The sequence below is a fragment of the Zonotrichia leucophrys genome, chromosome 14 (assembly GCF_028769735.1).
Source record: "Zonotrichia leucophrys gambelii isolate GWCS_2022_RI chromosome 14, RI_Zleu_2.0, whole genome shotgun sequence".
In the NCBI taxonomy this organism is placed as follows: domain Eukaryota; kingdom Metazoa; phylum Chordata; class Aves; order Passeriformes; family Passerellidae; genus Zonotrichia; species Zonotrichia leucophrys.
Window position 1 is genome coordinate 16,068,693 of NC_088184.1, and position 141,277 is coordinate 16,209,969.

Sequence of the window (141,277 nt, forward strand, 5' to 3'; positions counted from 1 at the left end):
CATTATGAGATGATCCAGAACAGGGAGACTGGGGCAAAGGAATTAAAATGGGAGGGAGAGTTTTAATTAGAGAAAGAAGTCAGAGTCCGTAATCAGCTGGGTGAGTGACTGCCTGCTGTGGGGAATTCTCCATATGTCAAATGGCATCAATCAAAGTGCCACTTCTTATACAACAGCCTCTGTGCAGGAGGAGGGGCTGCTGGCGCTGTGCTCAGGGCACTGCTCTGCGTGGGACAGGGCATTCCCCACTGCAGCCCCCGGGTTCCCGAGCACCCCATGGCACGGGGGAGCAGGGCCAGCACCCGCCTGTGCCATGCCCCAGACTCCTGCAGGGGTATGGTGGCAGTGCCATGGGGGGCTGTCTGTGCCCTTCCCCAGGCCCACTCCAGGCAAGAGGAACAGAATGGCTTCTTGGGGGCCATAACCAGCCCGCGTGCTCTCTCCAGGCTCATCACAGGTAACAGGAGTTGCTGCAGTCCCCTGTAATGGTCAGCAGTACAACAGCAGCACGTGTCCTGAGGGCTGGGGCAGGACAGGGTGTGCAGTCAGCAGGAGGTTGCAGAGTGAGTCCCTTTGGTCCTGTGTCCACCCAGAGCCCCAGAGAGCCCTGGTGATGCCTGTCAGCAGCAGGGCCCAGCCAAGCCCAGTGTGACAGTCAGAGCCCAGGGATTCCTGACACCAGCGGGGCCCAAGGGCTGCCCTTGTCGTTATCCTTGTCCTTGTCCTTTTCCTTGGCCTTGGCCTTGGCCTTGGCCTTGGCCTTGGCCTCGTCCTTGTCCTTGTCCTTCCTGCCCCGTCCCTCCAGCCACACCTCGCACTCCGGGCAGGCTCAGTGACTCCCCATTCACGCTGGGCTGTGTCCAGGGAATGTCTGTGGGTTCCTTTAGAAACGTGCTGCACGCACCCATGGCTCAACAGGGCAGAGATGAAATGGTTCATGCTCTACATTGCTCCTGTAAGGAGGAGAGTGGCTTTCCTGGAGATGGAGCAGTGGGAGTGGGAAGAGGAGGCCTGCCGTGGTAGGACTGAGCAGGATGTGTGCAGGATGTGTGGAAGCAGGAGTGACAGGAAGCCAGGCCAGCCCCGTGGGGAAGGGTCCCCCTGTGCTTTGGCCACTGAGGTGCCACATGTCCCAGGGTGTCCCCTCCGTGCTGCCCGAGGATGGGCTCCCAACATGTCATGGGGGCTGCCCCCAGGGCACCCTGCCCTCTGCCCCTGCTCAGGGTGTCTCACTGTGCCAGCAGCTGAGCTCAACACTTTTGACTCTATTTATTACTAAAAAATTATGCAACTGGGTCGCATTCCTGCTATTTTTTATGCATGAGCCAAGCAGCAAATTCCATTATTTAAAAAAAACTGTTTTAGCTAGTGATGCACTAGACCACGCAAGTAAATGCCCAAAATAATTCCAGCTGACACCTTTATGAAGGCAGAGTGAAGTTTAAAGTCTACACAAGCCTTTCATTTGCAATTTCCCATCCCTCCTAACAAGCACCTGGGAACTGTGCTGCCATCTGGCTCATGGATCCCCTTTTCTGGCTGTGCCTGTGCCTGTGGAGGGTGCAGCCCCTGATCTCCTGCCCTGATAGGCAGGCCTTCAGCCTGGAGACTGCTGGGACAGCAAACAACATCTGCAAACATCTGCAAACAGCGTGCAGGACAAGGGAGAGAACAAGATCTTTATGGGTAAAAATCATGCAAAGAGATGGGGAGAGGCTGAGCTCCCCAGGCAGGGGGATCCCAGAGGAAGCTCCTGGGTTTTCCTGCAGCTGCCTGGGCGCCCTCTCACCCCTGCAGGGCACCCAGGGGACCATGGCACCCTCCCCAGGCAGGAGCAGCTCCCAGCGAGGACAGAGACAGGGTAGGAAGCACAGGCACTCCCTCTCCTTGCTGTACATCACCTCCTCTGCTGTTGATGGGTGGGTTTTGGAGTTCTCTCTGCCTGTGGCCAGTGCTTTGTCCCCTGAAGGGTGCCTGTGCTGGGGGCTCACTCTGAGTGGCAGTGAGGCTGGAGTTAATCACACCAACCTGATTATTTCCAGCTCAATTCCACCCTTTGGCCTGACCTTGCTACTTTAATGAACACGATGCTGAGGTTTGTCTCACCATAAAAAATTTCGGTTGACCCCAAAAGTAAAAGACGACAAACAAACTCTGATATAAATAACCTGGCCTCTGTGGAAAGCATCAAAGGTAACTCACCAATTAGCCCTTCTCTCACCAATAAATCATCGTGCTCTGGCACCTGACCCTGGCACGGCCGACATTTCTATAACCCATTTGCCACTGTTCATGTATCAAATGGCTTTCAGTCACCCTAAATTTGGAGATTCTAATCTCCTATATTAACTCAGTGGTTCTTAGTAATTCTTAGTGATTTTATTTTTATTGGCTTTGTAAATCAGAGTTATCCATGTCAGTGCCCATGGTCAGGGAGAGAAGCGTTTGTCTGTGAAATTGGGTTGACACAGCCCATTGAGTGTGATGATAAGAGGTGATTTGCAGGGCTGGCTGGACAAGCCATTTACACCCAGCAGATTATCATATCACAGTACAGAAATTTTGTTACTGGAAGAACAGTGGAAGCTGCAGCACATGCGGAGTGGGGAAGGGGCACTCCCGCTTCTCCTCACCGGTGCTGAGCCCCTGGGAGGGGACAGGATTCATCAGAGACACAGCACAGGAAAGGAGGAATAACCTCTGCCAGCAGCCTGCCAGCGCTGTGCCAATGCCCCTGGCCCGCTGCAGCTGCAGAGATGCTGCAGGACTCCACAGCTGCCACCGAAGCACATCGGCAGGTGCTTGGGAACAGCAATTCCCCGGCTGAGCTGAATAATGCCATCAGCTGTTGAACACGTGTCAGATGACCTTTCCCTGCACTCCTCATAAAATCCCATTAATCAAAAGAGCAGAGCAGAGCTAAGAACCCTTTAACAAAATTATTGTAATCTCTGGGTTTCTCATTCATCACGCAGCAGCTCGGCGGCCTCCACGGTCCCTGGAGGGGTCAGAGGATCCCCTCAGCTCTGCTGTACAACACCTTCCCCTCCTGCTCTGTCCTTCAGCAGGCTCAGGGCTCGTTTCCTACCAGGGCTTTGCAGATTCCTGCTTTGTGGGCTTGCAGGTCCACTCACACACATCTTTCTGGGCAAAGATCTTCCTTGACTGTTGGTCATCACAAACCAGGACAAAGTCAAATTCTCATGTATCTTGTGGGTGGGCAGCTGGGGAGAAAGTGAGTTCAGAGGCTGAGGAAGGAATGTTTCAGTGATAATGTGAATGTGATCTTGTCTCATAGAAAATGCTACAGGGAAGCTGTAACAAAACAGTCAGGAGAGCTGTAATGAAAGTTGGCATTTATACCTCAAATCATTGCCAGTATTTTCCACTGAGAGTTTCATCAGTGCTGACACTTTCCCTCAGAACATCTCAGCATCAGCATGGGTGGTGATGGGGCAGTGCCTCCTGCCCACTGCCACCACAGGCCCTGGCAGCTCCTGTCCCTGGTTCTGGGGATCTGAGCCCCTGAGTGGGCTCCAGGGACAGGGTTATGCTGTGTCTGCCCGGTTCTGATCATGTGTGTTGGTTATCATGGGCACTGACACCTGTGGTGGACACTGACCCCAATGTCCTCGGTGTCCCAGCACACCTGCTGCCCTCTGGAGCTCCTGTCCAGGCAGGTTCCACCCTGGAGCAGCTGCTCTGTTAGCTGTGACTGCCCGATCCCAGAGCTGCTAATTACCAGCTCCAGCCTGGCTCTGCCTTTTAATCCACACAACATCTCAAAGAATTAATTTTCAGCAGTAGAGCAGCAGTCAGAAATGTCCCCCTGGCATCTCCCTGTTCAGGAAGTCCCCACATGCAAGCTCTGTGCTTAATTAGTCGGTTAAACACTCCCCAGTCCAGCCTGGCTGTTGTAATCGAGCCTCTCGTGCTGCGGGTCCCCACGGGCACTCTAGGAAGGGGATGTGCTGTCCTTGCTGCAGATTGAGCCAAAGGCTCGGCAGCTGATGCAGAGCAGGATGCACCTCGCCCAGACCCCGCTGCAGGCTGGTCCCGACGCCAGCTCTGTGGCACAGGGAGAGCTCTCAAACACTGAATTTTGGATGCAGGAAACAGGAGCAGGGAGCAGCGTTTCTAGGGGGGATTTCTTCTCCCCTCAGAGAGCGGCAAAGATGGACTGAGAGGTCTCACTTGCCCCCTCGCACCCCTCACCTGTCCCTGGTCCCAGAGCAGGAGGAGCAGGCACCTCTGGCACTGAGTGCTTGGCGATGCCAGGGTCCTGTTGCAGTGACTGGGGCCATGCTTCAGCATCAAACCAGGTCCCTGCAAGGTGCCACCGTCCCTGTGGCAGGCTGCAGCCTGGGGCTGGCTCTGTGCCTGGGATGACTCACGCCAACCCCACTGACCTGCGCTGGCCCCCAGCAGAACTGCCTAGCCCTTGAGGGCAGCGTGAGAGCCAGGGCCCTCGGGCAGAGAGGGTGCCTGGAGGGCACAGGGGACTTTCCTGGGACACGGCTTTGCTCTAAGGGAAGGGCAATATGAAAGCAGCAGCAGCAGTGTGGCTCTGCCCGCTGGATTTGCCAAGTCAAGGGGGTGGAAAAGTGGGAAGCAAAGGACAGGTAAGCCACAGGACCCACTGGAATGAAACACTGACAACTCAAATCCGGCAATTTCAAAAGGCATCCATCATGGCAGAGCAGTCTGACCTGTGGCCCCAGCCAAGGCCACTTATTCATGAGCCATCAGCAGGTATGAGCAGAGCCCGTTAATAACGCACCCATCGATTGCTCCTGTGCTGCTCCGGCTGCGCGCGGATCGATGGTCCTGCCTGAGTACCTGCACCACAAAACTTCCAAGGAACACCTCCCTGGCCCTGCAGCACAGCACTGCGCTGTCACTCCCTCAGTTTACTAACTGACAAGGCTCCCATCACACCCACCCCCAGTCTGGCTCCAGCAGAGACCCCTGTCCCCGTGTGAGCAGGATGTGCCCCCAAGCCCCTTTGTCCTAACCCAGGGACAGGAGCCCACCAACCACTGTCACTGAGCCGGGGTGGTGGAGTGGAGCAGGACAGGGGAGCAGGACTGGGGAGCAGGACTGGGGAGCAGGACAGGGGAGCAGGACTGGGGAGCAGGACTGGGGAGCAGGGATGCATCAGTGGGTGCTGCACATGCGACACCCTCAAACATGCACGCACCCGGCTGCGGCACTGGGGTGAGGATGATGACATTAGCTCTATGGGCCACGTCGATCAGCAGTTTATTTCAGGGCTGTTAAACGCTGCTTTGCATATTTATTCAACTGAAGGCAGTTTATGCCTGTGATCACTCTGTGACAAGCAGCCCCCAGTGGCTGGAGCAGTGTCTCACTCACAGCACTGGGCTGTTACCCTGCCATGGCGCTGGGTGCCCTGCATGGCAGCAGCCGGGAGCACCCAGCCCTTCCGCGATGGCTGAAGGGGAGATTTAGGAGAAAGCCACCGCGATGCTCCCTCGCAGCCCCAGGGCTCTGCACTCCACGTACCCAACATGGCACCTCTGATGGATGAGTCCCGCACTTCACTCCAATCTGCTCGGAGTTAGGCAGTAGCAATCATTTTTTTCAAGCCTTGTCATATATAAAAGCAATTGAGTCAGCAGGCACCAGTTGTCTGGCACAAGGAGAGATTATATTTTTACAAGGTTTTGCAGAAGGTCTATAAAAGTTTGTTCTTTCTTTAAAAAATAAATACATATTTGACAACGCCTCTCTGGAAAAAAATGGAAAAAAATTAAACTTGCAAATTGAAACATTATGTCTGCAAGAGATGTGCTTAAAGACCGTCTTTATGGCTGATAGGAAATGACAAAGACTTTGTTTATAAACTGTGTTTCAGCCAATGCTTTTGGAAAACTAGGAATTTCCCTGACAGTTCTGGCCCCAGATTGTGGAAATGCTGCAGTTTCTGTGAACTTCATCCCACAGAGGAGAGCGGCCATGCCCTGCCCTATCCTGGGTGGCAGGGCTCTGTTGGGGTTACCCCCAAGCAACAGGACTACTGATGCTCACTCCAGCAGGGCTGGAGGGGCTGCAAAACCACTGCTGTCCCCTGTTCCATGTCAGTGCCAGCACTGTGGGGACGGCCAGCCACTGGCACTGGCACCACAGTGGATCCTGCAATGCCCTGGAGCCACAAGGAATCCCCGCAGCCACCCACAAAGGACAGCTGGGATTCCCACCAGGGATGGAAGAGAGAGCCAAGACAGACAGTGCTGCTGCTTGGCTTGCATGGCACCCAGCAGCACCCAGCAGCACCACACAGCAGCCTGAAGCACCCCACAGCATCCCACAGCACCCAGCAGCACCCCACAGCACCCCACAGCACCCAGCAGCACCCCACAGCATCCCACAGCACCCAGCAGCACCACACAGCACCCCACAGCACCCACAGCACCCAGCACCCACAGCACCCACAGCACCCACAGCACCCACAGCACAGCACCCACAGCATCCCACAGCATCCCACAGCACCCAGCAGCACCACACAGCACCCAGCAGCACCCCACACAGCACCCACACACGCACCCCACAGCACCCACAGCACCCACAGCACCTACACCGCAGCACCCACAGCACCCCACAGCACCCCAGCACCCCACAGCACCCCACAGCACCCCACAGCACCCAGCAGCACCCAGCAGCACCACACAGCAGCCTGAAGCACCCCACAGCATCCCACAGCACCCCACAGCATCCCACAGCACCCCATAGCACCCCATAGCACCCCACAGCAGCCCGAAGCACCCCACAGCATCCCACAGCACCCCACAGCACCCAGCAGCACCCCACAGCACCCCACAGCACCCCGCAGCACCCCACAGCACCCCACAGCACCCCACAGCACCCCACAGCATCCCACAGCACCCAGCAGCACCCCACAGCACCCCACAGCACCCAGCAGCACCCCACAGCACCCCACAGCATCCCACAGCACCCAGCAGCACCCCACAGCACCCCACAGCACCCCACAGCACCCTGCAGCACCTGACTGCTGCCCAGGGAGGCCCGGAGGGGACCCTGCCGTGCTGGGGACCCTGCCGTGCTGGTCCTGCCAGGGCCAGCAGCTGCCAGCCTTGGCTCATTCCCGCCGGTCGCTTCGCGGTTGTTGGAGCTGTAGGAAATGCTGACATGAATCTGCAGCTATGGATTTTTTCTGACAGAAGCTGAGCCCTCGGGATTGCTGCTCATTCTGTGCTTGAGAAGGAGCTACTTAGTTATAACCAATCTTTTTATAATGATTTTTCATTGTTGAGATAGAGTATTAATTATTAGAGGGTATTAAAAAAAGCATTAGCCCTCTGACCCCAGGAGATGCTCTGGGCTTGTCAAGTGTCTCCCACAGATCTATGGGGCCAGGGGCTGTTCATCAGGATGGGGGTGATGCCTTAAGGCAGCAGGGGCAGGGGCTGGGCAGTGGGAACCTCTGGCAGTAGCACTGGCACCATTTGCCTGCTGACCATCTGTGCTGAGGCCATCCCTGCTGGCAGCCCCTGCCCTCCGTGGAGAGCAGCACACCCTGCTCCTGCAGCCCCTGTCCCCAGTGGAGAGCAGCACACCCTGCTCCTGCAGCCCCTGTTCTCCTTGGAGAGCAGCACACCCTGCTCCTGCAGCCCCTGCCCTCCGTGGAGAGCAGCACACCCTGCTCCTGCAGCCCCTGTCCTCCGTGGAGAGCAGCACACCCTGCTCCTGCAGCCCCTGTCCCCCGTGGAGAGCAGCACACCCTGCTCCTGCAGCCCCTGCCCTCCATGGAGAGCAGCACACCCTGCTCCTGCAGCCCCTGCCCTCCATGGAGAGCAGCACACCCTGCTCCTGCAGCCCCTGTTCTCCTTGGAGAGCAGCACACCCTGCTCCTGCAGCCCTGTCCCCTTTGGAGAGCAGCACACCCTGCTCCTGCAGCCCCTGTCCCCTTTGGAGAGCAGCACACCCTGCTCCTGCAGCCCCTGTCCCCTTTGGAGAGCAGCACACCCTGCTCCTGCAGCCCCTGTCCTCCATGGAGAGCAGCACACCCTGCTCCTGCAGCCCCTGTCCCCTTTGGAGAGCACACACCTGCTCTGCAGCCCCTGTCCCCTTTGGAGAGCAGCACACCCGGTCCTGCAGCCCCTGCCCTCCATGGAGAGCAGCACACCCTGCTCCTGCAGCCCCTGTCCCCGTGGAGAGCAGCACACCCTGCTCCTGCAGCCCCTGTCCCCCATGGAGAGCAGCACACCCTGCTCCTGCAGCCCCTGTCCCCTTTGGAGAGCAGCACACCCTGCTCCTGCAGCCCCTGTCCCCCATGGAGAGCAGCACACCCTGCTCCTGCAGCCCCTGCCCTCCATGGAGAGCAGCACACCCTGCTCCTGCAGCCCCTGCCCTCCATGGAGAGCAGCACACCCTGCTCCTGCAGCCCCTGTCCCCCATGGAGAGCAGCACACCCTGCTCCTGCAGCCCCTGTCCCCCATGGAGAGCAGCACACCCTGCTCCTGCAGCCCTGTGCCCTCGCTCCCGCTGCCTGCAGCACACGGCTGGGTGCTGCCCAGCACTGCTGGCACCTCACTGGCAGCCCTGCACACCTCCCACCCGGACACACTCATCCTGGGCATAAAATGCATGTTAAAGATTTGTCTTCTCCTTCATTAATACCAGAATTTATTGCAGAAGAGAGGATTTCTTTATTTTACAAAACCTATAGATGGAACACAAGCAAATTGCTGGCTTTTACTAGCATATAAACTGGGAAAAACCTCTGAGATATGTCTACATTACACTAAACTGCATCCATAATTCATACCTAAAGGAGAAATTTTTAGCTCCCTCGGAGGTTTGTGAATCTATTATTGATGGGACCGTGTTGGGCAACAATAGGCTCCTCACATTCACACGCCATTTACTGGCTGAGTAAGGCTGCGGCTCCTCCACCCAGAGGCACCAGCTCTCTGTTAGATTTTTGCAAGGATTTGGAAGGGATTCAGTTAAGAAGCTGAAGTGATATAGACTGAGTGAATTGAGAGAGGGTTTCTACATAGATTCCCACTCTCGGGTTAATCAATAGATCAGGAATGTGGAAGATACTCTGAACAATCTGTTCCTGTTCAGATCTCAGAGAGCAGCATTCGCTCAGTGAAACACTGTGGATACACATCTTCTGAACTGGGAACGTTGGATCCTTTACTGGCGGTGACTGGAGCACAAGGGAGTGGGCAGAACTGCCAAGCCTTCCACTGCACATAATAACAGGAGCCTGGCAAGGGGTCACCACTGCTTCACACTGGACTCAGGCCTTTTGGTACTCTTCTTTAAAAATGTTTAGAGTTTTACTCAGCCAATCAAAGCCCCAACCCCAGCAGACACTGAGCTGAGCCCCAGTGCACGGGGCAGTGCAGGTCCCTGTGAACCATGGGATGGGGGGACAGTGCCCCATCCAGACCCACAGCCAGGGCTGAGCCGGGCTTGGGGTCACCGACATCCCTGCTCCAGTGGCCAGATGGAAGGGAATTTTGGGAGAGAGCAGCGGGAGTGACAGCAGTTCACAGCATCATCATAAATTAAGGAAACGTGCCTGGCACATGCAGGAATTTACAGAGCACGTAGAAGTTAGCTGAAATCTAAACTAAAGGCTGCTGTTAACAGAAGAATCCCATCCTTCCCAACCCATCGATACAGAGCTGAATTAGATCCAGGAACCACAATGAAAATCTCAGTGCTACAAATCTCACTGACAATATGTTTTGTTCCACAAATAGATGCAAAGCCAAGTAAAAACACACAGAGCAACCCTTATCTGACAGATTTGCCTTTGATTAGCTTTTAATTGCTCATTAAGGTTTGGGTGGTTGATGCCTTTTCTGCGTGGCAGAGGAGCAGCATCCCTGCAGGGCTGTGACGATGCTGGGCCAGAGCTCCCCTTCAGTGGATTCCACTCCTCCTGGGAGCAGCACGACTGCTGCTGGCAGTGCCTGCCCACCGAGCCTGCCTCGGGGGCTGCCCTCCCCTTTGGGTGCTGCCCTCCCCTTTGGGTGCTGCCCTCCCCTTTGGGTGCTGCTCTCTGGCTCTGCTCTCTGCTCCTCCCTCTCCCCGCTGCATTTAGTGCTGGCTGGGGACAGTCAGTGAGGACAGAAACAAATTATTGCTGTAGGAGCCGCACAACAAAACCTTTCTGGAAGAAAAAACATCAGTGATGGCTCAGAGCCAAGGTGGTTATTGCAGAATTTCCCTGGCATTACCCAGATCCAAGGGATTATGCTGTGCCTCTGTTTGCTGGCTCGGGTGGAGCAGGATGCTCAGAGCTGGGAGCTGGCACGGTTCTGGCTGCCAGGGCTGTGTGTCTGTGCTCCCACCCTGCCCTGTGCTGCGGGCACTGGCTGGGTGCAGGATGTGCCCACGGGCCATGCAGCGCCCGTGCCCTGCTCTGCCAGCAGTGCCCACTCTCGTGGCTGCACAAAGGGGCTGCTTGTTTCTCCTTGCTCCTGGAAAAAGCACCTGCACCAGCAGACACTGAGCATGTCAGGGGCCTCGTGTTTGTTTATGAGAGGTTTGTGTGAAATTTTAGGATTTACAAAGTAGTCATATCATTTAATCCTCTTTAATGAGGTTTGGGGATTTATGAGCAAGATATTTTCATTTGCAGCTCGCACAATTAACCTTGGTTAACCTATAAAGGAAACTTCCGGATAAGTTTGAGTTCTTTAGTTATTAAAGCTGGGTTTGCAGAGTGGCAGCAGGTGCAGTGCCCTGCTCGCTCTGCACAGAGGATCCAGCAGCACCCTGCACATTCAAAGCAGCCCCAGTGCATACGAGTTTGTGTACACTCCTTCTCTTACAGTTTATTTAGGGATTAAAGCTTTGCTCTCCTGCCGAGCCCCTTGCTGCTCCCCATAGGGCCCCATTCCTTGGCTCCCCAGGACCCTGCAGCTCCCTGTGCCCCCCACGCCCCTGCTGCAGCCATGGGGCTGCTGCTCCCGTTGGGGCTAAGGAGGGAGCTGGCTGGGAGTGAATCCATCTCATCTGGGAGCCCCAGCGGACAGTGCTGCTGGCTGCAAGTGCCCCGTGGAGCACTTCAGTGTGGGACGGTGGCACCGGGGATCACCCAGAGCTCTGAGTGCCCAGGAGCGCCTGTGTCCCAGCCATGGAGCACCAGCTCCTCCAGCGCCAGCCATGCCCACATGGCAGCAGTGGTTTGGGCATCACAGAGGTGTCTCGGCTGGCACACAGTGCTGTGGGAGGGCAGAGTGATGGCACAGCACGGGAGGGTGAGTCCCCAGCATAAGAAAGAACACTCATGCAGTGTCCCCAGCCAGCAGTGACATCGGGGCAGTGCTGCCAGCCTTCTAAAGTTCCCATAATTCCACAATAAATCAGTATGATAATTTCTCTCTGCAATAAAGCCCCTATTCCCGTCGTGAACTCTCATAACCGGCACCTCGATCTTTCTGTGCTCTTTGCTCTTTATTACCTTCCAATGACTTAAGCCCCTGAACTGAATAACTTCATCAAGGTGTCAACCTAAACAGATTTTTCCCTATAATGGCCCAACTCTCACAGGTTCTTAATGAAAAATATTGATTCCAAAGGATTAGTTGCAGATTTATGTGGTGGATGCTGATCCCTCTGTCACCTGATACCTTATCAGTGGATGAAAGAACTGATCCTCCCCACATGGTTTTAAAAAAGCAATCACAGACTGTGTCAAGCAGAGCTTATTCACAGAGAAATGCATATAATGCTGTGTCTGGATCAGATAGGATGCTTAACAGAGAGGTAACAGTGGGCTGTGGGGCATGGCTGGCGAGGCCAGGCCAGCCTGCAGCTCCCTGCCGGCTGTAGCTGGGCACACCTGGGCTGGTTCCTGGGGCTTGTGGCCCTCCTTGGCCACAGGGGCCAGGTCCCACCTCAGCTGCCCCTGCCAGCCTCTGCCGGGTGCACCACTGGCTCTAAAGACCACCACAAGTGTCGAGCAATGGGCTGGCAGGCTGTGTGGCACACCAGGTGCCAGTGCCAAGGTAATGGCACACCAGGTGCCAGTGCCAAGGAGGGGTCTCTGCCACAAGCCCACGCTGCTCTGTGCTGTGCTGATGCCTGGAGGGTCCTGCTGGCTCCCTCGGGCGCCCAGGAGCACCCACGGCTGGGACAGCTCCTGGAGACAGCCGGGGCTGAGGGCATGTCCCAGCCAGCAGCAGCCTGCCCTGGACCCTCCCAGCACCCGGGGGACCCACTGTGGCCACCCCAATGGCAGATGCCAGGGCAGGGACCGGCCTCTGCTTCCCCAGGGGCCACAGTCAGGTCTGCAGGGTCTGGGGGATGTACGCTGCAGGAGACACCGGCAGTCATGGCTTTTACTGGCAGCCACACATCCGATTATTCATCTTTTTCTCCCCTCCCTCCAGAAACTTGCAGCTGAAATTAATTCATAAATTACAGCCCAGAGTGAGGCATTATAAATAACAGCAGAAGGGCTTTGATTATTTACATTTTTATGGAATCTGAACTGATCAAATACACAGAAGTCACCAGGCACATGGGAGAATTATAACGTGTTCAGACATGATTTAAGGCTGTGCAGGAGGGACCTTTCCAGAAGAAGTGATCAGGCAGGGCCGGTCACTCTGCATCATCTGAGTGATGTACAGACACCAGTAAACAAACCTCAGCCCTCTGGAACTTCAGGGAGTGAAGAGAAAGCCAGGATTTGCCTATGGCATCAGCCCTACAGACACCCCTGCGTCTCCCAGTCTCCCGCTGTTTGTTGGGTGCAGTAATGAATGTTTTGGCAATAGCCTTGCTCAAAATCTAATAAAATTATTCAGGATTCTGTGAGAAGCCTTGGAAATGGAGGCTGTCCTACAGCAGCCCCGCGTGGCTCTGGCAGCAGAGCTCTGCGTTTGGGCTTGATTTAAAACCTCATTCGTTTTTCATTAGCTCAGAATTGCTGCAGACGAAGGTTCATTTTTACTACGTGCGTGGAACACGAACGAAAATCGGGATTTTGTTTCTTCCATTTACCTCGTGTATGAAGTCATCCGGTTTTAGGATGAAAGGAGTTATTTACTTCCAATTACCTAAACATGACTGAGAGCAGGAATATCCCTTCCTTGCTATCAAACGCCTTCCATATTACTCATGGCAGCAGGCTGCTCTCCCCTGCGGCAGCCGGAGCTCACCCTGCCCGCACCTGGCTCTGGGCACAGACACCCCCAGCCCCCGGCTGCCCCTGGGACCCTGTGCCACGGCTCAGCACTGCCTGGGAGAGGCAGCACTTCTACCCCAGAGGGATGTGACCCCCCTGTCCCAGAGGGATGTGACCCCCCTGCCTCAGGGGGATGCAGTCCACCTGTCCCAGAGGGGATGTGATCTGTCCCAGGGCACATGATCCGTCAGTCCTGGGGGAACGTGACCCACCCTGGTGCAGCCAGTGCCCACCCAGGGCACCCACATGGCTCAGGGGTAACGGGGCCTGCAGTGCATCGAGCCCATGGCACAGGGCCTGCAGTGAGGAATGGGTGCAGGGTCCTGCAGCCCTGCCAGCACCCCCACCCACGGGAGAGGTGCCCATGCCACCAGCCTCCAGGGACAGAGCTGCCCATGCCAAGCGGCAGAGCTGGCAGACCTCCCTGAAAAGGAGGTGGGGGCCCAATGCCCACCTGCCACCCCAACAACCGCCCTGCACCAGTGCACTGTTCCCATTGCACTCCCAGCCTTCTCCTCTCTCCTGCACCCCCTTCCCTCCCCTGAGCCCGGAGCCTCTTTGAGCTGGGCTGCTCCTCTCCCGACTTTGTAATTTACACCACGAGCAAACTCTGTTCTCATTTCCAATTACTTCACTGTTCAGGGCATAATAAACTATTCCACTGATTAAAACGGCAATAATTAAAATCGAGGCTTTGTGTTGCTTCTGCCTTTTAAACACTCTACAAACTCTCCCTAAACTCCCTATTTCAAAGCTCCCATCATGTCCTGATTTCCTGGCTAATTTGTAGAGGCACTGTGAGTGCTGGGCAGGCAGGGGCCAGCATATGCTTGGCCAGGCATTCCCACTCCTAGCCTCCTGGCAGTATATATTTATTTATTTATGTTTACGTTATCATTCTGCAAGCTCTGGGTGTTTGCCTACACGGTATGTGGGAAGGGGGGTTAAGGCCCTGCCCACCTGACTCCACCTGCTCCCAGACAGCCAAGCCTCCTGCCCTCCCTCCCCACGGCCACAGCCCTGCCTGGCCCTGCCAGGTGCCCTGCACTGCCTTCTCTTCCTCTCCTCACCCTGGCTGAGCCCACCCCTGCCTGGCAGGCGCCTGGAGCTGCTCTTAATTCCTGATCTGCTGCAAATCACTTGAGTTGTGACCACAGAAGGCTCCTTTCCAGCTACCTCCCTAAGGCTGTAATGCATCTTTACTCTCATTTCCCTTCCCAGTCTGGCATTTCTCACCTATTTCTCCCCAGAAAGAGTGGGGTGCACCCTGGGCTTGGATATGCTGTTGGCTTCTCATGGGAAGAGAGGGGTGGAAAGGCAGTATGTATATTTTGTATGCAGGAATAAATGAGAATGGATTTTAATTCCTTCTAATTGAGTCTCCAGAACTCAGACAACTTCCCAATTAACACCAATTAACATAGTATACTTGACATCCCATAACATTCCATTAAATTTCCTAAAATAAGACATGTAAAGCTTCTGTGTTCACAGAGATGATCCCATCAAATGCTGCATCTCAAAGGCATTAAATAAATCCTTGCACCAGCTGCAGTTGAAGCCCTCTGTGGGGAGATGCAGCTGCCCAGCAGCAGGTTCTGCAGGTGCCACTGGTACCGAACTGGGCTGGGGGCTCAGCACATGGCCAGGGCTGCCAGCTGACCCCAGGCACGACGTGAGCTCCCTGTGTGGGAGCCCAGGCCCACATAAACATCCCCTCCAGCTACTCATTTATTCTATGGCACGGCTTGAACGCTTTCCGTCCTCATGCCATGAGCTGATTATGCAAGACCAACAAACAAGACACAGCTTTGGAAGTAAACATCTGGTTGGGAGTCAGCTGAATAACTCCTAAAAATTGGTATTTTTCTGCTTGTTGCCATCACGGATCACAGCCCTTATAATTTGCTACCCACAGCTCTCTGCTGGATGTGCATTTCTCGTCCCTAACCTGCATCTAAGACAGAATCCAGCTGTGCAAAACCATATTTCCCTTTATTTAGTGTCATGGAAACCTTTGCCTAGACAACAGAGGCACAATGCCAGCTGGCGCAAGGAGCTCAGCCCCGGGGAGGAGTGGAGCTGAGGAGGGGGTGAGGTGACTCACTGCCCATGGCCCCCATGGCCCCAGAGCCCTGCTGGGCACCCCATGGCCCCGCTCTGCCCCGGCCACAGCTCCCTCCCACAGCCAGGGCTGGCTGAGGGCAGGCTGCCTCCAGCTGCAGGGCTGCACCCCTGGGATGTGCCCTCAAAGGCTCCCAGGCCTTCCCCCGCATCCCCTGCCTCCATCTCCCCCTGGCTCTGCCCTCCCCTCACCCCAGCCCCTGCCTGGGAGGTCTGGGGGTCCCAGCCCCTGAGCGGGGTGCCATCAGTGAGCCTGACACAGCCCAGGGTACTGGGGAGGGGAAGACAAGCCTATAAATAACAGGTGAGGGAAGGAGCCAAGAGTTCTGGGAAAGGCCTGGTGACGCATCCATAACAAATAAATCATAAAAACCTGATGAATTAATACACAGCCTCCCCCCACTGCTGACCTCCAGCTCTCAACTGCGGCAAAGTGCCAGGAGACCAAAATAGCAAAAAAACACCAATTAAATATTAAAACTCAGAAATGTAACACGGAGCAGGAGAGGGGAGGGGGCCTGTGCCAGCCCCAAAGGCCCCGTGAGATCAGGTTCCCACCTTCTGCAATAAAAAAGGACAATTTGTATTGGAGACTAGACTTTCCAAGCTCATTTCTACAGAAAGCATGGAATGCTGATGACACCGTTAGGAGTGTGATGGAAGCCCATCCACCGCTGTGACTTCTGGCACACTTATCCCCGACATTTGGCTGCTTTGCAGTTACTCCATGCCTGAATTTGCTCTTTGCTGGGCTCTGCCTGCCTGACACTGCCCTGGAGCCCTGGCAGGAGCATTACTGGGGGCTGGAGCTGTGACTGTGGCCTGTCCCCTCCTGTCCAGCCCCCACAGAGGCCAGGGATATCAGGAAGGCCAGACAGGGCAAAGAGAGGTTCTCCATGCTAAAAGGTGGGCAAGTGCAATGCAAACCACAGGCAGATCAGTTTTGCGCAGCCTTTCAAGTGGTATCACACCTCAGGAATAGGCATAAAGGTCAAAATCATTAGTGTTTGAGTTCTGAATTAAATCCCCTGCAATTAGCCCTGAGAAGCCAACTGGAGATGCTGTTGAGATAACAGAGCAGGTATCTCTGTAATTGATAATTACGAGGTGTAAAGATGTGTGCTTGCTTTGAAAAACATAATTGTTTCTCATCTGAAAAGATTACTTTATTGTAATGGTCTGCAATTATTTTTATTTTAGACAGACTGGTGCCAACATCTGTAGCCTCAAAACAGCCCATTTCACAGAAAATTGCTGCAATTTGCCAGTTTCCCCCATATAAGAGGATGTTTGTTGTTCAAAGGGACAGAATTAGGGCTGTTCTCCAAACCTCACAAGGAATTCTACGATTCTGTGAAATCACACACTTCAAGCACCTCTCGGGGCATTTTTATCTTGTTCCAGTTCTGCATAAGCTCCAAGCACGCCCAAAGTATTTGCTGCTCCTGCACTGCTGATGCCAGCGGAGAGCCAGGAGGGCAGGAGGGAGCAGGGTGGTGCCCGGGGAGGGGCAGAGGCAGCGCCAGCTCCTGCCCTGTGTGCTGGGCTCGCTCGGGAGGCAGCCCCGGCTGCCCAAAGCCACCCCGAGGGCTGCGCGACAGCCTGACCTGCCTCGAGGGGCTGAGGGGGAGAGACAAACCCTGGAGGGGAGTGTAAAGCAGACGGAGAACCCCTGGGTACGCAGAGAGAGGAAGGTGCTCAGAGAGCTAAAGGGGAGAACCCCTGGGTAACTGAAAGATGTGAAAGAAGGTGTTCAGAGGCGGAGTGAAGCAACCCTGTGTACTGCAAAAAAGGCAGAAGGTGTTGCAAAGGGTAGTGAGAACCCTTCGCAACTGTAGTACCTTATGCAAAGCAGAAGTGCGTTCCCATTTCTTCTAAGCGATCTCCCAAATGACTCCTGCTCCTCTGCACAGCCCTGGCCAGGAGGGAGCATGGCCCCACTCAGCCAGAAGCCATGGGGTGCAGCACCACATGGCAAAGCCCAAAAGGTCCCTTCATCAGGGCTGAACAGGTGGCTTCTGTTATCCCTGCTTCACGCTGCGGCTGCCAGAGACTGCGGGTCTCTGACACTGACCCTTCGCCAGCAGTGTCCTGGAATTATGGCCTTGAACAGCCAGTGCACATGCGCCAGGTCATCAGGGATCAGCCTGAGCAGGGAGCGAGCTGCACAGCCCTGCACTGCCCACAGCCCGGAGCTTCCCCCGGCCACGAGGGCAGAGCAGGGTGATGAATGCTGTCCTGCGAGCAGGAACAGAGCAGGAGCAGGCAGGGTTTGGATCAGCCTGAGGGTGGCACCAAGAGCCCTGGGGCAGGAGCTCCAGCTGGCAGCGGCGCAGGGACAGCCCCACACGGGCCCCTGGGCAGATCCCTGGAGAGCAGCTGAAATCCTGTTAAACGAGAAAATGGCAATTTGCCCAAAGTGGACACGCTTCATCAGTGCTAAGAGGAGCTGGGTACAATTTCATAACCTTTCATGCTGCCTGATGACAGCACACACATCTGTGCTCATTACTGCAGGACCCCAGGCACGCGTGCTGCCCTCAGAGTGGGGCAAAATGGGGCAAAGGGGCTTGTGGGCAGTCCCTGCTGACCCCCAGAGCACCCGTGGCTGCGGGGCTGTGCTGCCAGCTGTGGGAGGCTGGGCACAGGCTGGGGGCTGCCCCAGGGCCAGGCGGGCACAGGGACTCCCCTGCGCCCAGGTGCCACCCACACGGCTGCCCCTGACAGCAGGGCACAGGAGGGCAGCTGTGGGGGCAGGCTCACGTGCTGTGCACGCCACAGCAGCCCGTGGGGCGCCCAGAAATGCCAGTGCACAGACAGGCTTTGCCAGAGGTGCCATCGTGTGCAGAGCTGCCCTTCTGTTTGCAATGCACAGCAGTCAGGTTTGATTTAAATATTTGCTCTGCTTATGCCAAATAGTTGTTCAAAATCTTCAGGGACATTAATATTTATGCATGAGTTTTGAATAAATCTGTTATGATCAAAAGGTCTTGCATAATTGTGGCTCGTTGCTGCTGCCCAGGACCCTTCAGTGCCCACACAAAGTGGCAGGATGGAGCGGTGCCACCTCCAGCCCATGCGCTGACCTTTATGGGAGTATGTGCAGGGCTGCCCTCGTATCCTGCTGCTGTCCTGCAGTTCTCCTGTTCTCCTGCACCTTTGGAAGCTCTGTCAGTGCACCATGCTCCTGGGTTCTCCCTGCCTGTGCCCTGCACACAGCCCAGCTGGTCTGTTCCAGCCTGTCCCTGCCCTGCGGGGTGACACAGCCCCCACAGGCCGATGGGTGACACCAGGGGTGACACACCCCTCAGCAGCAGCTCTCAGACTGGCCAGGCCCAGCCTTTGGCAGTCTCTGCTCTGCACCCTTCAGAAGGGAGCCCACTGCCCATCCTTGGCTGGCAGCGTGTCCCGTGTGCCAGGCACTGCCAGAGCTGCTGCACAGCTGGCCCTGCCACCCTGTCCCACCATCCCTCCTCCGTGAGGAGCCCTGGCACCCAGGGGCTGCTCGGGGGCTGCCAAGGGACCTGGGGGGGATGCAGGGCTCCCTCCAGCTCACTGCAGCACCGGGATCACCCAGGCTCCTGGCCTGGTGCAGCCTTGGCTCTGCGCTCCTCAGCCCAGGGAGGCTGTGATTAAAGCGTGATTCATGCGCGGCACAGAGGGTCCTTGCAGCAATCCATCTCCCAGACAAGTTCCCCCGAGCAGAGGAATCAGCAGGTAAATCAGCAGCTGGCAGTGGGCCCGGCCGGACAGTGTCACCTGGGGCTGCCCTGCCGTGATGGAGGGCTGGGATTGCCATGGCAGGGGCTGCTGTGGCTGACAGGGATTCATCACCCCCGTGCTGCCAACACAAACTCAGTGTGGGCAACAGTGCCGCTGTAATTATTCCGCAAATATAATTAGGTACAAATGTAGTGAATAATACTAAAATATATTTATTTCCCACTATTCTCCCAACTCTTGGAGCCCATTAAAATGTGTTATTATGATAATTTGTCATGAAAATGACAACATTTATTAATGCATTAAACTAAATTCCTACTAAATTAGTAATTGGCTAAACAATGCCATTCAGATCACTGTGCTGGGGCCTTTAGCAGAAGAGAGAAATGCAGGAGAAAAACAACTTGTTTTTGAATTTTCACCCACTCTCCCCAGTGGCAGCTTGGGGTTAAGCCGTGGGAGAGCGTGGCCAGCGGGGCCAGGGCCATTTGGTGGCTGCAGGGAGGCAAGCCCGCTGCCAGGCACCTGCCAGGGCTCAGGGTCAGCGCCTGGGAAGGACGGGAGCCCCAGCAGCAGCTCAGGGACAGCGTGGGAGCTCTCTACAGCTCCTGGCAGGAGGCTGCAGCAACCTCTAACCGGTCAGGCTCTGCTCCCAGGGAACCGGGGCAGGATGATGGAAACGGCCTCTACCTGTGCCAGGGGAGGCTCTGACGGGACATCAGGCAGAACTTCATGGGAAGGGTGTCAGGCACTGAAGGGGCTGCCCAGGGAGGGGATGGAGTTTCCATCCCTGGAGGTGTCCAGGAAACGACTGGATGTGGAACTCAGTGCCCTGGTTTGGTGGACAAAGTGATGGTCAGCCAAGAGTTGGACTCAATAGTCTTGGAGGTCTTTTCCGAACTAAATGGTTCTGGGATTCTGGGACTTGGATCGCACTGGGGTGACTGTGTCTAAACCTCCAGGGATGTGTTTTAAGATTCCCCCTGGCTGTGTAGGAGCTCTGGGGAAGCTGAAGCCAGTCAGCTGCAGTCTGGCAGCAGCTGCCATTGCTCCTCGGGATCAGTCGCTGCTGGGGACGTGTCCGACCATCCTGCCTCTCCGTTAAACACCAGGGACAAGCCGTTGCAGCTCCCCCAAGCTCTGCTCTCAATCTTGTCAATTACACACAAACTAACAGTGATGTATGAATCAAACTGAAATTTGATGCGCCCCCAGAACCCTCCCCGCCGCCCCGCCCTGCCCCGCCCCTCAGGCGCCATTTTGTGCCGGGGAGGCGGCGCTGCCCCTCAGGCGCCTCGGGCTCCGCGGCCGGCAGCGACCCCTGGCGGGCGCGGAGCGCAGGGGCGGCGGGAGCGGGGACAGCGGAGGGGATAACGGGGACAGCGACGGGGATAGCGACAGGGACAACACTGGGGATAGCGACGGGGATAACACTGGGGATAGCGACGGGGATAACGAGGATAACAGGGGGGATAACGAAGACGACAGCGGCGATGGCCGCGGGGCGGTTGCGGTGGTCACGGTGCCGTTCCGCGGTGCCTCAGCAGAGGGCGCTCTCTGCCCGGGCTGAGCCGCTCCTGCCTCAGAGAACGGCCCTGACCCGACCTGGAAGGAATTTCCCGAAATATCCCCTCTAAACCCCATTCCGGCAAAACCTCAGGCTGCTGTTTCTGATCCTATTGCTTGTTACTTGTGATAAGAGACTGACGGCGCTGAACGTGCAAACACGTGCTGGCACCAGCTGAGGCCAGGTGTGAGCAGGTGCTGCCTCGTGCCCCCATCTCCCGCACGTGTCATGCTCATCCTGCCCGCTTCAGCGCCAGCTCTGTAAACTGTGAGCCATTCTGGGCCCACGTGGGCCTCAGAGACCCCAGAGGTGCTGCCCATTGCTGTGGCTCTGCACCCTGTGGTCCTGCGCTGGCCCCTGTGCTGTCGTGCCAAATGGCCTCTGCTGGGGGCTTGCTGGCCTGGGGGAGCCTGGTCCAGCCGCGGCACCGTCCCAGCCGCTCCCCAGCTGCCTGTCTCCGAGGAGAGTGCCATGCTGCATGGTCCCCTACGAGCAGAAACTTCCTTGGCACTCTTGCTGGGTGAGAGCTGGAGCCATTCCCTCGGCTGGCTGTGCATGATTGAGCTCGGTGCAGTCCAGCTGCCTGTCACGCTGCCTGGTCCGTGGGCACAGTGTGCTCCTGTGCAGCAAGGCTGGGGTACAGCAGCTTCTTCTTTTACCTCTTCTGCCTGAAAGAACACAAAGGCAACTCTCTGTTCTGGGCCCTTTAATTTTGTGTGGCATTTTACTGCCAAGGGAAGGTGCCAGGCTGGGTGGCAGCAGTGCCAAACAATGGGCGGGAGCTGCTGTGCAGCTGAGCCCAGCTCAGCTGGGTTTCAGTTCACACCGTGGCTGTTCTGAGCTGCAGCAGGAGCACTGCAGCTGGAGCTGCTTGCTCAGGAGGCTTTGCCTGGGCAATGCTTCTGTCCAAGGGCTCACTGCCTCCAGGGCTGACTGAACTTTCTGTCTGCGGGGGCTGTGGGAGGCTCCTGTCCTGTCTGGTGCTCAAGGGGGAGAAGCAAAGGCTGGTCCAGGGCCAGAGGCAGCTCCCCCTCTCCAGGATGCCCCTGTTGGCTGCTAGGGAGCAGCTGCCTGTGTTTAGGATCAGGCACTTGCCTGCTTGATTCCCGAGCAGCAGGCAACACTGCACCTGCTGTGAGAGTTCAAGTAAGTTGTGTTTGTTTCTGCATTTTTTCCAGCTGAGAAATTCACTCTGTGAACTTTTTATCCTGTTTTCCTGAGGCAGGAGAGGGCACTGTGGGTGAGGTGGGCGGCGGTGAGCAGCTGTGTTTGCTGCCAGCTCATGAAGAGCTTTCCCAGCTGAATTACCCTGCAAACTCCAGTGGTGTGCAGGCAGCCCACGTATCACACACAGGTCGGCAGTGCAGTGATTTTGGGCATCCACTCTGCTCTTAATGGTGCTGAAGGCTCCTCAGACTTGTATCAGACTGCGCAGTCACCCTGGGAATGGCAGTGGAGGGAACTTGGGGGCTTGGAAGAGGAGGATTTGCTGCATTCCCTGTGGGATAGGCAGGGTGCCCTTGTGTGGGCACAGACAAGGCCAGACCAGGATCAGGAGGAGGAGATGATTCCATGCAGCCCTCCCCAGAGCCTGTTTTGTTCAGGTGTCTGGAGCAGGCAGAAGGGGAGTGGGTGCCAAGGGCCCGTGGGGAGCCAGGGCTGTGCTCTGACCCGGGGGGCTGCAGCCCCCGGCGCGGCAGGGAGCAGGGCAGGGGGATCAGCGCTCGCCTGCCCCCTCGCCAGCGATGGGACTCTGAGAGCAGCGCCTGCCACTTCATTCCACCCTGTTAGGCACCTGTAACCGTGACCGACAGCATGGCCCCAGGCAGCTGCTGCTCTCTGCACCTCCCCTGCATTTTTGCTGTGCTGGCAGCTCAGAGCCAAGCAGAGGACGAGTGGCTGCGCAGAGACACTCGGGTTCCTGAGGTGATGTTGAGGAAACTGCAGCAAGCAAAACAACAGCTTTGTAGGGAAATCCGTAGGCGGGGAAAACAGCTGTGACAAAGCCATTGTGGCACAGCTTTCTGAGCACCTAATGAAAGCTGGCACTAGGCTTGGGCACCGGGCCCTGCTGATGGGCTCTTGCCCGCTTCGTGCCCCACTTGCCAAGCTGACCTTCTGGCCTGGTGCCTTCCCTACACCGGTCACCAGATGCCTCTCCGTGGGTGCACTGCTCCTCCCTGTAACAACCAGGACCATGCTGTGCCCAGGTGCGCTGTGAAGCCAGCTCCTTCTGCCACAGTGCACCCATGCTGTCCCCTGCCTGGGGAACAAGGACCTGGGAAACATTCCCATCCAGCCCCACACTGCCTGAGCAGGTCCTGGTGCCATCGGCTGGCATGGAGGGGAGCCACTGGATGGGCACTGGGACACAGCTGCACTCGTGCCTTTAAGCATGCCGGATGTGGGTAGAACTGCCACTGACACCTGATTAAATGGGGATGGATGTCTGGTGTCTTGTGGACAGTCATTAAATGGACAGACTGTAAAGGATGTACTGTCCTGATTGTCTTGGGGACTTTTCCATCTCAGTGAAGACAGACAGAGCAGCACCTGCTAACTCTTTGCATGCCAAGACTTGTGGGACAAGAGGAAACAGATGGTGCTTTGTATTCACACAAGACGAGAGCAGAGAAGTCTGTTCTGGCACTTCAAGTGTGAGCTAGGCGAAGAGCTGAATTCTCTATCTTCAGATAAAATCTTCCCCTGAATATGCTCATGTTCTGGCAAAAAACTTTAAAAAAATCAAACCTTGGCTGTCCTTCCTGCTTCACCAGCCCTTGCCCCATGGAACAGAGCTGCAACTGGGAAGAAAGAGCATTTGATGTCACGGAGTGGTGAAATGTTCTGCAGCCCCCTGCAGGCACCCCCTGGGCCTCCCCAGGGGTATCTCACCCCAGCAGAGCCCGCAGGGTAGGAGTGTGCCCAGTGCTCACTCAGGCCCTGCTTACCCCGAGCTGAGCGTGCTGGCTGCACGTCCCAAGGGGCTGTTTCCCAGCACCATGGGGAGGAGGTGAGCAGGCCAGTGCTGTGTGCCAGGGGCTGCCAGCAGGTGCCACGGCAGAAGTGGCTCCCTGGCCATGCAGGGCTCAGGGGCTTCTGCAGTGTCAAAGGGACCTTCGGGGCATGTGGCTGTTTGATTTGCTCAGGAGGAACCTGGAGCCCCAGGATGAGATCAGGAACCTGTGAGAATTTTCAAATCCTCCCTTTGCAATAAATCAACATCTCATTGCATGTGTTGCTTATCAGCTTAATGCCATCCTTATCCAAAAAGACTAATCCAATTCCTCTAGAGAGATGCGTCTGATTAGATTAATTAATCTGTTTGCACTAGAGATTTTCCTAATGCTTGAACATCCTTGGGGCAAACTCCTCTCTGAACCCTGAGTGTTCTGTCTTAGTTGGGGAAGAAAGGGGAGAAGGGCAAAGGCATTGTCGAGGTGGAAAAAGGCCCTGATGCTGTGGCTGCTCCAGTCAGATCAGAATGGGGAAGGGGCTGTGGAAAGCTGGGTGCTCCCCAGGGAGCTGTGAGCCCTGCAGCTGGGTGCCAGCTCTGTGCCCCACATTCCCAAACGCCACGGTGAGCACCAGCAGCACCAGCCTCCTTCCACTGTGGCAATCAGGCCAGGCAGCTCGGCAGGGGCTGCCCCTGGTGTTTTTCTGAGTGTCCTCACTGTTTATACATATTTTGAATAGAAAGTTTTCCATATCAAGCTAATCTAACTCTCAGCAGAGCTCTCTGTGGACAAAACCAGGATGGAATCAAAATTACGATTTTCTAATTGCCAATTGGCGTGGGCACACATATTTGTAGTCACTATCTTCTTATAGCCATTATTGTAGCTGCCAAGATAAAAGCTTTGGAAAATTAGTCAGTTTTGCTCAGGAATTTGCTTAATTGCGCCAGGAGTATTTTGTTGGTCAGAAGTGTGCAGGTGAGGAGCTGGGGGGTGGGAAGGGCAGCAGGGCCCCCTCCCAGGCAGAGCTGGCAGAGCTGGGGCTGGCAGCTGTGCCCTGGAGCCCTGCTGGGGCAGGAGGGCCAGCGCTGGGGGCACAGCGCTGAACACCGCCCCCACCACCATTCCCACTCTCTGGCAAGGTCTAAGAAATATCATTAACATTTGTATTCAGATGTGCTCTCCCTGCCCCTTCTCGCATACAGCAAAAGAGGTGATTTAAAATTTATCAGCAAGTGTCAAGATAACCTGTGCAATTCAGCATCAAAGTGTAAAGACCAGTGCGAGATGACAGCTGCAGCATCCATGGAGTCACATGTTTTATCCTAGTAAGTACATGAAAATTGCAATGTGCTTTTCTGCTATTCAGGCTGAAGGGCTCCTTTAGCACCGACCAGCTCCTGATATCAAAGTGAATGATTTCTTTCATTATTCCTGGTTATGAAGCCTATTTTCTTGTTATTTGTCATTTGTGAAGCAATTTGGTCTAAAGATGGCTCGAAGCTTTTGTATTGAGCAATCAGGAAGAAAGTAGGGAAGGAATAACTAAGGAGAAGATTGGGATTCTTCATCTCGTCCTGCATAACGAAACAGGAGCTGTCACAAGTGGAGCAAGACCCATTCCTAGCAGCTGGATTGTGTGAGCTCTGTGAGGGTCAGGTGATTTCCAGGCTGGTGGGGTGCAGGAGAGGGGGTCAGCTCAATGATTTCAGCTACACGAGAACTAACAGCTCCTCTGGGACATGCTGGGAATTTAAGTGACTTTGGAGCCAGCAACTTTCTGCAACTCACAAATTTGGGCTTAAGGGCCAATCAATTGTGCACTTGTTTTTGCACCACCAGAAATGGAGTATGGATCTGCTGGAGGAATTTTAGAGGGACTTTTTATCCTCCCGTCTGCAGCTGGGCTGCTATTCCTCATGCTGAAAAGCCAGCCATAAGAGTGTCCTGAAAACCAGCCCTGTGCTGCTGCAGGGCTTATATATCGCTCGCCGAGGAGCAATACCGTGGCAGCAGCTAGGAGGGAAACAAGGGGCAGAATCAATTCTCCAGCAAGTGTTGTTTGATTTTGTCATAAACCCCTAATATTCCATATTTAAAAATTTAGCTACTCAGCCTGGAGATGAAAAGCTGTGTCATTCAAATGCCACGGAGGGCAGCTGCAGGTGGTGAGAGGCTGCTGATTCCTGCTGCGGGAGATGGGCACGTGGCTGGCTGCTGCTGCTGGGCTGAGCCTGCCCTGCCCAGCTGTGCCCAGCTGTGCCCAGCTGTGCCCTGCCAAACCCAGCCGTGCCCAGCCCAGCCCAGTCCAGCCCAGCCGTGCCCAGCTGTGCCCAGCGCAGCGCAGCCGTGCCCAGCCGTGCCCAGCGCAGCGCAGCTGTGCCCTGCCCTGCCCAGCCCAGCCCAGCCCAGCCATGCCCAGCCGTGCCCAGCCGTGCCCAGTGCAGTGCAGACCCTGGCACCCGACCCCCAGCCTGTCCAGCACCACTCCTGTGCCAGCCTGTGCAGACTGTGTGCCCACCGGCCGGAGCGAGCCGGCCCCGTGTCCCAGAGCTGCCCCTCCTCAGGACCCTGGGCGCTGCCTGCGGGAGCGTTTCGTGCTGGAGGGGACACCCCTGCGCCCCTGCGGGCTGGCACAGTGGCTGGGCACCGTCCGCGGGGTGCCACGCGTGTCCTCAGCACCACGGGCTTGTCCCCGGCTGTGGGAGATGCTGCCTGCCGCCAAGAGCTGCTGGTGCTTTGCACTCCAGATGAGCAGCTTTGCTCCGAGTGCAGAGGTAGGAATACCAGTGCTTTCCACAGGATATTTTTACTGGCTGCTCATGGAGAAGTGGCGCTGCAAATCTAAAATAGCTAGTGATGTAAAAGCAAATATAGGGAATGTGCCTGCAGAGGCCCCTCCCGGAGGAGACAGATTCCATCTGCTCTGGTACCAAGCATATTTCAAAGGAGTTTTAGTCCGGTTTCAGGAATTTGGTTCTCTCTCTGCACTCTGTATTTTAAGACTGAAGTGAAACAGGGTGACGTGAGCCGGTTTTAGCATGCACACAGCATCTCCCCCCTCTCGGAGCCTGTCACAGGGCAGCCCAGAGCAGCCCCAGCTATGTCTGCAGTGGGTCTCTCTGGGTCGTTAGGGACCTTCTTGGGGCTTCCTGCCTTTGCGACTCTTAAGTAAGACCTATGTGTTCCTAATTCAATGAAGATTTATGTTTTTCAACAATTTAAAAAAATGAAAGTATTAATTTAAAAAAATGAAGTACTTCTTTTCACCACTGAACACCTGCCCCTGGAATGCTGTTCCCAGCCAGAACAGCTCCATGGTTTCCCTTGTGGTGGAGCCAGGCTCCTGAGACAGCCCAGGCTGTCGCCCCTTGGTGCTGTCTCTGTGCAGGAGGGGACATGGAGGAGCTGGGAGGGCCCAGAGCAGCTGGGGTAGGGGCTGGGGCCAGCACCCACCTGTCCCCTCCTACACCAAGGCACAGCTCGAGGGGTCCTTCTGCTCCCTGTCCTTTGCCTCCCCACGTTGCTCTCCCACCTCCCTGCCCTGTAACATCTCTCCTGGTCCCTACATGAAACGTCTGCTGAGAGGAACATGAATGCAATGATCCCCTTATCAAGCTTGCCTTTCTCCCAGGAAACCTGCAATTAGCTCTGTGGTGATTAGAAGACCCTGCTAATGAAGGGAGCTGATGAAGGTGGGCTGGGGCACAGCGGGTAATAGTCCTGTTGGAGCAATGAAAATTAATTGTAAAGGGAGCAAAAATGTAAAAACGTGTGGTAAGTGTAATGCATCATCAGAGCAGAGTGCTGGCTCCTGTGCTGCCCTCCAGCCTTGCTGTGCATGCCAGCCCCCTCAGGCTGTCCCCACCCACAGGGACACGCTTCTCCATCGCTGGCCACTGGATGGGGTCTCCTGCGACTGGGCAGAGCAGCCCGGTCCCAGGCCAGTGTCCCCACCCACAGGGACACGCTTCTCCATCGCTGGCCACTGGATGGGGTCTCCTCCGACTGGGCAGAGCAGCCTCTGCCACCCAGGGCCACAGCCAGCACCGTGGGGACCCCAGGAGCCTCCCCTGCCTGGGGCTGACACAGGGACACCCAGGCTCTGCAGCTTCTCCTGCAAGACACACACATGGAGTGGCTCTGTTCAAGCCTGCGTTCTTAAAATTACAACAGTCTGGAGGCAGAAAGAAAGCCTCTTCTATGACTGAAAATTAAAGATACTGTGTCCTGATCATTGTAAAATTGACTTCTAAAATAAGATACTTAATTAAATGTATCCATTCTTCTGATACTACTCAAAAGATTTAAGTCCAGAAATGATGCAGAGATACTGAGGGATAATGTATTCATGGGGATGGTTATCTGCCTCATAAAGGCATTATGAAAGTAGCAAAAGTAATTGCATTATATTTATGTCGATTCTCTTATTTAACTTGGCTGCAAATGAAGTATTCTGTATTGAACTGCAACCCATTTTAATTTACAAAACCAGCCCTGCTTTGCTCAGTAGTATTGCAACTAATGAAAAATGACTCAAAGGAGTAGATCTTTTCCATATGAATGCGCGTATAGACCTCAAGCAGGCACTCGATGGATGGAGCAGCTGCTGGGGCTGAGGGGCTGTGGGCTGGTGGGGAGAATGAGCTTTGGTTTGCTCTGAAACTTGCAGGAGTGGAGGGCTCATCTCCTGGGAGATGCAGCTGGAGGAGCTCCTCATCTCCTCTGGGCCCTTTTGGGAGCACTGCCTTCAGCCTTGTCCCTGTGCGCAGGTCCTGCTGCAGCCGTCTCTGCTCCCTTGGCTGGGATGCTCCGGAGCTGAGGTGGTGTGGGTGTGTGTGTTGGACACACTGGGGAGGAGCAGGGCTCTGTGGTGCTGCCCATCAGGTGACAGTGACACCTCGGCTGCAGCAGAGCTGCCGGAGTGGCAGGACGCGCCCTTCACCGCAGGCAGAGAGGCAGCGCTGGCAGCACCCTCCTGTCCCCATGTCACTGCTGTGCACTAATCCAGCCTGATGTTTCTGCACGCAGAGGCATTCCTGAGTGTGCTCAAACATGGTAATTTATTATTATTTATTTACAAGTGACAGAATGTCTTCTGACCTTTCTGTCCTGCTGGGCTGGCTCTGAAGCTCTGGCACTAACAGTGTCTTGTACATCTAAAGAATGCCAAAAGCGATGCTGTCCTGGCCTGAATCCTGGCAGCACGAGGCTGCTGTGGCCACGGGAGGCCGTGTTTGCTCCGGCTGAGAGGAGCAGCCAGAGGCAGCAGTGCTGGCATGGTGGGCTCAGCAGCTGGCTCTGTACCGATGGGCAGGGAGGGCTCCAGGCCAGGCACCCTCCCTGGCGGCCAGCTCCTCCTCTCTGCCATGCTCCAAAGTGCTTTATCTCCCTCTGCATCCTCCAAACCCAGCCTCAGCCACCTCCATCAGCGTGTGCCATCAATCTCCCAGCTCAACACTTTGCATAACATCTGAGGGAAAGCAGAGGCCCTGCTGCTCTGGAGCCGCTCCTGCACTCTCTGCTCCATCTCCAGCTGGCATTGCCTCAGCGCTGCGGCCATCAGCCCAGCTCTCCTCACTGGAGCCATGAGTGCAAGTCCCTGTCAGTTCTCTGCAGCCATTGTGCCCTCTCCTCCTCCTCCTGCCTCTGCTGCTCTGCAGATTCTGGACATCTTGAGCATGCACTGCCCTGCTCAGAATTTTGGCTGAGCAAAACCCTCCCTGTGTTGTGGGCAGGGCTGGGAGCCCAGCGCAGAGCTGGGGCTGGAGGACACGTGATGGGTATCGAGGCTTCTGCCCTTCCAGGTTTGTCAGAGAAGGTTGTGTTTGCATAGTGCTGTGGGAGGCATCACTGCTCATCCTGCAGGTCTGTGATATTGTGGGGTGGGCCCTGCTGGGTGAGCTCCCTGAGCCCTGTCCGCGGGCACCCTGCACAGCCCTGACCTGCTGCCCGCAGTCAGTGCTGGCACAGGCACTGTGCCCCCCTGCTCCGTGTCCCTCAGCCCCCTCCGCTGTGCATGCGGCAGCGTGGGTGCTTATGAAGCACATCTGAAGGCCACCGCTGGCGGGCAGACGTGGCAATACAGAGATTTTCATTGTCAGTGACAATATTAATGTTGCGTGATTTACAGTCTCTGGCGCGCTTGCTCTGCTGGCAGCACAGCAGCTGCTTCGGGCCCATTTGGGTGGTTTAGATCTGTCCTTGAGGGTGTAATAGAGTTATTGAGAGGGCGCAAACATTGATTGATTTGTATTGACTTGCTTGGCAGACAGCCTCGTGTGGTTGTGTGGGAGCAAAGTTCGGGACAGGGGACCATCAGATGAGGGGCAGGGACTCATTGGGTACTTACTGGGCACCCCAGAGCCAGCCCCACTGACCTGTCCTGGAAGGGCAGCTGCAATGTGCTGGGCCACACCCCTGCCACTGGCATTTGGTTCCTGGCTCTGGGCAGCAGCATTGTGGCCCTGTCCTGGTGGCACTAGCAGCCGCTCGTTGTGTGGGCCCTGCCCGGTGCCATTGGTGCTCAGGGATCCCCAGGGCAGGTGCATGTGCCTGCTGCAGCTGACCCACACCAGATGGTGGCCTGCTCTCTTCATTCCAGCCATCCAAGGCAATCGCAGAGCTGCTGCCAGTGTGTGGGCTGAAGGGGCAGTGCTGGAGGGAAAGCTGTGAACATATTTCTTGCCAGCGTGACTGATGGCAGGACTAATGCCCTGCACATCTCTGCTCCCACCACACAGCAGTGTGAGATGGATGCCGGGCTGGGATCACTGTCAGCAGGGCCAGAGGGCAGCAGCTGTGGGAGCAGCCAGCCCAGCTGCCACAGCTGCAGCCCGCGAGGGAAATGCCTCCTCAGCTGGCAGCTAGGGGCACAGGGTCCTGCTCCAGCACCCATCACCACCTCCTTCCCGAGCCAAGAGCCCGTGGGAGAGGGCGAGGGGCTGAGTGGGCTCAGGGGACCCTGCCCACCACACCTGGCTGCACAGGGCCATGCCCAGCTGCAGCTCTGCCTTGCCCTGCCCACGGCAGGAGGGACCAGCCTCATGCCAACACCCGCCAACACCCCCAGCCTGCTGGGATGGGGACAGCCCCCTGAGGGCATGGGGAGCTCCTGGGCTGGTGGGTGGGCTGCCCCTGCTCCTCTGGGGCTCCGGGCATGTGCTGGGGCAGCTCCCACTGAGAGGCACCCCAGACATAATTGAATTCACACTTGCGTTTAACTCATTATCCTGTCAAGATATTGGCATTTCAAATGATTCACACTTGCTTCAGTTATAAGAATTGGGGTGCTTAGACAATTCTAACCACCCTGGCTTCTGCCCTTCCCCTGCCTGGTGTTCCTGGCTGCCAGGTGTGTGACCCACCCCTGCTCCAGCCCCCCAGCCAGAGGAGGGTCTCCCCTGGCATTCAGCTGTCCCTCCTGCCCCCCTCACCCTGGGCATACTGTGTGTGGCCCCTCATGGGTGTGGTGCAGGGTGGCACTGGGGACCTGACTGGTGCAGGCACTCCCCTTCCATCCAGAAATGAGCAGCATTCACTACAGGCAGCATCCGTCCTGGAAGTGCCCTGCAGACTTGCTAGGAAATTAATGGCTCTGTTTCCTCCTTCTGTGGTGCAGAATTGTAATTCTTCTGGCACAGCGAGGAGCTCTGCCCAGTGGTGCAGGAGGGACGGATCGGAGCAGGCTCTGCAAAAGGACATTTAGAACTGATCTCTGGAAAACATTTATCATAGGGGACCAGCAGGAATAGTGAACAGCTCCGTGAACGTATGGGACAGGCAGGAGATGAAAGCTGTGGACAGTCCCTGCACAGTACCTGGAGGTGCTGCTGGAGCCCACGGGCAGCTCTGGATGGAGAGCAGTGTTGGAGGGAGGGAGGGAGAGCATCTCCATGCAGGAGCTCCCTCATTCTCCTTTAACCACCTCCCATCAACCTCCCAAATCCTCCCCACAGATCCCACGCCTCTGGGGCCTTCTGAGGGCACACGATCCCACTTTGGTCTGTCATTATTTTATCCAAATCACCAGGTGCATACTGGAGCAGCTTGTAAGTATACACCAGGACCAACATTGGAACGTTTAAATAAAGAAATTTAAAAAAAAAAGGCAAGTTAAGAAACAGTTACAGCATTTGCTGCTTCCTTGATGTGTTAATTAAATTCCTTGAAAAGAGCCTAAACATTTCCTGCCTGAATATCGCAGCCTGTGGCCTGGGCACTCATTGGTCCCTGCTCCACAGCCTCTCCCTTTGTGTAGGAGCCCAGCTTTGGGTCTGATCAGCCCCAAGCCAGGAATCTCCCTCCAGTCCCCCCAGATCCCTGCAGTGGGGCCCAGCCAGCCCCAGCAGCGTCCATGCCCTGGGCCAGGGCTTTGGTGAGCTGCCAACGCACACAGGGACGTGCCCCAGACAGGCAGGAACGCAGCTCTGAGGCAGTTTAATGCCCAGCTCATCCTGGGTTTCATTCCTTCTTGCCCATGTTGCCCCTCCCTTTCTGTGCTCTGAAAATATAAACCCACAACACTACACTGGGCTCTGAAAGTCATCAGTCAAAGGCGTGTAAAATATGTATTGGTAGCAGGAACACAAATTCATCATCTTTGTAACAAGTAAATACTTTCTATTTTGAGTTCCATGACAAAGTGTGCATCAAGACACATTACATAAAATGGACAAGTTAAATTCAATTGGGCCTGAGTTAACATCAGCATTAGAAACTTGACTTCTGCATTTCCAAGATTTTGAAATTTCCAGTCCATAATTTCACTGGTGAGGTCACGTTGAAGAGATGGCTGGTCTCTCTCCTCGGGCAAGTCGAGGAGCAGAGGTTTATGCAGCATGTCCTGCTTCTCTGGGAATGACAGAGACAGCTGTATGTAACCATAAAGGAACCCATTCACCTGGAGATTGTTAGCTCAGACCCCTTAGTGAAAGTGTGCTTGTTGAAATACATCTCAACTCTTGAACAGAAAAGGTAGAAATTCCTGTGCTGTTCATCTCCAATGTTTATATAACAAACTGCTGAGCTCCAAGCACTGATCTCAAACAAATACTTATTTAATACTCAAGATTTCACCATTACTTTTGAAAGCATAATTGTTATTTTCCTTGTTATAGTTTAGAGAGGCAGAGAGAGGCAGGGTGGCTTTTCTGGCCCATGGGTTGTGCTCCAGCAGGGCTCATCCCGTGCGCAGCAGGGCCAGGGCTGTGCTGACAGACCCCTGCTCAGCCCCTGTGGCCCCTGGTCCCCACCAGCACGTGGGACCACTCCTCACTGGGCAGGGCAGCCCTTGCCTGGAGCTGAGAGAGGGTCCAGATGAGTTTTGCTCCTGCTGCTGATTTTGGAGCAGAGCTGGGGATGAGGTGGAGGTTGGGACCTGCTCAGAAGTGAAAAGGCTTTGGCATGGTGGGTCTCCAACTCATGGTGGGGATTTTGGAAGCAACTTGTGACCTGCAGTTGGTCTCAGCTCTTCCAGCTGGCAGACACTGAGTGGCACCTGAGGATAGCCCCATAAATGTCTGGGCCGTCCTCTGAAGAGCTGTGATGTTCCACGGCCTCTGGAGCTCAGTGTGGAGCCCTCGCAGCCCTGAGGGGCTGGCAGTGGGGCGGTGGCTGCTCCCTGTGAGCATATTCCCCTGCACAGCCCCAGCTCCATCCCTGCTGCCACGGGCTCTGCGGGCTGCCCCTGGCACCCTCCCTCCCAGCACCCTCACACAGCGCAGGGCAGCCGAGCAGCTGGCGTTCACTGGGCCCTAAATCCTACCAGAGCGCAGACAGGAGCACAGTGTGTTTGTTTTTGAACAGAGCACATGTCACAGTAAATGCCAGCGGCCTTGGTGCTCGGAATAATAAATGTGCAAACAGCAATTAACAGTTGCGTCTTCTGTGCACATGCGAAGGACATAATTAGCCAGTTCCATCTGTTAATTATACCTGCCATGGTGCAGATATTCATATCCCAGCCAGAGCTCAGAGGAGGAAGGTGAGCTTGTGCAAGCAAAGCTCCTCTCATCCAAACGTTAAATCCTTTGAGCCTCTCTTGGGTGCTGCTCAAAGCAGGAGGGCAGCAGCTCCCATGCCCTGCTCCAGCCCCTTGCTGGGCTCTCCCCAGAAGCATTTCTCCGCTTTGTGAGGCCCCAGTAATGGCTTCTCACTGGAAGTACCTGCAGAGCCCTCTGCAAGCGTTTTCCAGAGACAGCTTTGCTCGAAGCCCTTCCCGGGTGGCTTTGAGCAGGGAGGATCCTGTACTGCAGCAGAAGGTCTGGGTCAGACCTTGGGGACTGATGAGGCTGAGCCCGGCTCAGAGCAGGAGCGTTGCACAGTGCTCTGGTGGTGCCTGGAGCTGCACTCCCCCATGGAGCTGTTGGCTCCAAGGAGGCGCAGGATGCCGTGGCCGTGCTGCCCCACAGCAGCTGTGGATGAAGGTGGAGGCAGCGCTGGGGAAGGGGCTGCAGACACTGCCAAGGAGCCAGGGGATGCTGCCTGGGGGCCGTGGGGCCAGCTCCCACCCTGCCAGCTCCACCGTTAGCAGTAACTCCACATTGCAGGGGAGAGGGCAAAGACCAAGCCCTGGCTCGCAGCCCCATTCCTGTGTGCTAATTTCAAACAGACTTGCAGGATGTGCTCCCATGGATCTAAGCAAGCAGCAGAATCTTAACTATCAGAGCTCCTTGCTGGCTGATAAAATATGGATAAAGGAGCCATCACTTCTGAGCAGCAGGAAGAAAAATAATTGCCAAGGTTGGCTCTCATTTGAATATTGTTAAAACCCTTGTAGCGTGGCGATGGCTGCTGCAGGTTCACTCTGCTTCTGGGAATAATTTTGCCAGACAAGATTTCACTCGGCACAGAGCAGTGGTAACGAGGGGTGCCTGCTAATTGCCCCAGCAGCCCCAAGAGGTCCTGCCTGTTCCTGTCAGGTCCCCCCCACCCTGGCACCAGGGAACTCGGGTGTCACAGCCCCATGCACCAGCTGGGATGCAGCCCTGGCATGGGGCAGCAGCAGGAAATCGTGTGAGCCGTGGAGGAATGAGCCACAGAGAGAGGAGACCAGTTTTGGTATGATTTGGTTTGCTTTGAACAGGCTTTTTAGGGTGGGCTTTTTGTAGCTTTTTTTCCCTGAGCTGGTGCAGAGGCTGACAAGGACGGTAAAGTGACACTGACTAATTGAATTCTGAACTAGCAGGAGCAATGCAAATATCTGACAAATTGATTTAATTGCGTTCACGTACAATAAAGCTGAGATCTAAAAGGTCAGCTAGAAAATGGAAAGGGTCCCTGGAGTACTAACAGGAGGAAGCTGACTTTAATACACATTCATCACATTTTATCATCTAATTAGTTCACACAATGCCAGACTGATAGACAGAGGCCTAAACAAAAGTATCGATTGATTATTAGCCACATATCTATCATATTGCCTGGAGCTGGCTGTCAGCGCGGGCTGGCAACTCCTGCCCAGTGTATCAGCAGAGGGGGGCATTTGATATATAGTTTTTCTATAGCAGAATTTAGACTCTGGAAAGTGTTTTACACAGACACTGAATGATAAAGATCCCTGCAAAAGCTCTCTAGCAAAACCACCATCAAAACCCAGCCAGTCTTGCCTGCATCGAGAATATTTATGAGCGTGTGGGCAGCCGGCCCTGCTCGGTGAGGAGTGTCCAGCGCCAGCCCCTGCTCTGCGGTGCTGCTGTGCTGCTCCTGCCCCCTCTGATTGCCCCCGGGGCCAGCAAACCCCCGGCACACCTGAGCTCCCTTCAGGGCTGCTCCAGAGCCAGTGCCTCACTTTGCTGGCTGGGAGCGCCCTGCGGAGCCCCGCAGGTGGGACAGAGGTCCAGGCCAGCCTGGCATCCCCAGGTGCTGCGGGGCTGAGCCCAGCTCGCCTCCGAGTGCTGCGGCAGAGCCCCCGCTCTGCTCTCAGCTCCATTCCGTGGGACTCTGCTTACTCCTGATCAGTAAATAGAGTAAAAAAATTACTAAAAACGACAAATTTGTAATTCCATCAGGAGCAGGGTGGCTCCAGGGTGGCCGGAGCCAGCCGGGCGGGAGCTCTGGCATCCCCGGCAGCCCCCGGCCCTTTAATGACCCTGGGGCTCGCACAGAGGCGAGAGGGTGACTGCCGCAGCGGCTCCTCACTCCGCACTCCATCCCCACCACAGCTGGCTCTGGAGCCACCGCAGCTGGCTCTGCCACAGCCCAGGAGCCGCTTTGGAGGCATGAGGGGACCCCTCCGGAAACATCGCGCAGGGCACAGGCAAACCCAGCCCGTGAACCCAGTCTGCAGAGTCACGCTCCGGCCCTGCCACACCTACACCTGCCTTTATCTGCAGCGTTTTTGTCAGAACATATGGGATGGGACCTCACTAAACCGGCTGGTTTTCCCTTTTCCTTTTTCTCGGGCTTTATTAATTTGTATTCAGGATTATCTAATCATTTGGGCTTTAAATATCTACAGTTAGAAAAAAGAGATTTGACTATGGCCTGATTCAGAAGAATTAGCTTCTGCAAAGATTGACATGTTCAACAGCTGCCAAAATAACATCAGACTTGCAAAGAAAATGTCTTCACTTTCTATTGTTAAAAAGTGAGTGGAGTTAATAATGGGGACGGGGGCATTGAATCTGTGCACAGATTGTGCTGGATCCAGTTGTTAATGAGGCTGAGCTCAGACCCCAGAAGCAAAGCAGTTCTCAGTGTGAATGTTCACCTGGAGTGGGGTGCAGGTCGGAGCCCCTGGGGAGGCCTGGCCAGCCCTGGCACACCTGTGGGGCAGCACAGCAGCCACACCTGGCTCCCAGGCCAGCCCTGGCACACCTGTGGGGCAGCACCTGCAGCCACACCTGGCTCCCAGGCCGGCCCTGGCACACCTGCGGGGCAGCACAGCAGCCACATCTGGCTCCCAGGCCGGCCCTGGCTCACCTGGGGGGCAGCACAGCAGCCACACCTGGCTCTCGGGCCAGCCCTGGCACACCTGGGGGGCAGCACAGCAGCCACATCTGGCTCCCAGGCCGGCCCTGGCACACCTGCGGGGCAGCACAGCAGCCACATCTGGCTCCCAGGCTGGCCCTGGCTCACCTGGGGGGCAGCACAGCAGCCACACCTGGCTCCCGGGCCAGCCCCAAGGCTGGGAAACCTTCCCTGGAGCCCCTCTCTGGGCAGGGCAGGGCTGGCCAGGAGCATCCCACAAAGGCTTTGGGATGTGCCCGCAGGCAGGAGCCCCTTCCCGGAGCCCCCAGCAGTGCTGGAGCAGCAGCACCAGCAGCCTGCACCAGCATTCCTTCATCATCCTCAGCGGCTCTAGGAAGGGAGCAGCAGGGCCTGGGCACAAGGCTGGCTCTGCAGCCTGCTGTGGCTCTGACCTGCACAATGCTCCCTCCATTCCCGTGTTTACCCTGACCCTCATTATCTCTCTGAACAGACTACCACAGCTAATTTAGTTTGAACAAAGCTAGAAATAAAAGGATAATCAGGTTATCCCAAATGACAGCTGCAACATCTGTATTTTCTGATACACTGGCACATTTGTTTTACGGAATATTGTAGTGAATCTGAAAACTTGTCAATGATATTTCTTTTGTCCCTTCCTCAAAGGAGCAATAGTTGGCTCTCCAAAAGAATATAAATTGATGCCAAATGTTGGAAACAGGGTTTTTCTGCAATATCTGTCCTTTGTTCCTGACTTTGTGCAGAAGCCCCCTCCCTGCAGCAGTGAGCACACGTGGCCCCAGCCTTTCCCTGGCTGGTGGGCAGAGTCTGGAGCTGCCTTCTGCAACCTTCACATCCCCATCGAGTTGAGTTTCCATCCAGAGCCCCTGACGGAGCTGCCCCAGGCCCAGAGCTCAGCACTCGCTGGCCCAGCCCCTCGGGGTCTCCTGCCCAGAGCCCTGGTGGGACAGTGGATGTCACAGTGCCACAGAGGGTGTCACAGTGCTGGCTCCAGCACTGGGCACACATTGTGCCACCAAGCCTGTTGGTTTAACTGCAGGAAAATGGATCGGTCTGTCAGCTGGGGTGGCAGCCACTGTGCCACCCACCGCGCTGTCCCCTGCCCAGCCCTGCCTCTGAGGGTGCATGAGGGCCTCTGGCTCTCCTGGAGGCCTCGGCAGGACCCCTCTGTGCTGTGCCCTCCTGGCCACGCGGATCATTTGTCTGCACACACAACTCCCTTGTGGCTCTCCTGAGGCCACCCAGAGCTCCTCATCCCCCAGAGCATCCCTGACAGGCACGGGCAGAGCCCCTGGCCCCTGTGCCCAGGTTCTGGGGGCAGGATCTGGCCCCCAGCCAGGGTCTCTGTGCAGGTGCTGGAACAGCTCCCGGCAAGCAAAGCTGCACAACAATTGCAGATTTTCTATTTATGCTCTTTTTTGCTTTCAGCTCTTTAGCTCTGCTTATTCTGCAGGGATTATGTGCTACTCACTGCTGGCCTATTGCTTCAGTATTTTAATTCCTTTTTTAGCTGTAAACCCATTTTCCACACTCTTTCAAGGAAAGCAGCAGCCACCACCAATTGCTGCTCCTGGACTGAGGCCAAAGGCAGGGCAGCGTCTTCCCAGCTCCAGGGCAGGAGCTGTGCAGGGCCCTGGCACCAGGAGGTGCTGGCTTTGCAGACTGTGACAGTGGAGACTCTTCCTGAAGTCCTGATTAACTTGGGGCAGCTCGTGCTACAGATTTCACTTTCCCAGGGGTGTTGCTTTTATCCCAGTCGGTGGCTGTGGCTCCCTGTGTGCCTGGCTGTGGTTGTGCCAAAGGGTGCCCTGCCAGTACAGCAGAAGGTGCTGGCTTGGGTGACAGTCCATAATTCCCCAATTTTCATTTAAATTGAGCTTTGTGCTGCCTTGATGAGGGAATGTATTAAAGCCGGGATGGCTGATGGTTTTTAAATAAATTCCAAGATGAATTCCACACATATCCTGCATTAATGTGGAAGGTGGAGATAGAGGCTGGGGTGAGCTGAAGCAGAAAGTATACTGTAAATTGAGGCTTGGCACCGAATATAAATGGCAAAGGTTGCTGCCTGCCAATAACAGTAAATCAGCCTGAGCAGCACAGCGATAAGCAGCGAGATGGATTTGCTCCTGCCCGGGCGGGCCGAGGGGCAGCCCTGGCACTGAGGGGCACTGAGGGGCACGGCGGGCACACGGGCTGTGCTGGCCTGGGGACACAGCAGTGCCACACGAGCCTCCCTGCTGCCACGGTGCCGAGTGGGGCTGCCCAGCCACAGCTCCCCTCGGGCTCAGCTGAGCTGCCTGTGAGGCAGAAACCCAGCGGGAGCACAGTGGGGCTGAGCTCAGAGCTCCTCACACAGGAATGCTGTGCCACTGGACCCTGGGCTGTCCCACCCTGTGCTGCCGTGCCCAGCTGGCACAGGCTCCCCATGCTCCAGGGGCACAGTGAGCTGCCCGGGCACAGGGAGGCTGCCCCAGGTCATGGCCTGCTCTGGGGCACCCATGCAGTTCTGGGGAAGGCCCGGATCCATGGCAGCAATGGGGGACAGCAGCTCTGGGCTGCCAGGACTGGGGATCTGCACTGGCTCCAAGTTCCTCCGGGAGCCCCAGCTGGAGCAGGGTGCTGCCAGCGATGCTGGGCTGCAGCATTTGCTTCTCAAAGGCAGAGCAGCCCCAAGGTCACACACAGAGGAATCTTCAGGAGTTAGTGCTAGCACTAATCCCAGGTCTGAGACTCAGGAACAAGTCCTGGTTTGTAAAAACATCCCCCAAATCATCCATGTCAGCACGCTGTTCCCAGGCTGGGTTTTGCCGTGACAGCAGCCTGATTCCTCTGACCTGGAGGATTATTCCAGATTTATGCTGGGATGTGAGAAAACCAAGGACTGATCAGGCCTGATGGGAGCAACAGAAGGCTGTATTTGTATTACCCAGCTGTCTTCCTCACATGTCCCTAATAATTAAAACCTTTTAACATAATAATTTTGCAAACAGATTTATCACAAATGGTCTGACAGCCAGTCTGCTCCTGGAAATCAACCCTCCCATCCCCAGCTGGGAGGAATCCACAGTACAGGGCTTTTGTGGTGGCCATCCCAGTCCCCTTGGCTCTCTCTTGGTCCTCTCCCAAGGAAGGTGAAGTCAAACAGTCTCAGACACTTCAGATCCTTGGGGCAGGAATGGCCCCAGTCCCCCCAAGGTTTGGGTGGGCAACTTTCAACCTGCAGAAGCTGTTTTCCAGGAAATGATGAGCACTCAGTGAAACTCCATGGGAGTGCCATTGCCTCAGGTCCTTGAAGATCAATTTCCACGAGGATCACTCCAGCTGTGCTCTTGGCAAGGTGATGTGATTCTCTTCTGTGTAAACAGCCATAACTTCAGAATTACCCAGGAAAGACAAGAGACCCCAAGAGATGTGTAAATGACCAACTGTCTCATTAATCAGACACAAATGCAAGCCCAGCAATGGCTCTGGTTGCTGAGCTGGAAAATGCTTAAATTTATTTATTGAGACAGCAGGAACAGTGGATCCCTGGCCAGGACTGCGAGATCCAGAGCTGGGATGCGGCCGTGCTGGCAGCTGGCTCTGCAGTGCTGCTGGCCTGGGCACCCATGTCCTGCACTGGAGTTTGTTCCTGCCTCACCCGAGCCAGTCTCAGCCCTTGCACCAGCAGCAATCAGAGCCAGGAGCGCCCTGGGAGCTGGACCCCCCATTTGCACAGGGCTGCCCTGTTTGGGACTGTGGCACCGTCTGCCTTGATCAGCAGGAGCACAGGCACAGCAGAGCCGGGATGTGCCTGCATCCCTGAGAGCTACAGCCAGGCTGTGCCATCCATCCTCCCAGGTTGCCATGCCAACCAAGAGGAGACAAGAACCGATGTAATTTGCAGAATCACCCTCTTGACACAGAATCCAAGCAGCTTGTGAGAAGTAGGGTGAAAGATGTCAAGGGATCAGGGAGAGGCTCTCAGTGCCTCTCTGCATGCAGTGCCTGGCTGTGTTCCATTTCCCAGAAAGGATTCTGACACCTCTGCTGCAGAGCTGGAAGTACAGGACCCAGACACCAGCCCATGGGAAGGTCACCTGGCAGGGGGAAGCAGCTGGGATCCATGGCAAATCCCAGCACAGTGTGCCTCAGCATCTGGTGCTGTGATGACCTGGCTGGGTCCAAGCCCAGTGCTGGGAACTGCCTCAGGAACTTCAGTCTCCTTCCCCATTGCAAGGAGAGGAGGGATAGGAATGGTGAAAATTGCAAAGCCCTTTCTGCTCCTCATCCTCTTATTGTCATGCTTGAAGGGACTATGGATGATGAAGGCTCAGCATCGTTCCTCTGACCAGCTTCTGCCTGAACTTGCAGCCCAAGGAGAGACATCCCCAGGGCTGGAAGTGACTGCCTGTGCTGAAGGTCTTGCTCAATAGCTGATCGCAGCCATGAGGGACAATCCATCATGTCCAGCCATCCCTGGAGCCCTCCAGGTTTGTCTTTCTGAGTGCACATCCTATTTGTGTCCTACGCCATGACTCTGGGAACGCTGGAGCTCCATGCTGTGCTGCCAGGAGCAGGGCCTGCCCAGTGTGGTGCCACAGGCCAAACAGCCCATGCAGTGGGGAGCAGGGCATGTCCCCACTCACAGGAACCACCTGTGCCATCTCCTTGTGCCCAGCTGCAGGTGTGCCCCAGCCAGGGAGGTCACAGAGGTAAAAAAGAAAAAAAGAATATTTCTTCAAAATTCCTGTGGTGATGCTCCCTTTTCCTCTTCAGCAGCCTCAGCTCCTCATTTCTTTGCAGCTCTGTGCAGCTGCCACCCCGTGCAGCGTGCTCCAGCCTGGGTCCCACTGGCTGCAGACACCCTGTCACTGCCCTGTGTGCCGTGTGCCTGCTGGGGCTCTGCTCCCGCCTGGGCTCCTTCCTTGCCAGTGTGACGGACGTGGAAAACGAGTCACGGGCCCTCAGTGTCCTGAACAGCTGCACAACATTTAATGCCATGTTCCTGCTTCAGCCTCTGATCTGAAATCTGAAGAAATACAGATTGCTTTTGGAAGAGGTTTTGGGGTTTTCATGGCTGTCTGGAGCATCTGGGATTACAGGATCAGGTCAGCATCTCAGCACTGGGCTGCCATCATCACCAATCAATATCCCAAATTACCTCTCCACACCAAAGGTGCTGTGCTAATTTTCATGGATCCCCTGCATTTCATGCCCTTGGTGTCCTGTCATGCACTGGTAGTTTTAGCCCACAAGCTGGAGTGCAATATGCTTATGAGTAATAGCATCTTATTGGAGTGTAAAGATGTTCCTATTTCGCTGATTTATCCTGCACTTAAACTAATTCAGAATTCACTTACTTCAGAAGTACTGGAAGCAAAATGCTCTCTGTAAATAGCCTCGCTTTTCTAAACTGATATCGCTGAATGGGAAGATGGAATAACTCGCACTATCTATTTTCCCTCAGAGGGAGCATCGCTGTATTATTTTGACTGTTTTCCATAATGAGAGCTATAGTTGATTCTTTTCTAAGAAAGGCTCATGGTCTGGGAAGGACTATTTGACCTTTACGGCAGAGTTTTCAGAAGCTCTGCTCAGGTGAAGCTGAAGTTTGTTTCAGGAGCATCAGGCATCCCCTCTGCTTCCAGCCCTGCACAGTGGGTTCTGAGTCACACAGTGCCCCACTGCAAGCCCTGAGCCCCTTCTTTGGCATCATGAGGGCTTTCAGCTTTTCCTTTCCTTGAACATCCCCAAGACTCTCTCCAGTTTATGGGCAATCACTTCTCACATCATGGAAGAAAACCCGCACCTGGCCAAGAGTGCTTGGATTGCTCAGCTGCAGCAGAAAGAGGCACAGCTGGAAAGGGGGAACCAAGGAAGGGGCAGGGGATGTTCCCAGCCCAGTGCTGGCCAGCCATGGGACAGGGACAGGGAGAGCAGGTGGGAAAGGGCCCAGTGATCCCTGCACAGGTATTTCCACCTCCATCACAGTGTCCTTTCCCTGCCCTGTCCTGAGCTCTGGGCAGACACATCTGCCTTTCCTTCTGGGTCGCTGCTCCAGTTTGGAGCCAGTCCAGGAGCTCCCCACAGTGCCTGCTGGCGATTGGAGAGGTGCTGGGAGCTGAGTGCCGCAGCCAGGACAGAGCTGGCCCGTGCTGGCCAGCCTGCCAGAGCTGCTGGAAGGGGGAGCAGAGGCTCGAGGGGTGCTGAGGGCTGGGGTGCTCTGCTCGTGGCTGCCGTGTGCCACAGCCCTGCCACAGCTGCCAGCGAGGCCGAGCCCTGCGGGGCCCAGCCCGTGGGACAGGGGAAGGTGCAGGTACAGCAGGGCAGGGGGCAAGGGCAGCCTGGCTGCGGCCCTGACAGCCCTGGGAGGAGGTGGTGTGAGGACAAGGGGCTGTTCCCTCAGATCTGTGGGCTGGAACGGCAAGGAACACCCCGGCCTGACATGCACTGACACCAGCTTGCCCAGTCAGTCCCTTGGCACACAGCAAGAGTTTTCTGCTCCCAAATGAAGCCAAATGTTTTTTACATGAGTTGGTTCTACCTGGGACTCACTCCTGCAGCTGGACTGGATCACAAACTGAATGCATTTGCTGTGTTCTCACAGCAGGGGATAAGCTCAGGTTGCAGGATTCATCAGAGAGAACTACATGTGGCAAGCACCCATTTTGTTTCCTGGTCCTTCTCATCATCCCTCAGTGTGCTGTCCTCCAGAGCAGGACTGCTCCACCTCTGGCAGCTATGGGATGGGAAATATCATCTCCAGGGAATGCTTTCAGACTCAATCCCAGGTGAAATAATTCAAAATCCTGAAAGAAAGAGTCCCTCAGGAGCCAAGAGAGCAGAGCCCTGCCAAGGAGGTGGCATGGGTGTTTCTGAAGAATAAATCTTAGTGGTAGCACACTGGGTACCTTGTTACCAGGCAGAGTGATAAATTAGGCAGCTCACGGAAGAGCTACAGAAATTATGAGGTAGGTGGAGGATCTCTCTAATAAGCAGGGATTACATTACTGAAATCAGCAGGGCTTGGCTGAATGGCAGGTGATGAGGGAGAAGGAACCATACAGGGAAGGGGAGGGATGAGAAGAGCAGATGATTTACAGGGACTCACGCTGGGCATGGCTGTTGCCAGCAAAGGGCAGCAGCGGCTCTCTTTGCTCCATGGCCCAAGAAGGGCACACGAGGGAGAAGGAAGGCAGAAGAAAAGCACCTTGGCTGGTGCTCAGGGGGAGCTGAATCCCCTTGGACACACGGCTGCAGAGACTGGACTGGCCATTCCCTCTCTGCAGGCTACGACAGGGCACGATGAGCAGCTCAGAGCAGGGCGGGAGCCAGCTGCCCGAGGTGGGCTGGGGGCTGCACACCTGCAGTGGCACCTGGGCACAGACCGTCCTCGCTGGCCCGTCAGGAAGCGCAGGAGGTGCTGTCCATCTCCTGTCCTGCAGCAGGGCATGGGCTGTGCAGCATGTGGCCCATCTCCTTGGGCAGCCAAGCTGCCCAGCCAGGGAGCTCTGCAGTGGCTCACGCAGCTGGTGAAGGGCATTTTAGAAAGCACAGAATATGTTGATGAAACATTTCTAATCCAGCCTCCTGATACTGATGTGGCAGCAGGCCATGCAGCAGATGAGCTGTGCCCAAGGCCCTCAGCTCTGCGCTGTTTGGTAGGCATGCCCCACTTCTTGCCATTTCAGGATTTCCGCCAGCGCTTTAGGGACTCTGCCAGCACGGAGTGAGCAGGGCACTGGCACTGGGAGCCACAGGGGGCAGGTGGCAGCGAGCAGGGAGGCCAGGCGGTCTCCTGGCTGTCCTGTTATATGTTTGTCCTTGCCTGACTGGCTGCATGTGTCCTGGTGGCTCAGAATGGGCTCCCTGCAGCCAACTGTGCAGTCCGTGGCAGCAGCAGGACAGGCCATGCTTGAGTCACAGCTGCCCTGGAGGCAGCCCTGGATGTGAAACTGAAGCCACGCAGCTGGGGCTGCTCTCTGTGTGATGCACCCTCTGCAGCCTCTGCCACCTCTGCCAGCCTCCATCAGCCTCTGCAGCCGCCAGCCCTGTGTGTCATGCCCTCATCAGGGCTGGGATCCGGCACTGTGACTTCTGAAACTGGGATCAAAGTCACTCTGGGACCACAGGTGGCCTCTGTCTCCCTCCCTGCCCCCGTTTCCCTCATGATACACTCAGATACTTTGCAAATCTGAGACTGCTTCTCTGTGGACGCCGTCTTCCCCTTTTCTGGGTATCACCACTGTTTAGCCCGGGATGGAGTCAGCCAACCAACACCGTGTTCAGCACAGACTTGGCATGTCATCCTGTTGTGCAATCAGCGAAGGGCTGCCCGTGCAAGCCCTGCTCCTCATTCTGTAAGAACCGAGATTAGAGTGGGAGATTATCTCCTGATCCTGAGCAGATAGAGCCACTCACCCACGGACAGACGGGGCGGGGGCTGCAGTGCCCTTCCCACGGGGCCAGTCCGTGCCCAGGGAATATCGGGGGCACCCGGGAGGGCACCGGGGCTCGCACCGAGCCTGCAGGGACAGAACAGGCTGCTCAGGTGGGACCGAGCCTGCAGGGACAGAACAGGCTGCTCAGGGGCTCGGACCGAGCCTGCGGGGAGAGAACAGGCTGCTCGGGAGGTTGGACAGAGCCTGCAGGCAGTGAGGGAAGGGCTGCTCAGGTGGGACCGAGCCTGCGGGGAGAGAACAGGCTGCTCAGGGGGACCGAGCCTGCAGAGAGTGAGGGAAGGGCTGCTCAGGTGGGACCGAGCCTGCGGGGAGAGAACAGGCTGCTCAGGGGCTCGGACCGAGCCTGCAGGGACAGAACAGGCTGCTCAGGTGGGACCGAGCCTGCAGGGACAGAACAGGCTGCTCAGGGGCTCGCACCGAGCCTGCAGGGAGAGAACAGGCTGCTCAGGTCTGACCCGAGCCTGCAGGGAGGGATGGGGCTGCTCAGGTCTGACCCGAGCCTGCAGGCAGTGAGGGAAGGGCTGCTCAGGTGGGACCGAGCTGCGGGGAGAGAACAGGCTGCTCAGGGGGGACCGAGCCTGCAGAGAGTGAGGGAAGGGCTGCTCAGGTGGGACCGAGCCTGCGGGGACAGAACAGGCTGCTCAGGGGCTCGGACCGAGCCTGCAGGGACAGAGCAGGCTGCTCAGGTGGGACCGAGCCTGCAGGGACAGAACGGGCTGCTCAGGGGCTCGGATCGAGCCTGCAGGGAGAGAACAGGCTGCTCAGGTCTGACCCGAGCCTGCAGGGAGGGATGGGGCTGCTCAGGTCTGACCCGAGCCTGCAGGGAGTGAGGGAAGGGCTGCCCGGGGGCTCGGACCGAGCCTGCAGGGAGGGATGGGGCTGCTCGGGAGGTTGGACAGAGCCTGCAGGCAGTGAGGGAAGGGCTGCCCGGGGGCTCGCACCGAGCCTGCAGGGAGGGATGGGGCTGCTCGGGAGGTTGGACAGAGCCTGCAGGCGGTGAGGGAAGGGCTGCCCGGGGGCTCGCACCGAGCCTGCAGCCCCTGGGCGGGATCCCGTCGGGCCGAGCCGTGCAGCCCCGCTGCCAGGGCCGCGTCCCGGCCGTGCTGGCTGGGCCCAGGGTGCCACGGCCTCTGGGTGCCTCCATCTGCATCCCCCAAGGAAAGACGAGGCTGGCGCTCCGCAGCACCGCAGGGATCTGGGCTGGCTGAAGGAAAAGCTGGGGGAGGAGGGGGAGCCCCAGAACTGCAAGGGGAGGTTTAGAGGGAACAGATCTGTAATTCAGTTGTGCAACAATGGACGGAAAATTTCCTGGTTTCAGTATTTTCTTGGCTTTCCTAAGGGCTTGTTTGTCCCAACAGTGACAGAAGAAACCAAGGATTCTGAAGCTCCTGCGTTCCCCGTGTTTGCCATAGCTGCTCTGATTGCTGGACAGAGGGAGCCAGGGGTGTTGAGCACCTTTGAGTGAGCAAAGGCAAACTTCAGGAGCTGGTGGGACCCGAGGGACCATCTGTGTCACCTGCGAGTGTCCCTTTGCTCACCTCTGCTAGCACACACCTCTCGGGCTGACTGGCTTTCCTCTGGCTCCACTTTCAGCACTACACCCTGGATAAACCACGTTCCACAGCATATTTGTGGTACACGCATTTTTCTAAGTCCAAGAGCTGTTCCTTTTTATAGCAACTGAGAACAGCACATCAGTGAAACAGTGGGTTTGGTGCCTGAGCAGCTTGCCCAGTGATGTCTTCTTCCACCCTTGTAATTTTAGGTCAAAGAAATGAATGCAGGTTCCCAGACTGGGCCGTTTAGATCACTGGAGCTGCTACTAACAACCATCAGAATTACCAATGACTCTAAACCTGAAGCTGTTTCTATGAATGGGAAAATGGTTTGACAGAGTGGAATGCCACTGCAAAGCATCTTGAGTGCCTTGTTTGACTGGAGTTTAAATGTCATTGCATTTTTTCTGGTTTTTTGCTATTCAGTATATATTTACAAACTTTATTCATTCCCTGAAGGATGTAGAGCACTGTGTGCATTAATCCACTTCTTTTCAAGGTGTTTCATTGCTTCCGTTGACAAGTAAATAATGAGGAGGAATTATGGGAGGTTAGTCTCTGAAGTTTCCTGAAAAATATATTCCTAGTGTTTGTAAAAGTCAGGAAATTGAGGTGATAATCTCTGGAATTTAGTCCTTAGATTCTCAGGCCAGAGACTCTCCTGCAGGGACCCATCCTGGCTCCCAGCTGGGCCCAGTTCTTCACAAAGAATTCCAGTTGCAGTGTAAAGCCTTCAAAGAGAAGTGTCCTGTGATATTCCTTCACAAATTATTACAAAAGGAAATTATTGTCCCTGTTAAAATACACCCTTTTCATTGCACTCAAATGAGTCTAATTCCAGATTCTCCTCAATGGGTCTTGTTAAGCCTTTGATAGATTAGAGAGCCCTTTCCTGTTAGAGGGCTCCTGCTCTGATCGGTGCTTGTGAATGACAACAGGAGCATGGAACTAGAAGGGACAGCTTGGGCCATCAAATCCCATTTCCCTGCAATTGCTGGCAATGATGTTATAAAGTCCATTTCAAACTCAATCTTAAAACTAATTGCATACCTTGCCCCCAACGCTCCTCTCAGGAATCTGTTCCAGAACAACATTTCTCCCACTGTTAGAAACCATCTGATTTCCAGCCAAAAGTTATTTGTGCCAACTCATACCTCTTTGGTTTCGTGCCAGTACAGACTATTATCTGAGGCCATTTTCCTCCTTTCTTGGTGCTCATCTGCCTGTGCATTTGGAGAGCAGGGACATGCTCTCCAGCTCCCTTCCCTTGGCCAAATACACCCAGGCCCCCTCAGAGGGGCTCTGCAGTCTGAGGATGCCCTCGGAGCGCTCCTCTGCCAGTTTCTGCTCCTGCAGCAAAGGTGTGAGAACACTGGAGCAGCAAATGCCGTGTCTGAGCAGTGAGCTGCCAGCACTCAGTCATCTCAGCCCTGGAGTGGAGTTCTGCTTGCCCCATCACCAGGCCACTCGGCCTTGCACAGCTGCAGCAGGGCAGCAGCGCCTCTGAAAGGCCTTCCCAGCCCCCTGAGTGTCACCCATGCTCCAGCTGCAGCCTGGTCACCAGCACGTGCAGCCAGAGCCTGGCAGCTGCTGCAGGGCAGGGCCCCCAGCTGCCGACCACGACTCACTGACATGTCCCCACAACCAAGGTCCTGGGACAAATCCCAGCACTGCTGTCCCTGTGGGGATGAGAGCACCGCAGGCATATTGCCCAGGTCACTCCAAGTGACTGAACTGAGAAAAAACTGCATGCCAGGGGTGGCTGCTCCATGGCTGCCCAGATTCCTTTCCCTTTGTCCAAACCAACTGATCTTGATCCCTGCCGAAATGTGGGGCATGAACTAGGTGAGCTACCCAGCCAACCCACCCAGGGAATTCTCAGCTGGCCCTGCTAGCTTGGCCTCTGCTGCCTGCCTGGAAGTGCTCCCGTTGCTAATTGATGTGCCTTGCAGAGGCAGGTATGCAGGGTAAATACAGAAGCCTTTAAGAGCAGAACTGTCAAATAAAGTGTTACACTCCATCAGCTCCTATTGCATCCATGGCTGAACAGCACCAGCCAGCATTGGATAACACTCAGATCTGCTCATGGATGCGTTTGACATCCACGCAGGAGAAATACACACTCTGTGATGAATCAGGAGCCGGAGCAGCAGGCATTTAAGGATGAACCATTTGTTTTAGAGGGCTTCACATTCCGGTTATAAAATTTCCTCTGGGCTGGAAGCTGGTGCCCAAGAAGAAATGGTCTCTGTGTTCTGTGTGGTTTGCTGTAAATCCTGTTGGCCTCCTGTGCAGCACGTCATGGGAGCTGGAGCCACAGGGATGTCAGGCTGGGGGGTTCTGCTAAGCACTGCAGTTTGGGTGTGTTCTCCGTGTCAGAAAGACCAAAGCACGGTGACTTCATTAAATAGAGTCTAGTTTGAGGTTTATCTTAATTTTGAAACTGAAAACTATTTGGGTTTTGGCTTGGGTTGAGTTAGGTTTTTTGATATTGGGAAACTCAGGAGCAGGCTTGTGCTGCCAGCAGCAGGCTCTCTGTGGGTTCTCCAGTGTGGAATAGACATATCTCCATGTATGAGAAGGATTCATCTCTCTCAAGGCAAATCCATGCATGCCAGAACAATTACACGAGAGGCCATGTGTGTGTGCTGAGCAGAGCAGCCAAGTGAGCCTGCACTGTCAGGGCCTCCTGGGAGCGTCCGTCTGTCCCCAGCCCTGCCGGGTGACCCACGCTGCACCCGCTGCCATTCTCGTTCAAGGTTCAGGCCTGATTTCCGAGTTCCAGCAGCCCTGCTGTGGGCTGGGGCAGTCCAGGACAGTGCCCGGGGGCTGCCCGAGGCCAGGAGCTGCTGCTGGGGCAGCCGTGCCGCTCCTGCAGCGCCGGGCAGGGACGTGAGGCTGCGCTCCTGTCAGCTCCCGTTAGTCCCCAAACGCTCACATTACTGTAATGCAGCTGGAAAGGAATCCACGAGTTACAGAAAATGATTTACGGGACACAAGACACTGCATTTCAGAGGTCTCATGTGTGCCATAAAAAATATATTATGAAGGAATTATCTCCATTGGAACTGGAGCTACACAGGGAGAACACATGTCCAGCTGAGAGCAGCATTGAGCTTTTGTTCATTATGGGAAACATTGGTGCTTTTCCTCCTTTTTATATGAGTACATTTCTCAGCTCTGGGTAGCTACCTAACATTGGCACTCACTTTTTCCAAATGTTGCTTTTGCAATGAGACCGAGCGTAGCTGGGAGCCCGAAGGTGCATTGCTCTGTGGAGCTGGCAGTCCTGAGGGATTTAGGTCAGGTGAAGAATAAAGTCAGGGCTCTGAATTTTAGGAAAGCAAACTGCCAGCTCTTCAAGGAGCTGGTCAATGAGACCCCTGGGAAACTGCCCTCAGGGACAAGGGGCAGAGCAGAGCTGGCAGGTCTTTAAGGGCACTTTCCATAGAGCGCAAGAGCTCATGATCCCCAGGCACAAGAAATTGGGCAACAAAGGCAGAAATCTGACATGGCTGTGGTGGGACCTGCTGGCCAAACTCGAGGGGAGGAAGGAAATGCACAGGCAGTAGAAACAGGAAGAGTTATCGTGGGAAAAGTACAGGGAAACTGCCCAGGTGTGTAGGGATGGAAGCAGGAAGGCCAAGGCTGGAGCTGAGCTTGGGCAGGGACATACAGAATAACAAGAAGGGCCTCTACAGATATGTCAGCTGAAAAGGGAGCTCAAAGAGAGCAGGGGCAGCACAAGGGGAAATGGCTTCACACTTACAGAGGACAAGGTTAGATTGGATATATGGATATGGAAGGAATTGTTCCCTGTGAGGGTGGGCAGGCCCTGGCACAGGTGCCCAGAGAATCTGTGGCTCTCCTTGGATCCCTGGGAGCGTTCCAGGCCAGGCTGGGTGGGGCTGGAGCAGCCTGGGATGGTGGAAGATGTGGGGCAGGATGCCAAGGGCTGTGACATGCCCCAATATCCCAGGGCAACACTCATGATGGAGAAACTCTGAGAGACCTCAGACGAGGTACGGAGAAAGCTGAGAGACAATAATGCATTCCTTCCCCTCACAAAACACATCCTAATGCCAAACCTGAGAACTGGAGGTGGGAAGTGACAAAACGTGGAGCTGGAAAGAGGTGATGGCTGCTCCAGAAAACTGTGAGGAGGGAGGCTGTCAGCCCCAACCTGCTCCACCAAGGCTGGGGACAGAGTTCCTGGAAGAACATCGTGCAAGGGTGTAATTGGCCTCATCTACTAGTGCAGCTCCTGGCACCCAAAATATGAACCCTCCATGCTCCAAATCAAGTTCCTGCCTGCCCCTGCCCACGGTCTGCCACCTCTCCTCAGGATCCCAGGGGAAAGCAGGCTGCCCTGAGAACCTGTCCCAGATCCCCATAAGGCCAGAACCAAGGCACCCGGGCCGTGCTGCGTGGGGCTGTCCCGGAGCATCTGTCTCTTGGCAGCTGCAGGCTCTGTGCAGGAGCCATGGGCTGGGGACAGAACAGACTGCGGGGAGCTGGAGGGGAGCAGGGCAGAACGTGGGGCCAAGGAGCTGTGGCACGGTGGTTTTGCAGGGGAAAGGAGGAGGATTTGTAGGGTGCAGCTGACACCGGCCCTGTTTCTGGGGCCGAGCAGGTGCGGCCCGGCGGGTGGGTCTGGGCAGCAGACGGGGCAGGAGCGGTGTGGGGCGGCCGAGGGCTGGCGGCGGCGAGCAGCGTGTGCCGGCGGGACCGCGGCAGCGGGGCCTGCCCGGGCTGGGCGTCTCGGGGCTCCCCGGCCGCGGCTCCGCGGTGCTGCCCGGCCCGGGGCTCTCCGGTATCCCCGACCGCTGTCCGCGGTGCTCCCCGGCCGCGGCTCCGCGGTGCTGCCCGGCCCGGGGCTCTCCGGTATCCCCGACCGCTGTCCGCGGTGCTCCCCGGCCGCAGCTCCGCGCCGCCGCCGCCGCCGCCCGGCCCGGCCCGGCGCGCTCCCCGCGCTCTCGGCGGCGGCGGCGGGGGCGGGCCGGGCCCTCCCCGCGCCGGGAACGCGCTCCCGCCTCCCACCCGGCACAAAGTTTCGCGGCAGGAACTCGGGCGGCAACAGTGCGGAGCCGGTGGCACCGGAGCGCGGCCGCGCGGAGCCCCAGCGCCCCGGTACCCGGCGGGGGCCGGCGGCGACCGTGCCATGCGGGGCCCCCCCCCACCGGCAGCGGCGGCGGGGCGGGCGGGCAGCGGCGCCCCATGCGGCTGGGGCGGCCGGGCGGCGGCTGACACCATGTGCGCCCGGTGCCCGGGGCGAGGAGCGGGGAGCAGCCATGTCCCCCCCCGCCCAGCCGGGGGTGCCGGGCGGGCGCGGCTCTAAGGGGCCCCCGGCGCGGAAGCTGCTCTGCATGTGCAGCCTCTCCCTGTGCCTCACCTACCTGTGCTACAGCCTGATGGGGGGCACCGGCCCGGCCGCCCTGCGCTCCCCCGCCGCGCTCCCCGCCTCGGCGGCCCCCGGGGCCCCGCGCTCCCCCACCGCCTTCCCCGCCACGGCGGCCCCGCGCTCCGCCGGCGCCCCGGGCCCCTCGGCCGCTCCGCCGCGGGCCTCCAACGGCAGCCGGGAAGGGGCGGCGGACACCTGGCTGCGGGCGCAGCTCGCCCCCGGGGAGGTGATCACGGCGCAGAGCGGAGCCTTCGAGAGGGACCCGCAGGAGTCGAGCACCACGGACGAGGAGCTGAGCCGGGCCGGCAGCCCGGGCAGCCGCGGCGGCGGCAGCAGCAGCACCACGCCGGACTACGGGGAGAAGCGGCTGCCGCAAGCCCTCATCATCGGGGTGAAGAAGGGCGGGACGCGGGCGCTGCTGGAGGCCATCCGGGCGCACCCCGACGTGCGGGCCGTGGGCACCGAGCCCCACTTCTTCGACAGGAACTACGAGAAGGGGCTGGAGTGGTACAGGTGAGGCGGGGGCTGCGGCGCCATCCGCGGCCGCGGCGGCGGGAACGCGTGTCCGTGCCGGGCGGGGGGAGCCCCGGCGCCGTCCCGGGGGTCCCCGCTGCCCCCGGGGCGAGCTCCGGGACCCCGCGGGGCCGGGGCGGGCGGGTCGGCGGGGCCGCGCCTGGCAGCGGCGGAAAGCGCGCTGTTCTGGGGGGAAAGCAGGAAATCTCCGGTAACATCCCTCTCGGCTGCTCGGAGTGCGTGAGCATGCCGTAGCAGTTCAGCTGCAGTCGGTGTAAAATACGCCTAAATAGGTCGGTAATTAATAATTACTGAAATAAACAAGATCGCAAGTTATCCAGGTGCTGCTAGGGCTGAAGGATGCTGCCTTCATGTGAGCACAGGCTTTGCTTCACAAATAGGGTTTACTCTTTATTCAACAAGTTCCACGTTAGGAAGTTTTTCCATTGACAAGATCTAATTCTGTTTGTGAAGAAGTCTCTAAATACTGCTGAGTGGCTCTGGGTAACATTTTAAAGGAATTTTATGCTAAAAGTCCTGGTTATTAGAAAACACTGGACTGCAGTAAGGAAGTGTTAAATGTCTTGACAGGTTTAGGAAATCAGTGGATTGTGATGGCTCAGTGTTTTTCTCTCTCTTTAAAAATTTCTGAGCAGAATGCAGCACATCAGTAGAACTTAAAAACTCCCAGTAGCTCTGTAGTTCATGGTTCAAAGCAAACCATGCTGGTTCTTGGTAAAAAGTGGTCTGTGGCTGAGCTGGTGAAATTCTTGTTGTGGCTAGTATGGCAGCTTCTTAGTTGCTCTGCAAACGAAGCTAAAAATGAGAGGCGGCAGGGAAGTTACTGCCTGGATTATCTGGTCCCTCGTTATTAAAATAAAGTACATGGTCTGCGTATCAGGGGTGTTTAAAGGTGAGAAACTCCAGGCAGTCTTCTGTGGGCATTGTGGAAGGAAAGTCTTCGTAACACTTGGTGTGGCATCTGCTTGGCTGTGGTGAAATGCTGTGGGATTGTCTGGAGGGATTTCATGAAAGTGGACACCAGCACTGAGAAAGTGAGGGTGTCCCTGAGAGTGTTTTTGGTTTGCTGCTCTGATGGGGGGAAGAACTAAAGGACTGGATATAGTTATCGTGTTTGTAGATATAATTTCAGACACAGTATTTTGTTGTATTTAATTTTCTTGGAGGAAAGGCTTAACCTTGCAAAGTAAGTTTAGAAAACTGGCTAGAAGAGGATAGAAAGTGGCACATAAAAAAAGTTTGGTTTCATTTAAAACAGGCAGAAGAAGATCAAGCACTGAATATGATGAGCAGTTGCTTTTTCATCTTTAAAGTTATGCTACTAGAAAAGGGCTAGTGAGTGGGTGTAGCTCCTCTCGTGGAGTAAGAGGCACACACAGGTTTCCATTTGCAGAATGCAGTGTGGTATTTTCTATCCCTGCAGCAGCTCTCTGGGCTGTGCTGCTCATTTCAAGCCCTGCAGCTCTGTGGGATGGGTAAGGGATGGCTGGTGCTCCGCGCCGTGTCAGCCCTGCCTGCCTGGCCTGCAGGTACCTTCACACCTGCCCAACGCAAACCGGTGCTTCTCCCCTCCCTCAGGAGTGCCCAGCCCTGCAGGGCAGGACATTGCTGGTGCTCTGAGCCTCAGCAGCAGCCACAGCTGCCCTGGGGCTGTACTGGTGCCAGGCTGTCTCATGGGCTGGCTTTTAGTGTCACACAAACACAGACCGAGAGCAGAATGGGGAAAGCTCACCGTCCATCCCAGCAGCTGCTTCTTCCTGACCTCTGAGATTACCTGACTGAGTGCACTAGGGAGGCTGACAGCTCATAGCTGTGCCCCAGGTAGAGTAATTAGAGATCTTTTTCCTGTCCACAGAAATGTCAATTTTTTTTAAGCAAAGAAGCAACTATTGAAGTCACCTCCTTATGGTGACTTCTGCATTACACACTGTGAGCTTTTAACACGGTCAGATTTTTTCTTACACAGTGAAAAAAGGGAATGGCAGACCTTCAGGGTTCCTTGCTTAGTTGTTCAGTCACCAGATCATCTGCCAGCCTTGAGGGCTGGAGGAAAGGGAAATGCCTTCTCCACCTTGGTTTCTCCTGTAAAATGGAGACGGCGCCAGGGCTTTGCCATTTCTTTGTGTGTGCTCCATGCTGCATCACCTGTGTCTTTGCTGCCTTGAGACTGAAAAGCCCTAAACGCTCTGGATGTGTGGTCCAGGATCTCTCTCAGTGGCTGGGGCTGCTGCAGGCACTGGGCCAGGGGGTGCCAGTCTGTGCTGCTGGGGACAGGTGCCATGCAGGATGGCAGTTCCACACTGCCTGCTCTGCTTTTTGCTGGCAACCTGTAGGGAAAGCTGAAGGTTTGTATGTCTCTGATCTCTTTAGCTCAGTTCATGTGGCAACTGCAAACAGAGGTCTTTCCACACACGAACTGGTGCAAACTGGGCCAAGATTAGTTTTGGTTAGTTTCTGTCATGCTGCCAGGGTTGTTTGTGTGGCTGCAGTTTATGGTTCTGTCCATCCTAATGCTGGGCTGTCTGAAGGACAAGTTCCATGGTACAGCTTTCCTTAAACGAGATCCAGGCTTCCTCTGCTGTTCCTTTGTAAGCCGTTGTCTTTAACCTGCTCCGTCCCTCCGCAGGATATGCCAGCTTTCCTGCAGGAGCTGCTGCTGGTTTGTAGCCAGTGTCCAAGTGTCCCCCTGCTCCCTCCCGTGCTCAGGCACAGTGATCTCCACGTGTCCCCCACGGCCAGGCTGCACCGTGGGCATTTGCTCTCTCCAGTGTGATGCTCATGCCTCAGTGGGCATGGCCTGCGCCAGGAGCTCTGCCCTGAGCTATCCTGCGCTTGGGAAAGCACTGAGAGCCTTTCTCAGAGCACAGAAAGGATGGCAGAATGACACAGAGGCCTCTGAGACCAGGCAATGGAGATTACATCCATAAATGCTCATTACAAGCGCCGGCACAGCATTTGGGACATGTCTGAGTTCCCTGCCTGCGCGTGGATCAAGGGCACACGGTTGTGTGGGGATGTTGTGCATGGTGGGAGCTGCAGGCTGCCTGCAGTGTCCCACACCCGGGCAGGTTTGTGTCCTCGTGGTGCCGGGGGCCTCGGGTCAGTCTCAGAGGGGGCAGGGGTGTGCAGGGCTGTGGGGCCGGGGCTCTGTGTCACTGGGGAGGAGGGGAGGTGACCCTGCCTGCAGGACCAGTGGCCACGCTGCCCTGCGCCTGCGGGTTCACTGTGCAGATCCAGTGCCTCGGGGTGCTCAGATGCTCCTGGTGACTGCCCTGGGGGTTTTGGAAGAGAGATGCTCAGGTGGCTGTGTGGAGGGAGTGGGAGCTCCAAGCCATGGGGAGGGCTTTAGTTGTGTCTTTCTGCTGGTGCAAATGACCAGCACAGGAGACCTCACCACCTGGGCACCCTTGAGGTTTTGTGAGCTGAGTGGAACAGCCCAGTGCTCCCAGCCACCATCCCCAGCTGTCTGCAGGCTCAGCACGGTGAGGGGATTCAGTTCTGTCACATTTCCCTCTCAAGGCTATCTTGACATCCTACCTTTAGCAGAAAAACTGGGGATTTGTAACAATATTTTGAAAACAAACTTGTGGTTTTAACACGAATATAATTTCCATAACACAAAAAGGACACCTGATAGTGGTGAGTTGAAATTGAATGTTAAGGTTTGCTGGTTGGAAGAGTTAAATGCTGTGTGTACACGCACATTGCTTTACTCCTTGCTTCCTCCTCAGTGGAGCCCTCATGGAGAGGCTGCAGCAATATCTGTGATTAGATCGCATTCCCCTCGCTGCCTGGTCTCCAGTGCTGAGTGCTTGGACGGGTGTAGCTGTGTGCGTGGAGTGGCCCCGCTGCAGGAGCAGTCACCATGGCAGGAGTGGAGTGGCTTGCATGTCTGATGCTATTTGCACTGCTTGTCTGGGTTTTTGGAGTGTTCTCCCGAGCAGTCAGGCCTGCGTGTTATTTGGTGAGCTGCTGGCCTCATACAAATAATGAATAATGCCATGGCAGGAGCTCTTTCCTCAGCAAAAGGCACGTGCTCAGGGTGAGCAGCTCCTGCAGCCGCGGGCCGTGGCTCGGAGCGGGCACTGCCAGTCCCGTCCCGGGGATGCTGCGTTGGTCTGTGCGGGCAGGTGGCTGTTGTGTGTTGCTATTTGTGCCAGGGTCTCTGCTCCCCACGGGCCATCTCACCCTCCTTCCTGTGCTGGGGCAGTGGGGCCAGCCCTGCATGCCCAGGGACGATCCAGCCTTGGCTTTTGCTGCCATGGCTGCTGGCAGGAATCGTGTCCAGGGATGTGTGCAGGGACCCTCCTCCAGCGTCCCCTACCAGCTGCTGGGCAGCAATAGCCTGGGGCCATTTCAGCCTCATCCCACACAGTGTCACCTCACAGCTGTGAGCTGTACCTCGCTGTGAGCTGTAATTGTGTTGCTGGCTAATGCCTGTGCTGCTCTGATCAGCTCAGGGCATTCAGGAAATCAAACCCTTTCCATCAGCGCTGCGAGCCTGTGCTGGCGGCACTGTGGGAACACCTACAATGGAAGGATGGATTGGGGTCTGCTCTTGCCCACAGGCACAGCTGCAGAGCCTGGGAACTGCTGTGTTTCTCTGCAAAAGGCCTTCCCAGAGTGCTGTACCCACTGCACTTCTGGTAACTTAGGGAAAGTGTATTGATTTTGTTTCTGGGCCCTGCTGTGAGTTGGTTTTGCTGAAATGTAGTGACTCAGCTGCCTCTCTCCTCTGTGGACCCAGCGTATTGGACTTTGCCGACATCGGGGTCAGCTCTGGGCTGGGGACTGCGAGCAGGGGTCAGGCTTTGTGCTGGCTGGCTCCCGCTTTCACCCATCTGGGGACTGATGAGAGGCCGCTCCAGCAGCAGGCATGGATTTCCTTCTGCATCCTGCAGCTACTGCAGTGAATCTGCTGTGTGCCAGAGCTCAGGGTCTGCTGGCTCTGCCCTGCCTTGTGTGCTGTGCCACGGAACCCCCCTGCACCCTTCCTGGGCAGCAGTTGTCTCCCTCCTTTCTGCTCTGCTTTAGCTCAAGCGATGGGGTGAAGGAATGAATTGTGTCTATTTGCAGTGTTTTATCACCTGATGGTGGTTATCCACGTGCTGCTCAGTTGTAGCCATGGGAATGGCAGCTGCTCTCAGCACCTGCAGCCCCTGTGTGCTGCTCTGGCTCTTCCTGCAAAGAGAGTGAGAGAAGTGCCAGGGCCAGCGCTGCCAGGAGGGCTCTGGAGCCCCAGCTCCTGCAGGGCTTGTCCCTCCATGGGGAGCGTGTTTGTGGGTGACAGTGAGCGCAGGGCGCTGAGAGAAAGCTGGAGCAGGGGGGAGGCACAGGGTGCTCTCTGTGCCCTCGCAGCCCCCGGGCACTGCCCCCTCTGCCTGGCACGGAGGTGCCGGCCCCGTTCCCTCAGATGGGTGGGATGGGGTGGCCAGGGTGACATCCCACCAGGCCCTGCCCTGCTGCCACTCTGGTCCCAGGGTGTGTGAGGAGCCGGGAGCAGCACACCGCTCTCCTGGAGGGCTGTGGGCACAGGGCTCAGCACACCAGCCACGCGTGCTGGGGTGCCTCTGCCATGGACTGGGAACATCCCTTGGAGCACGTGGGAAACCAACCAGCACGTGTCACCAGCCCAAAATCATTGAACTGTGGCACTGCAGTCTCAAGAACATCCTTTCTCTAGGATTTTGCTCAATTACCCACTTTGTAACCAGGCTGGTGCTTTGGTGCTAATGGTTTGTGTTGTCTGGGATGTCAAAATTTGTGAGCTTCGCTCTCTTTGTGAGCGCACTACTGCTCGTGCATGTAGAGTTACAGAAAACTCAGAAACAGGCCTGGGGAAAAGCAGCCCCTTGGAGAAGCAAGAGGGGAGTGCTGGGTGGTCACTTAAACCATTCCGTGGTTTAAACGATGCACCTGAGCCCTGCTGGCTCCCTGGCTGGCAAGGCTCACTCTGCTCTGCGCCAGGCCCGGACTGCCAGAGAAGGAACAGCAGCTTCTCAAAGAACTTTATAGGCAAGGCTTTAGATTTTCAAAGTCAAAATTCCAACACAAATTTGTGACACCTTGTATCGACAAAGGTCAGAGTCTTTTTCTTTCCATGGGTTTCTTTTGCCTCTTCTTTTCATGGGGACTCCTTTTCTCTGAGTCATTATTTCATGCACTTCAGCAGAAATTTTATTGCTTTGGGGGCTGGGCTGGTTCATGTGGGACATTTCTCACTGCTCAGACGGTGATACACAGAGGTAATTTCTTTCAAATGATTTTTGCTTGAAGGGTTTCAATGAATTGTGAAGGGTGTGAGGGTATGAGCATGAATGAATGGCTGAAACATTTGTATGGAGTCCAGGCGAGGAACCTCCATGATCAAACTTTCCAGAGCATCCAGTGTGGATCCTGTAATTTCACTGCTGTGTGCATGTGAGCAGGAGCTCATTTTAGGCTTTTAATCCCCTTTTAAATAAGTATCATTTAGGGTTGTATGAGGTTTAAATTGGTTTCCCCTATATTTAAAGAAGTTTAAAGGAGCCCCAGAATTGCAAGAGTCTGTTCAATCGCAGTGAGAAATTCCTGTTTAGACCACAGGTGTCTGTCAGGAGCACGGGCGAGTGGCAGGATGGGCCCTGAGCTGCTCTCCCTGGCATGGCCGAGCTCAGACTCTGCTCCACGATGGCACTCGGGCACTGCTCCCCCATTTGTTAGTTAGGCAGCTGCAGCTTCCAAACTGAAGGAGAGTCTTGAAACCTAGCTGTAGAAGGCTGGGGAAAAATTCACACTTATGAAAAGAGAGAAGAAAAAAGCCAAAAAACAGCCCTCAGAAAAACCCTCCAACCTTTTTTTCCAAAGTCTCCCATTTCCCTCCCCAGTGTTAAAACACCAATTTAGTAAATGTTGCAAGGCACAGTGTTTCCCCCCTTGTCATATTATACATCCAGGCATCAAGGATGGATCATAAACTTGCTCTTTATGGCTTTAACATTTCAATTGCTAGTCACATTTTATGTAAATTAAGGTATTTACCTTGACAAGCTCTCCTGTGAAGTACGGTACTTCTTTACAGAATATATTTGGCAATATAAACAGGCCAAATGCTGGGGGTGGATGCAAAATTCACAATTGATTTTTACAGCTAAGTAGGATCCTCCCAAAATATACTGGAGTTGTCTGCTCCAATCTTGTCAGTGCCTGGAGAAACTGAGGCAGGGGGACCTGGGGGAAGAGGAAATAGCAAAGGGACATCAGTTATAGCCACCGACCTACTAAACAGAACTAGCTCTGGATAAAAATAACTCCATCTGCCAGACTTTATTTTGTATTACAGAGATTGCTATAACACATTTCAAGCCAAAATCTGATTTCCATTCCCTTCAGAGCCAGGCTGGACCGGACTTGGCCCCCTCCTTTATTAGCAGTAATTATTTTGGATGCGAGCAGAGCAGCGCTGCTGTGATAGCCCAGATCTGCAGTTCTCCTTTGTTTTAGAGTGTATTTCCTTTCATCTTGCATTGAGATGTGTACACTAATATATTTAGTATTAGTGCTCATCCACATCTGCAAATGACTTTATTTCAGCCCCAGCTCTGCCCTCTCTGTATTTGCTCTTGATGGACACTCATATAATTAAGCTGAGCCGTGAGCACGCTCGTGGGAAGCCAACGTCAGCATCAGGCCTGGGTGTTAAACCACGGCTGGATTGCACAGCCCCACAGCAGGAGCTGAGGATTGCACAGCCCCAGCAGGAGCTGCCCCCATCCAGCCAGGCTGAGTCACTGCTCAGCCCAGTGTCTGTGCCAGCCAGCATGGGCCGTGCACCAGAGCAGGAGCTGGGCATGGCACAGCCCCAGAGCAGGAGCTGGGCATGGCACAGCACCAGCAGGAGGTGGGCATTGCACAGCTCACAGCCCCACAGCGGGAGCTGGGCATGGCACAGCCCCAGAACAGGAGCTGGGCATGGCACAGTGCCAGCAGGAGGTGGGCATGGCACAGCTCACAGCCCCACAGCCGGAGCTGGGCATGGCACAGCCCCACAGCGGGAGCTGGGCATGGCACAGTGCCAGCAGGAGGTGGGCATGGCACAGCCCCACAGCCGGAGCTGGGCATGGCACAGTGCCAGCAGGAGGTGGGCATGGCACAGCCCCAGAACAGGAGCTGGGCATGGCACAGTGCCAGCAGGAGGTGGGCATGGCACAGCCCCATCGGGAGCTGGGCATGGCACAGTGCCAGCAGGAGCTGGGCATGGCACAGTGCCAGCAGGAGGTGGGCATGGCACAGCTCACAGCCCCACAGCCGGAGCTGGGCATGGCACAGCCCCAGCGGGCGCTGCCCCCATGCAGCCAGGCTGAGCAGACCCACCCAGCCTGTGCCAGCCAGCATGGGCCGTGCACCAGCCCCAGCCCCTTTAGGCTCCCCCAGGTGTGCCCCGGAGGCTCAGCTGCTGCCCCCCCTGGGCCCCAGACATGTGGGAAGGGGTCTCCTCCCAGCTCAGCCCTGGGTGGAAGGTGCTGCCTCACCGGTGCAGGTGACAAACTGTCAATTGCTCGGCCCTGGTCCTGCTTGTTCAACAGCAAACCGACCGTTTTCCATCCCAAGTGCTGACTCAAGAGATGCTGGTGGCAGACCTATGGATCCTGGAGTCGTTGCTGCTGGAGGTCTTTAAGTGGCTGTTGGTTCATCCCTCCTTGGTCTGCTCCCCAGGGAGCACCAGCATCGATCCCACAGTGCACTGTCAGCACTCACAACCTTCAAGCTCATTTTAGGGCTCTTTATTTGTACCCTTTTAATTCCTGAATTACCAATCACCACCTCTGCTTCATGCTCTGTGGCACTGGAGCTTGCGGAGCCAGAGGATGCACTGAGGAGCACCGGTACATACGGAAAGAGCTCTGGGTACCTAGCAAAGGGCTCTGCCTCCTCTACATGAGCTGCTCACCCTGCACAGAAAGGCAGGAGCAGGAGGGGCAGGAGGGCAGAGACTGAGGATGCACAGCCCTGAGATGGGGCAGGAGGGCAGAGATGGAGGGGTGCACAGCCCTGAGATGGGGCAGGAGGGCAGAGATTGAGGATGCACAGCCCTGAGATGGGGCAGGAGGGCAGAGATTGAGGATGCACAGCCCTGAGATGGGGCAGGAGGGCAGAGACTGAGGATGCAGAGCCCTGAGATGGGGCAGGAGGGCAGAGATGGAGGATGCACAGCCCTGAGATGGGGCAGGAGGGCAGAGACTGAGGATGCACAGCCCTGAGATGGGGCAGCTGCTGTCTGGCTGCTCATCCTGTGCTGCCAGTGTGGGGAAGAGGCTGCAGCAGCTCTGTTGCTGGGTCTGCTGCACACGCTGGGATCTGGAGTGGTAAGGTTTACTCAGCTCAAAATCATCTAGACCCTCCCCAAAAAATCGAAACACTGGAAAAATGCCTGAGGCAACAACTTCATTGGTAAACTAAAGCATCTTGCTGAGAATATCATAGACCCAGCAAATCATAATGCAATTTCCTATGCAAAAAGGGTTTATCTCTATCTAAATATTATTCTGCACTGTTACTCATTGTAGAGAAGTTATTGCTCTCCTAGGTTAACTGATTGAACTTCGGAAATAGAGCTGCAAGCTTATTGTACAGACGGGAGCTTGACTTTTATTGCTCCTAAATTGTAGTGATACTATTAGATGTGAGTAAAACATACACTCCATTAGAAAATATTTAAGTTTGGTACCACTTTGAAATGAAAAAAGATTAAAAGAAGCATTTCTTCAGTCTAGTCCGCCATGAAATTGGAGTCTATTTGGTATGTGAAATGTGTGATACAAATAGCCTAACAATTAATGACAAAGGAAGAGCTGGGATGGATTTATGGCTTAAAGTACCCCGGATTTCACAAGGCTGGAGTGGCAGCAAGGGAAATGTGTTATTAGATCATTACAGGCTTTTCTGCGAGAGCCACTGCTGCTAAAGTTGCGGCAAGGTGTTTTATTATTACCCTGTTCCCACATAATACTCTGAAGCACTCTCCTCTTGGGATACGGTTGTCTCAGTGGGAGGCAATCCATGTCTCTGCTGCAGATGGGTTCCTTTGGAAAACCTTATCAGGAACTCCTCAGCCTTTTTTTTTGCAGTAGGCAGTGGTGAAGTGCTTTCCATGGCCAGGCCATGTAAGGAGCCTGTTGATCAGTGTAAGTTCAGTGCATTGCCATGGCCAGGCCATGTAAGGAGCCTGTTGATCAGTGTGTAAGTTCAGTGCATTGCCATGGCCAGGCCATGTAAGGAGCCTGTTGATCAGTGTGTCAGTTCAGTGCATTGCCATGGCCAGGCTCTGTAAGGAGCCTGTTGATCAGTGTGTCAGTTCAGTGCTTTCCATGGCCAGGCCGTGTAAGGAGCCTGTTGATCAGTGTGTCAGTTCAGTGCTTTCCATGGCCAGGCCGTGTAAGGAGCCTGTTGATCAGTGTGTCAGTTCAGTGCATTCCCATGGCCAGGCCGTGTAAGGAGCCTGTTGATCAGTGTGTCAGTTCAGTGCATTGCCATGGCCAGGCCGTGTAAGGAGCCTGTTGATCAGTGTGTCAGTTCAGTGCATTCCATGGCCAGGCTGTGTAAGGAGCCTGTTGATCAGTGTGTAAGTTCAGTGCTTTCCATGGCCAGGCTGTGTAAGGAGCCTGTTGATCAGTGTGTCAGTTCAGTGCTTTCTCATGGCCAGGCCGTGTAAGGAGCCTGTTGATCAGTGTGTCAGTTCAGTGCATTCCATGGCCAGGCTCTGTAAGGAGCCTGTAGATCAGTGTGAGCTCAGAGCTGCTGGCTGTCAGCGGGTGATGGGTCTGGGGGCTCCAGCTGCTCGGGGCAGCCCTGGCACTGTGGTGGGTCTGTCCCTGCTGCCCAGTTCAGGGTCCTTCCTTCCCCTGGGTGCTCTGCATGGCTTTGCCCAGTGCAGCTCCCCCCGTGACCCCCATTCTCCTTTCCTAATGCTTGGAGTGTGTGCAGGCAGAGGTGAGCCTGAAGCTCTTTGCTGTGCCCAGAGGGTGAGGATTTGGGATGCTGGTGTAGGGACGAAGGGAGGGCTTTTTGGAGATGTGGATTTCACCAGTGCCTGTGCCTTCAGTGAGCCTGGGGAGAGCTGAGCCCCCAGTTAGCCCAAGGATGGGAGACGCCTCATCCTGCAGCGCTGCTGCTGCTGCTGCTGCTGTTGGGGAGGGTCTCAGCTGCAGCCCTTCCCCTCCCACGCGTGGCTGGTGGTGTCCAGGAGGGACCCAGGCACTGTATCCCCCACCAGCAGCTTAAATAAGCATCTATATGAGCATATATATACACCCAGCAGCCGAGTTGTGCCTTGGGCTCTCTCTCAGGGTGGGAAAATAGATTGAGGTAGGACTGGTGTTTTGGGTGCCTTCTGGGTGCAGATCCAGGGCCTGTGGTGTCAGATGAGCATTATATGACCCTTGGGAGTATAAACTGCATTTCTAATCCAGCTTTCTCACCTTGCACTTTGTATGAGAGTCATCTTGTACAGGTGCCTCTGTGCTGGAGCATGCAGTGCAGGTTACGTATCTCCTTCTTCATTAATGGGATTTATATCCTTGGTGCTCCTCGCTGGATGACTTAGTATTGTAATGAAGAACATGAGTGCTGCCTTAATTAAAATGTAACCCCCATATTAATATATATGTTGCCACTGAAAATTGAGATTCACTGAAAACTGAGTTTAAGAGCTTGTGGCAGGTGTAACGGGCGGCACTGCAAGGGGAGGAGATTTGGGGTGCCCCAGCTGGGCAGCCCAGGCAGGCCCATGGCAGGGGCTGAGCTCAGAGCTGCCCCATGGCCCCAGAGCAGGCAGGCAGCTGCTGCCCCTCTGCCTGGCACTGGGGACCCCACAGCTGTCCCAGGGGTGCGCTGCCACCTGCCCCATGCTCAGCGCTGGTGGGAGCCTGTGCCAGTCCTGTGCTCACTCCCAGGATGTTCTCTTGTACCAGGGAGGTGCAAAGCAGCTTAATGAACCAGAGAATTTATTCCATAATATTACTTAAAAAAATCTTGTAAATGCAAACATTCCGAGCCTGTCTCTGAGCTGTGCATGCATTGCCATTGGCATATGATCAGTTATGAAGATATTTTGCATTCAAGGGTTTGCGGTTTCTAGGTCCATGAATATTCAGGCTCCAGCTCGCCCTTTTTGTCTGTGTTCCACACCTACCCTTTCCATTCCTTTGCGCCTTTTTTTTTTTTCCACTGGATTCAATTAGTTCTATTTGCTGCTTTAGCAATAAAACAATTCCCTCTGTGGCATTAAAATGAGTTTCTTTCATTATTTCATTTGGCTTCTTGTTATATGTGGAGGGAAGGTGGGGAGCTGTGCTCTGTGCCCCAGCTCTCAGGGGCTGCCAAACCCTGGGGGACAGGAGATGCACTTGGGGCAGCGTTAGGAATTAATGAAGGGCACTGCTGGTGCAGAGCCGCCGGAGCTGCGCTGACAGAGCCGCGTTCAGAGCCACCAGGAGAGTCTGACCAGTGCCAGGGACCTTCGGTGGGACTGAGGCGCCTGAGCCGCTGCAGCCTTCAGTGTGCTGACCATGCTTGGGTTGGGGGCTCTGGCCCGTTCTCGCATGGCCCTTGCATTGCCTGTTGGTAATGAAACGCAGGGACTTGAGCTCCTGCCTGGCTTGGATGAGGCACGAGTCAGTCTGAGCGGAGGCACCAGTGAAAGCAGCAGGAGGTTTGTGGCAGCACTGTGGGTGCTGCCTGGCTGCAGGGGCTGAAGCTGGTCGGGGTCCTGGTCCCGAGCCACGCGCAGTGTGAGGAAAGCACGGGGGCACTGTGAGAGCCAGGACAGCTGGGATCGCGTGGGCAGCGTGTACGAAGAGTCGCACACAGTGCCACAACACTCACCTGGCTACTCTTGGAGTGCCCTTTCAGGGGCTGCAATGGCATTGGGAGCGTGCACTGCAGACAGACCATAAATCATTCGTTTCGCACTGTGCTAAACACAAATCCCATTAGTGCACTGAGGAGCATCTAAGTAGAGAAAAGAAAAAAAGAAAAGATAGGAAGAGGAAACGAGATTTAAATCTAATTGTTTTTCTGCCTGTGTTTCACCGCTGTTTGTGTGGGGCATGATGGAATGCAGCAGAGGGGAGGCACACGGTGGGAGTGGGAGCCAGTGCTGTTCCTGCTCTGCTGCCCCGGACAGCTGACGCACGTGTTGAAGGTCAACGGGAGGAGATGTGGCTTTGTGTACTCAAAATTATGGTTTTAATTACTTTTCCTCCTCTTTCTGTGACTGGAGAAGGTTAAAGCAGTTGTGCTGATTCCAGTTGCTTTTTCATTCTGAAGTTAAATCTAGAACCAAATGAGAATTTCCAGGCTGGTGGAGGGGCTGCAGACCCTAGGGTCTGACAAGCACCCAAATTTCTGGAAAAAGAGGTTTGTGCCTTTCCTCTCCCCACAGAAAGGCCCGTGCCCTTCTGGAGAGCAAGTGGGCACTGGTGCTGGGTGGCTCCAGATGGAGCTGCAGGTTCGGGCAGGATGGGTGGCTGCCAGTGCCACGGGTCAGTGACAGCGGAGTTCAGAGGGACAAAGTAAAGGAGCTGGACAAGGAAAGGGGTCTGTTAGGGATGGAAAGCCACAAAATTAGAGCATGCAGTAGGGTAAGTAGGACTGCAAAGTTCTGTAATTAATCACACTGTTGGAACTTTTAAAGGAAATAAATGTGATAAAAGGATTTGTCCAAATAGATTACAGGCAAATTAGGAAAAAAAAAAGGTGGAGTCATCATGGCCATGGAAATTGTGCTCTTCAGAAATCTTCAATCATCCTCACAATCAATTCTGCATTTCTTTAATAGTATGGTCTTGGATTAACCACTACCTGCATCCAGACATTAAATGAAATATCGAGTATTTGTCTCTCAACAATACATTTGGAAATTGTTTATTTCCCTGCTTGTCTTTTGCGATGTATTTCAGTCCTGCGACCCGAGCTGAAATCCAACGTGCTGAATGCCCAGCACTTGGTCCTGCTGGCTCCCGCCCCGAGGATCTGCAGCATGGGAGGGTTTTCTCATAAACCACTTGTTTGTTTGTGCAGACGATTACACCGGCTTTGCTATACAACAGTGTGTTTCTCTGCAGCAAACAATCTGCTTTATGGGTTTTCCTAGGAAAATATCAGCTCGCTATGCTCACTAATATGATTCAATTGTGTTGTGTTATCTGACCTTTAAGGAACTTGCAATCTATAATGACATGGTTCTACAGCAGAGCCACTAGTAAAAGCCCAGGCTCCTGGGGAATTCCGGCTGCAAATAAGTGAAGCCCGGCTACAGAAGCAGTAACGAGGCACTTTAACCCCTTGGCTGCCGGCCCGTGGGGGCGGGCTGCCGTCCCGCTGGCCCGGCGCTGCAGGGATGTGTGTGTGGGCAGCTGGAGCGGGAGCGCAGCTCTGTCTGGGTACGGATCCGGCAGCGCCCGGAGCTGGCGCCGCTCGCCCCTCTCCCCAGAGCGGGACACGGGACGGGGACAGCAGCGCTCGGGGCCGGCAGAGCCCGGGGCTGGCTGTGCTGGGCACGCACGAGAGGCTCCCGGTGCCCCGTTCCTGCTGGGCAGGCGAGGCTCCCCGTGCACACCTCGGCAGTGGCTGTGCCCGCCAGGGGCTTTGCTCACCATGGGCACTGCCTGCCATGGGCTGTGCCCGCCACGGGCTGTGCCCACTCCGGGCTGTGCCCGCCATGGGCTGTGCCCGCCATGGGCTGTCCCTGCCATGGGCTGTGCCTGCCATGGGCTGTGCCCACTCCGGGCTGTGCCTGCCATGGGCTGTGCCCGCCATGGGCTGTGCCCGCCATGGGCTGTGCCTGCCATGGGCTGTGCCCGCCACGGGCTGTGCCCCCTCCGGGCTGTGCCTGCCATGGGCTGTGCCCACTCCGGGCTGTGCCTGCCATGGGCTGTGCCCGCCATGGGCTGTGCCCGCCATGGGCTGTGCCCGCCATGGGCTGTGCCTGCCATGGGCTGTGCCCACTCCGGGCTGTGCCCGCCATGGGCTGTGCCCACCATGAGCTGTCCCTGCCATGAACTGTGCCTGCCATGGGCTGTGCCCACTCTGGGCTGTGCCCGCCATGAGCTGTGCCTGCCATGAGCAGTGCCCGCCATGAGCAGTGCCCGCCATGGGCTGTGTCTGCCATGGGCTGTGCCTGCCATGGGCTGTGCCCACTCCGGGCTGTGCCCGCCACGGGCTGTGCCCGCCATGGGCTGTGCCCGCCATGGGCTGTGCCCGCCATGGGCTGTGCCCGCCATGGGCTTTTCCTGCCGCCTGCGTGCACGGTGCCACGGAAATGATTAACGCTGCTGTCATTGCCACCCACCCACCACTCCCGTCTGTCCACTGCGGGCACCGTGCCACTTGTGGGGGCACCAGCACGCTCTGCTGCAGATGGGGACCGCACACGTGTCCCCTCGTCCTCCTGGAGGCATGGGGGTCACGTCACTGCCACGCTGGCTGTGTGCTGCTGCTGGAGAGTGTGGCACTGTCCTGATCTGGTGTAATGTGGCCTCTGGCCCCCAGTGCTCCCTTCTGGCCTGCCAAGGTCCCAGGGGAACGTGACGCTGCAACCCATTGGCCTCATGGCACAGTGGAAGCTCAGCAGGCAAACTGTTATGTGCCTACATCATCCTTTAGCTCTCGCTGTTGTTTTCCCACTCGGAATTTATCTGCACGGTGCTATGGGGAGGTCTGTAGGTCTGTATGGTCTGTAGGTCTTGGTCCCAACCAAGACTGGAGTGACCCCTGGATTGTAGATCAAACAGCCTGGTTTTCTCAGCTAGGGCAGTGCCAGCCCCCGGCTCGTGCTGCTGGTCCCTGAGGGCCTCAGGCTGGAGCAGGACATGGTGCTGTTCAGGAGGCCTTGGGAAGCCTCAGGGTGTCTGTCCCCTGTGCTCTGGCTGTATTTGCAGCCCACTAATCACTGTCTGATCCCTCTGATTGCTTCTGTCTGACCTCCCTCCATGGCTGGAATGCTTTACCTAAGAGGCATTTCAGGGATTTTATTCAGCTGAGTGAAAGATGGGGGATAGTTGGGAATCTGTCAGACCCAGAAAACTGGCAAGAAATAGGGAACTTGAGCAGAGAAACAAACACTCCGGAGATTCACAGAAAGATCTGGGTTGGAAAGGACGTTGAAGATCATCCTGTTCCAGCCCTCCTTCCAGCCAGGTGCAGGGTGGTGTGGCTGGAGCACTTGCTGGCAAAGACTGAGACCAAAAGATTTTGAAGGATTGGTTTATCAGAAGCTAAGGACAGCCTGTGCCAAATTCTAGGTGCTGGGTTTTAAGAAAGTTTCCTCAGTCTGCTGCACCAGCTTTTGGCAGAAATCTTTGTGAAACGACTTTTCCACTGAGGAACAGGAGATCAGAGAACTGTTCCCTTTAACACTTGAGTGTGCATGAACTTGCAGGGATATTGTTTGAAGCTCTGCTACCCTTGTTAAAGGTCACTTTTTGATCCCATCAAATACCCTCTTTACCTGGAGATAAGATTTAAAAATGGAAGACGAAAGGGAAAGGGCTTAAGGAAGAAGGAGAAGCGGGGAGCTGGCTGGGCAGCCGGCGCCGGGCTGGCAGCAGGGGGGAGATTAAAGCGGGCGCTGGCACAGCCGGGAAGGGGCTCTGTGGGGTGGGATGGGGGGCAGCAGAGGGGCTGGGGTCTCTCCAGGGCTGTGGGGCAGGAGAACTGCCCATCCACGCTGCTGCCGCTCCTTGCCCCGCCAGAGCCTGCTGCTGCCACAGCGCACAGAGAGGAAACCGCGCCGGGCCAAGGTCGCGGCTGAGGTCAATAAATTATACATGACAATTAATCTTAGAAACCTGCGATTCAGGGGAGAGAGGCGAGGACACTGCGGCTCCTGCGCCGGGCTGGCAGGCGGGTGCCTTGGCTCCATGTCAGCCCGGGGAAGGCAGTGAAAAACAAGTCTGTGCCGGGATGCTGGGAGCCGGCGTGAGTCACCCGGCGCGGCTGGCACACTGCGGGTGCCCTTCCCGGCTGGCAGCGGCTGCCGGCGCTCCCTGCCTGCCTCCCCGTGCGGGGCCGCGGCTCTGTGTCCGGTTTATCTCGGCTGTTTGAGGGGCCTGAAAAGGCCCGGGGTGGCCTTGGGGCAGCCCGCGTATCGAAGGACGAGAAGAGGCTTCAGTTCTTCTTTCTGGTTTTATGTTTATTAATTGTTTATCTAAAAGATGTTCTTTCAGCCGAACAAAGATCCGCTCAGCAGTCAGCCATGAGCGCACTGTCTCTGCCCTCCGGGGCAGGCACCTATCTTTATACCCATTGTGACGTGTACAATATTTATCATTTTTCCCCAATACCATCTATTCTTATAACTCGGTGTACTCTTAGTAATAACCAATCCAAAGGTGCCACCGTGGCCAAAGAAGATGGAGGAGAGGAGGAAGAAGAAGGAGGACAGGACACACCCCAATTCCTCCATCTTACTCCTCCAAACCCCCCTGTACATAAATCCTAAACCCTGTTTCTCTCCCTCTAATTAGCTAATCTTTTCACCCTTCACCCCGGTGAAGTCCTCCTATCCTCATCCTGTGTAGGGACAAAGTGCAGCCACCAGACACTTCTGGCAACATTCCAGGAGTCCCGAGCCCCCCCAAGGGTGGTCTCGATGGCCCGATATCTCAGGACTGAAATCTTGAGATCCGACAGCTCTGCTCTGCTCCCGGCTCACCCTCGCACGGGCCGTGAGCCCCCCGTGCTGGGCTTCAGCCATTGTGTGCCTGGCACAATCAATTCCCGTTTGAGGTGTTTTAAAATGTATAACTGTCTCCTTGAGACTACAGCATTCAGCAGGTGGTAACACTCAAAGCTTTTTTTTTAATCTGTAGTAAGGATTTACAAAGGAAACCTTGACTTTTAGATTGATTTTTAAATAAGCATATATTTAGCTGTTAGTGCTTGAAGTACATATTGGATTATATTCTTCTGCAAACAGAATATTCTAATTGATCTTGCTAATAAATAATGAAAGCCAGCCCTGCTACATATAATTCAAGGTTACAATGCATTTTGTATCAGCAGCACTGGGGGGTTTTTTAATACTTAAAAGAGTATTTCTTTTGAATAAGGAAAAAAAAAAGGCAGTGGGTGTGAGACTAAATGCTGTGTTTTTCTATAGAATTTCCTTTTGTTGTTTTCTAAACTGTAGTTAGCAGGTGTGACTGCTTGAGACCCTCCTATACATATAAAGCTAAACCTCAGAGCCTGTCCCTGTGCCCAGTGGCTGCCCCCAGGAGTGGCAGCAGCCAGGGATGTGCAGCTGTGAGCTGTGAGCTGGGCACAGCAGGCTCCTGGCAGGCTGCAGAGCAGCTCTGTGCCCCTGCTTCCCCCTGCAGCCCTGCTCTGGCCCCCACGGCCGGGCACACAGGGCTGTGTGCAGCTGGGGCACTCGGGTGTGGGTTATTGGGGGTTGCAGATGTGCTGCAGGTTCTGGGGTGCAGAGCAGGCACTAATCACCCAGTGACATTGCAACTACCATAGCGGACAGGCGCTTATTTGGCAGTTAAGTTGTAATTAGGGGAAATAACTATTTGTTCCCCATTCACAGAAGTTGTAAGCTGCAGCTGGCCAGCTTTGACCTGGTGTGTTTGTGCGGCTCAGCTGCATTGGCTTTGCCACAGGGCACAGAGCTCCTGTGTGCAGTGGAGGTGAGCCTGCTGTTACAGGGACATTCTCAGCAGCTGTCCCCGCGCCACGGCACAGCTCTCCTCCGGGGTGGCAGCAGTGGCTGGAGCAGAGGAGAAGGCAGGGCACCCTTCCAGGGTCATGCCATCCCACAGGCCCCACGGGTCAGGGACACAGGGCAGTATTGCTCTCTATTTCAGTATCGCTCTCTATTTATTTCCTACAGCATTTCTCCAATCTCCAATGCCCGCAGCCTGAGCACCAGGGAGGGCCCAGCCAGGCACCCGGTGGGGATGGCAGAGGATGAAGCTGTCTGGCTTTGCATCCCGCTGGCTGCGGAGGGACAGCCGGGTCTCCAGGGCTGGGGCAGGGTCCCAGCTGGCCGGCGGTGGGGCTGAGTGGGTGCAAGGGGCTCGTTGTGTTCCACAGCTGCGAGACCAGCTCCTCACTCCTGAGGAGAGCGCTGTGTGCCCCGTGCGGGACCTGCCCCTGCTTTCCCCCTGCTGGCACACGGGGCTGCTGCCCCTCCTGTGCCCCTCTGCCCCTGCTCAGGAAGCCATTTGTTTGTGGAGTCGGGAGTGGCGCAGGAGGATGAGCCGGTGCAGCTCTCCCAGGCAAGAGGAGACGTTCCTGTCATCCTTTCCCCATAGGCAGCTGGCAATCACTCTCCCACCAGCTGGAGTGACAACATGATTGGCCAGGAAAAGCAGCACAATATTAAAGAGCTGCTACTACACCTCATGGGAAATTCACTTTAAAATATTTTATTTAGGTGTGTGGATTTTTCTGCTTCTCCTCTCCTTGCTGCCCACCCCAGGGAGCACTCTCTGGGGTGCAGGCACTGCAGTGAATGGGGTCCTGTAGATCTCAGGGGGGGAGGACAGGGACACAGAGCCAAGCCCATAGGGTGTGTGGAAGCCTCATGCCGTGTCCCGTGCCTCCAGGGCACTGCCAGGCGAGGGAGCAGACTGACACGGAGCTGCAGAGCCCGTGGGTTGCACAGGCTGGCTGTGTTGGGTGGGAGCACACAAACAGAGGGTCGTGGCATGAGCACAGAGGGACTCTGCTGGGCCTGGCCAGGATGGAGGGCTGCTGCTGGTGCCTGTTTGTTAGCAAAGCTTCTCGTGGTTTTGCCTTTTGTCTGTTATAGGAAATCATGATAAATATGGATGTGAGTGCGCAGGGAGATGGGATGGTTAATTAGAGGAGAGTCCTGGGAGCGGGATCTCCTGGGCTGTAATTGCACCCTGGGGAGGGAACTGGTCCTGTAGGGACCCCCACACACTGCCAGGCTGTGGGACCTGGGGCTGGGGACTTCCCTCTCCACGGATCCAATTGTGCCTGCCTCACAGGCTTGTTGTGTGTGTCGGAGTTAATTAATGCTCATAAAGGCACTCAGCATCTTTGGAGAAGAGCAAAGGTATTGTAGCTGCTGTTAGGATTTACCAGGCAATGCAATTAGTTTAATTTCAGAGAGCCATCAGCCAGGCAGCCTCTGCACAGCCCCCGAGCTGTCCTGTGTGCCCACGGCCACAGACGGGTTCACAGGGAGGAGACGGCAGCACTGTGTCTGCTCCTTCCGAGCACCTCTTCCCCCCTGCCCCATGCCTGCCTCCTGCACGATCCCAGTTGTCACTCTCTGTCCTGTTAATGGCCTGATGTCATTGTGACCTGTGGCTCTGGTCACAGCAGCCTCCAGTGCTGTCATGAACAGTTGAAGAATAAAAGTCATCCCATTTCTGCTCAGCTGTTTACCTCACCGTGGGCTCTGGTGATGTCAGTCCCCCTCCTGCAGCCACCAAGGTCTCTGGTGACACCCCCACACTGCAGCCCCAGCTGCTGGGAGCCCAGATGAAGGATGTGAATCCAAACTAGCCTTTGCTCGGGTGTCAGTCTCCTTTATTTGTGCTGCTTCTGGCCGGCAGAGGTGTGGGACAAGCTCTGTCTCGGGCTAGGTCCAAGCTCTTTTAGTGTGGAATGTTGCTGTGTCCCAGAGACGTGGAGAAAGCAGAGCATTGAATCCTTCTGTCACGGGAGGAGGCAGGCGTGGCTCAGCCAGCCTCGCCTGTCTGCAGGATGAGGTGGGGTAGAGGCTGCATTTTTATATATCTATATGTATGTACGTGTGTCTCTGCGTGTCTGTGTACATTTATTGGGTTAAGAACTTGAGGACCATCTGTTGCAGCTTTTGGGGAAGCTAAAGCCATTTCTGGCATATGCTGAGGCTGGGGGTGATTAATCACTGAGGGCTCGGTGGTGTGCTGCCACAGAGGTGGCTCCACCACCCCACGGCCTGAAGCCAGGGTCCCTGGGCCCCTGACCCTCCCTGGCCATGGGCAGGGGCACTGGGGGGTGGCAGTGTCCCCTCCATGTGTTCTGGCACACGGTTCCCAGCGCTCAGGGAGGGCAGAGCCGCAGCCTGAGGCACCTGCACTGGTCACCTCTTTCCAGGCTGCCTCAGGGAGAATGTCTGCCATCAGCTTTGGTGCCCCCTCTCTGCACAAACCATTCTTTGTCACCAGCTCTTTTTTCCTTCCAAGACATGAAAACTGAGACCTGTCGCCTTTCTCTTTGCTTTTGCAGCAGATGAAGATGTCAGGAGCCTGACTGGCTGTTGAAGAGATCTGCCATTACCTTTTTCCTCCTCCAATTTTTGAAATCATTTCATAGGAATCCAATTTTCTCTTTCATATTCACTTCTGCAAACAGATTTGAAAAACTCTTTGTTAGTCAGAATCATCTCTGAAATGTACTGCTGTATTTCTTTTTGCTATTCTAATTAGCCTTTTAACTCAGCACTGCTTGTATTTATAGCTGGCTAATCCTCCCTCTCCAGGCCCCATCCTCCTCCATAGTGGAACATTTGCACTGTTTAGAAGCCATTTCCTCTTTCCTGTTTTCTGTTTCCCAGTTCCTTTGCTGTGTGTGTTTCAATGCTCAGCTCTTGCCTGAGCTCCCTGATCAGAGGCAGGGTCCCCTTTGCTGCAGCACCTTTCCTGGAGCGAGATTCAGCTCCAGGCTGGCACAAGCCTTTGAGCAGCTGCCTTGATTCTCTCCTTCAGGATTATTTCAAGCCCATCTATTTTAGCTCCTCAGCTCCCACCGTCGGCTCCTGCAAAATGGGCAGCCCAGGGTGGGCACGGATGGAGGCGCGATTGCCTTGCCATGCCAGGGTGGGCACAGAGCCTCTGGCACGCTTTGGGGGCCACGGTCGTGTCCTGCCGTCCTGTGCAGTGACCCCCGTGTTCTGCCTTCCCCTCACACCAGTTCCTGCATCTGTGCAAAGGGGGCAATGGAACCAGATTTTTGTGCTCGTCCATCATCCTCATTAATCACCACAGTGTAGAATACATTTTTACTTTTTGATGCTTTTATGTGCTTAGGAGCCAGGAGGAATCCTTTTGCTGGAGTGTTTCAGTAAAACCCACCAGCTTAGCGTTGGGGAGCGTCACAGTTTGCCCAGGGTTGGGAGGGGTGGTAAATACAGACTTATCCCCCAGAGCCAGGGGGAGAGAGAGCACCCCCTAAGAACCCATTTTGCTGTCGCCTCTAACCCTTGACTTAGGAGCAATTCCCTTGCTAATGCTTCAGCTCTGCATTTATGAAGCTTAAGATAACTCAGAGCTCTTCTGGAGCAGCGCCAAATGCTGGCATAAAATATCAAAATGTCTTGTATGGTACAGAGCTTTATCTGTGGGCTGGAGCTGTGGGGCTTTCCCTTTATGTGGCCCTCCTGCCAGAACTCCTCAGAGTGGGCTTTCAAAGAGCAAATACGCAGGAGATCTGCTGGCTTAGCACAATTCCTAAATGCAGATAAGGCTTAGAGCCTCACACCAGGTAGGAAGATTCCAGCATCAGTTAAATGGGCTCGATTGTGCAAATCTCTGGCTGCGGCAGGGAGAGATGGGGAGCGCTGACAGATGGTCTGGCACAGCACGGGGAGCTGCTGAGGCACCCTGGCCAAAACACGTCCTGGTGGCCTTGTGGGACCTGGGGCTCCCAGCTGCCCATCCCTCTGGGGCTGGACCCGCCGTCGTGGCCACTGTCTCACACTCCCTCAGCACGTCCCTTCCCCTGGGCTGAGCTCAAACTGCCTCCATGGACAGCGAGTGTAAATCACCGAGGCTGAGCAGGATCCTGTGCTGCTGAGAGCAGCCCTGGCACAGGGAGGGGGGCTCGGGGCAGCCCCTGGTGTGGTGTGGGGACTGGGGCATGTGGGGCAGGCTCTTGTGCACCCAAAGCCCACCCAGGGCACTGCCCATCAGGCTTTGGTGGAAGTGCTGCCTCTCCACATTGGAGAGCTGCAGCCCAGGCCATTGCAGCGTGGCAGCCCCTGGTGTGGTGTGGGGACTGGGGCACGTGGGGCAGGGTGTTGTGCACCCCAAGCCCACCCAGGACACTGCCCATCAGGCTTGGGGAGAAATCCTGCCTGTCCGCATTGGAGAGCTGGAGCCCAGGCCATTGCAGCGTGGCAGCCCCTGGTGTGGTGTGGGGACTGGGACATGTGGGGTGAGCTCTTGTGCACCCAAAGCCCACCCAGGGCACTGCCCATCAGGCTTTGGTGGAAGTGCTGCCTCTCCGCATTGGAGAGCTGCAGCCCAGGCCATTGCAGCGTGGCAGCTCCTGTGGGGAGCAAGGAGAAGGGCAGGGAAAAGGAGGGCACTGGAATATGAGGCAGCACTGAGGGCAGCGTGAGGAGATGGTGTATGTCAGGAACTTGGATGAGAAGTAGGGGAAATCAGGACTTTGTTCCTAATACCATATTTTTAAACGTGCAAATCTGTTACTGCTGAATTATTTGCGCCACATAAAATATTAGTTCTTGTCAAGATATATCTTTCCTGTGCATAAACTGTGTAGTTTGATGCCGTGGTTTTTCTTATTCAATCTCTCTGCTCCTGAAAATTCATCTACATTTTATCATTTGCTCAATTTTCATGTTTGTGTGGCATTTCTGAGATAACCATGGCATCAATCCTCTGCTTTGGGAATCTCAAAGCCCTGGTGGGGAAGAGTGGCTCGCAGTGCCCCCAGTCACAGGCCTGCCCCTGGCACCAGGATGCACACAGCAGGGTTTGGTGCTGATGGATGGGCAGGCAGAGCAGATGTGGGTGGGTACAGCTCCCCAGGACCCAGGGATGTGTTCCAGGAGTGATGTGAGAGGCTCAAATGTGGGCTGTGGCCAGAGCTCCCTGGGCACCAGGGCACAGTCCTCAGCAGCCTCAGGCTGAGGACAAAGCATCATTTTCAGCTTGAAAAATTGTTTTATTGCATGTAGCACTGGGCACAGCATAGGAAAATATTGAAGAGGTAAAGCAAGAAATCCCCCTAGGAGCACATTTGGCCACCAGGATTGGACATGGCTGCCTCAATGGCTGTCACTGGCATCTTCAGTTCCAGCTTCTCGGCGTGGATGCCCCAGTCTCCCTCATGCAGCCTCCATCAGATCTGGAATCTCAGTGCCCTGCGTCTGCCTTTGGGATATCACTGGAGCTGGACGAGAGGCTCTGGCTGCTCCTGACCCTTCCCCAGCTCCCCAGGTTTGCCTCTCAGTCCTTCCCCCAAGCTGGCATTCCCTCAGCTGGGGCTCCAGGCTCACAGCCTCCTCAAGACCTTGCAGTAAAACTTCACACATCATTTATCACGAGATGTATTAATGGTACAAACAATCTCTTAGCTTCCTTTTATCTCAGCAGGCCCACCATGTGCTTTGCCCATGACTATTAGCAGCACAGATGACAGTTTAGGCAGTGAATGGATGTTTTCTAGTTCCTTTTCCTTACCCCCCTGTATTAGTGGGAGTTCTACTACCAGGCTAATGTGAGAGTAGATGAGGAAGTTTATAGCATAGAGGGGGTTAAAGTCCTGTGTGTCATTGGGGTTAAAGTCTTGTGTGTCATTATGCACAGACCAAGATTTCTGTCTCCCAGTCCAGTTGGTGCTTTTTAAGCATCATAAATCTGTCCTCTTGCTGCTGGAGCCAGCAAGAAATCACACCTCACTGTGTCAGTCTCCAGTTGGTGTCTTGTCCTAATTTAAGCAAAACCATGCAACTGGTGCTACTGTATGGGAATGCAAACGTTAACGCCTCATCTGCGATGCTGCTGCTGGTTCTGCAATCATTAATCTAATGAAACTGGTAATAACTCTTGGGGATGTGGTTCTGGGTGAAATCTCAGCTCAGCTAGAGACACGCTGCGCAGCCTGTCTGTTCAGGCAGAGATTTGTCATCTGCACGATGGAGGCACCTGGAATGGAGCTGGATGCTGCTGCTTGCTGGGGAGCAGACTGGCAGGGTGTGTTGGTGGAGCTGCACGCTCAGCACTGCTCGGCGGGGATGTTCCCCACACCAGGGCTGTCTGTCTGTCTGAGTGTGATGGGCCCAGCTGCCCCTGCAGACCCGGGACACGGAGCCACAGCCGCGCTCTGTTCAACCACACACCGTTTTGTTGTCTCTGTGGCTGGAGGCTTTCATGAGAACATGCAGTTTTTGTCTGCACTCCAGCAAGAGGAAGAAGGATGCTTATAATCTGGTGCTGGAGAAATTGGCTGAGAATCAGAGCTCTGTGCCAGCCCCCTTTGCTCTCCCAGAATCTGCAGCAGAGATGCCTGGGAGCTTTTCTTAACCGTTCTTTTTGCCACAAAAAAAAAAAAAAAAAAAGCTGCTAAGTCAAAACCTAAACAGTTTGCAAACTAAAGTTGATTTTCATGAACCTTTGGATTTTAAAGTGTTTGGGGGAAAAGTTCCATTGTTGACAGAACACCTTCTCTCAGCTGCGCTGGTGAACAGGCTGGAAAATGAGTCAGAATGTGAAGGCTTAATTACTTCAGGCCTAGCATGTAAAAAACCCCAAAACTAATAGGGCTGAATTCTTGGAAGACTGCATTTCCATAGACACCAAATAATTTGCTGAGAGATTATAAGGTGTTGGTCTTTCATCCACACAGGAAGAGCATTTTATATTTTAAAACCTCTTCAGGGAAAGAGAACCATGGCTGGCTTGTCTGTAGGCAGGGATTCCTTCCGGACAGGCCGCAGGAGGTGTTGGTGTGAGCCGGGCAGGCTCTGAGCGGGAGCAGAGCTGATTCTGGGCTGGCAGCCCTGTGTGCCCGGAGGTGCCATGCCCAGCACAGCCTGGCCAGGAGCCCTGCCCAGGCACACCGTGCCAGGCAGCCGCTGTGCGTGGCAGAGACTCTTGCTGCGCAGAGATCCAGCTCTGTGCTTTGCCTGCCCTCCGTGCCCAGGCTGGCCGGGGTCGGTGACCGTGCCAGCTCCGGGAGCTCCCCATGGCATCTGCCCGGGCACTGCTGCAGCTGCTGCTCCTCGGAGGCTCAGGATGGTGCTGGTTATCCCGCTGGCTTTATGCACTTCCGAGGGGGCAGAGGGAGGGAAGTTTATGGCTGCATTTATGAGGAGCTTGAGATTATCTGCATACGCTAGAAAAATCACAGAGGCTATATAAAAAAGGGAAAGTGCCATCCCTCGGCAAGCGGAGTGAATTGGTATTAGCCTGCAGTCAAAGAGGATCTTAAATTATTGTTGTCTTTTTGTATTGCTGTACAGTAGTTTAAAGATAAAAGCCATCTGGGAAGGGTTGAGATAAGCTGTGGGGGGAGCCAGCCGAGCCCAGAGCCCAGAGCCCAGAGCTCAGGCACTGACTGCAGCGTGCTGGAATGAGCCTGCTGCCTGCCTCAGGTTGTGCTTCACCTCCCCGGGCTCAGGGTGACAGAGCTGCAGCACCCAGGGCTAAACCTGCCTGGCTGCTGCAGCCTCCTCCCCACAGCTGCCTCTGCAGGCCCTGCTGACTGCACCTGCCTGTTGCAGACACCTGCTCAGGAAGCAGCTCTGGCTATGAGTGCGCTTGCTGTCCTTGCTGTGTGTTATCCCTGCTCTTTCCCCAAAACAGAAGCTGCACGCCCTGAGCTGGCTTGTCCCCACGTCCCTGTTGCTGTGACACCTTCTCCATCACTGGCACAGATTAGGGGAGGTGTTTGCTCCTTCTCTCCCAGTGCTGAGGCGTGTGCCTGGGCATGGGGTGAGTCTGGCTGTGCTCAGTGCAGGGGACACGGCTGGGGTCTCACCCAGCAGAGGAAGGGGGGCTGCAGGGCCCCATGCCAGCTGATTGTGGGGATGCAGGGGAGGCCTTTGCCTGGCCCAGTGCTGACTGCAGTAGGGCTAACAGAGTGACAAGCCCTCAAATCAGCTGGTGCCTGCCTGGGTTGGTAATTTAAACATGAGTTTATTAGAAATAATTAATTTAGCCTGCAGCAGAATGGCACAGGTAGAGCAGCAGGAGGTGGCATGTGTTGGGAAGGGGAGATGGTGGCACTCCTTGTGCTGAGGAGCCAGCAGTGCCAGCCTCATTGGCAGCCCTGCTCCCCTCTCCCCTGCTGCTGGCACCCATGGCTCAGTCCCACAGGATGGTCTGGGAGCATTGCTCCAGGCTGGCTCACTGCCTGGGCATACCACTGGCATTTTGGGCCTTTCCTGGGAGCAGGGAGGAGGAGGGTTCTGTACTGCAGTACAGCAGTTTTACGCCATGCAGGGAGTGTGTTGGGCCCCAGGAATGCCAAAGCAGTTCCACAGAGCCAGGTGTGAAGGCAGCCTGCAGAGAGGGGCGAGCAGGGGCTGCACTGTCGGAGAGTGTCCCTGCTGGGGCTGTTGGGAAGGCAGCAGTGGAGCACCCGGGGCTCCCGTGCCAGGGCAGAGCCTGGGTGGCAGCAGGGCACTGGGGCACGGGCAGCACAGGCTGAGCTCGGTCACGGTGCCAGCCCAGAGCGCCGTGCCCAGGAGGGACAGCCAGGGCTGGGCTGGTGGTGGGCACGGTGGGCTCCATCTGTGCTGCCTGTGGGGCTGGGGGCTGGAAACCAGCCCTCCTGGCAAGCACGGAGGCATTACTGTAATCTAGTCTGCAGGAGATAAAAGCCCAACGAGCTTTGTGGAGTCAGACAAGGATAAGCACTGACAAAGTCTAGAATGTTTTTGCAAATGATAATGGCTCTCCTTAATAAAATGCCAATCACAGCAGTGGCAGCAGAGGCTTCATGGCCATCCTGAGCACGGCCACCCCAGCCTGGGAGCAGCCACAGGCTGACTGTGGCCGGGGCTGGTAGCTGGCCATAACACTGAGCTGGCAGCCCGGAGCCTTGCCCAGCTCCACCTCAGGCAGCAGCACTCACAACTCCAGCACTCACCAGGGCCCCCTGCACCCTCCAGCAGCCAGCACTGACCCTGCTGCTGCTGCTGCCCTGCGATGGACAGTGCTGAGAGGGACTTGTGGCCTGTGCCAGCCTTGCTGGGACTGTCACTGCACCAGCGGGGCTGGAACGCTGCTCCAATCCAGCAGGACAGGAGCAGAGCAAGGGAGTCAGAAACTATTGCTGATTCCCCAACGGCCTCAAAATATGTCTTTGTGTGGTGCTGCTTTTTGAATTGCTGCATTCACACAGCAGCTTGAGGGGAGTGATAAGGCTCATGAATATGGAAATTTTCCTCAGATGGGGGAAGGGGGTTTGCTGGGACCTGGGGTGCTTTCCTGAAGCGTTCCCATCCTGGAACACAGGGAGCACAGGGAACTGGTGTCTGAAGCAGCCCCCAGTGCTCGCATCCACCCTGGCTCTTGGACCAGGGGCCCAGGGAAGGCTGTGGGGGAGCTCTGTGAGGATCACAAGACATTACCTGTGCCTGTGTAGGACAGCCAGTTTTGGTGGGGCTGGGCTCTGCAGAACAGGCTCCTGCAGTTCAGCACACGCTGTCCCCGCCGGCAGCGCCCCCCGCCATCCTGCTCCGTGCCTGTGCAAATGGCTTTCCAGTTTCTTGGCTTGGAGCGCTCCTCTCCTTGCTGATCCGCCTGCCAGCTCGGGGCTGAACCTCCCCGTGCTCCCTGCAGCCATCTGCACGCAGCCAGAGCCCATGGCTCGGGACAGGCGGGCAGGAGCCCTGCTGCAGGGGGGGCTCTGTGTGCCCCAGCCACAGCCTGCGCCAGCATGACTGGTGTGTGCTGGGAGCCCCCGCCAGGGCTGGCCTGCCCCAGTCCTGCCCAGGTCCCCAGATGGCTCCAGGGCGCAGGGCCAAGAGCCCCCAGTGCCACAGAGCTCAGCATGCCAGTCCCTGCAGCCCTCCAGCACTGGGTGCCCCAGTGTGAGCTGTGGGGGACAGTCCCAGCCTTGGGCATGGGGCTCAGCATGGGTGCTTGCTGCACTGCTGCTGTCCCCAGCACCATTGTGCATGGGGCTCAGCGTGGGTGCTTGCTGCACGGCTGCTGTCCCCAGCACCATTGTGCATGGGGCTCAGCGTGGGTGCTTGCTGCACGGCTGCTGTCCCCAGCACCATTGTGCATGGGGCTCAGCGTGGGTGCTTGCTGCACGGCTGCTGTCCCCAGCACCATTGTGCATGGGGCTCAGCGTGGGTGCTTGCTGCACTGCTGCTGTCCCCAGCACCATTGTGCATGGGGCTCAGCATGGGTGCTTGCTGCACGGCTGCTGTCCCCAGCACCATTGTGCATGGGGCTCAGCGTGGGTGCTTGCTGCACGGCTGCTGTCCCCAGCACCATTGCACATGGGGCTCAGCGTGGGTGCTTGCTGCACGGCTGCTGTCCCCAGCACCATTGTGCATGGGGCTCAGCATGGGTGCTTGCTGCACTGCTGCTGTCCCCAGCACCATTGTGCGTGGGGCTCAGCGTGGGTGCTTGCTGCACTGCTGCTGTCCCCAGCACCATTGTGCATGGGGCTCAGCGTGGGTGCTTGCTGCACGGCTGCTGTCCCCAGCCGCTGCTCCAGCCTGCTCTGCACACTTCCACTGGTTATTGATCGCTCTAAAAATCTTTAAAGATTAACTTCTGGGAACAAATATGACATCTTTATGGAGAGCCAGAACAAGCTGCTTTAGCATTCGGGTGGCTGCTTTGCTGCACGGAGACATCTGTTTGCAGCAGGACGCGCAGAGCAAATGATCTGTCAGCGTTCAGGGGCGTCCTACGAGCAGCTGCTCCCCTTGGTGGAGGCACAGGTAACCTTGCCATCCCTGCAGCTGCACGAGTTGCACTTGTCACCCTTGTCAGTGCACCGAGTTCCTGGCACGAGCTGTGAGGCCAGCCAGTGCTTTCACTGTGTGCAGCCTCCAGGGGAAAGCCAGGTAGGGCACGGCCTTCCAGAAGCTTGGAGGGAGGGAGCAGCTGGCAGCAGCTGAATTCATCCCAATCCTTTGGATTGGCTTCTTTGCCACAGCTAGAGATAGCTTTCCTTGTGGCCACGATGCGGAGCACACCTGGGAGCAGGGGCTCTGGCTCCCCAGGGGTACAGCACCACGGTGCACCACAGTGTAGTCTCTATGGTGGTTCTGCTGCAGGAGGAGAACCTGCTGCAAAGAAATAACTGTCCTGCTGCAAAGCCCGGCCTGTGGCAGGGCAGCACACTGTGTGAATGAAGGGACCTTTACCCAGAGCAGTGAATTGTCATTAGAAATCACTCAATGATTTATGTCAGGAAGAGCAAGTCGCATATTGGGTCATCCTGCTCATCTCACCAGCCGTCATTTGTGCATACCCTCTGGGATATTTGCCAGGTATCTCCAATCCATCTCATGCTGTGGAGTTTTCCCCTTTCCCTGGAATGGCAATTCCCTGACTAACATGGTTTGCTTCCAGAAAACTTTCTCCAATATTCAGTCTGCGTTTTCCTTATGTTAATTTCTTGCCTTTACAGCTCTGATTAATAACTCTGTTTATGCCACTAGAATATTTGCAGGCCCTTGCCATTGATGAGGGGACACTTAATAGAAGAGAGATGTCTGTAGGTCTAATTGCTTAACGAAGGGGTGAGGAACATTCTCTGTTCCCCTGGGTTCTGCAGGACCAGCAGATATTTCTGTGGTTTGACTGTGTCACAGTTATGTTCCCCTGGGCTGGCTCCAGCTTTCTGGTCACCCTTGTGTCCCCTTCTGCAGGCTCCTTGTCCCAGGGAATGCGGCTTCCACAGTGCAATCCAGAAACAGGACAGGGTTCCTATATGGGTTCTTACTGCCTTGCAAATTGGGGTAAAAACCCCCAGGGAAGAGGCCCAACAGTGAGTGCCTGTGGGTCCAGGTTCCTCAGCCCCACCGTCCAGGTGTGTGTGCATGTGGCACTCCCCACCTGTCGTTGAACCCATCAGCTCTCTCTCTGTTCCCAGCTCTTGGTGTTGTTTTTGCTCCCCAGCACGTGGCAGTTCCTCCTCCACAGACACCAAACGCTGTGCATCCCCAGGCAGGAGCTGGAATCCAGCCCCGTGTGCATTTCCCAGTTATCCCAGTTCCCCTGTGGCACTGCTGAGGCTGAACTCCCCGTGCAGCCCCGTGTGCATTTCCCAGTTATCCCAGTTCCCTGTGCACTGCTGAGGCCATCCCAGTTCCCTGTGGCACTGCTGAGGCCCACGTCCCTGTGCAGCCCCTGAGCATTTCCCAGTTATCCCGGTTCCCTGTGGCACTGCCAGTTCCCCTGAGGCCAATGTCCCCGTGCAGCCCAGGGTGCCAGCTGGGCAGTGCTGGCACCTGAGCCTGTTGCTGCCCGGGCATCTCCTCCGTGCAGCAGCTTGCAGGAGCTCAGTTCCCCTCCTCGCCCGAGACTTTGGCAGCCTCACAGTAAAAAGAGGCTCCAAAAGGTCTTCTGACCCCCTGCAAGGCTCCCCAGCCTTCTTGAGTGGAAGGAAAGGATCCATTAATGTTTGGCTTCATTTCTGTTTATCAAAGAGGAAAAAGCTTTTGTCAAGCATCAAAGTGGCGATTCAGGACACAAAGCAGCTGCTTTGCTGTGGGCTCCTGAGGAACCTGAGGAAGGAAAACACTTGTTCAAAATTCCCCACTAAACTGGTGAACCTGAAAACCCCAATTTGTTAAACGAAGAGGATCAAGAAATTCCCTGTCTGCTGTAAGCCTCTCTGGAGTCTGGAGCTCTATCCAGGTCTGAAATCCTGGGCAGAAAGGATACCAGCATTGCACCCTGAGGGGATCTGGGACTCCAGGCTGGAGCTGGAGCTGGAGCCAGCTGTGCACAGAGGCCTCAGACAGACCAGAAAGCCCCAAACTGGCTGAAGCAGCTGCAAGGGAAACGTAAAATAAACATGTGGCCTGAAGTCCGGATGTGCAGTTTATTTTAAAACCTAATAACTCCAGATAATTGATAGTGGAGCACAGTATTTTCCATGCGTTGGATTACGAGCGTCTGTCGCTCACCAGAAGCTGTAACCTTGAGCTATGAGACATTATTGGCAGTATTTAACACAAATCTGTTTTCCATCATTGTCAAATCCCACTTCAATATGCACCACAGGAAGAAAGCCGAATGCTAAATTGATTTCTCTAATGGGAAGTGTTCTTCAGGAGATACCGACCTGTGTGGAGATGCATTAATAGGATTACAATGGAGCCTTTTTATTTTCCTTTATTTTTAATGGATATTTCCTATTCTGACACACCTGTGAGGTGCTGCTGGCCACAGACACGGCAGGGCAGTGTACCGCGAGGGGAGCGTCTGTCTCCGGATCTGCAGCTCCTGAGCTACACGGGATGGAGCTGTGGTGGCTCTGCCAGGCTGTGGCTGCAGGGACAGCCTGGGAGCAGCAGCATTCCCCAAACACCAGGAACTGCCGACTGGGAGAAGGGGCTGCATCCTGCTGGCACCTGGCAGCACCCAGGACATCCCTACATCCCCTCTTCTCCTGCCCCAGCTGCCCTGGGAGGGCCTGGAGACGCATCTGGAGAGAAGCAAAGGGAGCCCAGACGCAGCCCGGAGCTGGTGTGGAAGCCAGGGGCTCAGCACCTGTCCCAGCGGCCAGAGCAGTGCAGTGGGCAGCACTGGCCACCGCCGTCCCCACAGGCTCCAGGTGATCAGTCTGGGCATTGCTGGTGCCAAGCAGGCAGGAGGAAGCTTTGCCTTCTCCAGGAGAGTGGGAGCTCTGTAAGCAACAAGGTAATTACCTTACTTCAGCATAAGCTGATGGACAGGAAGCTAATTGACATTTGAAAAGTTTCTGTTTGTTCTGTCCGGGCTGGAGAGAGCCCCATGAACCTCTCTCACTTCCTCCTGCTGACCCTGCCTGAGCTGAGGCTTGGCTGGGAGTCCCAGGCCTGGGCAATGGAAACTCACAGCTCTTGTGTGCAGCGGGATGAGGAGCTGGAGCTACAGCCACCCCTCAGCCCTTGAGGAGCAGGCTCACCCGGCAGCTGCTGGCTCCGGCACAGCTGGGCGCATGACAGTGCCACATTAACACGTCTGTGTCAGAGCTGTGGGCTGCTGCCAGGTTGTTTACAAGCCTGACAGGCAAAGCTGAACCTTTCCTCGTGGTTTGCTGTCTGTAAATAGTGAGGGGATGTGTAGGAGGCGTGGTGGGTGACGGGGCCGTGCAGGGCAGAGCCCCCACAGGCAGAGGGGTCGCTGCTGCAGCGCCCTGCAGGGCTGGGTGCTGCTGCTGCTGCTGCTGAGGGTGCTGCAGGCTCTGTGCCGCACCGGGGCTGGGCTGCACTCAATGGTGCTGTTCAGGCAGGGAAGAGACACCAACCATTTGACAAACAGGGCTTTACAGAGTGACAGGAGCACATTACATGTTTCCAAAGGCAGTATGGTATGCTCTGGAGCTAATTTGAAGGAAGGTTTTGGATTCAGAGACAATGCCGCTCTGGCATACCCTGACATAAGTGATGCTGTTGCCGTGGCAACTCCCCAAATCTTCTCTTCTGCTCTCAAAACCCACCTGGGTCTCCAGCTGCCCTGGGAGTGCTCAGGGCTCATGCTGCACCCCCTCTGCCTGGGAAGCTGCCTTTGGCTGTGGTCAGCAAGGCTCATCCTGCTGGTCCTGCGGCTCCAGCCCATCAGGCTCTTGCACTGCTTTGCTGCAGCTGCCCCGCTTCTCCTCTGCTGCCTGTGCAGCACTGGGCCCTGGGCAGGTATAAACAAGCTGCCACTGTGATGGATAAGAAAATCACAGCGTCAGTTAGAGCAGATTATAGCTTTTTTCTCCCCTGACAGGAAGGAGATGTCTCTCCATACAAGCCTGAGGTTGCTCAGGGCGGCCACAACCTTCATCCGTCACTGCTGGTCCCCAAGCACTCCTCAGGCAGAGATGCATTTGGTGGGAAATGCATCCACGTGGGCCGAGGCTTTTAAGGTGATCAGAGCTGATGCAGACCATGCTGCCCTGAGCTCTGTCTCAGGCAGGAAACTTGTCCTGCTGCCTCCAAAGACGCATGGCCTGTCCCTTCAAGCTGTGAAAGGCACAGCAAATATGGAGAGACTGGAGAAGTCCCAGGTGACAGTGGGAAAAGTGACTTGGCCCCAGCCAGCATGTGTGCCCAGATGGGCTGCAGCCCTTGAGCCCATGCAGCTGGGATGCACCGTGAGCACCTGCCCGTGCTGAGGGCAGCTGTGACAGATTCACACTGAGCATCACCTTAGGGAGCCAGGGGAGCTGGGTCTGCCTTAAAGCGAGGTGTTCATGACCAGTCAGATGTCACAGAAACATCTAATGGGATTACTTGTGATGCTGAGAGTGTTGGGTCTGCTTCAGCTTTGTCCTGTGCCCAGCACAACCATGAAAGGCAGAGCTGCCGAGTGTCCTGTGCAGTAGGGCCCCTCGAGGGCATGGGGGTCCCCCAGGAGCAGCAGCTGGGACTGGGCTGGGGTCATTGTTCCTGGCAATGTGAGCAGCTTTCCCTGGAGGCTGTGCCCTCCTGGCAGAAGCTGTGCGGTGCAGATATGCAGTGCTGGGGGAGCAGCACACTCCCGTGCCAGAGACATCCCTGCTCACAGTGCGCTGTTGGCACTGGGGCCATGGGCTCCGGGGATGCCCTGCTCACAGCAGCACTGCTGTCCCTGGGCTCCGGGGGTGCCTCCCCGCTGGCTGGGAGCCCTCCGAGGGGCGCAGGCCGAGCAGCATTTGCCGGGAGTGCAGCGGAGTGCATCGCCTGTCAGGCGGCATCGACCCGCGTCTGTCTTACCTGAACGAGCCGCGGCCCCGAGCAAGCGCCAGGAAGACATTCCACTTAACAAGCGCAATTAGGGCTGTGACACAGCGGCAGCAAAGGAGCTCGGCCGCGGTGATTAATGCTCTCACACCTCTGTGTGCTGCACTGGGGCTGCACGGCTGCCTCTGGCGCAGGACGGCTGACCCCAGCCCTGCTTACCTGCAACACCTGTTTGCTGGAACCTTTCAAACACAGAGGAGAGACATTTCCTCTAGGAAAGTCTGTGGAAATGCAGGGCTTGCTGCTGGAACTGGACCTGCCGATGTTGTCCCTGGCAGCCAGGAGCAGGGCAGGTGTGACATGCTGCTGTGGCTGCCCCGGCTGTGGCTGTGGCTGCTCTGGCTGTGGCTGTGGCTGTGGCTGTGGCTGTGGCTGTGGCTGTGGCTGTGGCTGTGGCTGCCCTGGCTGTGGCTGTGGCTGTGGCTGCCCTGGCTGTGGCTGTGGCTGTGGCTGCCCTGGCTGTGGCTGTGGCTGTGTCTTTGGCTGTGGCTGTGGCTGTGGCTGTGGCTGTGGCTGCCCTGGCTGTGGCTGTGTCTTTGGCTGTGGCTGTCCTGGCTGTGGCTGTGGCTGTGGCTGTGGCTGTGGCTGTGGCTGCCCTGGCTGTGGCTGCCCTGGCTGTGGCTGTGGCTGTGGCTGCCCTGGCTGTGGCTGTGGCTGCCCTGGCTGTGGCTGTGGCTGTGGCTGTGGCTGCCCTGGCCCTGGCCCTGGCTGTGGCTCCCTGGCAGCCGGTGCAGCCGGGGTGCCAGCCCCGTGGTGGCAGGTGCCCAGCGCGCCGGGTGGCATCCGCCACAGGCAGTGGCGGGCGGAAGCTTTCCCTCCCACGGCACCATACGGAAAGGCTTCTGTCACTGTGCCACTGCGGAGAGAGGAATTTAAAAGTGTGACAAGGCAGGTTCCTCTGAAGTGCCTCCAAATACCCGCCTAAGAATAGCAGCTCCCTCCAGAAGGGCGGCTGGCTCCGGGCTCCGGGCTCCATCCCTGCTCCTGTCAGCCTGCGGGCTGGCACCAGCTGCTGGCACCGATGTGCGAGGGGCAGGCTGGGACCTGGGACTCGCACAGACTGCACGGATCCTCTGCAGCGGAAATCCGCACCCCACCTGCACAAAGGCAGGAGTCGGGGATTTATTCCCCAGCTCCTTCCCCTGCTAACAGCAGGCCCTCTGCTCTGCCTGCGGTGTCTGGGCACAGCAGCTTTCCCAGGTGATAAACCTGGCTCAGCGAAGCCAGACCTTGTGTCAAGCACGGCAATATTCCCCGAGCACAGCCCCAGCAGTGCACAGCCTATTGCAGCTCGTGGGGTTAGGCAGTAGAGCCCGCGTGTCCTGTCAGCGGAGATACAGCAAATCTGGAGTATGTGGCATGGGAAAGGGGGAGAGGAGCTGGCAGGGGTTTCCTCCCTGTGTGCCTTCCACTGCAGACATTTACCTTTGAAGCAATGTGCTGGAAGGTTTCCTTGCTGATTAAAGCCCAGCATTAGTATGCAGATGAAAACGTGAATCAGCCTAGATGAGGCTTCCTGGGCAGTAGTGGAAGTCAAGGATTTAATCTAGCCTGATCTTGGACATGGTTTAAACTCTTCAAAACAAGAGCACATAACCTGCTGAAAAGGTTTCATTTCAATAAACCTCCCTGCCAAGAAGCTCCAGCCGCCTCTGTTTGCCTTTGCAGCGATGGTTGGCAGAGGTGAAGGGCCTGGCATTAGTCCCTGTGCCCCGTGCTGCTGCAGCAGTCCCAGGGCTGCCAGGACAGATCCTGGCACCCCTCTGTGCCCCTGGGCTGTGCTGATTCCCCCCAGCACTGGGTGAACCTGTTCATCTGACACGCAGTGCTCTGAGCCACCAGAGCCCTCTCTGGGACTGTGGTGATGAGCAGGTGAGCTTACTGCTGCTGCTCAGGGACCTGCAGACCTCTCTTCTGTTTGCCTTCTGTTGCGTGTGGGAGAGCCCTGCCTCATGCTCTCCCTGTGCCCTTGCAGGAACACAGCTGTTTATGGGACCAGGACAGCTCCAGCCGTGCTGCAGTTCTGAACCTCATCCTTTCAAGTTGTAGTATTTATTCATAAGAAACTAACTGTCATCTCTGTGCCAGGTTCTGGAACTTCTTCTGCCAAATCCTGCATGCATCCCTTTGACAGAGAGGCCAAAGCAGTGGAAGTGCCAGCCAAGTCCCAAGTTTTGATGAGAATTTGCAGGAGCTCAGACTGCCTTGAGAGTCTCCAAATCCAAAGAGAATCCATGGGCTGCAGAGTCCATGAACTGCCCCACTGGGGGTACCTGGGGCAGGGCAGAGGGGTACCGTGTTTGGTGGCCACAGCCCACAGGAGCAGCTGACAGCCGTGGTGGGGCACAGAGAGGGCCCCTCCTCACTGCCCACGGCCCAGCAGGTTCCTTGGCCAGGCTCAGCGTGGCACGGCCCTGCCTTGCTCCCAGGGAGCCGTGGGCAGCACGGGATGCCCAAGGCAGCTCCCGGGGATGGGGATGGCACTTGGGCACAGCAGAGCCCAGGCCCCAGCACAGTCAGGCTGCTCTGGGCAGCAGGAGGGGGGCAGGCAGAGAGGGATGTCTCTGGACACAAGACCAGCTGACTTAATCAGCGAGCACTTAATTAATCTGTGTGTAAAGGCTCCATCCACAGCAGCTGTGCACAGGAGCAGTGGGGACAGGAAGAATCCTTCAGCAAGAACAAGCAGTGAGACTGTGCCTCCCCAGACCCTCCCTCCAGAGTGAGAAAGCCTTCACACCAGGAGCACAGCCAAGAACTGCTGGCAATGCCAGCAGCCGAGCACAGCCCTCGCTGCTCCATCCCTGTGCATAAATTACCTCCGGGCTCTGAGCTAAACAAAGGGCCCTGAAATAATTTTGCATTTTAATAAAGTCAGCATTCGTGCCACCGCCGTCCTTACAGAAGGAGAATTTGCATTTCCTGCTGCCAGCTCGCCCCACACAGCCCGCTGGCACTGAGGCCGGAGCACTCGCCTGTGCTCACACCAAGGACAATGTTAGATTTTGTTTCTTAATCACGGTGACACAGGGTAGAGCCTCCCAAAGCCCCAGACCAGAGAGCACACCAGCATCTCCAAAGCCCTCCAGGGCTCAAGGCTGTCTGAAAGCAGCGCTCTCCAAAACACTTGCCATGGTGGCTGTGCATCCCTTGTGTCCCCCTGGAGCCCCTGGCAGCAGCTCCTGCCCCGTGGCTCTGAGCGCTGGTGCTTGCACTGCTGCTCTGCATTCCTGTGAAACCTGGAAAGAAACAAACTGCAGTTTCTGGCTCCCAAAGGGAAGGGATCCCCTGGGCTTGGCACCAGCTGTGCCTCCAGCAGGCAGCGAGCTCAGAGCAGGTGAGCAGCACCAGCACTCTGTGCTGTGCTGGTGGTGCCGGACAGGTGCTTGCCCAGGCAGGCAGGCAGAGCAGAGCAGAGCCATGTCTCCCCTCCCTTTGGTGGGCCTGTCACCCTCTCATTTCCCTTCTCAGCCCCCTGTGAGCACACACAGGCCAGGGGGCTTGTCTGGCCTGAAGCACGCTGCCTTTCCAGCTGGAGCTGGGCCAGAGCTCCAGAGTGTCCTGCTGAGGCTGTGGGGCTGCTGCAGCAGAGGGGCCCGTGGTGCTCCAGGGTTTGCTCTGAGGGTCCCCAGCCCACGCAGCTCTGTCCCACAGCGCTGGGCTCCTATGGGCCGAGCAAACCTCTGGCTGCAGCAGTGTCTGCATCCCTGCAGGGCCCCCGTGGGCCCCCCTGCCAGCTCTGAGCTCCATCCCAGCCCCTCTGCTGGAGCCAAACCCTGCTGTGGGGATGGCTGCGATCGCAGCTCTCAGCGTGTTCAATTACTGCCAGTTAATGATGATTAATTTACAATTAGGGGCCTCTAAAGGGTAGTGTGTCTGTTAAATAAATATTGATCTTTCATTTGTGGCCACAGATATATTGCCCCAGTTATGGGAAGCACTGCAGCAGCAAAGCCAGGCTCTCCCAGGGAGAATCCCTGCAGAACCAAGCTCACAGGGCTGCTGGGGACTGGGTTTCCCTCGTCTCAGGAGCCTGGGCTCCAAAGCTGGACAAGGATCATGGTATCTGAGGTGCTTCAGTGCTGACTGGACGTGCTCAGTGCAGCTGGTCCTGTTCCCATTTGCAGAAGGCTTTGGGAATGGGGATGCTGGAGCTGGTGCTTCCCTCTTGCATGGCCCTTAATTGGCCTTGTAAAGCGAACAAATTGTCCAGAGGCTCCACCAGCAGCCTGACAAACTCCTCACTGAATACACCATGTGTTTTCCACCCCATCTCAGCCGTGCTCTGGAGCCTCTGGCCAGCGTGGCCATGCCACTGCCCACACATGCATGCCACACTGTGGGCTACCTGACTTCTATTGTCTGAGCCCGCTGTCCAAGAGGTATTTTTCTAAAAATCTCTTATCAATTACTTATTAGCCATATAGCTCTTTTCCTTTTCTGAGGCATTGACCTCAAAAAAACAAAGGCCATTTCAACTATTTGCCAGGGCCATCCAGTCCTGAAAGCTGGAGCTCAGCAGGGATTTATTCCTGCAGGAGTGTAGCGCTCTTCTTTCTCACCTGTGACTCTTTTCCACATGCAGCTGAGGTGAAACACCATCCCAGCCCACCTCCAGCCGTGCCCAGGAGTCCCTGGTGAGCCCTGCTCCTGCTCCCTGGCACATCCCAGTCACTGTTCCCTCATCTCCCCTCTGCAGTGCACTCCTCGGAAGCAGACTCACCAGGAGAACACTCTCTGGCTTTCTCTTCTATTTGAGGCATGTGTTTGGAACAGTGCTTTTGTTCCAAATGAACACGTTGATTCATTCAGAAGTGCAGTTTCTGTTTTTGAATCAGCAGAGCTGTTTATGCTCATAGTGTCCATAAAACTGTTATTTTAGTCCTGACACTGATGCTTATGAATAAAATTTAGATCTCATTCAGAAGAACATTAGCTGTAGCTATTTGGCTTCTTGTTAAAGCATTAATTTTTATTGAGACCACATTGCCAAGCAGCTCCTTCTGCATCTTGCAGCAAGCAAGTACCTCCAAGTGGAGACTTGGGTAGGACCAGATGCAGCAGGGGTCCCCCAGCCCCAATTGCAGCCGGGGTCCCCCAGCCCCAATTGCAGCCAGGGTCCCCCAGCCCTGATTGCAGCAGGTGTCCCCCAGCCCCAATTGCAGCAGGTGTCCCCCAGCCCAGATGCAGCAGGTGTCCCCCAGCCCCAATAGCAGCAGGTGTCCCCCAGCCCCGATTGCAGCAGGTGTCCCCCAGCCCAGAGTGCAGCCGGTGTCCCCCAGCCCCGTGGCTCCAGCTCTCCCTCTGCAGCTGCTGGGTGATGGTGGGACGCTCCCCCAGGTGAGCAGGGCACCATTCTCAGGGGAGGTGCTGGGGTCTGCCAGAGCCCTCAGGAGCTGACACAGCAGTGCTTGCTCGTGCTGGGTGGATGTTGGATGTTCTGGTGCCAATTAGCTCTCCTATGTATTTATTGCACCTTTTTGCTCGAAGCAAGCTGTTAAATGTCAGAAACACTTTAGCATTTTAGCAGAAAGATAATTTTTAATAGATTCCACCTACAAAAAGGAGCTGACTGGCAGAATATTAAACTCGGGGAGATTTATTTTTACTCAGTGCCTCCAAACAGCTTGAGATAACCATTTTTGCATGGCTCCTTGCTGATTAATGCTGCTGTCTCTTGCCTGTCCTCCTCACTCGGTGCTGTGGCAGCTGTGGTCTCTCACATCCCATTAACCTTGTCTGCAGAAGGGATACCTGGCCAAAGCGAAGAATTAGCCCTTGTAATTAGGAATGTAAACATCTCACACTGCCTGCTAACATCCACACATCCTTCCCTGCCTGCTACCAGTGCTTGGTAGGGCAGGATACCCCCAGACAGGCTATTCCTGTCATCAGCTTCCCTCGTACCGGCTTTCAATAATCTCTTGTTGAAGAAAAGCCCAAATAAAGCCCAAATCAAACCCAAAGTAGCTTTGGTTCTTCAGGGACTAAGGTGGATGCTCTCTCAGTGCTGGTTTTGCTCTCAAAAAGTGCACTGGCATCTGGTGGGGTTTGCTGGGGCTGTGGAGAGCCTTTCCTCTTCCTCAGCAGAGCTGATGGATGCCTGGGATTCACCGCTGGCACTGGCCAAGCAATTGTTGTTAGTGGTGGTGGTGTCAGAGCAGCGCTGCCTCAGTGCTGCAGGGATGGCACCTGGCACCTCCACCTGGCACCTCTGCCATGGCCCAGGGATGGCACCTGGCACCTCCACCTGGCACCTCTGCCGTGGCCCAGGTTTGGTTTTTGGGTGAAGCTCTATCAGTCTGTTCTCAGTTTGAGCAGTGGCTCCCTAGTGCAGGATGGAGCAAATGAGTCATTGTTCATAACACAGCAGCTTCTGAAAATTCAGGTGACTTTATTTGTTTTTCGGTGATATAATGAGCTGTTTTGAGTGATGCTAGATTTAATGGCTAAATCAATGTGTGTGTTTAGTGTTAGCCTTTATTTTAGCACTAAGTGACATGAGATAAGCAGACTTAGAGAGTGTTAATTGGCTTGTGTTTAGCATTTACACTAATCAGACTGTGCAGTGCTGCCCAGAGCTCTTCAGCACTAGTAATTCTGTTTATCCAAACCAGGAATTGTTTACTCTATTGACTGGAGTGGCATCAGGCTGCTTTTTCACTCACTTGGATGTTACACTACATGTGTGAATTAACCGAGAGCCCTGGCCAGCCCTGAGTGCTGCTGCACACAGCGTGTGGGGAAAGGTGGCTGAGCAAACCCTGCTGAGGCAGAATGCAGCAGGGCCCCTGTGCAGGCAGCAGGAGCAGCAGGAGCAGCAGGAGCAGCAGGAGCAGCAGGAGCAGCAGGGCAGCCCTCCTGCCTTCGTGCTGCTGCCCTCGCTGCGAGCGGGGCGGGAGGCACAGGAGGCTCTGACCCCATCCCAGCCCCATCCCAGATGCAGCTCCCATCACTGTGAGCAGGGCAGGAGGCAGAGGAGGCTCTGCTCCCCATCCCAGCCCCATCCCAGATGGAGCTCCCATCGCCCCATTCCTGCGTGGAGCCACTCAGCAGCAGGATCACAGCACTCTCTTGCCATGGACCACACACTGGAAGCTGTGACACGGGGCTGTGGGCTGAGCTGTGGGGCTGTGCTGCCCAGAGAGGGGAACCCCCAGGTCAGTGGGCAGGGGGATGTGCCAGGACCCTCCTCCGCAGTCGTGGCTGGGCTGCCTGGCCTGGGCTCACATCCATCCTCTGCTGATGGGAGCAGATGTCTGGGCAGGAGCCCACCAGAGCATCCCAGGAGCCAGCAACAGCACATTGGCCAGCCAGCAACACACAGCACGGCTGCCTTCAAAATGGCTTGAAAATTGCCTCACTACTGCTCTGTTCCTATCACCTGGCTGGTTTTATTAGAGTTGGTTTTGGATCATTTAATTTTTATCTAAACATTCACTTCCCAGCTGAGCTCTTGGAGGGCTCTGGCTCCCTGGCTGCCGCTGAGCCCCTGGAAATGGAGCTGCCTGTAGGATGAGCTGACAGCCCTTGCTGCTGCTGAGCTGCCTCCTGAGCTGTCCCTGGCCCTTCCCCGTGCAGTTCCACGCTCACTGTGCTCCTGGGCTCCCGCAGGGGTGGGTTTGGGTCACCCGTGAGAGCCCACGGCCTCCCCAGCAGGGACGCTCTGGGTAAGAGAGGCCAGGCAAGCCACAGGCTGCTCCTGCTCCAGGCTGCTCTGGGCCCTGCTGGCAGGCACAGCAAGATGAATTCCCTTCTGTTTTGCAAAGTGCTGTTTTACTGATTTCTGCCCCCCAGCCCCAGAGTGGGTTGCGGTGCCCCTCAAGTGCCACCCCTGGGGACGGTGGAGAGAACCCAGAGTCACAATTATCTGGAGCTGCAGGGGCATGGTGACATCCCTGGGATGGACGTTAAATCACCGTGTGAGGGCAAGCAGAGGATGTCACTGGGGCTCGGGGAGGAAGCTCTGCGGTACCGTTTGCACTGACTGTGTGATCCGAGTCAGAATGAGAATCATAAATCTTGATTATTCTCTGTCTCAGCTGATTTGAACCAAATGCCTTGGACAGGGATATAGTTCACATCTCGCTGAAAACTGCAAAAAAACTGATTAAATGTACAAACTGATATCAATAGCACTCTATCTCTGTTAATGCCCAAACTGTCAGAGTTTGGGGAGAGGATCCTGTGTGGGCGGGCTCTGTCCCAGCCCAGATCAGCCTCCTGAGGGGTTTCAGGGCAGCTTTCTCCCCACTGTTACTTATTTTGGTGCTTCGTTCCTGCAATTCTGGCTGTTATTATGATGCTGTCAATTACAGATGGCATCTCTGATTCTGATTGCACTTTGCTTACAATTAAGCATCCTATAGAAAAATGGAAATGCTGGGTCATTAACATAGTGTAATAATAAGGTAAACCATTCAATTATGGAGGAAAAACCACTTTGAATAATAAGGATATTGTATGCCTAAAAGACATTCAGATGCCAATGTATTACCATTCTTGCATACATAATAAATGAACTTAAACCCAAAAATAATCAACAGAAGCAAATAATAAATAGCTGTGCCCTCGGCAGCAGCCTGGCTGGCATCACTCCCTCCAGGGGCAGCGGAGCAGCTCCGGGGCGGGAATGGACAAATCCTGGCTCTGTGCAGTCCTTGGCAGCGGTTTTGGGAGGTGCCTTGGCCGCTGCAGGACTCGTCGGATGCTGGAATGGACGCGGCTGCCCCTGCACGGGGAGGAGGCAGAGGAGGGGCCGGGCACCGGTGCGCAAGGGGAGCAGCTCTGGGGCTGTGCCCAGGGCATCTGCCGGGCTCAGAGGCGGCGTGCAGACACTCAGACAGCGGGATGGCGTGCTTTGGGCGGCTGAGAGGCGCCCGCAGCTGGGGAGATCTCGCCGCTCAGTGTCTCTGTGCAGGGATTTGGAGCTGGCTTTGCTGGGAGAGCAAAGAGAGAGCCGTGACCTCCCCCCTGCCCTTCAGCCGCTCTGCCTGATGGCTCGCACGGATCCGTCTCACTGACAGCTCGCAGGAACAGCGAAGTGCAGGTGCGAAGGTGCAGAGGGTCAAGCTCCTCCAGCACCCCTGACCTGCCGGGGCTCCTGTGGCAGCCTGGGTGGAGGCTTTGTGTCCAGCCCGGTTGTGCTGGTGCCTGTGCCGTGCCGGCTGGAGCTCAGCGCGGGTGTGAACGTGTGAACGATTACTGCTCTTTGCAGCCTCTTTGGCACTACCGCTCCTCCATAACAATTCCCAGCCTTTTAGCTGCTGATGGCTTACCTATTACTCTGGCACTGCTTTAGGATAACATCCAGATACATCTGAAGAATAGAATTTATTTACTCTTTTCCCTGAAAAGCTTTTAGTATGATACAGCTGTGGTGCTTTCACTTAGGCGGCCATTATTGCCAGCGTGTTTTTCCTCGTAGAATTAAATTTTCCTGAAGATGAAAAAGGACTCCTCAGGATCTGCAGCTCCAAACCACTATATTTTAATATTTTGTTTCCCTGGCCTTCTTTTGGGAAGGGCACATCCCATCTTTGGGAAACTGGAGTGATTCGACCACCCAGCTGAGTCTGATCAGTGTTAGGTGTGCACAGAGCTCTCCCCATGAGCCGTGGCTTTCCCACGTCCAACTGGCTGCTCCAGGTACGGCAGCCTGCAATGCCAACAGCATCTGCTATTGACAGTCCTGAAACTTCCACAGGCACCGCAGCAGCCGTCAGGGCTGGCCTGGGTGGGAGCAGGCCTGGACAGCAGCACTCCTGCACGGGTGTCCCTGCGGGCTCCTGGTGCTCTGCTTGGGGCAGCAGGAACCCAGCCGGTGCTGGGGGCTCGTCCTGCTGCGTGTCGGTACTGATCTCCCAGACTGGAATCCCGAGGGGGTGGGAAGGGAGTGTGTGTGATGGCTGCTGCCAGCAAGGTGCACTGGGTTGCGTGCTTCAGAGACGTTTCTGTCCTGCAGAGGTTGAATGTGCATCAGAATTTCATGTAGCTCTGCCCCATAGCTGAGCATTGGCATGGGGCAAGAAGAACCAGTGGAAAGGGAGTGAACTGGCACGGAGAGGGCTTGAACTCCTGTGTTGAAGGGAAATCTGGGCTGGGAGCAGACTAGCTGGACTTGAACAGCCTCAGTAAGAGGAGCAGGCCTCATCCCTGCCTGCCCCTGAGTCCTTTGCTATAACTGTGACTAACACAGTAACTAAATCCAGCAGACAATGCTAAGAGATTCCCAGTGAATAGGATCATGGCCTTCTGTAGGGAATGCTAGTGAGACTTCATCAAAATAATTTTGACAGCAGAGGGGCTAGAAATATGCATTTCCAACCTTTCTCACAACCTGTTCCATACATGCTAACCAACAATAAATCTTACACTAAAATTGGAGAGATTGGGCCAGATTTATCCCTGGTCAAGCAAGGTCAGGCACTTCCCCATCAGGAACCCCACGGCACTAACCTGAGCCTATCCAATTTGTGTGAGAGCTGTGCAGGCAAGGGATTTGGGCACAAGGCAGCAGCCGTGTCCCAGAGGAGATCCACTTGAGGAGAGAACAGAAGAAAGCAAGATTTAGCATTAGGATCATAATTTCAGATTACATTGTGCAAGTATCAACAGTCTATACTCATGAGAGCCTTGGGGAACACAATGCTGCAGCAGCTCTCCCAGCTAGCCTGATCAGTGAGGGCTGGTTTTAATTGCAGCTGAATGGATCTAACCTTGTGATGTCTGTTCACAAAGCATTGCCAGATTAATATAGGTTCCATAGTTGCTTCTGCTAAAAGACTTTAATGGATCAGCTTAGTACTCTGCTCCATGATTATAGCATTCCTACCCACCTATCATGCCTGAGCCAGATGGTCCCAGTGAAATCAGAGCATATTTATATTTTTGTCTGCTATTCAGCCACCTGCCCACTGATTTTGTTGCATAGTGGTAGGAGGAGAGGAGACTTCCCGGGTGCAGTTTGCCCTCCTGCCCTTTCCCACCTCCTAGCAGACCCCGAGGAGCCACAGGCTCCCCTCCCAGGCTGCCAGGGCGCCTTGCCCAGCCCTCAGGGCAGCCCCCGGCCGGGCAGCAGCGCGGCTCCGGACACAGACACAGACACAGCTGCTCCCAGGGCGCTGGGGGACGTTTCCCGTGCCATTGGTGATGGGAGCCATTAAGGAGGTACAAGTACTAAAGAGATCTTGAGCGATGCCTATAAAACCTTTGAATCCTTGACAGAATCAATAGCAGGTTCTCGGGAGTAACTTCTTATCCAGGCCAACTTAAGCACATGCCAATGAGCCGTTAAAGATTTTGCATTTTGTGGAGACACAGAAGCCCTTTCATTGTGATTGTTGGACTCTAGACTAGGCGATATTGTGAAAAATCACGTTAGACATAGGCTGTGCTCTGAGGGCACTTTCCCATGTCCGGGGGTGCGGCTGCAGGGGTGCCCTGGGTGCAGCCTCGCTGCAGGCACCGCTGCGGAGCGAGCCCTGGCGGGTCGGCCCCCGGTGCCGGGATGCCCCAGCGGGCAGGAGCAGCCCTTGGAGATGGATGCTCCCCGTGCCGGGATGCCCCAGCAGGCAGGAGCAGCCTGCAGGCAGCCCGTGGAGATGGATGCCCCCGGTGCCAGGATGCCCCAGCAGGCAGGAGCAGCCTGCAGGCAGCCCTTGGAGATGGATGCCCCCGGTGCAGGGATGCCCCAGCGGGCAGGAGCAGCAGGCAGGCAGCCTGAGGAGGTTCAATGCCCCCCGGTGCCAGGATGCCCCCGGCAGGAGCAGCAGGCAGGCAGCCTGAGGGATGCCCGTGCGGGATGCCCCCGGTGCAGGAGCCAGAGCAAGCCTGCAGGCAGCCTGAGGAGGTTCATGCCCCCGGTGCCAGGATGCCCCAGCGGGCAGGAGCAGCCCGTGGATGTGGATGCCCCCGGTGCCGGGATCAGCAGGCAGGAGCAGCCTGCAGGCAGCCTGAGGACGTTCATGCCCCCGGTGCCCGCAGCCCCGCCGGGCGCTGCCCCCCGCGCTCTTGCCGCCTCCCGGATACCTTTGCTATTGACACGGATTCCAATTTGGCATCTCGGTTGCCATGGCAGCCCCAAGCTGCCATTCTCTGATCAGCTCGGCTCTCGGCGAGTCAACACGCGTTAGCACCTGCGTTGGTATGGCAACCCGGGAGCGCGCTCCATCCGGCCGCGCTGCGGACGGACCGACGGACGGACCGACGGCCGGCCGGCCGGCTCCAGGCAGCCCTGGGCGCGCTGGCAGAAGGGCTGGCCCTGCTGAGGGACACTGGGACACTCCCAAGCCGCAGCTGCCTCTTGTTCCCTGGCTGCACTGGGCTCCGGGGCTCCCACATCCTGCAGGGCCGGGGGACACGGGGAGGAACTCGGCGGGGACACGGCTGGCACAGAGCAACCCCAAACTGCCCCTCACAGGAGTGTTCTGCATGGACACCGAACGGCTTCGGAAACCCTGGGAAGAGGGAAACCAATGGTACTGGCAACCACTAATTTGGGGTTACAAGCCCTGCAAAAGCAGAATGCAAGTCACAGAGAGGGGTGGCTCACCCCCTTCTCCCAGCCACCAGATCCCTAACCATTAAACTCTTCCAGTGAATCTCCTGGGGATAGTTCTAGTTCCTTTGGCCCCCAGTCTGAGCTGGCACCCACTTTTCTGAAAGGGCTTTATAATTTGTGTTTAGTGTTTTTTAACAGACATATGTGAGCTGTTTGAATTAGAGCAATGTGAATCTATTAGGCAGCGACAGATGCAGGTTTTGTGTCTCTTATTAGAAGGGATTGGCTTCTGAGGTTTAGTGATGTGCAAAGGATTGGACTTTGGAGAGATTAAAATTATTTTCAGCGTTAAGCACAATATTTCTGAGCTAATGCACTCACTCTTGAATATAGATTCACAGACTGAAAAGATTATAAAACATTAAACCTATGTAAATTCAGCTGTAAATTTATGTTTGAACAAATTCAACAAGAGATTTGACTCGGGGGCTTATAGCAAATGGGTTCTGCTTTTAATGCTTACTGCGGGCTCGGTTGCAATGCCGCTCTCCCCTTGAAAGTCCCACGCCTGCTGAATTACTGGCAGGTCACAGCTGACAGCTCAAGCAATTATACTGGAATGTGTTAATAATAAAAAGAAAAAGGATTCATGTTTGTCTTTTCAGAAGACAAAAGCAGCTGTTTGCTCCACCCCAAGGAGCAGCAGAGAAGAGCTCTGTGGGCAGGTGACACTTGCAGCACCTGGCCATCTCCTCTTTCCACGGCAGCTGTGCAAATCCTCGTCCTCCTCTGTGATTCCCCAAGCCCTGGGAGTTGCTATGAAGTTTTTTCTCTTGTTGAGAACATGAAAATACAGTTAACAAAGACTCTTTTTGAGTGGGATTGCAGGAAACCTGCAACATGGTGAACAAGCTGCCTACACAGAGATAAATGACAGCTGTGACTGAAGGAATAAACAAGATAATCTGGATTTAAATAAACCACAAGGGGATTTTGGCAACATGCAAATTCACAAATTTATAAAATGTATCCTTTGAAAATAAAGAGCTTGTTTGAAACCAGCAGTTAAGAGCAATTACCAGAGCACATTTTCCCAATGAGGGTCCCTGCTCCAAGCCAGGAGCCAGCTGTCCTGCTGAGGGCTCTCTGTGCACAGAGCAGAAACCTGGAGTGAGGGCAGCAGTCCCTGCGCAGCTCAGGGGGCACAGAGCAGTCTGCCCCTCCTCAGCCTCTGAGGAGCGCTGGGCAATGAACAGGAAAGCAGAGAAATATCCAAAGCCCAAGCAGGTGCTCGCTCAGTGATATATATTGGATCATCTGCTTGGAGGACGAGGTGATTCCTGGGTCCAAGGCCAGCATGGCAGCGCAGTGCTGGCATTGCACAGTGTGGGGCTGCTGCACCCACAGCTCAAGGGGACGATGCCCGTCCCTAAGGGGGCAGGGGCTGGCTCGTGCCTGTGCCAGCAGAGCTCCTGCCGGGGCATCGCTGTCACTGCTCCCCTTACCAGCAGTGGTAAGAGAGAAGAGATGCAGGGGGGGAGGCAGCAGTGGCAGAGCCGTGAGCAGACGTGTCCCATCCAGCCCCTCGCCTCCTGCAGCGCCCTGTGCAGGCGTGTCAGGCACCGTCACTCCCTGGCCGTGCATCTGCAGCGACCAGACTGGCCTCGAAAGGGACACAAACACTGCAGGAAAGCCAGAATGTGTTCAGAGGGAGCAAAGCCCCAGCCCCACGCTGCAAACTGCTCTGCTCCAGCCGCTGCAGGGGAGCTCTGTGCGCTGCTCTGCCTGCACACACAGCGCTGGTTAGAATTCTGCCGGCGCACACGCAATTAGGGCAGAGCACATGGCAGCAGCTCTGTGAAGGTTAACTGCTCTGAGGAGCATTCCTGCCGTGCCAGAGGCTCGGCCGCTCCAGCTTTAACACCCCTGCTATTCCCACAGCAGGAGCTGGCCGTGCAGCGTGCTGCTCTCTGTTTGGCAGCACTTACTGCGTGCCACCGGCTGCACACAGGGCACCCGACCCCGGGGCTGCAGGCCAAGCCTCCCTCACCTGCACAGGGCAGCTCAGCTCCTGCCCCAGCAGGCAGAGCAGCGCGAGGGGGGATTCTGAAACACAGCACAGTTTGGGGTAAAGCCTTTCTGTATGCACGTCCCAGAGCCACAGTCATTCCGGGCTCTGCGTGGCCAGCGTGTCCTGAGGACAAACCGTGGCTTCCAGCTTTATGCTTAAAACTGTGCAGCAAATGCTGAATCTGCTTCTCCTCCTCTTTTCCTTGATCGCTGCTTCCCTGTTTTCTCTCCTCAGGGCCAGCCCATCCATCTATTTGTCTTTATTGTGCACAGAGTTAAACACAGTCCTTAAATGTGGCAACACTTCCAGATTATTAGCTCTGCAATTTCTTGGCTCTCGTTTATTATGGTAACATCATCTGAAGGGGCAGTTGTAATTAACATGTTTGTTCGTGCTTCTTTTATAAACCCCCAGTGTGTTTGTTTTATACAAACCCAACCGAAAGCCCTGGGGCATTTGGTGCTGCTGTGGGGAGCAGACACCCTGTGGCTGCTGTGGCTGCTGTCCCTGCTGCAGGTGGGTCGCTCCCCATCCTGCCCATGGCTGTGCAGTGGGCACGGAGCAGCGCTGCTGGGGGCAGCACCTCCCACTCCCCCACGCCCTGTAGGACGGCAGTGGGCACCCAAGGGCTCATCCCTGACCAGCTGTGGGTCTTGCTGTGATGTGCACAGCCATAAAAGCTGCTTCCTTCCCACAGGGCTGTTAAATTCAGGTACTGGATTCCCCAGGGAAGCTGGTCTGTAATTCTGCAGCATCTGCAGTCCCCAGGTGCTCCTATCCCTCTTAAATTTTTTTTCTTAAAGGAATAAATACCTCAAGACACACCATTCTGACTGATCCTTGCTCCCTTCGTGCCACTGCTGCTCGAGTGGCTGATGCAAGGCGTGCATGAAGCACCAGAGTGCTCTGGACAGAAGGCAGGCTTGCAGGCCCCTTGGCATTGGGAAGGCAGCTGCAGCAGGACCTGGTGCACGGGGATGGCTTTCCCTACAGAGGCTGGCCAGCAGCATGCTGGCCCAGAGACAGGGAGAGCTGCAGCCCTGCAGGCTGCACTGCTGGTGCCCAGACAGGACTGCTCAGCAGGAAAGGCTCTGCAGCAGGACAGGGGCAGCCGAGGAACGCCAGCCTCTTCACCAAAATGCTGAGGACACTGACAGCCCTGTGGCAGCAGCAAACCCACCCTCACTCTCTCCTTGAGACCCCTCATCACCCCTGTTCTCAGCAGAGCAACCCTGGTGGGCTGGACGGCACCAGCCGTGAATGCGCAGATTACAGAGGCGTTAAAGCCAGATGATGCCTTTAGCAGACAAATAGGAGGTGACAGTGACAGGCACATCTAGCAGCCTGTGCCAGTCCTCTGCTTCTGCTCCAGGCTTCAGCTGTGTTATTCCTGAAATGGGTCTTCCTGGGGCCCAGCACTTTGACGTCAGCCTTACTGTGGCTGTCGCTGCCCAAGGTGCTCTCACAGAGCCATTTCAAGCCTATCCACGTTATTTCCTCACCATATGCTTGTACTAAAAATAGTTGCAGTAGAGAGGGATAATCCTGCAAGGCCATGGGCACGGCCATGCTCCGTTCTGACCCGGGAGAGCTGCCCAGTGCCGTGGGTGCCTCCCCGGGGCAGTTGCTGCCCTTGGCACTGAGGCCGGGCTGGGTGAGGCTGGCGCTGGGCAGCAGGCAGGCCCTGGCTGTGGCACAGCCTCCAGCCCCCGCGCCATCTGGCAGCACAACAGGTGTCACCGGGGCTGTGACACTCCTGCAGGGGACACCATGTGCGTCCCTTGCAATGCAGCTCATTCTGTGGTTCTGTGATCACTTAAAAGCCCCTGGCTGGCTATGATAATCCTTAACTGGTGGCACTGGGACAAGAATTTACCTCTTCATTTTCTTAGACATAACTGCTATCTCACTGCAGTTTCATTTTACAATATGGTAATATGCTATCCAGGAAAATCTTGCTACATGCTAATTTATCCAGTAGGCAAATTCCTTTTGGCTAATAAAAGTGCTTGCACAGGAAGCTCAAAACCCAGCTGCAATTAATTATTGACAGAGCATGTGAATTAGAGATAAAAGAAAAGTCATTCTTTCTCACACACAAGATAGTAAATAAATTTAATTATTGTACTAGAAGCAAGGGATCTTATTCTGTATTAAGTTTTATTAGCTGAGACATTTAAAAGCATGTCATCATAACAAAAAGGTCCTGTGTAATCCGAACTGCGGCGCTCCGTACACGGCTCGGGAGTGAATAGGCTTAATTGAGCAAATGGGAGCAGATGGCTTCTGAGCAGGCAGGTATTGTGCAGGTTTAGTGTCAATTAGCTTTGGTCTACACACGCCTGTGGCAAATTGTCTGCATAATGTGTCACCGAGGCTGCTGTTACATTTTGGGTGCCCACCGTGGCCGGGGCTGAGAAGAAGCACAGCCAGAAGGGCTTGGGTCTGGGGACACACAGGAGTGACAGCATCCCTCCTCCTGCATGTGCCATCACACCTGCGCCAGGCGCCCAGCCCTGCCTGCCCCTCGCTAACCCCTGCTCTGCTTTGGCACAGGAACGTGATGCCCAAGACCCTGGAGGGCCAGATCACCATGGAGAAGACGCCCAGCTACTTTGTGACCAACGAGGCCCCGCGGCGCATCCACTCCATGGCCAAGGACACCAAGCTGATCGTGGTGGTGCGCGACCCCGTCACCCGCGCCATCTCGGACTACACGCAGACCCTCTCCAAAAAGCCGGAGATCCCCACCTTCGAGGTGCTGGCCTTCAAGAACAGGACCCTGGGGCTGATTGATGCCTCCTGGAGCGCTATCCGCATTGGGATTTATGCCCTGCACTTGGAAAACTGGCTCCAGTATTTCCCCCTCTCCCAGATCCTGTTTGTCAGTGGTGAGAGGCTCATCACTGACCCAGCTGGGGAAATGGCCAAGGTCCAGGACTTCTTAGGCCTCAAGAGGATTGTGACAGAGAAGCATTTTTATTTTAATAAGACAAAGGGGTTTCCCTGTCTAAAGAAGCCAGAGGACAGCAGTGCTCCCCGGTGTTTGGGCAAATCCAAGGGTCGAACTCACCCCAAAATAGACCCAGATGTCATCCACAGACTGCGGAAGTTTTACAAACCCTTCAATGTCATGTTTTACCAAATGACAGGCCAAGATTTCCAGTGGGAGCAGGAAGAAAGTGATAAGTAGAACCACAAAATCAGGAAAAAATATTTTTTGTTTTTGGGATGTGAAGCATCATTTGAGACCCAAAACTCTCTTGGGGCCAGAGGCTCATCCCTGTGTGTGACAGGCTCTCGTGCTGCCAGGGCTGCAGCAGAGGTGGCCCCAGGTGTGCAGTTGGAACTGTTGTGTCCCCTCGGGCTGCACTGGGCTCTCCCCAGCACAGCACTGGGGCCAGGGCAGGTGGGAGGAGGAGGAGGAGGAGGAGGCAGGGGGAGCGCGGCTCCTTTAGGGTGAGGGGCACTCTGTGTCAGCGTGTCGCTGCTGGCGTCCCCCTGCAGCCAGGCAGGCAGGTCCAGACCTCCTGCCCAGCAAGAGGGTGGCTCCCAAAACCCAGCGCTGGGACAAACCCATAGATTTGATTTCTCCTGCCCTGCACTTTAGTTTTGCCCAAACAGCAGCATCAGATCTGGTAAATTCAGGCCTTGTGCACTCACATGCACGCTGGTCTTCATGTGTGGAAGGAATAAAGCCAGTTATGCTGCAAAGGAACTATGTACAGGAACTTCATTTGCACCAAACGTTTCAATTACTTCTTGCACTAAAACTAGAATTTACCAAGTGCCACAGACACCTGGTCTCAATTCTCCTCTGACTGATGGGTGCACCTCCACTGTTGGAAGAGAGTTGTTCCTCCTTTGCTGAGATGCTCAGTGAGATCAGAACTGGGATCCCCCCAGGTCTCCATCCTCCTGGGGGCTGAACGAGCACTCCAGGCTTCCACTGCCCAGCCAGGCTGCCAAGGCACAGTGTGGTGCCCGGAGTGGTGCCCACGCAGCTCCCCCTGGCCAGGCTGTGCCATGCCCTGCTCCCTGCCCCATGGCTTGGAGCCATGTGGGGACCGAGGGGCAGGAGGGCTGGGACAGCCTGGCACGGGCTCTGACAGGCAGCACCCCTGGCACTGCCGTTTGTTTGCATCTTGAAAATGCAATCCCCGCTGCTTGCTGCGGACAGCTGGGGTCGCAGAACAGGGAAGCAGCCTTCATCTGACTTCAGAATTACAAAAGAGCAATCGATTCCCAGGGCAAGCACCGCTCAGCGCACAAAACATGTGCTTTCTAGTGGAAATGACCAAGTCACCCAAATTTGCAAATCCTGGTAGAAATTATAGACTAAACGTCTATTCCCACTCGATCCCCCAGTATCACGAGAGCTGTTTGCTGGGCCAGCAGAGAGGAGCAGAGCTTTCACACAAGTGCACAGCTCCACCTCCAGTGCTGCAGAAACCAGGCAGGGGGGAGCAGAGGTGAAGCAGAGCTGCTGCAATGGTCCCTTGTGTGGTGATTTCTCAGGGCACTCAGACATTGCTGGCAGCTCTCTTTGCTCTGATGAGGGTCAAGGCTGCCTGCAGCTCGGGTGCAGCCCCATGAGAGCCCCCTGACACTGGGCAGAGGTGCAGGAAGGGGCTGCTGCGGGAGGACCAGGACCCAGCTCTGGTTCAGGTGAAAGAACTCCCTAGAGCTCCAGCTCAGCAGATGAAATCACTGTTGCATTCACTGGGTGAGAAGCTGACCCTGCTCAGGGTTCCAGGGCCTGTCGTGTGGCTCACCATGCCATGGAATGGTGCCGGTGCCTTGGACTGCATGAGAAGAGCTGAAGCCATTTGCACCATTCACCGCGTGGCCCGTGCTGGAGGGACACTGCGAGGTCCCTGCTGCCACCACGCCAGTTCCCATCAGCCTGGGCAGATGTAAGAACTGCTCCTGACATAGCACAGTTTTCACTAACCCACAAACTCCCAAAATACCACAGGAAATTTGGAAGTATATAATAAGAATAATCTTATGATGTTTCACACATTATTCAAATATCGGAAACCTGTGGTTGCAGGATTTGGTGCAAGATGCTGAATGGAGGCCAAGGGGCTCCAGGCCCGGTGTGCCCCTCAGCAGAGGATGTCTGGGAGTCTCTGCCTGTCCCTGCAGCCCAGCGTGGAGCAGGGCTGGGCATGGAGCTGGCTCTGGCTCTGGCTGCCTGGCACAGGGGCTCAGGGCTGGGCATGGAGCTGGCACTGGCTCTGGCTGCCTGGCACAGGGGCTCAGCTCGGGGCTGGGGGCTCCTGGGCGGGCTGGGGACCCTGTGCCCTCCTCACTGCTGCCCCCACACTCCCTGCTGTCATTTCTGCCATATATTCAGAGTTTATTTTTTATACCAGACGCCATCTCCAGCTGGGCAGGAGCTGATGGGCGCCCATGGGAGAGGAGACCCTGCTGCTGTGCCCTGGGTGCCTGCTCCATGGGCACGCAGCGTGGTGGGACAGCGCAGTGCAGCCCCCAGCCCTGTGCCCCGGTGCAGCTGTGGTGCTGCAGTGCTGCAGGGAGCAGGGCCATGCCAGCACCCTGCACTGGGGCACGGGCACTGGGCTGGGCTGCGGGTGGCGTTATTTTGTTCTGCTCTTTGGAAATGCGCCCCATGCATGCCCCACTGCAGCTGGGGCTGGATGGGGGGATTATTTTCTATCTGGCCAGAGAGAGGCCTGCCAAATGAGAGTCAGGTTAATAACACTTTTTTTAAAAAAAACTATTCAAATGTCAGCATTAGAATACCCAGGAAATTGAATTTTGTATTTGGTTTCAATTAGCAAAGCATAAATTATATTTAATTTTATACACAGACTGAGTGATTCATTGTTCTGGAAAAGCTGGTACTTTCTGGTTCAGAGACTGGAAATGGAGAGTGGGTCTGTTCTGAATCTTCTTGCTGTGCTGTCACTGCCTCCCCAGTGCGTCTCTGTCCGTCAGTGTCTCTGTACCTGAGCGATGTGACTGTCCTGAACTGAACCCTGGAACCCCCAGCACTAAACAATAAATCATTGTAGCAGCTGCATTTCTTGCCTCCATTTCTCCTGGCCCCTCAGCAGCACCAACACCCCATGAACAGGAGCCACAGTAGGACAGCACTCGCTGTGACCCCAGCTCACTTGGCTGCCGTGACCCCAGCCCAGCTGGTTCTTGTGACCCCAGCCTGGCTCCTGTGACCCCAGCCCACCTGGTGCCGTGACCCCACCTGGTGCCATGACCCCACCTGGCTGTGGCCCCACCTGGTGCCATGACCCCACCTGGCCGTGACCCCACCTGGCTGTGACCCCACCTGGCTGTGGCCCCACCTGGCTGTGACCCCACCTGGCTCCTGTGACCCCGCCCACCTGGCTGCCCCGCAGGCCGTGGCCCCCATGGCCAACAGGGCTGGGCACGGCAGGTGCTGCAGCCAGGACCAGAATGAGCACCAGGAGCAGAACGCCTGGGCCAGCCTGCAGGTCCTGCAGGGGGGAGAGCTCTCCTCACTGACCTCTCCATTTGGGGTGCCCCTCCCAAGGCCACAAGGAACAAATCCCCGAGCAATACCTGGGAGATTTCACTGCTGCTGATTAAGGATAAATCAGTGGCTAATAAAGAGAGAGAGGTGAGAGAGGGCTGGCTGCCAGGGTAAGAAATTTGGAGGAAAATTTTTTAATCTTATTTTGTGTGCACAATTTCCTGCTTGTTTAAAAAAAGGTTATTTCACAGCATGGTCCTATTGTGTCATCTGATAAAAACCACAGAAAAACTTTTATCGACAAAATTAGGAAGTAGTGAACTATAAAATTGCTAATTATTTTCTAGTAAATTTACTTTTAAATAACTTTAGACACCAATTACAAGCACCATTAAGCACCATTAACACTGGGTATATTTACCAAACAAGGATGGAATACTTATTCAAATCAAGATCATTTTGGTGTAGATTCTGCTGTTTGGAAAGCAGCCCCCTCTCACCAGACATTTAAAAAGCCATCAGAAGATCCATCACACCTCGGGTTCCTAACCTTTGAGTGTTGGTGTGGTGCAATTCAACCCTTGCAGGAAACACCTGTGAACAGGAGCTGTGTCCCGAGGAGCTGCCCCAGCCCTGGGCAGTGCCTGTGCTCTCTGCAGTGCCCGCAGCCCTGGGCAGTGCCCGCAGCCCTGGGCAGTGCCCTCAGCCGGTGCTCTCTACAGTGCCCTCAGCCCATGCCCTGGGCAGTGCCCTCAGCCCATGCCCTGGCAGTGCCCGCAGCCGGTGCCCTCGCCCCTGCCCGGTGCCGGACACTGCCGGGATGAACGCCAGCCCTCACCCTGTAATGGGAGGTTGCCAGGCAGCTGTCAGAGCGCTGGCTGCAAAGCTGCCACCTGCTCCCACCTTCCTGCTGTCATCTTTGACATCCTCATTATTTATTAACTGCCCGGTACCCAACAGGCTGCCGCTGATGCAGAGATGCTCGGATTATGCAGGTTCGATATGCTGCCTGCCTCCAAGGTCACGTCCTCCAGGATGTCTTGCAAACCAGATTGAAGAGGTACCAGCAAAGATGCAACATGTTCTGTATTGCTGATGCCAGATTTCAAACAGAGCCCTTTGAATAAGGATGACTTACTACAGAGCATCATGGAATTGTTTAGTTGGAAAAGGTCTCCAAGACCACTTAGTCCAACCATTCCCCTGGCACTGCAGAGGCCACCACGAAGCCATATTCCCAAGTGCCACATCTACATGACTTTTAAATCCCTCCAGGGACAGTGATTTCATCACTTTGCTGGGCAGCCTGTGCCAGGGCTGGACAGCCCTTTCCATGGAGAAATTTTTCCTAATATCCAATCTAAACTGGGCCTGATCCCTTGGTTGTCTTGTACGTGCTGTGTGATGGAGCTCAAGGGGATCTGGTCCTTAAGCTTCCCCAACACCAAGGTCAGACTGACAGGCCTGCAGTTCCCTGCAGGAATTCTGTGCCCTTCAAGACTCCCAAGGAAATCTCTCAGCCAGGCTCCTCAACAGCAAGGAGGCAGTTCTGCTGGCCCTCCTCACTCCCCAAGAACACAAATACTCTCACTTTGGGTTCTCTATGCCCAAGATGGGCTCTGAGCAGGTGGTGATACCAGGCCATGCTGCTCGCTGCTGCTCCCAGTCCTGTGTGCAGCTCGGAGCATTCTCTGCAGCAGCGCCAGCAAATGCAGGGCCCAGAATGTCGGGTGAGAGATCCTGCACAGCTTCCACACGTGGCACCGTGGCTTTGTCTGTACCCCGAGCCCAGGGCATGGCAGGGCTGTTTGGCTGGGCACGTTGTGGCCCTGCAGTGCCCGGTTACAGCCTGGTCAGCAGGAACCACCCTGCCCCTGGCACTGCCCCCTGGCACCGTGCCCCTGCTCGTGCCCCTGGCACCGTGCCCCTGCTCGTGCCCCTGCACCCTGCACCCTGCAGTGCCAGGCTTTGGCACCCTGTGCCACCAGACCGTGCCATCCTGGCACAAACAGCCGAACAATCTTTCACACCCCAGAAACAGCTGAACAATCTTCCACACCCCGCATTTCCTGGGACCCTGTGCTTGGGGCTTTTCATTTTGCTAAGCTCAGAAACTCTCCCTCTATGAGTCACTTGCTGGGAAAAAATTATGATTAGACAATTTTTGGTGCCTTTTAAGATGTACTTCTAGCTTCTGGTACAGGAAGAAATATTTGAGGGTCACATCACAGTTACTTTGTGCCAGCAACAGGGATGTTTTGAAGTATTTAGCTGCAATATAAGGACTAATACCAAATCTCAGCACTTGCCCCTAAGTACTTTACGCAAGGACAGAAGCTGACAGATGTACCCACAGATTAACAGATTTCTGCTCTCACCTCCGCTGTCCCATTGCCCCACAGGGCCCAGAGGGAGGGTCACTGTGAGCACAGTCTGCAAGGAATGGGAATGGAGGGAACTGCATTTCTTGCAGCACTTCATTTGTGACTGAAGTCATTATGTGCAGAGAGACGTACGGGTAGCTGAAGGACAGAATTAATATAGTAAGTAATCCTCTCCCTTTAGCATATCTTTCTGCATGAAATAATGGTTTAATGTCTAACTTTTCTAGGCACATGCTTTTCCTCATAACAAACACTTATATGAGATGCAGCTATTTATGTTTCAAGGCAAAAAGTGTGGAGTGTAATGGACTCTACTCTGACTATCTGTCCATGAAGAAATTTCACTGTATCATGGGAAATGAAGAAAAACATTTTATTTGGAGGCAATTTCTTTCTTTTTAAGCCATTCTTATCTTTCTGCCTTGTTCTGTGTTGCAAAGGATATTTGCTGGCTCTGAGCTGCCTCTCTCATCCCAGCAGAGCCTGCGCTCCTGCACTTGCAGCAGGCACGGCCTCGGGTTCTGATGCCTCAAGCACTCTGGGTTCCACAGCAGCTCAGGGTTCCTCCAAAGCAGCTCTGGTCTCCTGGTGCCTCCAAAGCAGCTCTGGGGTTCCTCCAAAGCAGGCTCTGGGTTCCTGATGCCCCCAAAGCAGCTCTGGGTTCCTGATGCCTCCAAAGCAGCTCTGGGTTCCTCCAAAGCAGCTCTGGGCTCCAGGCTGCGGTGCCTGGCCGTGGCAGCCCTGGCTGCTCGGGCCTCAGTGAGGAGCTCCGGCTCTGCTGCTCCTTTTCCCTCCCACAGGCTCAATCCAGGGCAGCGTGGGACACAGATCTGGCTCCCACAGGACCTGCCTCAGGGTGCTGCTCTCTGTAGTGGCCAAGGCTCATCCCACAAGCACCCAGACCACCAGGGAGGGTGAGGTTTTCCCTGGCAGTGATGCTGCTCAGCGCACTCATCCAGGTGATGCAGGAGATGTCTGTGTTAGGAAGGCAAACGGTACATCTGGCAATTTTCCACCCAACTGACAGAGATAAACAGGTGTAAATATACCCCATTAATAGTGTAAGCATCCTTCAAAGCTTCTGTGGAGAGGCTGTGGGGCCAGCGTGTGGCAAGGGCTGGTGCTGCAGCCAGGGACCTGAGCAGCAGGGATGGCAGAGCCAGCAGGGATGGCAGAGCCAGCAGGTGTGACAGAGACACCAGGTGTGACAGAGCCAGCAGGGATGGCAGAGCCAGCAGGGATGGCAGAGCCAGCAGGCCTGAAGCCCCTCACCAGCAGAGGCAGAACCAAAGCTGGCAGAGGCAAAGGGAGACCCTTGCCAGGAGCAGAAGGGCCTGGGGAGCCTTGGGTGCCCTCTCAGCACTGCCAGGGCAGCAGCAGCACTCATTGGGTGCCAGCTGAGCTGAGCCGTGCTCCCCTGGCACTGTGGTCATGCCAGCAGCTCACCCTGGCAGGTCAGCTCAGGTGTGCCACCAGGGACTGACGGTGATCCCTGTCCCGGGGACCCTCTGTAGAACCCAGCAGTGATGAGCAGGCATACCTGGCTGGGTTTCAGCCCTAGCTCAGCAAGGGAAAGATAATGGCAGGGCTTGCCTTGATCTAAGAAAGCTACTGCAGGATAAATTGCAGTTAATGAAAAGAGTGAGGAATAGGCAGGTCATGGGGGTGACCTCACTCACCTCTTGAAGGATTTTTTTCTGAGAGAATAAGCAGCTGAGAGCAAGTCCTTTGTCAAATTCAGCTTTTTCCAGGGAATCTTTGCATTCCCATGACATGTGAAGCTGGAGGGCTGCATGTTGTGCCTGCATCAGAAACCTCTCCCTGTCCACTGCAGTGGTAGAGGATGGAGAACTGCTGCATTTTCTCAGTGTTCCAAATTTACCTGTGAAGAAGTGTCTCATCACAGTTAATTCGCGCTAATTTAATCTAATTTCTCAGCACTGTGGCTGTCTGCTCCCCTGTCCCATGTTTTGGAGGCATGGTGGGTGCTGCTGGAGCAACAAGACTCCAGACCTGGTGGGTGAATGAGCTGCTAACAGCAAATGATCTCCTTGGAGGAGGGCAAGTGATTTACAGTGCTTTGCCCAAGTGCTGATGGTTTTGGCTGCCCTGTGGGCTGGCCTGCTTGTCCAGCAGGTATTTGCTGCCTAGCAAAGGTTTCCTGCTCAAAGTTTGCTTTGTCTTAGAACACCACTGCACCCCTGAGACATCCGTGCCACTCCTTAGCCCTGAGCACCAGCCCAGCCCCGCCTGACAGCAGCCCAGGCTGCCCAGACACTCCATCAGTGACTGCAGAGAGGCTGCTCAGAGCCTTTTCCAGTTCACCCATCCTGCCCGAGCTCACAGCACAGGAGAGTCCTGCTGAGAGGGGCTTCACAGCTCCTGGAGAGCTGCAGGCACAGCAGCAAGCACTTGGCTCATCCATGTGGTCCAGGGCCACCTCTGCATCTCTGCAATATAGAAAAACAGTTCACTAATATTGTTTTCTAGCAAGATTTGATAATAAAATCGTAAGTCTGGTGTTTTCCTTCCAGATACAACAACTTATGTGGAAAAGTTGATTTGCAAGATTTCCGGTATAAGAATTACTCTCAGAAAGGAAAAAACCAAACAAACCCAAGGCAGTGCTCCCAGAGACACATGCTAGAAATCTTCTAATGCCCCTGAGAACTGTGAGTTTTAACCCCATTCTAATATGGAAAATGTCTTTCCATGTAACTCAGAGAGAATGGCTTGTGCCACTGGCTTGTCTGTTTTGCTGTCTTTGCAGCAGCAGAACTCTCAGAGCAGTCAGTCAGCTCTTGGTCCTGTCAAAACTGCAGCACCCAGTTATTATCTTAAGCACAGAAAAGAAGAGCTCAGAGCAGTGTGAGGGGCAGCCCTGACCACGCACAGTCAGGCGCTCCTGAGGGGCTGCGCCCACACCAGCACACACAGGCAGCCACGGTGCCCCAATCCCTGCGGCACAGGACACTCTGCCACCTGCACCGGGCATGGGCAGCTGGGCTGCACCGTCTGTGGGAGTCACCTGTGCAGACAGATCTGGGCGCTGGCCATGGGGCTGCCTGAGGGGAGATGGTGCTCGTGGCCTGGGAGCCTGGTTACACCATGGGCTGCAAACGAAGTGCTGCTGCCGCCTTTCACCGTCCCCAGGCACGCACCAGCTGCTGGAGCCTTCCCCGTGCCACCAAGGAATCTGGCTCTCTCCGTGGGCACAGCTGCTGGCACTCCGTCCACACAGCACCTGCAGTTTCTCTGCTATTCACCATCTTGTTTTATGTTTAATGAGTTCATGTAACTTTTTGTTAAGCAGCGAGGAAATGTTTTCCAGGGAAGGCACTTGCAGCACATCCTCTGTGTGTAGGTTGGATGTTATGGAACAGTGGCTCTGTTGAATTCATTAGCATACAGCACTTCACTTACTCACCTAATCTACATATTTTTCTCCAAGGGTGAGGAAACCTCCAGGTGCTGGTAAGAAGCTCAGGTGCCTGGGGCTGTGACCCCAAGGCAGGTGGGCACGGGCAGGTGTAGGGCAGAGTGCTGTGGCTGCCCCGTGCCCTGGGTCTGGCAGTGGCTGTGGGTCCCTGACTGACTGTTCTCCCCCCAGACCACAGTCAATGGGACCTGCATGGGGCAGTGCTTCCTCCTGCCAAAACCCTGCCCTTCACCGCCTGCCCTCTGCCCAGGGCACGCGCTGCCCCATCGAGGGCACCCTGCCAGCCCCGTGCCACCGCCCTGGCCCCGAGAGGAGGACGAGCAGGGCTGCCCCACTGCTCCCTCCTGGGCTGTGCCCACGGAAACACACACATGCTGCTGGGACCCAGGCATTTTTTCATCTTGGCACAGAATTCTTCCAGAGATGATTATTTGAAAGATGAGTCACCAAATACAATAGCAAAGACACATCCTTGACTTACTGGCAGAGAAGGGATGTGACCAGCATTAAGTCTCCATGCAACGTCTCCATCACACAGTGTCTGGCGTTTATTCTAAACAGCTCTCAGTCTTGAGCAGAATTGTTTTTTCACATCAGAAATCCAGCTACTTTTTCATAAGAAATGTTCCTTAATGAAAGGAAAACCAGACAGTGTTCACGGATGTAAAAATCATTATAGCACAGCTATGTGCTCTCTGCAGCTGCTGCCTGTTACAGCCTGTTTGTAGAGCACGGGCACACATGGGGATGCACATCAGCCTTCCTGCACTGGGGGCAGCAAGGCTGTGCCCCTCAAATGGGGCATAACCAGCAGGACACCTTTGTACACGGAGTCACAGGGAAAAGCCAGGGGGAAATTGTTCCAGTGCCTCCCAGGGTGAGTCCGTCCGGACAAAGAGGAGGGAGGATTTTCCCCATGCGGACACAGACACAGAACGATCCCCCCGGGCAGCAGCCCCGGCTGGCCCCGGGGCGGGAGCGGGGACAGCACCGGGACAGGGCTGGGGCGGCGCTGCCCCTCCGTGGGCAGGCGCTGCTCTCTGCGAGCCTCCACAGCTCGGCAGAGTGTCCTGACCTTGCTGATGTTGGTTTAACTAGGATATGAAATGCAAATACAGCCTAAGCTCAGTAATTCTGGCACCCAGCAGAGAGCCTGGAGGGTGGAACGCTTCCCAGAAGGGTCAGCAAGAGCACGAAAAATTATATAGAGCAAATAAACAGAATAAAAGGCTTCTCACTTATCCTGGTGCAGAGGGCTGCAGCTCCAGGGGACTGCAGGAGATTGTGCTGCTCGGAGGCTCGTCCTCAGGGACAAGCTGCTCATCGGGAGACAGAGGAAAGGCGAAGGGCGAGGAGTCAATTTGTGTTAAAAACTGCAAGCCAGGAGGAAGTCACCCCCGTTCCGCTCCTCGGCTGATCTCTGTCACCCATCCCCTGCCCCGCAGCCGAGGCAGCCCCCAGGGACCGCCCAGGATCCGGGGCCAGACCTTCGGGCGGGGATGGTGTGTGATCAGCCCGGGGAAGGGGGCAGCCCCACTGCGCCCACCTGCCCTGCTCAGGGGAGCTGCTGCCCCCAGCCTGGGGGACCCGAATGTACCCCAAGCTGCTGCCACCAGACACAGAACCCCCTTGAATTGTACAGATTAAAATACCCGGGCAGAGCCAGGGGCACGGGGCACAGCCAGAGGCACGGGGCACAGCCAGGGGCACAGGGCACAGCCAGGGGCACAGGGCAGAGCCAGGGGCACAGGGCAGAGCCAGGGGCACGGGGCAGAGCCAGGGGCACGGGGCACAGCCAGGGGCACAGGGCAGTGCCAGGGGCATGGGGGGCACAGTCAGGGGCACAGGAGACAGCCAGGGGCACAGAGCAAGCCAGGGCACAGGGCACAGCCAGGGGCACAGGGCACAGCCAGGGGCATGGGGGGCACAGCCAGGGGCACAGAGCAGAGCCAGGGGCACAGAGCAGAGCCAGGGGCACGGGGGGCAGTGCCAGGGGCACAGGGCAGAGCCAGGGGCACAGAACAGAGCCAGGAGCACAGGGCACAGCCTGGGACAGGGGGCACAGTCAGGGGCACAGGCACAGCCAGGGGGACAGAGCAGAGCCAGGGGCACGGGGCCGCAGGTACCGGCACACAGGGGCACAGAGCAGAGCCAAGGGTCACGGGCACAGTCAGGGGCACAGGGCACAGCCAGGGGCACAGGCAGAGCCAGGGCACGGGGGCAGTGCCAGGGCACGGGGGCAGTGCCAGGGGCACAGGGCAGAGCCAGGGGCACGGGGGGCACAGCCAGGGGCACAGGGCAGAGCCAGGGGCACGGGGGGCACAGTCAGGGGCACAGGGCACAGCCAGGGGCACAGGGCAGAGCCAGGGGGGGCACGGGGGCAGGCGCCAGGGGCACGGGGGGCAGTGCCAGGGGCACAGGGCAGAGCCAGGGGCACAGGGCAGAGCCAGGGGCACAGAGCAGAGCCAGGGGCACAGGGCAGAGCCAGGGGCACAGGGCAGAGCCAGGGGCACGGGGGGCAGTGCCAGGGGCAGGCAGGGATCTGGCCAAGGCCCTGCCCTGGGCTGGCGCTCCTGGGTGCTGGGGGGTGGCCCCTCAAGGCACCGGGCAGGGGGAGCCCAGCGGGGCCAGAGGCTCAAGCCGGGAGGAGCAGCCTCATTTAGGCACCATGACTTTATTAAACATTTAAAACACAAAGTACAACATTTATTGGGAAGAATCGCTTTCCTACCAATTACAGTTAATAGGGTAAAATTAATGTACCAATTAATATGGTTGCTTCTAAACTTGGTCTAATATGTTAAATACTGTTCCTATCTCTGTAAATGCAGCAAAATAAAGTGATGATCAGGATAGGAGCTAATAAAGTTTTGCTTCTCTGTACTTAAACTATTTGGCATCACTGAGTTAAGGCACAGGAAAAAGGAGATTATTTAACATTTTAAGGTTTGTAAGACCCATAAATCATTTCATACATGCCATATTTGTTGAAAAGGATAGAATACATTCAATTTTACAGTATATTAAACTTCATCTAATTTGAACGTAAGAACAGACCAGCAAAATAAATGACCAATTTCTGAAGCAGAAATTACCATTTGGCTGCTGCCATTATGAAGCTGCTGGTATTTTATCATGTTCTTAACATAATATTGCTTGTCTATTGATGCATAGTTATAGTGCTAGTCCAAATTGGAAGGCGGTGAAAGAGGACAGTGCAGAGGGTTTTTTTAATAGGCGTCATTTGTCAGATGTTATTTCAGAGGTCTTTGCACTGATGATAATATGCAGATTAAACCAGAAGTAAATAGGAAAAAAAAGAGAAAGAGAGAGAGAGAAAGGAAGGCCGAAAGGGAATGAGAATTTCAGCCCATTTTGGCTGCAGCAGGTGGGCCAGCCCCGGTGGGATCAGATAGCAGTAATTAATCTGGGTTTTAGGGTTTCTTCTGAAACCTCACCGTGCCTGACAAAAGGAGATTTCCTTCCCTGCATCCCAATGCTGCGGGGCCCAGGGAGCACCAGGGCAGGACGGGGCTGGAGTTCCTCCCACCCAGCACCGTCCCCTCTCCTCACCCTGCCTGCACCAGCCAGAAACCCGAGCACAAATAAAAATTATGTTTAGTTTGCAAAACAGGAGGAAGGTACCTCCATCCTCCAGAGTTCATTGTTCTGCTAGACTTGGTATTATAGTGGCAATATATTACAGAGAAGAAAAATCAGCTGGCTGCTGCCTCCGGAATGACAATGGAAACCACAAACACGCTGGAGCTGCAGCTGCCCAGAGGGGATCTGCCAGGGCTCTGTGGGCACCGGGGCACCAGGAAGGGGCTTGTGGGGAAGATGTTTGTCCCATGTGTGTTCCCATGGACAGATGGACACCTCCTGGGCAGCAGGGATGGCCGCGCTCCGGACGGGCAGGCAGGACCCAGCACCCCCTGCCTGCTGCTGCCCTCGGCCATCGCCGGCTCTGCAGGAACAGCTCCTGTGCCAGGGCAGGGCAGCACCCAGGGCAGGGCACTGCCCGAGCAGGGCACCCCACTGGCACCAGGAGCAGCCATGCCCCCAAGAGGAGGCAATCACTGACCGCTGACCACTGACCATGACCACTGACCACTAACCACTGACTACTGACCACTGGCCACTGACCACTGACCACTGGCCCGTGCCACTGCTGAGCTGAAACAGCTTCATGCCAAACCCACCCAAACAAGGATGAACACGGTGGCTCATTTGCGTTAAGGACAATCGTCCTGACCCTGGTCCTCCCCTCCCCTGCCCTCCCTGCAGGAATTCTGCTGCGCCAGGCTGCCAGGAGCGGGGCAGAGCAGGGCAGGGGCAGCAGGGCAGACCCTCCCTGTGCTGGCACCTGCTGAGCACCCCCGAGCCTGGCTCTGCTCAAACCAAACGAATTGCTCAGATATTAGAGGTGGAACTGGGTTCTGTGCCTGCAAATCTGCGCAGGGATATATTGTGCTTAAACATAGATTTCAATTACTTCCCAACCTTCAGCGTGATGATGCGACATTATGCTCTACTGCCAGGGTTTGCCAGCATGCTCCTACTTTTATTTCTCCTGTTAAATATGGTCTTTGTTGCGCTTCATTGATCTCTGAGCATATTCTGCTGTTTACAACTTTGATAATCTTTGTGTAATCTTCAGGGGTAATTGAATTCTGACAAACATAGCTGAATTTTAAACACCACACAGATTTCAGAACATTGAAGAGCCATGATATGAAAGTCAAAACTGGAAATGGGGAGCAGCATTTGCTTTCAGTGTCTGTCCTGAACAACAGGAGACGAGCCAGGCTCAGAGCCCAGGGACATTGAGAGCAAGCCAGGACTGGGGGCGGGACCAGAGCTAGCCCAGAGCTTAATCCCAAGTAGACAATATAATGTCCTTTAATAACTTTTTAATATACACCCCCAAGACACTTCTGCACTTGCACAAAGTCCCAGAAATCCCACTGGGTCTACTCTGCTAGGATAGGAGACAGTCAGCAGCTACCAATCTTCACTAAATACCTCGGGAATTGCCCATGTACAAATAAATTATTGTTTTTATGGGCATATATTGTGAATTAGACAAGGGGGAAAACGTTGCAGTTGGATTTTGATGTAGAAGGTTTTTTTTGCAGAGCCCATGGGGCGCATGCATAGCGCTTCCATAATCATTATTGTTATTTATTATTTGGCAGCACCAGGAACGTGCCCAGCCCAGCCCAGGCCAGAGGGAGCACGGCTGCTGGGCAGCACTGTGCCCCCAGTGCCCACAGAGCCCGGGCACCCACCCAGCCCCTGCTCCTTGCCAGGACACCGTGCCATGTCCCCTGCCCCAGCCTGTTCTCCTCTGCCCCACACCGGCCTCCAGGTGCTGCAGCAAGGCACAGCCTCCCTTTTGGTGTCTGGAAAAACAGCTGTCTTGCTTGAGGACATCAAATTTTTGATGCATTTTCTACAAACTTTAATTTCCCAAACCCTCCTCGCTCAGGATGCAGGGGGACTGCTCAAGCACACTATAAATTAGTATGCCAGCAGAGCTGCTGCTGGAAGGAGGATAAGCTCAGCCAGACAAGAAGGAGCCTCCAGAAATCTCAGTGCTGGAAGGGAAAACTTGCTGCTCTCCTGCTGTTTGTGCTGGAGCTCTGTGTCTCCAGTTTATTGCAGGAGCACGCGACAGCCTCGGTGCAGCAAAGATTTTCTGCTGAAGGGTCTGAGCTGCACAGAGGGTCCCCACGCAATCGAAAGAAAAGGAATTAAGGGGTTGTCTGGTCTGAGAAAAGGGATATTGAATCTAATCTGAGACGGTGTAATTTGGAAATCCAATTGCAGTTGTCCATCAGCAAAGGCAGCCAGTGGTGAGGGGAGGCAGGAGCTGAGGAGGACCAGAGCCCCCAGCACCAGGGCAGGGGGGGCTCAGCCCCACAGGAGCCCAGGGGAGCCCCGGGATGGTGCAAAGCCTCTGCCACCTGCACAGCCCAGAGTCCACAGCCAGAGCCACAGCCACAGCCAGAGCCCTTCCCAGAGCGTGGCACTGGAGCCCCGCAGGACACACTGCCGTGGATGGAGAGGGAGAAGCAGGAGGGAGGCAGCTCCGAGCTCTCTCCATCCCCGCTCCCCGTCCCGGGAGATGGAGCAGGGGAGCCCTGGCTGCCCCTCAGCACACCCAGCTTGGCTCACAAGGGCTCCCATCCCATCCCATCCCATCCCATCCCATCCCATCCCATCCCATCCCATCCCATCCCATCCCATCCCATCCCATCCCATCCCATCCCATCCCCAGGGCACAGCATGGCTTCCCCTGCACGTCCCACATTGGAGGTGTTTCAGGAGAGACCAGACATTGATTCAACATTTTCTGCTCGAGTTTAACTTGGGCTCAGATTCCTCCTCACATTTCACTTGCCCGGGGTCATTATGTTGATATTTTACCAGAAGCCAGACAGTTTTTAAAGCGCCTGATGGACCCAGTGACCCAAATGAGGCCCTTGGCTAAAGGCTCCCGCACGCCACCTGCAGCTCCGGTGCCCATCCTGCCTCTGCCCCCTGCCCTGGCCAGGGCTGCAGATGCCAAATGTCCGTGACTGCACGCAGGGCTTGGCAGTGAGGACAGATGCAAGCCTGGTTGCAGAGCCCAGCTGCTCGCTGCTGTGCTGGGTGCTGCCCACGGGGGCAGGGGGTGACGGGGCCCCTGAGCAGCCCAGCAGCCTGCCGGGAACCAAAGCAGACAGGCGAGGATGCACCAGGGCCACTGTCCCCTGGCCACCAGCCAGCCCTGCAGCTGCCACGGGCGAGGAAAGGAGGGCACAGAAACAGACTCAGGCTCACTTGTGTCTCCTGCAGGACCTGGGGGCCCTGACGGAACCTCGGGACTGGCTCTGCCCTGATGCAGAGGTGGGAGCAGATGAAACCTCCCTGCAGAACAGCGCTGAGCATCCCCCCAGCAGGAGAGCTGGAGCAGAGCTGCTCTCAGCTATTAGCTCCCCACATGTGCTTTATTTCCTGAATTAAAGAGCAGAATTATAATGAGACTTGACGTTAAATTCCATAAAAAGTCAAGCTAATCAGTGACCAAACCTGTAATTGATTCTTTTGCTAGTTCAATACTTAATGCTACATGTTAAGCAATAGGATTTTACAATTTGCTAGCACTTCACTTACAGAGAATTAAGCAATAAAAATCTATTCAGAGTACAAGCAGCAGGAAGGGAACCACAGCTGCTAATACGTGAACGAGCCAATAAAGTGGTTCAACACTCGCATCAGTATCTTGTTTTTCCGAGTATCTACGCCTGTTTGATAGTGAAACCTCTTTAACACATGCAAGGGAGGTGTGAAAGCCCTCGGGAGGTGATGCCGAGGCGGGCACGCCGTGGATGAGGTGCAGGTGGCAGCAGATCCCTGCCAGCCCTGGGGCTGCAGAGCCGGTGCCAGGCGGGGAGCGCAGGGCACGGCCCACAGGAGAGGCTGGGGCACAGCTGTGCCCATGGACAGGGCTGTGCCCATGGACAGGGCTGTGCCTGCAGGAGAGGCTGGGGCACAGCTGTGCCCATGGACAGGGCTGTGCCCATGGACAGGGCTGTGCCTGCAGGAGAGGCTGGGGCACGGCTGTGCCCATGGACAGGGCTGTGCCCCATGGACAGGGCTGTGCCCAGGTGTGCTGAGCAGTGCCAGCGCAGGGCTGTGCCCGCAGGAGAGGCTGGGGCACGGCTGTGCCCATGGACAGGGCTGTGCCCATGGACAGGGCTGTGCCCCATGGACACGGCTGTGCCCAGGCGTGCCAAGCAGAGCCGGGCACTGAGCCCGGGCACCTGAGCTGCTGCACAGTGAGCCCAGCTCCTGCCAGGCGTGGGCCAGGAGGCTCCACTGGAGGGGACAGCACGGCTGGAAAATGCTGCTTTTTAGAAAACATTTTTTTCAGTCTCCTTGCACTATTTGTTTGATATTATTCTAGGCAAAATTCAGACCAAGGAAACAGATCCCACAGCCATTTCCATAGACAGGTATCAAAATTCAGTTTCAAACAGTTTGTGTTTTAAAATACAAAATCACCCACATCCCTCTTTGCCCAGTTTTCCCACTAAGCTTTCCTCCTTTGGGCTTTTCTTGTGTTTCAGCACAAGTCAAATCCTTGTGTGGGAGCCACGCGGTGCTTCTGCTGAGTGCTCATCCCCCAGCAGTGACAGCAGGTCCCTGGAAGGGAACACTGTCCCATGCTGACCCCAGCAAACCCCTGGACCTGTTTCTCTGGGCTGGAGGGGAACATAGAGAAATGAAACCCCATGAGTGGGCAGAGCACCGGGCTGGGGGCTGTGGCTGCAGGGAGCCCCGAGGAGGGCAGCAGGTACAGGGGGATGGCACAACAGGGCCCCAAGGAGCTGCTGTCACCCCTGTCAGACTGCAGGCAGCACTGCTGGGTTGTGCAGATTATATCTTCAAAATATACCTGGCTAAAGGATTCATGTCTGACAGCTTCAAGTGTTAGACAATTTGTACAGCACAAGAATGTGTCTGAGCACTTGTCACTGCAGACTTGTACAGGGAGCTGTGGCCACACACTGGGCATGCCCTGCATCTGCTGCAGGCGCATCCATCACCTTCCACAGGCACCGTGTGGAAATCACTGTGTGCCCAAGGGATGTGCTGCTGCCACCTGCTCACCTGGCGCCCTGTGTGCATCCCTGCCCCTCACAGCCCTGCCCAGCCATGCTCTCACTGCTGGCAAGGAACAAAAACACAGCTTTGGATGCACTCCTGCTGTCTCCAGGCAAAGCAGAGCGAGCCACTGGAGTGCAGGGCCTGTGCAGATGGGGGGATTGCAATAGCTGTCTGTGCTGAGCCAGGAGCTCTCAGCAGCACCCAAATCACCATCTCGGGTCACTTCTGGTGGACATGTGGAGACTCAGGGCTGCTTCAGGTCTGTCCTTCTGTGCCCAGGCTGGGAGCAGGAGCAGAGCCCAGGGTGTCAGTGTCAGGAGAGGCCAATGTGCCAGCCAGGCCCCAGAGGGCTGCAGCCACTGAGCATTGCTCCACATGGGATGCCTGGAGGGGCAGCAGGTCCAGCTCCACCACTGCCAGAGCTCAGGACACACACTTGGTGTTCGGGCTGAGCCTCTGCTCAAATGCATCCACACTCCTGTGTCATTTCCCCATCCACACTGAACACCTCATCACCAGGTGTCTGCCAGAGCCCTCAACCATGAAATTATATGGCTCTGCCTTGACCTGAGATTTCCCACAGTGACCATCTCCTGCAGAATACACTCTGCAGCTTGGGGGCATTTCTCTGAATCAGCCAACGAAAATTACAGCCCCAAAAATGTGGATCTCTGCTAATTCACTAGGACGCCTCCCAGTTTGCAGAGCAGCCTCAGCACAAGGCCAGGAGCTGGCTGGCTGCAGCAAGGGCTCCATCGGGGCCCTCTCCTGCCCTCAGCACCGCAGGCCCCAGGGGATGCTGCACACACCGTGCTGCCCCTGCTCGTGGCCCCAGAGGGCCCCAGGGAAGGAAGATCCCAACTGCACTGCTCCCAGTTCACACCAGTGTCCCTCCAGCTGAATGTGTGTCTCCTCCTCCCACTGTGCCTGCAGAAACAGGCACCACCTGCAAGGATCCAAACACTTTTATTTGCCCAGCTCCTTCCAGAGGATTTAAGAGATATTAATCTCAAAAGTAAAAACATTCCCTAACGTGGTGTGCTGCAGAGCAGGAGGCAGAGGGACCCCAGAGTCGTGTGCAGGGGCTGGGCTCAGGAGGGCTGCACAGGGCAAGCAAACTGCATCCCACAGGATGTGCCAGAAAACTGGCACCCATTCATTCACCACCCGGGGGGAGAAGAGCCAAGAGAGACCCCCAGGCCCCCACCAGGCAGGGGAGCCCCAAAGCAATGCCCTGGTTCCTGGGGAGGAGAGAAGCCCCTGCTTTTCCCACTGCTCTCAGGTGGCTCCAGCAATCGAGAGGCATCTGATCTTCAGGAGTCTGATAGAGTGAGAACGCCAGTGTCATTACCAAGTTAATTAGAAAAACTCAAATGGAGCTTTAAACATTTTTATAATACATTTGGGTCTTTTTGGCAGGATTATTGCAATCTTTTGGGTTTCCATTTCCCATTAAAGCACTCTCAGTAGTGCACATATAAAAGCCATGTGATCTTGGCTCCTTACTGCCTTTTTTCCCTTCCCCCCCACCCTTTTTTTGGGTAAGATTTATTAAATATTTTAATCAGTTAAATTCTGGCAGCTTAAACATTTTCTTTAATAGCCTTGTTAAATGTGGATTAGATTTAAAATCCCTGCCTCTGAACTCTGAAGCAGCAGTATTTATATGCAATGTTAAAAAAAATTAAAAGCTTTACAAAGCAGTAATTACTCCTTTGCTGCAGGAGGAGGAGAGATTGACTTTCTAAGTTATTTTTAGGCAAGTTTACCAGTCTCACCACTCCAGACAATAGTACACAAGCATCATTTACTCTTCCTGAAGGATTCCCTTCAAGGAATGTCAAGGTGTGGCATGCCTTAGATGCAAAGCCCACGCCTCCAGCTCGGGTTTGGTTTTGTGCCACCAGAAGCAGCAGCAGCCCTGCAGGACTCTCTGAGCCCCAGGCACAGCAGCCCTGTCCAGGTGAGCAGGTGCCCAGTGCCAGGGCAGCCCAGCAGCCCTGGGCCCCTCCATGCCCCCTGTCTCACCAGGCCCCGGCGCTCCCATCGGAGCTGCAGCCCTGCTGGGCCGCACTGAAAGCCCTCAGCAGTGCTGCTGGAAGGATGAGCTTTGCTGAGGAACAGAAGGTACCTTTGGGAGCCTTACCTGGGTTTTAATGAAGCTTTTTGCCATTGAATGTAAGTCAATTTTCTTGGAGTGATTACCCTGTCTCTGGAGGGTATTGTAGGAATAGGTAAGAACTAGAGAGGGACAGGAGTAATATCAAGGACTAGAACAATTCTCAAGTAAGGAGAGACAGAAAAACAAGGCAGAAACAGAATGAATAAATAATAAATGGTCTTCAAGAGACAGGCTGGGAGCTCCTCTTATCCCACTCTCATAAAACAGAGGAAATATGATGTTGAATTAAAAGGTGGAATAAAAGGTAAACACTTTCCTCATGTGAGCTGTAACCAGTGCATGGTCTCAGGCACTCCCCAGGGAGCTTTGGCTCTGGGATGCAGAGAAAGAACCTGGGATCCGCTGCTGCCTTTGGTCCAGGTGGCAAAGCAGCTCCCTGCTGCAGCAGAGGCATCTCCCCAAGCTGAAACTCAGAGCTGGGGTTTTGGGTGAGGGCCCTGCAGCCAAAGGGTGATGTGCGGGAGGGACGCTGTGCCAATGCTGTGCTCCCGCCCTGGGGTGCCAGCTGCCATCCTCTGGGCCTGCAGGGATGTTATGGAGCCACAGGTAAAACACAGGAGCAAACAGATGAAGAAGGGCTCATGCAGGAAGAGGCCATGAGCAGACCCTTCCTTCCTTCCTTCCTCTGAAGCTGGCTCCTGGGGACGGGACCTCAGGGAACAGGAACTCCTCTCAGTTCTGCACCAGAGAACGAAGACTTTCTCCTTTTAAAATTCATAAAACAATGCAGACTGTAAGCTACAAACTGTGGAGCTCCTATTTACATATATCACTGCAAGAACCACAGTGCTCGTTATGAATTATTTAGCATGATGCACTCTCAAACCAGCCCTGCTTGCTCCGTGGCCTCCTCTCAATGAGGCCTTCGTGGCAGAGGGGTCAGTAATAACAGGTCACTTAACTGTAAATAGAAGTGACACTGGGAGATATGCTGGAGTATTTATGTGTACTGTTGTATTACTGTAAAACTGTGTTCATGGAGATCGGCTCCTCACATGTTTACTTGCCATGCAAAAATGTGTTTAGCAAAATGCCCCTGCACAGGTGATGCCCAGCAGGTGTGGCTGCTCCGTGCTGTGCCTGTGCCCTGGCTGGGCACTGCCATGGCTGGGCACGGAGCTGCTGTGCCCTGGGGCAGCTCGGGGCTGCTGCCCCTGCCCAGCCCAGCCCTGCAGGCCCAGGACAGGCACCACAGCCACGGAGAGCTGCCAGGAGCAGGGATAGGATGAAACATTTTGTGGCAAAGAAGCCAATTTGCTGACAGTGAGTTTGGTATGCCAATTTATTTTGCTTTCAAAAGAACAGCTTTTTAAGGAGTTTTGGTGTTTGTCCACCTGATGCCTTTAATGTTCTTAAAAAGAACAAATTCAGTAAGGATGTTAAGTTCTTCATTTTGGACCAAATTAAGCACTTCCCCATACAAAAAGGCTGCCCTTTGTTGTGTGTTTTATGGTACTCTCTGCTTTGTAGAAGTTTTTGAAAAATCATTTAATGTCAAGCTAATGTTTCTGGGCTTTTTGAGCTGCAAGCAAATAGAAAAATCAGGTTTTTGCTTCCCAGGAACTAAATCAGGTTTTTACTTGCCCAGGAAGCTCTTTCCCACCTGACAGCTCCTCCTCCCCTCCCTGCCTGCACCCTCCATCCATCCCATGCACCAGTGAGCCCAGCTCAGGGGCGCTGCAGCTTGCTCCTGCATGACCCAGGGCCTGGGCCCCAGGGACAGCGGGGACCCTGCAGCCTTCAGCCAGGCAAGGCTCCCACTGCCTTGGCCTGCAGCAGGCCACAGATTCACTTGCCATCCATGGGATCAGCCTGCATCAAGAGTTAAACTGCTGCCCAGCAGAGCTCCACTGTCAGGGGGCGATGCTCCTGGGATCATCCTGGGTGCCAGGGCACGCAGAGGAGCACGGGATGAGGGTCCTCAGTGCCCAGCACGTCCCTGTAGAGAGGTACCCCTGCTCCCGTGTCCCCAGAGGATGCAGCAGCCCAGACTTGCTTTTCTCCGTGCCTTTGCAAAAGGCTCCTAATCCCAAATCCCTGGGGGCAGTGCCAGCATCTCCCTGCAGAGGCCCAGGGCTGGCTGCTGCCTCCCTCCTGGCCTGGCAGGGCGGGCACTGGGGCTGGGGCTGCCCACCACTGTGGCACAGGGCTGGGATCCCTCACACCCAGCAGCAGCCCCTTCCCAGCGCTCAGTGTGGCTGTTCCCAGGAACTGTTATTAGCTCAGTATGGGAGGTGATAATAACGAGCCATTAATGGGAATCTGTTGGAGTGCCACTGTGTGGCAGGATCGTAAATTAATGGTCATTTCATTTATTGTCATTTTACCCATAACAAGATGCTGATTTTCCTCCTGGGACAGCGAAATTGATCTGTAAGAGCCATAAATCCTCCCCCGTGGTGTGACTGGAGCAAGGTGCAGGATTAACAGGCTAATGGCAGAGACGTGGAAGCTCATGAATCACGTGGCAGCGGGAGGAGAGGGCTGGCATCACACTGGCTCCTGTGCCAGAGCTCTCTGCAGGCTGACAGCGAGGTGTTTCGGGCATCAGATCAAGAAGATCCAAATATCCCTCCGTGGCTTGTATTTTCTGTTAATGGAAAATTTTTAAAGGCAAACCAAAATGGTTCAGGACACCTGGTCACCTTCACCCCATCAGGGGTGTCCCAGACAGATGCTGCCTGCACACCAGCAGCTCAGGATCAGACAGGAAGAGGATTGATGGCTTCTGTAGCCTTTACCTGGAGCATAAAACAAAAACACATTGAAAATTTATAGCACGCATTGAGCTGAAATTCTTCCTCTGCTTTGTGTTCCCTGCTGTTCCCTGGACCCCCAGGCAAGCACCTTTACTCAGTGGAGAAGTCTGGCTTCACAATAGTGATGCCTGGAAATAAAAATTAAGAAGACAAAGTTTCTCATAATTAAGTCTTTGAATGGGAGAAGGCATTGGACCTGTTAGGGTCCACACTCCTATCTCTACCCACCCTCACTCCTTACCTCCTTGCGTGGTCAGGGCAGGATGTGGCACCAGGGCTGACTGGGCAGAGCTCCCTGCCCTGAGGGATCCTTCAGCAGAGAAAGGCAGTGGGGAAGACACGCCTGGGACCCTCTGCTGCTCCCAGGAGCCCTCTGCAAGCCCTCTCCTCCTGCAGAAAGGTGTTTAGAAGGCCTAACAGTGATCTGGACCTTCTCCTTGTGTAATTCAGCAGAGATATAATTTTAAATATAGCTATTTTTCTCACTCAGATACCAGAAATATTAACTGGCCAAACTTTGCTGTGGCTGTCACCATCCTTTTAGCAGTGTGATTGCCAGCAGGGATTTATTGTCCTCCCCGCACCTGGGTTATTTGAGTTTTGCTTTGCTGCAGGGCCAGGGCAACAATAAATTTCCTTCTCCTCTGGAACATGCTCTAACCTCTCATTTTCTAATAAAGTGTTAAACCTTGGAGCAACCACACTGGCCTGGTGCTGGAGAGGAGTTCCAGCTAAGCCAAGGAAGTGCCCGTTGTGGGCAGGAGGTTTGGGGACCAGGACAGCTCTTCCCGCGGTGGCTGTCATGAATTCCGGCTTCTCTTTGCTGGGAGAGCCCCCTCCCCAAGCAGAGGCCGTGTCCTGCTCTCCCTGGCAGCCCCAGGCAGCAGAGGGGCTGAGGGCACCGAGGAGGGGGTGCAGGAGAGCCCCCCAGGACAGCGGCACAGGGAGCAGCTCCAGAGAGCCCCCAGCCACAGGGGCGTCCCCAGTGCAGCCCAGGGAAAGGTCACATCTCCATCAACTGCATCGTTATTGCAGCAATGGGTATGAAACTGCATTTCCAGAGCCCTGCCCTGCCCAGCCAGCCCACAGCAGCCGGGCCTCAGCCAGGGGTGCAGGGACAGCGAGAGCAGCTGCAGCACTGAGCCCATCCACCCCCAGCACGGGGCTCAGGCTGTCGAAGGGGTCCCAGCCAGCAGCCCACCCCCCACCATCCCAGCCCTTGTGCTCCTGCAGGGCTGCAGGATGCGGCAGCAAGGCTGATGGGTGGGCAGGGGGTGCTGCATCTGCTGCTGCTCTGTTACAGAGCCAGAGCTGGCTGCAGCACCAGGTTCCACTGGCTGGGCTGGTTGGTGACTTATGGCAAGGAGCCGTGTTCTGGAGATATGATTTTTCCAATATATTCTGTTTGGATTGGCAAGTTGGTCTCACTCTTTCTCAACTGACTGATAAAGCACTAGACAGGGGATTAGTCCTCTTGGAAGCTAAAGAAAGAGGTAATTTGGGTTGTTTATAGCCTGCAGGGGTAGAATCAAAATGTACAATACTGAGAGAGTCAAACTTTTACAGCGTATGGCAGAGCCATAACTCAGAGCAAGTATCACACATTACAGTCCTGTGAAATGCATTCCCGTGACAAAAGGCTGGAAAGGCAGAAAGAATGAGAGGAATTAATCTGTTCTTGGGACAAATATTGTAATGAAGACAGGAAATGCCAAGCAAACTATCCCCCACCCAGTTCAGTGCTGGAATTTGAGTGTTTAGCCCAGAAGTCCTGGCCCTGTGCTTTGAGCAGTGTTGGAAGCAGCCCCAGCCCCAGTGTCTCTGCGGTGTGGGCAGAGGGGAACCCTAGCTTGACCTTGGCTTTTCTGCCCTATAGGAGTAACAGCTTTCCCTCAACTGGGTTTTGCTGGATTTCCATAGCTATTAAATCTAATTGCTGAGATAGAGTTATAAAATTATAATTTTAACCATGCAATTTAGATGGAGTAACCGGTCGCCTATTTCTGTGATTATCCCTGATTATTAAATGAACAGCTGCCTCCAAATATGTTTGCAACAAACTAATTCAATGAGTGCATGTGCCTGAATATTCATGGCCCTTATTCGCAGCACAGACTTTTTCACTGTGACTTTAAAAGTTAATTTATCCTGGCAATTTAAATAAATCCACTTCCATCAGCCTGGGTTGAAGCTCCAGAGTGTGACACGGAGTTTGGCAGCGAGGAAGGTGTCCCAGCCCTGCTCGGCGGGGCTCGCACACACACCAGCCCAGTGTCAATGCCAGCCTTCTCCCCTGTCTTGTTTGCGGGTTTGACAACTCTTCTCTGCACAGAGCTAACGCAGTGTGACACTCCACAGTCTGTTTGGTTTAGCTTTTCCACTAAAATCTGCAGCCATGCCAAGCAGTGGCGAGATAGCCCGCCCTCCCCAAGCACTGGGATGTGGGTACAGCTGGCTGGCACAACAGCCAGCCGAGGCTCCCCCGCTGCCAGGCCAGCCTGGGCTGGGAACAGCGCCCTGCAGCTCACAGGAACTGAATTCTCCTCCTTGCTGTGGCCTTGCATTGCCACCAGCCACAGCCAGGGCGGAGGGGCCAGCAGCATCCCGGGCAGCCAGAGCTGTCTGCAGCCTGCAGTGTGCCAGGGTGGCTGTGGGGCAGCCATGGGGCACGGCACCACACACTGCGGGGCAAAGATGGCAATGGGACACGGTGCAAGTGACTCCTGCCACTTTGGCCATCTCCTGTGGCCCCAGCCAGGGGCAGGCAGCACAGACTGGGGCAGAGCTGTGTCAGGGTCTGGCTCCCCGTGGGACAAATGCTACTGTCCCCAGCCTGGCCTGCAAGAGCACTAAATGGATTTCTTGGCCTTAAATCTCCATGCACTCTCCAGAGCAAGCTGCAGTGCTACTGACCACAGGAGCATTTTAATAATAGCCACAGCATGATACAGACTGCTTAGAAACCTGAAAGTACTGCCTGAGTGAGTGCCCAAGAACTGTTATTTCATCTGATGCTGCTGGTATCATGAAGCTCTGGAACTTCCCCTGGGCTCCTCCAGCCACAGTGGCAGCGTGCAGCCTCTGCACCCCAGCAGAACCCTCCTGCGCTTGGGAATGTGCTAAGCTTTACATACTTACTGGAGAGAAACAGCAGCTGCTCAGGAGGCGAGCTCAGCTCCCAGGACACATTTCTGAGGTGCCTATTAGGCAAATGCAGGCAGCACATGCCTGGCTTCTCCAGGCAATCCATCCATCCCGCCCGTGTGGAAGATCAGCAGCCACTCCACTGGAACAGGCGCGCACCAGCCTGGAACACCAGGCCTAGTTGGGGCAGTGACTTGTGCAACCTCTGTGTGCAACAGCTTCCTCACATCCCCACTGACATGTCCTTTGGCAAGCAACCACCTTAAAAAAAAGGGCTGTTTAAAGCTTTTATTAAAAATCCAAGAAAAAAAAAAAAAAGAGAAGAAAAATCTGTTAAAGCATTTGAAATGTAAAGTAGGGCTTTCATTTCAACAGCATCCCTGCTGCCTTTTGTCTCTTCCTGTACAGAGGTTTCACAAAAAGAGCCATAGTTTGACAGATGTTCAGATACTATTAAAGAGGGCAACATCTGATTGTGGGGGGAAAGAAGCAGTTCAGCTGAGCCAGGCCAGAGCTGTTGGAGTGTGCCTGGCTGCTCTGCAGAGCCAAACACCAGAATGAGGGAGGCTCAGAGGGGCCTGGCAGCCCCTGCTAGAGAGAGGAGCCCATTGCACAGCTCCTGGAGCCCCGCAGGTCCTCGCAGGGGACATCAGGGTGTCCTGGGCTGGGTCTGGGTGGGGGTCCCCCAGCTCTGGGGCTCCCATGGCTCTGACAGTGCTGCCTCCCCCTCATTCTGAGGGTGCCTGACCCTGGGTGCTGAGGCTGCATCCCTTGGGCTGTTTGCCGTGGGTGGGCACAGGGACAGGCTCCGAGAGATTGCCCTGCTGCTGGGCTCTGCTTGTCCCAGGCGTCACCTAAGGACACTTCCAAAGATCCGCATGGAAACTCATCCCTGCGCACCAGTCCCTATGGGAGAAACAAAGCTCCTCCTCGGCCCCTGTATGGCTGCTCTCAGCCCCGTGTCCCTGCTCTGTGGGGCTGTACCCATGGGCAGGGCAGCAGCAGGCCCTGCCCTGGCACCTTTGGGTGCCTGCCCTGGGAGAGAGGTTTGGCAGGGATGCCACTCTCTAGCAGCTGGGGAGGCAGGAACAGGCACCAAGGAATGCTCCTGCTGCTCTAACAAGGAACAATAGATTAAAAAGCTAGTTAAAAATTCATCCAGGAGAGGCAGAGTTTCCCAAGCATATCAGAGTTAATATTTATAAAGGGGATTGTTGCTCAGTCTCAATTATCCTAAAAGCTTGGTACAACTGATGCATTGGAGAAACTACGAACACAGACTTGTCAAGGGAAAACCATTCCCTGTGACCGCTAACAAAATGCAATCAGATCTACAGCATGTGGAGCCAATTGATTTTCAACAAGACCTACAATGTAAACAAATGATTGATTTTCAGCGCTTTCATTTCTGAGCAAGCAGCCAGACACCTCTCCAGCTCCCGGTGCAGGTGAGGCTGGAGGTAAACACGGCTGCAGTGGGGCAGCTGCAGCACTTTCATCACCACAGAACAGCAGGAGCTTTGATTTTTGTTTCCCCGGCCCCTTAAGCAGCCACTAAATAATGAACAATTCCTCATGCAAGCAGCCCCCGGTCATGTGAAACCCTTCTGCTGCCAGTGGTCATGTCAGAGCACATTCTGCCTTCAACGGGAGTCAGGAGTTTTTTATTGCTTTTGCATCTTGAGTCCTGTGATGTTTCCAGGTTCGCTCTGATTTACTCGAGGCAGATGAGACAGGAATATCTCCAGGAGCTTTATCCCTGCTCTGTCAGTGCTGCAGCAGCGCTGGTGTGTGTCTGTGCCAGGCGTGCAGAGGCTGCCCAGAGCCCTCCCCTCTCCCTGTGAAACCAATAAGCCATACTCCAGTGCACAGTGGCTGCTGGACCATGCCCCTGGCTGTGTCAAATTAAACCTCAGCCCAGCACGGGCAGGCTGCCAACATCAGCCCCTGTCCCTGGGCAGGGTGGGCACCGGGGGCTGGGGCTGCAGCTGCCAGGGCAGCACCCAACCCCAGCAGAGGGGCACAGGACCCCAGGGTGTCCCCCACGGGCACATCTCCTTTCCCCCCTCATTCACGCCCCTGGTTGCCCCCTCCAAACGGTTTTGGTGCCAAGGAGGCACCAGTGGGCTCCCCCACCCTCCAAGCCCTGCTGGAATGCTGTTAGGACTACTGATGGAGTAATGGAGGGGAAACGTCACATCTCCATGAACTGCCATAATTATTGCAGCACTAGGTATAAACTGCATTTCCAGAGCTCTACGACCTGCCTGTTTCTGCCTCGTGTGCAGAGGGATGAGCCCTCTGGTGCTCCTGCAGCACAGGGCTCCGAGGGTCCCAGGCAGGAGGAGCCACTGCCCCATCCCCAGAGCCCCTGGGAGCAAGGGCCTGGAGCTCTGCTCTCCCAAAGGTGCCAGCCACCTCATGCCAGCAGAGAGAGCTGCCCTCGGGGCTGGGGGCCTGTAGGCAGCCAGTCTGGGTGTGCAGCTCCTTCCCTGCAGAGCAGGAACAGTGTGGGGCCGCTGCCTTGGATGTCCGTCTTGGGGTACAGCTGCCCTGTGGCCACGGAGCCGAGTCCTTCCCAGAATCAGCCTCCTCCTGCCAGATCTCTGGGGCTGGGCAGGGTTAGGGTTGGGGTTAGACCCCCCATGATCCCGGGGGGGGTCCCAGAGCTGGGGGCTCCCCACCTGGCCCCCCAGTGTGCCTGTGGTGGGCTGTGTGCTGTGGGGAGGGCTGGGCACGCCAGGCACAGTGCCTGCTCCTGGCACCAGGGGCTGGCACCAGTCCCTGTGAGTGGGCGCGAGTTCCTCCTGAAACACAAACAAAGGAGGCTTGCGTGGGCACTGACAGATTCCTGCGCATAGAGGGACTCCAACAGGGCCAGGAGTGCTCCTGTTTAAAATTAAAATGGTCTTTTCAAAGCAAATTAAAACTCGTGAAAGCAACCACAAACATCTGTGATCTCCTCACAAAGGCCTTCCTGGCTATTTAAGAAATGACCCTGTGCCCATTATAGTATCAGCATAATTCTGCCTCTTTATTTCAAGCTTGCAAGATATTTATATTTTAAATAATTTTTACATAGTTCAAATGTGAATCAAAAGCTGGTTTTCCTGCTTATGTATTAATTGCATGTGTGGGTCCAGTGCTAAGCCTTATTGCCATGTAATTTGTACAACGTAATTAACCATGTAGAAACCATATTACGTTATGTTTGGAAGTGTTACATCCAGTTAATCTAATTGACTAATAACATGTTTTCATTTAGCAGCACGTACTGTATTTCCAGTGATTGAATTAATGTCATGTTAACGGCTGCTTTTTGCAACAACATTTGGCATAAATTGCATTAAAAATTGATGTTCGTACAAATGTATTTTGAATACAGCTCAGCATGTGGCCTGGGAAAACACTCCTGCTGTTTATAAAATCAGCTCCACTTATGAGTGCACTCCGAGGCACAGCGCTGCTGGCACTGCTGCCCTGCCCGTGCACTGGGACCCCCGGACCACTGTCCCCCCGTCCCACCCCGTGTCTGAGCCACCCCAGCTGTGATACAGATTCCTTGGGCTGGCAGTGCCCGGGGCTACCCCTTGTGATGGGTTTTACAAGGACTCTCTGTTGCTGAGATTGTGATGGGCAAGCTCCGGGCTGTGCTGGGAGAGGCAGACCCAGAGGCAGCCCCTGCCATGCCCTGGGTGAGCAGGACGGGCACGGGCCCCACGACCACCTCCTGCCTCCCGTCCATGCTCACAGCTGCCCCCAGGGCGGGGGCTCCGTGCCCCTGCAGCCAGGAGACTCTCGCTCACCTGGATTTGCTGTGGGAAACAATGGGATGGCAATGCCCAGACCACTGTCCACCCTCTGGAGGGGCCAGAACGGCCATGGCAATGCCCATTGCACACAGCCAGGCCCGTTGTGCCCAAGTCTGTGGCCACATGCCCAATGAAGGAGCCCAAGGCTCTCCCTGCTTCTCTTTGACAGATTAAAAATCCTGATTTTTTTATTCTATACCCATCAGTGTATTCTGTTTCTGCTGGGATAGAGGGAGTTGGTTTAAGATACTTGTGAAAGCAAAGCTAAAAAAGAACAGGAAAATTGTTGTTGGCTGTGGTGGCACTTGTCCAAAGCCAGGAAAGCAGGAAAACAAGGCACAGATATATTTGTGCTGATGGCAGCTTGATGTCTTGTTTCCTCGTAGACATTTGCCATGCCATTGCAAAACCACATTTTGCCCACCTCTATAAGCACCACTCTGGTAAACGGGAGGGGCTGTAAAAAACGCCACAAGTGGTCTGTGAGCCAGGGAGGCTTCACAGCTTTGTGGGGGAGAAAGTTTCCCTTCCTGCGTTTGCTGTCTTCTTTGCAGGCTATAGAGGCTCCACTCTCCATCTCTCCTGCAGCTGCTGCTGATGAGCTCCACGGGTGAGCATCCTGAGGAGGGTGACTCGCTGGAACCCCGCTCCTGCTGCCCACGTGCAGCTGTAACCCTGCACAGGAGCCACCAGAGCTGCTGCCAGGGCAGTGGCACCTGCAGCCCCTGCTGCGATGGGACAGGGGCAGAAGGTGCAGAAGGCAGTGCTGGGCAGCACAGCGCAGAGCAGCAGGACAGCCTGTGCCTCCCTGCATGGGGGCTGTGCGATGGAGCTCAGCCAGGAGTTCAGCATTCAGCCGGGAATGCTGCTCTCAGGAGCCATCCCTGTGCGTTTCAAAGACAAAACATAGACTCAAGCTCCACCTTGGAATCAGCACAAAGAGGAGTTACAGCCTTGGCTCATGGCAGTGTACCTCATTGGACCCCAGTGTGTTATTGCATCCCACCAACAACCTCTGAGAAACAAAACCATAACCAGAAAGAAGCTTAAATCACAGAACCTCAGAGCAATTAAAAGTCATGTTCATACAGAGCCATTAGCCCTGATTCTCACACTCTTTACATAGGAGCAGAACATAATAATAATTTCCAATTAAATTATGCTTCTCCAAGGTGCATTAACCACTTTTATCCATCCGATTAATTGGATGCATCTCTGCTGCATGGAGCAGTTACACCGCTCTAGAGGGAAAGCAGACAGTTAATAACACCTGCTGCTGTGGTGCTAATGTAGGAATGCTCTGCTGCCAAACCCACAGGCACATTCACTGCAAACTGCCCAGCCAAACACAGCTCTGTGGCTCCCTGCTCCTGTGCTGTCCTGTGCTCTGCTCACCCCTACAGTGTGACAAGGGATGCACCAGTCCCTGGGCTTCACACCAGCCCTTGGACTCCGGTCCCCTTCCTCCCAGGACACGGCACCTGGCGGTTCTGTGGAAAGCAGCAGCTTCTGTGAGGAAAGTGCAGAGGGCCCAATTTATGCAGGGAGAGCTAGCCCGCTGCCATGACCCAGGGATGAGAGTTTATTAATTGAGAGGGATGTATGTTTCCATGCAAATTCTTTGGGCACCCAATTGTTCAGACTCCTGAGTGAGAAATGAAGGCAGATTCCTCGCAGGCAGCAAAAGTGATGTTTGTGCAACACAGCAGCAGCAGCAGGGCCGCATGTGCCTGAAATACTGTGAATACTGGGACACCCAGACGTGTGTGGTGGCCTGAGTGTGTCTGCAGAGAACTCACAGACACGAGGGCAGCTGCACCTGGGATGGAGCCCCAAGGGGCCTTCCCACAAAGAGGTAAGCAGAGATCTTTAAAAGAATTGTCTGCTGACCTTGGGGCTTTGTAAATCAGATCAGTATGGTTCCATGAGCCCCATCCCATGAGTGCAGTTCCTCTGTGGGAGCGACCACCTGGACATCCCTTGGGGACTGAAGTAATCTCCTGTGACAGGAGGCAGTGCAAGCATGCAAACAGCCAGGTGCACCCAGACGTGTTGAAATAAACAGGAATGGGACAGAGACAGCCCAGACCTGAGAGGCAGGAGTCTTTTCTAGGAGGCCTGCTGAGTCTCTGACCCGAGCTGGAGGGGAGGTGTTGGGGTGGCAGAGGTGTGTGTGTGCCCGTGCCCACGCTGCAGGGACAGCAGCATTCCCACTCATTCTCTGCAGGCACGGATAACATACTCTCAGGAGCATGCAGTTATCAAAATGTTATAAATTGCTGCCTTTTAAATAGTGTGGTAATTTGCTAGTCCATTACAGGAGGAGTTGTAGGATACAAGGAGCACGCTATGAAAAATTGAGCCTTCTGCGTCACGGCTGACCTCGGCAGCTGCGGTGCTCTCAGAACCGCTCCGTTGTGTCAGCTTGCCCTGAGCAGTTAGCCGCCCATGAGCACTGTCAGCGTGTCGCCGTGCCCAGAGGACAGCGGGCTGGCGCTTCCCTGCCCCAATCCCTCTCCAGGGTCCTGCGGCCCGGCTCAGTCACCGGGAGCTGGTCCTGGCAGGAACCGCAGCGGCCCCGGAGCCGCCTCTCCTCTGCAATCGGCGCGTTTGTACAGCCGCCACTGCGAGCTGCACCGCCTCGTTTTAGCCCAGCGGTTTCATTCTCTGAATTCCTCAGCCTCGGGAACAATCCTTTCTCGTGAGAAGCAGTGCTTCTGGGGCAGTGCTGCTGCCCCTGCTCTCTGGGCAGAAGGCAGCCTGGTGCCCTGGTGCTTCCCAGCTGCACGGGTTGCTCTGGGGCTGGGATCGCTGTGCTCTCATTCAGCGGCAAACTCAGCTGGACATTCAGCTCGCACCAGGAGAATTAGGTTCATTATGCCAATTTTGTGCAAGGCAAAGTGATACGTCTCCTAACCCACGTTTGATTTCTCAGCAAAAATTCCTCTGAAACTAAACTTCCCCTTCATTTTATGTGCTTAGATATTTTCTCACAAGCTGCAGGTGAAATCCATGTCCTGGCACACACATAAAAGCAAATGCAGAGGGAATGTGTCCTGGCAATATACGCATCATCCCTGGAGATATATATTTTCTTGCTGGGAGGAAATGCACAAACACCAGCTACTATTTTTTCTCAATATATATACACCTCTCAGGACAAAAATAAACATGTGAACACAGGACATGCTACTCCCAGGCTTTCTGCCCAGAGCCAAGCTGACAACCAGCAGTTTAGAGGAAACTTGCACACAAGTTACGCTCAGCCAGCTCATTAAAAACACATCAGGGAACCTCCAGTACCCTGGGAACCCCAGAAGCAGTTTCTGATCCTATCACACAAAACACACGGGCTGCTGCCACTCTGCTCTAGCAAAACCCTTCAGAATGGGAAACGCAAGAATGGGTGGCACCAACATGGGCCAGAGGCTGGCGCAGCCCAGAAGGGCCCCTCCAGCCCCACTGGGCACACGGTGCGCCTGCTCTCCTCCAGGGAGGAGCCAACCCTTCCACCGTGGGGGCTGTCCTGGGCCCTGGGGGTGCGGGACAGCCGCGAGCGGGGCAGGAGCTCCCTGTTTGCCTCCTGCACATCACATTCCTCACAGGAACACCATCAGGGAGCTTTGTGGGATCGTGAACATGAATTGCTTTGACCTCACTTAGTCTGATATGGTAGAGTATTAAATCTCTATTTTTCAAGCATTAAGCCTGTGTAATAGAAGGATGCTGTGAGCAATTTGCAGTAAGATGAAGGGATATTACTGTCCTGGGAGACAGACAATCCAACCACATCCACAAATTGATAACAGAGATAGTGGCTTAGGTTCATGCTAGCTATTAATTAAGGGCATGTTTTATGTGGAAGACAATAGCAGCTTACACTGGCAGGTACTGGCTGGCTCCTCTCCCCTGCGGTGAGCGGCGCTCCCCGAGCTGGAGCGCAGCCAGCTGGGTTCACACCTTGCTGAACCACAGTTCACACGTGTACATTTGAATTTTTGACAGGCAAAATTAATTTCTCAAGCCTTTAGCATTCGCAGCTCCAAGAGCAGCTGTTGTGGCTGAGGAGCGGCCGGCAGCTGCTGGAGCTGTGCCACCAGGAGCAGTGTGCTGGCCCTCCTTCCAGGGACACTCAAAGGCTGGGCCAGCCCAAAGAGCCAGGGCGCTGACAGCTCTCACATCTCTGGCTGCTAATGAGCACTAACCATGTCCCGAGCTCTTCCTGTGCCCCCAGAACCCACTGCCTCGTTAGCTGGCTGATCCACAGCTCTTAGCAAAGAAATCCAATACCCAGTTTCACTCTTCTCGTCTTGGCTGTGGCAGCATCCCACTCAGCTGCCACCCTCTCCCTCTCAGCAGGTTGGTGCTTCCTAGCCCCTGTGGCAGGACTCTCATCTCACATCCACTGATTAACTTAGGATGATTACACAGCCACTAATTTTGTCCAAATTACCAACAGAGTATTATCCTTTTACAATCTTTCTCTCCTCGCCCTAGAATTTAGCAACAAGCCTGCAACATGCCCTGACAGCTGACCCCCGTGCTGGCACAAAAGACCCACCGTGGCTCCAGCTTTGCTGAACAAACCCTCTGCCCAGCCTCAGACAGGTTTCCTGAACAGGGCAAGCCCATGCAGGGACATTTGCCCTTGGGAGTTGGCAGCCCCCCATGGCACAAGGTGAAACATTACAGAGGGCAAGAACCAAGAGACCCCAAGGTGTATCCCTGGAGCCTGATGGAGCTGATCCTGTCCAGCTGGTGGAGCCAAGGTACACAGCAGATCCAGAGCAGCAGCAGCGCCACAGTGTCCAAGTGCTCTTCTGGAGAAGGTCTTCCCAGCAGATGCTGCAAAGCCAAACAGTGCAGGTCAGCCATGGGAAAGAGCACAGATAAACCAGGGGGCTGGTCTGGGGAGACAGAAGAGGTTTATTTTTTTCAGATGGGCCAGAGAACAGCTGGAGAATTGATGAGGTAGCAAGGACAGGAGATGGCTCCAGGCTCCTGCCAACACATTAGAGCCCCTGTGCTGGGCCACAGGCAGGTCACACACACACCTTTCTGGAAAGCTGTGTTCAGAGATGGGCAACTCTTGGCAGGAAGCAGCAACCCTTCCAAACCATGGCAGCTCCCTTCCCTGGCCATTGGTTCCCAGAGACACCTTCAGACCCAGGGCAGGCCCATGAGCTGCACAGACCTGCTCAGGCAGGCAGGGAGCTGGGTGGGGGCTCTTGGAGAGGGGTGTGCTGGTCATGGTGAGAAATGGAAAAATTGACAAAACAAAGGGAAGGAAGGACAAGTGGGAAGTCTGGCCACTGAGGATGGAAGGAACAGCCCTCACAGTGGGAGTTCACAGCTGCAGACATATCTGGCCACAGGTTCACCCTGTCTGCTGGGTCTCCTTTAAATGCTCGATGCAAATGTCCTTATGAAGCCAGAACATGTCCCGGGCTGAAGGGACCCTCCACCCAGCAGGTGTGACACACCTGGCACCTTAGCCACATCCCCACGCTCTCTGGAGCCAGTGTCTGTACCACACCCAGCATCCCAGGCTGCCTGCTCCAACCCAGCTGCATGTCTGATCTAGGGTGAGAAATTTCTCTTTATACCAGGCTGTCTATTCAAGTCATAAAAATAGGCTTTTTTTCCTTCTGTAAGTGCAACACTTTTCATATTTTTACTTCCAGCTGTCTAGATAGTATTTCACTTTTTTCATTTCTAGTACTCGCTCTCAGTTATTTAATGTGAATTTCTAGGGCACGGTGCCCTTAGCAGACATCAGAGCAATATAACACAAGAAATCAGATATACACTGTTCTAGGGGAAGGCAGGAACAAAAAGACAAACTAGGCTCTTAATACATATGGTGCTTTTGATTCATGGAATATAGAAAATTGTATTTGATTATATCTGTAATGGATCCTCATAACTTTAGATTAGGCTTATGCTGATGGCCCAACTAATGGACAGTTTATTGCGGGAATAGATTTCATCCTATCATATTTTTTCCTGGTATCAATTACTTGGGATGCTTAAATGTCTCATTTCTGTCGATGTTTATTGCTTAGTTTTCCTTTCTAAGAAAAGCCTGCATGCACACAATGCCCTGGTGCTGCTCTAAGGGGCAAGGAACCGCAGGGCTGAGCCCTGGGGCCCAGGAACCCCCATCACCTCTGGCTGTGCAGGCAGGAGATCCCCTCGGGAGCCCACAGCTGCTGCCACCACTGTGGCACCGAGCTGCGAGGGACAGCAGCCAGCCTTCCCTTAGCACACGGGTGCTGCTATTGGGAAAAAATAATTAAAAATTAAAATACTTATCAAATTTACCTGTCTCAAAAGCCAAAGGACTGTGTGGGATTGCTGCCACAAAGTCAACAGCAGAGCTGATGATAAGAGAGGTTGGAAGTAAAGATGGTTTGGTGGAGATAATCTCATTTGCTGTCAACTGAAATGGTAATATTATTAATAACAACAACAGTAATAATAATTTCAACAACAATTATTAAGTAATAATATTATGAAACTCTGAAGAAAAATGCTTGTTTCCCAGTAGAGAGTTTAGGAGGCTGTTGAGGCACCAGAGATATTACTTATTGATCCCAGAGCCAGAAGGCAAAGAGGCTAGTGGATTTCTAAATTTTTTTTTTTTTTTTGCTTTGCCTAGCTGTAATCACACCTGAAATCCTATCCAAAAAAAAAGAAAACTGAAACAAACAAAAACCCCCAAAGAAATATAAACCCCCTCAAA

The 141,277-nt window shown here is 55.2% G+C and overlaps 1 protein-coding gene across 1 annotated transcript; it reads left to right on the top strand.

Moving 5' to 3' along the window:
- The first annotated feature begins 51,599 nt into the window (after positions 1-51,599).
- Positions 51,600-107,725, top strand: HS3ST4 (heparan sulfate-glucosamine 3-sulfotransferase 4). Its single transcript, XM_064726171.1, has 2 exons — positions 51,600-52,440; positions 104,230-107,725. Exons 1-2 carry the CDS (start codon positions 51,818-51,820, stop codon positions 104,864-104,866), a joined length of 1,260 nt encoding a protein of 419 aa, XP_064582241.1. The 5' UTR covers positions 51,600-51,817; the 3' UTR covers positions 104,867-107,725.
- The last annotated feature ends 33,552 nt before the right edge of the window (positions 107,726-141,277 follow it).

Bases quoted from the DNA above. Each gene is read 5' to 3' on its own strand.
- HS3ST4 (XM_064726171.1), top strand. From the start codon at position 51,818: ATGTCCCCCCCCGCCCAGCCGGGGGTGCCGGGCGGGCGCGGCTCTAAG. The intron at 52,441-104,229 runs GTGAGGCGGGGG...GCTTTGGCACAG, and splicing joins AAGGGGCTGGAGTGGTACAG to GAACGTGATGCCCAAGACCC.